This window comes from Rhinatrema bivittatum, chromosome 2, assembly GCF_901001135.1.
Source record: "Rhinatrema bivittatum chromosome 2, aRhiBiv1.1, whole genome shotgun sequence".
In the NCBI taxonomy this organism is placed as follows: domain Eukaryota; kingdom Metazoa; phylum Chordata; class Amphibia; order Gymnophiona; family Rhinatrematidae; genus Rhinatrema; species Rhinatrema bivittatum.
In genome coordinates, this window is record NC_042616.1 from 507,337,246 (window position 1) to 507,481,424 (window position 144,179).

Below are 144,179 nucleotides of genomic sequence, written 5' to 3' on the forward strand. Positions count from 1 at the left end.
ACCCTGTCCTGGGGGCCCATCAGCCAGTCGGGTTTTTGGGATATCCACAATGAATATGCAAGAGAGAAAATTTACATGTTATGGAGGCAGTGCATGCAAATTTTCTCTCATGCATATTCATTGAGGATATCCCAAAAACCCGACTGGCTAGTGGATCCCCCAGGACAGGGTTGGGGATCACTGATCTAAACTTCCAAGCAGAAAATACAGTCAGTTCCTACAAACAACCAGAATTACTTTTAAAACTTAACAAACAAGTCCCACAAGCAATTTATATTTTAAAAAATGCAGTCAGTTTCCACAAACCAGAATTATCTTTCATACTTAGCACATGTGGAATTCCACCTGGAGCAGGGGTGGGAGAGAGACCTGCATACACACTGCCTCAGTTGTATGCAAATCTATTTCATGCATATTCATTAGGGGTATCCTGAAAACCCGACTGGTTTGCAGCCCTCGAGGACCGGACTTGCCCACCTCTGACCTGGAGCCTACGTCTTGAAGCAGCCAGTGCACAGGTGCCCTAACTACTTCCTGCCTCTCAGGCAACCTCTGCCCACCCTTCACACTCTGGTGAAAATGCCCTGCTATTTTCCTGCACATATCAATCAGTCCTATCAGGACTAAGCTGCTGCGTGTTCCTGCTTGGCTCCCATGGCACCCTTTACTGCAAGTATGCAAAGCCCCCCCCCCCTTCTACTTGTAGCCACCATTTTACACTGTGTTTTTCATATTTTGACTGCTGTCTATCACAAGAGAGTCAGGGACAACGGTCCTATCTCTCCACTGTAGCCATCAGCGCTCCATCATCTTCTTTATTGCTGCTAAGGTATTTGAAGGGTGGCCGATATCCATCCGCAAGGCATACTGCAGAGTCCACCTGTACCCTGCTTCTCCACCCCCCACTAGAGCTGTTGCCTCTCCCTGCCTCAGCCAGCTGCCGCCAGTGTATCATCAAGGAAAGACAGGCATGTGTAGCATTCTGGCTGGCCCAGATGTCACTAGTGCAATGAACGGTTCTCTTCTCCACCTTGGCCAGCTATGCCTTGATGCGAATATGGAACTGAGTGTACAAGCTGGGGATAACTTGCCAGCCTAATGTGGCCTACGAGGGCACTTTGTAATTAGGGGCTAACAGTTTCAGCAGCTGCTTAAATCTCACAGTCTCTACCATCTGTATGGGCTGGTCATCCAGGGCAGTCATTTCCCTGATGCAGCCTGGGACCACCTTTGATGCTGCCTGCCTTCTGCTACAGAACTGTGAGGTGTCGACGGGCTCTATCTGAGCTTGCCACTGACGAGAGGCTGGGAGGCACTTCTCCTGTTTTAGTGCTTTCTCTGACTGGCAGACAAGGTGCACCGGCTAGTAGGGATGTGAATCGTTTTTTGACGATTTAAAATATCGTCCGATATTTTTTTAAATCGTCATTAATCGTTAAAGAGTGCGATACAATAGAAATTCCACCAATTTATCGTGAAAAAATCGTTAATCGGGTTAGTGCACACTAATGGGAGTTAGGACACAACCTAAAAACCCACCCCGACCCTTTAAAACCGCTCCCTTAGCCTCCACCACCCTCCCGACCCCCCCAAAAATGTTTTAAAATTACCTGGTGGTCCAGTGGGGGTCCCAGGAGCGTTCTCTCGCGCTCGGGCTGTCGGCCGATAAACAAAAAACCCACCCCGACCCTTTAAAACCGCTCCCTTAGCCTCCACCACCCTCCCGACCCCCCCAAAAATGTTTTAAAATTACCTGTCACATGGTAGGAGCACTGGGCCGGCCAATGGCACTGTTACCCTGTCACATGGTAAGGGCAAAGGGCCATCGGCGCCATTTTTATTAGTGGCAGCCGTCGGCCCGAGCGCGAGAGAACACTCCCGGGACCCCCGCTGGACCACCAGGTAATTTTAAAATGCTTTTGGGGGGGTCAGGAGGGTGGTGGAGGCTAAGGGAGCGGTTTTAAAGGGTCGGGTGGGTTTTTTGTTTATCGGATCGGGTGCAGCCGATTAAAAAAAAAACAATCAGGCCAGACAAAAAAAATGCACGATTTGAATCGGAACCGGAACAGAACTGATTCCGGTTCCGATTCACATTTCTACCGGCTAATACTGGTACTCTTCCCTGAAGGCCATGCTAATGCATGCTCTCTTCTCACATGATGCAGCATGCATGAGGGTAACTCGCATAAAGCAACAGGTACAAACCTAAACATATGCTGGGGAGATTGGATGGACCATTTTGTTTTCTTATCTGCTGTCATTTGCTATGTTACTATAACAATTTCTGAAGCTATTCATCCCTTCAGTGTGAGCAAACATTAACGAAGAAGTTGTGCTGGCACCCAGAGCCCAAATAGTCTTTTGGAGCTAATGCAAATTGCCCATTTCTTTAAAGCCTTTCATTGTCTTGCTAACAATTCAGTACAATTCTGGAGCATCTTTCATACAAAATGCTCTAAAGGTTTATATTAAAAAAAAAAAATCCCAGTAGAGCTCAGAGAGAGAAAGCCTAGTGAAAGAAGAATGCAGAACTGATAAAAAAAAAAAAAGGTAAATAACTACATATCATACTGCAAAAACATGGATGAAGGGAACACTAGGGAGCTAGAATAATTGGATCAAAGGCATGGAAAAAAGACAAAATGTTTTAGCCTGGATTTGAAAATACAATGAAAAGAATAAACAGGTGGAAGTAGATGGAAAGGATATGGTAGGATTGGCTGGGGTTTGGACTAGGCAGGGGACTGGAGATTTGTTCTGAGTGAATTATAGAGAATTGTGTTAGATGTAATGAAATAATAATGCAGGAGTAGTGGCTAGAGGAGAATTTAAAGAGAAGAGGGCCATTCTGAGGGCACGGTAAGATGTAAAGATTTACAAGAAAGCTTGAGCAGAGGATCCCCAGCCAGTCGGGTTTTCAGGATACCCACAGTGCATACGCATAGGCTGGGGATCCTCTAGGACAGGTTTGGGAACCTAATCTTAGTTGGCTGTGATCCTTTTCAAATAAGAGCAAAAAAAAAAAAAGATCTTTTAGTTTATAAGCATAGGTCCTGTTTTTGCCTTATTTTTCCAAAAGCTAGAAAAGCCTTGTAATCTATAAACAAACATCCCTCCCCTTAAACTGACGTACAGTACATCATCAGAGGTAATAATCAGTAGGATCCTGTCAATATGGAGGGGATTGTGAGTTAAAGTTGCTTGGAGGTGAGTGAGCCAACAGTCTGCTGTTTGAACCCAGGTTTTAGGTTGGATCCAGACTTTAACTGGAAACCAGTTGGCTGGCAAAGAGAGACTATAATATCTATGTGCTTTTGACAAAGGTAATAATTTATAATCACCTTCCTGGAAGGGTAGAGGATCCTGGAAGTTGTGAACCTTTATTGCAGCAATCATTTGGTGAGCTCAGTAAGCAGAGTCCAATAGTGGGATGGGACAGCGCTCGCTCTGTAACCATGCATACCTGGGAGGGAGGTGAAAATCAGAGAATCCAGCAGGGCTGTCACAGCAGTGACAGGTTACTTATTTTAACTGCTTGGACTGGACATTGCCTGTGAGCCGTCAGTCTTGGATCAGATGTACTTATGATGTTGAGCCAGAGACAAGTGCCATTTTTTTTCAAATGTGATGCTGGCACCGTACCACCTGTTGTACCTGAACTGGTCTTGAACTCCTTGCTTGTTTCTATATTGAATTTACAAGTAAAATCAGCTTTGATCTATTGTAACTGTTATTGCCACAGAAAGCGAACTGTGTTTTGTTTTCCTGTTCGTACATTGACTTACCTGAAAATAATGCAAGCGCTCTTAGAAATAGGCAGCCATCCTGTGGAAAGCAGGTTAATTGCTTTGGTTAGTGATGCGCTGCCCCCCCCCCCCCCACTGTTATAGTCTCTGGGAAGAGCATCAAAACATGTCAGCATGTCTGAACTTGAACTGACATGTGAAAAACATGGCTGCGTGAGCTTTTCGGAGCGCACAGGCCCCCTTCTCTCAGCTGTTAGCAGCCACAGAAGCAGGGCTGCTCTGCTGCTTCAGGAGAATCATAAATCAGTAGGAAGGAGGAGGGAACCGAGGCACAGAAGGAGAGGGCTGTGTGGTGGAGAGGGGAGAATGTAAGGGGACAGATTGGAGTCCCACAAGATGGAGGTGGGGGGGTGGGTTTTGATAGAAAGGAAGAAATGAAGGTGCGGTGTGAGGAGGTGGCCCCCTCTGCAGTTCTACAGTTAAGAAAATACAAAAGGGCCTGGTCATTTCTGTTCGCCTTTAGCCTGAAAATCTGTCAGCTGCCCAAAGGACAAGAAAAAACCGGTATGAATTATTTTTTTACTGAAATTTTGATAAATGATCAAGATATTTTTCTAAAAAAAATAAAGCAGCATAGCGATACAGAGAGAAAAAAATAAAAAAATATTCAGTTTGACCCAGTCACCATGCGTCACCATAAGCCCACAATAAACAGGAGGAATCTAAGAGGGAAAATCATCATATACAGAACAAACTGAATAACACAAAGGAAAGTCATGCAGGAACAAAGCTGGTTGGATAACATCCTCTAAAAAAGAATAAAAACAAGAAATTCCACACAGAAGCAGTACAGCCTTCTTAAAAATACTCCTGTTAGAATCCTCTGAAACCCCCTGACATGCCCTGCAAATTTAGGCCTAGATTTATCAAAATGCTATAAATATAGCCTGAAAAAAAAATGGGGGTGTGGTTAGGCTAATTTCCCTGCTCCCGCATCGCATAATTAATTTCCACAAGCTGCAATGAATTTATCACACCAGTGTTAATTTTCACATCATTCCACTGCAGACACATTCTCAACCAAAAAGTGAGTGTGAGAGAGAGAAAGAGAGAGACAAATATGTAACTTTACTATTTATACCACTGTAAGAGGGGGCACTTTTAACTAGGATGGGGTTTTAGGAGGGTGGGGTAGATTTTGGGGAGGGGGCAGTTTTACATTCACAATCAGAGCAATGAACAGCAAAGTTGACATCACTGAAGATTTTCTGTCATATGGAGTGATGAAAGGTAAAAGAGTGCGTTGATTTTTACAATGTACTCTCTACCTAGCTTCAAATGTGCGATAAAAACCTTTTTGGTCGGTAACGCACAACTAACATGGGCAAAACGCACCGCTAACATGGGCACAACACACAGAGAAAAGGTGTAGTTATTTCAGGCATTAAAACCTGTGTTACTCTATCGCATTTGACGTTACAAGCCTCTCATTACCATTAACTCCGCCCATACTCCTCCCACTTATATAACTAATGTGACATTTGCATATTAGTGCGCATTGCGCAATTTAACGCACATGTTAGGGCCTTAACCCTGTTATTGTGAGAATAGGACAGCAAACAGAAAAGTTCTTAAAGTTCGTCGGAACACCCATGTGATTTCATAGGCCTTTTTATCCTTCAGAAAGCAGATGAAAACCCAAGTATCAGCTAAGCTGGGCAGGCTCAGGTACCCCAAGGAAGCCGATTCCAATCTCTGGCACTTATTCTTTAGAAAACCTTCCAGGTCACTAGGTTCAAAAACCACTGCTGGCTTATTCTGATATATAACCTCACGTTTATATGGATGCCTAGGGAAAAGCAGTGCTCCAGCCTAGAGTTGAGTGGATATCTAGGAAATTCTTCCTCCTATGAGCTAGATCCAGAAAAATCAAAACTTTTGTTTAAAAAAAAAAACCCAAGATATCCTTTTCTTAAAGAAGCAATCTTAAAATGCAATTCCTATCAGACTCAAAAATGAAAGACACAAGCAAAGTACATGTAAGGCTGCTTAGGGCCTTAATGTAGGGTAACGTCTGCACTTTATTTAATATTGGGAATCTTCTTGTATGGGAGATTCAGGTGGGTTTTGTTTGGGAGGTGAGTGAGAAGACACCAAAGGGGATGGGCAAACAGAGATGTATAAAAGTGCTTTCCACAAGGCACTGGAAGGCGTCCGTCCGAAGAGTTCTTAAGGAGAATTATTAGGAGTTTGAGAGAGTAGCATATTCTCTGGGAGCCAGATAGGGGCTACAAGTTGCTGGTATTCCAGCCCTGAGATTCCAGCAGTGGACGATGGAAGAGGAAGCACTCTTCTGCAAAGAAGTGGAGAGGACCTGGGAAATTCCAACCACTAGTAGCTAGCAAGCAAAGTATGAATATTGTGAAGAATTTCAGGTAGGACTTTGTACTTTTCCTCTGGGGTTCATAAGGAATAGCTTGTATGGGAGGAAATATAGGGTTCCTTCAAACTGTGAGGCTTAAGAAGCTAGTGGTTTGCCAGGTACAAGACGGGAACTAAGTTGCATCATCATCATCATCATCATCGTCATCATTTGTTTTGTTACCCGCTTTTCCAGCAGAGAGAGTTCAAAGAGAGGTACAAAGGTCTAATGTTAGAGTTCAGTCTATGAGTATTCAGAGGATGGAGTGGTGCAGGTGTGCACGCTCATTTGCATTCCACTATGGATCCCAAGGCTGAGTACATCTTCAAGTCATTTATCTTTCAGGCTGAAGAGAGACAGGAACAGGTACAAGAAGATGCTGGAAAAGTAGGAGGAGTACTTTCTCCCAAAGCAAAAGGTGATTTGTGAGCGAGCAAGATTCCACCAGTGATCTCAGCTCAAAGGGGAACTGGTGGAAGCTTTCATTAGGCAGCTGATGAGCTGATTGAACACCTTGACTTTGGAGCCGCTAAAGAGGACCAGATCCAGGACAAACTGGTGTTTGGAATTCAGAAAACTGATGCCGCAAAAGCAGAAAGACCTGACTCTGTCCACAGCCATAGAGATGACCAGGCTCTCTGAACTGTTGTGGAAGGCACCCTGGGACATCATGAACAGCTACAAATAGCAGAGCTGATACATGTCCTGAAGGCCTTCAAAGGTTCCATGGAGGATCTCAGTTCCTAAAGAGCCACCCTAGGTGAGGTAATACCCATTGTCAACATGCAGAAATGTCTTCCAACCTGTCATCACTGTTTCTCATTTATAACAAATGACAAAGGGGAGGCCAATTTGCAGAGAAATCCTAATGAAGCATTGCATTCCTGCAGTTGATAGTTCAGTTTACATCATGTGTAATAGCTGGCTATAAATCTGAAGCTTGGGAGCATAGTACAGGCACATTTTGCAAGAATTTCTCTCAAAATCAGATCTGGTTTTTATAGCTCTGAATCTTATCTTACTTGGGAAGGCTAATTTCCAATAGTGTGCATTACTCAGCACATACGCGGATAAGCAGGGCTATCGTTGCACTTGTATTTTATAAATTGTGCTTCTGGAGCCTCACAGTTTATAAAATACCACATATATCTCCCTTAAAAGTACACACATATGTTTCACTATGTGCACATTCACCCTCTTCTCCTGCCTCTCTGTTATCTTTGACTCGCTCCAAGTAATTTGCATCATGTAAATATGTAAATATGTTACCTCTCGAGTTATTGTTACTTCTCTAGTTCAATTTTCAGGCTCCCCCTAGAGCCTCCTGCCCTCGCGTTTCTACTGTTGTCCCTCTCCCACCCCTGTTCATTGTATTTTCCACCTACTGTTGAGATATGATGTGCATTCTAATGTCGGTATAGAAAAGCTGTTAAATAAATAAATAAATAAATAAAATATGTAGGGAGCTACAGAGTTTGTACACCTAGATTACAAAAGTATGCACATTTACTTTACGCACAAAATAATTGTAACATGTGCACCTAATGATCCTCAGTGTATGTGCAGAGGCAGGTGTTGTATAAAATTGGCTGATGTTTGCAAGCACCTCGCTTATGAAAATACTTATGCACATTGTGAGGGAGTGTATAGGCGTCTCCCTCAATCTATCTCAAAGGACCGGGCTCAGATATCCCACCCGGTCCCCCTTAAGGTTGGGCTTCCCAAGGTATCCTGGGAGGAGGGAGGAGTCTAATCCCTGAGCATAAAACCTGAGGGCCTAGACAGGGTAGAGGGGCCCCGGGGATCTGATGGAGTCCCTGCGAACCGACTGAGGACTTATCTGTAAGGTTGGTAAACTGCTTGTACTTAAAGCTTAGAGACTGCTTGACTTCATGGAGTATGTTCTATTGTCAGCTGCCACTTGTGTGTCTTTAAGATCACTGTAAATAAAGAGCACTTTAAGCACAGCCAGAGTTCCGGTGTGGTTTTCCTTTGGCTGTAACCGGGCCACTGACCGCTGGAGTGCCACAAGCATACTTCCAAGCACTCGTTTGCCAAGACTACCATCAGTTTACCCACATCCTCCGCCACTTGACCTAGACCCCCCCCCAACACCATCACACACACCCTAAAACTGCAGAAAAAAAAGAGAACTTGGGTTTAATTTCTGCCACTTGACTAGCAGGTATAAGAGCAAACACAGAAGTTTGATGACACATGCACAAACTCCACTAAATATGGGCCGGATTTTAAAAGCCCTACGCGTGTAAATCCAGAGGATTGTGTGTGTGTGTGTGCGCCTGCCTGTGACTGTGTGTGTGCCCACCTGTGCATGTGTGGGAGACTCTATGTGTGTATATGGGAACCTGTGTGTATGTATGTGTGCCTGTATATGTGTGTGTGGGAGCCTCTGTGTGTGTGTGTGTGTGTATATATGTGACAGGGCTTTGCAGACAGAGCTTATTGTTTTTGCACAGTGCACCTTCCACTGTTCAGGATGCGTATTTACTTTAGTATGATCATTGGGGTTATGTCAGGGAAATTGTTATCGCATAATCTTTTCGATGGAACTTTACAGCACTAGCTGTTTTTAATTTGGAATTAAATTGAAACTGATTTGGAGCAGCTTTAAACTCCATTGAAACCTCAATTTCCACTGGCTACTTTTCCAACTTATGCTTGTTTTTTACTTCTCCTGGCATAGGCCTGCAGACAAGAGAGGCCAAGAAAGCAGAGACACTTATCACAAGCTCATAATGTTTGCCACTCCCTATCTTCAGTGTCAACTAGAAACTCAAAATTTTAATCAAAAGAGAAACCTCTTAAACTTCTTAATCCAGATATTTTTTTCTCTGTTGGCAAAGAATCAATTTACCGTATCTCACCATGGCAAATAAGAAAGGTCTTTTGAAGGTACATCTGGTGTGCTGATATACATTACGGTTCATAACTTTTTAAAATGTGATTTCCAGGCTAAAAGGGTAATAAAATGTACACATATAATAAAAATAAATATCTATAAGGCTTTAGCTGATTGGAGAAAAACTTTGGTATATCTGCCAATTAGATCTATGCACGTATTTATTTAGTGAATTCATAGTCTGCCAACTCTAAATAATTATACTTGGCAGATTACAAAGCAAATAAAAGTAAATATTTAACATAAATATGGTAGATGAATGTAAAAAAAATAGGAGACAATGACAATGCTCAAAAAAGACACAGCAAATTATCAGTTTTATAAGCCTTTACAAAAGCCAGCATTTTGGGGAAAAATAAATGGGCAAACCCAGCATAAATTCACATGGGCATACTCAACAGGGCATCTCGAAAGCCATTATGAAAAACACAGCCTTTCACCTTTTTCCAAAATCTTAGGTAGGTGGATTTGGGATGGATCTAAAGGGACAGGTCTTGACAAAGGATAGGGGTCAATGACAGAAAAAGATCTGTAAGGGGTCTCCACTGAATGGAACACATTCACAAAAGAAACACAGCAGGAATATACATGATGATGTAAGTGATTTACTGGGCTCATACTCTTTAACTGAGGATTTCAAATACTAAAACATAAGAAATGCTATACTGGGTCAGACCAAAGGTCCATCAAGCCCAATATTCTGTTTCCAACAGTGGCGAATACAGATTACAAGTTCCTGGCAGGATCCCAAAAAGTAGACAGATCCCATGCTGCTAACACCCAGGGATAAGAAATGGCTTTTTCTAAGTCTATCTGGTTGATAACAGTTCATGGACTTCTCCTCCAAAACCTTGTCCAAACCTTTTTTAAACCCCTCTACATTAGCTGTTTTTACCATATTCTCCAGCAATGAATTCCAGACTATGCATTGAGTGAAAAAGAATTTTCTCTGATTTGTTTTAAATGTGCTACTTGTCATGAAGTGTCCCCTAGGTTTTGTATTTTTTTTTAGAGTAATTAACCAATTCACATTTACCCATTCTATTCCATATCCTCTATCATATCCCCCCTTTCGCTGTCTCTTCTCCAAGCTGAATAGCCCTAATTGTTGCGCTGGAGGTGGACCCTTGTCCTGGTGCAGGATTGGTAAGGTCCTCTGGGCGGACCCAGAGAGTGTCTGCCACCAGGAGGCAGAGCACAAGAGGAGACAGAGGATAGTTGGAGCTTTGCCAATAGCAACCCGGGGTTTCTGCAGGTTGAGCCCTTGGGTACCCGGGCCGCCTGGTCTTAGGTGGGCCTTGCAGAGTCTTCTAGAGAGGAAGCGCAGGGGAGTGCCCACCACGAACAAGGGTGTGCAGTCAATGTCCAAGCAAGAATGTCCAGGGGTCGCAGGAGGCCAGAATAGAGTATCTGAATGGATAGTGAGGATCAAGGCCAGAGTATCAGTCCAGAATGGTCAGCCAAAGCAGGGGTCAGTACCTGTAGTCAGTCCGGGAGTAGTCAGGTCAGGCAAAGGTCAAGTTCCAGGTAGCGGTCAGACATGATTGATAGACAGGTAGAGGTCAGTTCCAGGCAGTGGTCAGATGTGGTCAGTGGACAGGCAGAGGTCGGTTTCAGGCAACAGTCAGACGAGGTCAGCAGAAAGCAATGGTCAGTACTGTGAGACCATTCCGAAGGGTACTACCAGGAATGGAGAGACAAAGGAACAGGAGACACTGGAACAGGCAAACAAACTACACCGAAGTGTATGAATCGATTGCCAAAGTGAGGAACAGGAAGCAGAGCCTTGCCTTAAGTATCGGGCCTACATGATGTCATCGGGAGGTGCCCCTGTGGGTTTTCCTGCCCTTGGCCCTTTAAAGGGCTGCAGGTCGGCCACGCACACACCTAGGGGCAGGGCTGAGGACGCCAACGACACAGAGCCCTGACGGGAGCTCTGCTGTGAGGCCTGCATGGAAGACTGAGAGCGGGGGAGCAGGGGATGCCGTGAACTGGCTGAGGCTGCGGAGGAGGAGAGCCCGGAGCTCATGGACGGAAGAGTGAGGTGAGCAGGGCCGGCCGTGGAGCGGACGCGGCCAGGATGCGCAACAGTACTCCCCCTTCTAGGCCTCCCTCTTACTGGCCTGGACTTTTCAGGGTGAGCCCGATGGAAATCCAACAGGAGGTCCTTGTCATAGATGTGGTGGGAGGGCTCCTCAAGTTCTCCTCTGGTCCGAAGCTCTTCCACAACTGGAGGAATTCCCAATGGCCTTTACATCGCTGGACATCTAATACCTCCTTTACTTGCAGGGTATTCTCGGGTTCAGTATCATGTTGTGTAGGTGCAGGAGGCCTTCAGGAAGGCCAGGATAGGACTAGCGGCTTTAAAAGGGTCACGTGAAACGTGTTGTGGATATCCATGGAGACGGGAAGCTGTAATTGATATGTAACCGCTCCTATGCGTCGGATGATCGTGAATGGTCCGATGAACATAGGAGCCAGTCGTTGTGACTGAAGACGTAGCCTGATGTATTTAGTGCTCAGCCAAACCTTCTGGCTGGGCTGGAACAGGGGTGCAGTGCGACGATGAGCGTCCGTGAAGGGTTTGGCCCACTCGGCCGCTTGGGTCAGTCTTTCCTTGACTTGATTCCACAGTCATTGTATTGTCTGTGCAGTAGCCTGGGCTGCAGGCAAGGGTACAGAGAGCGGCACTGGTAGAGGCAGGCATGGCTGGCAGCCAAAGACCACTGAGAAGGGTGAGGCGTCAGTAGCAGAGGCGACATGGGTATTGTGGGATAACTCGGCCCATGGCAAGAGGTCGGCCCAGTTATCCTGCTGATCAATGATGTAGGATCTTAGGAATGTCTTCAGGGAGCGGTTTGTCCTCTCGGCTTGGCCATTTGCTTGAGGGTAATATCAAACATTTTACAAAGAGACTGCCAGTACTTGGCGGCGAATTGCGGCCCTCGATCCAAAACGATCTCTCTGGGTAACCCATGTAAGCGGAATACGTTGTTTAGGAAGAGTTTTTGCCAGTTAAGGAGCCGAGGGGAGACTCTGTAGTGGAACAAAATGGGCCATCTTTGAAAAGTGTAATAACCCAAATGACCGTGTTGCCCTTTGATGGGGCAGCTCGACGATGAAGTCAGTAGAGATGCTAGACCAGGGTTCGGTGGGAGCCAGAAGAGGTTGGACAAGTCCCCATGGACAACCAGTTGGGGGTTTTTGCTGTGCACAGATGGGGCAGGTGTCCACATAACTGCGGGAGTCTTTAACCATGCTAGGTCACCAGAAATGTCTTCTTAACATCTCGAGGGTTCGAGCCTGGCCAGGATGGCCGGCCAACTTTGAGTCGTGGGGCCCAGCAGAGAATGCACTCCCGGAGACAGCGTGGGACCACCGTCTTCCCGGCTGGTATCATGTTGGTAACTGTGAGGGATATGCACGCTGGGTCGATGATGTGCCTAGGAGTCTTGGGCGTATCTTCTGGCTTGAGGGAAAAAGAGAGAGCATCCGCTCGGGTGTTCTTTGCTGCTGGATGGTAGCGGAGTTCAAAGTGGAAGCGTTCAAAGAACTGCGCCCAGCGGGCCTGTCTAGGATTCAGTAGCTGGGCTTCCTTTAAGTGTTTGAGGTTCTTGTGATCTGTAAATATTGTGAACTTATGCTGTGCTCCTTCTAACCAGGGGCACCATTCCTGAAGGGCCAATTTCACAGTTCACGATCCCCAATTGTGTAGTTTTGCTCTGCGGCAGAAAACTTGTGTGAGTAGAAGGAGCAGGGTACTAAGACTCCCTTGGAAGAATATTGGCTCAGGACCACCCCTGCTCCAATGGCGGAGGCATCAATTTCGACGATGAAGGGGCGTTTAGGATCTGGATGACATAGATATGGTCTAGTGCAGAAGGCCTCTTTCAAGGCATGGAAAGCAGATTGAACTTTGGGGCTCCAAACTTGAAGGTTACTACCTTTCCTAGTCATGGCCGTGAGTGGAGCAGCTAGCGTGGAGTAGTTAGCAATGAAGTTTCTGTAATAATTTGTAAATCCAAAGAATCTTTGTAAGGCATGGAGGCCTACTGGCTGGGGCCAATCTCAAATACCTTGGAGTTTCTCAGGGTCCATGGTGAAACCACGATTGGAGATGATGTAGCCCAGGAATGGAAGGTGGGTCTGTTAGAAAATACACTTCTCTAATGTTGCATAGAGGTGATTGTCTCTGAGGCATTGGAGGACTGTTTGAACAATTGAGCGGTGGGACTTCAGGTCTTTGGAAAAGATCAGTATATCATCCAGATAAACCATGACAAATGAGTATAGTAGGTCCCAGAAGATCTCATTCATCAAATGCTGAAAGACCGCAGGGGCGTTACAAAGTCCAAAAGGCATTACTACATACTCGTAGTGGCCGTCCCTCGTATTGAAGGCAGTTTTCCAGATGACCTCTGGCTGGATTTGTACAAGATTGTATGCCCCTCAGAGATCTAACTTTGTAAAGATCTGAGCTCCTTGTAGGTAATCAAATAGTTCACTAATGAGTGGCAGAGGGTAACGTTCCTTGCAAGTCACGGCGTTTAGCCCACGGTGGTCTATGCAAGGACGTAAACTGCCATCTTTCTTCTTCATGAAGAAGAATCCGGCTTCTGCCGGGGAATCGGAGGGTCTTATGAATCCTTTATGTACTCTGACATCGCTTGGGTTTCCGGAAGTGAGAGGGGATAGGTTCTGCCCTTGGGGGGTGTGGTGCCCGGTAGGAGTTCAATGGGACAATTTAATTTTCAGAGCGGAGGCAGGATGTCAGCATTTTGTTTGGAGAACACATCTTTGAAGTCAGAATAGGGAGCAGGTAACCTGGTAAGGGTTGTAAAGTTCAGAACGGTAACCACTGGAGACATCTGTCGCAGACAGCGGTTCTGGCACTGGGGTCCCCACTGAGTTAACTGCAGGGATTGCCAGTCGAAGTGGGGTGCATGTACCTGGAGCCAAGGAAGTCCTAGGATTACCGGATGCATGGAATGCTTCAAGACGAACAGAGAAATTTCCTCTTCATGGAGGGTTCCCACAGTGAGGTGGAAGGTCACAGTGCAATGAGTAATGCATCCGAGGAGGTGCTCTCCCTGAATTGATGCAATGCGGAGAGGTACTTCCAGAGGTTGAAGTGGTGACAGCTTTGGCAGTACAATATTTCCTTGCCATCTTTCAGTTGTTTGTGGCTTCTAGTACTTGTTGAAAGAAATCTGAAAGACCTGGTTATATAACCTTACTGACTTTTGTTTTGAAATTATTTCCTATTAGTGTATCAATCTGGTTATTGTAAATTTACAGTAAGGGGTGATTTCTCACGGTGTCTTCTGGAGTCCTCTGCCAGGGCTTCTGGGAGAAGTATGCAGATGAGCCTTCCGGTAACTTGCCATGAACCACCAGTGAAAAGGTGTGAACTAAATGTGTGTTTGTGTGTGTGTGTGCGTGTGCGTGCGCGTGTGCTCTCACACCTTTTTATTGGTGGCTCATGGCAAGTTACATTCAAGTATGGTAGGTATTTCCCTGTCCACAGAAGGCTGCCTAATCATGACCTAAGACATATTCTGCTGAATCATGCTGACTCTTGAATGAGATGGATTTCAGAACACCCACTGAGAACTTATTCACGATGTGGCCTTCTCCTTGTAATATTTCAAGTAAAGTAAAATGGCAACATTGTACTGGATTAGAGACATCCTATTTTTTTTTTTAATGAGCTAAGAGGGAAAAGATAGAATCCCCACAACATGTACATCAAAAAATGAATAAAATCCTGAAAATAACAAAACAAAAATATGCACAATTGTCATGACCCCAGACCCAAATATGAATAAGCAAGATCAAAACCAAGGGCAGAAGTGCTCTTGTTCCAGGGTTTAATAAGCAAGGAAAGCGAATGGTGTGAAGGAAAGAAAAGGGAAAACCAAAAAAGCCAAACTCCTGTATCTCTCAGTCCTCAGGTACACCATATCAGCCAGTTTATAAAGTAGAGACATGACCCTATCCCTTACCAATATGATGTTTCATTCTTGACTGCAAGAGTTGCAAGTGAGACAACAGTGAGGAATTATATTTGCAAAGGTTTCTTTTCCATCACTATTTTTTTTTTGTTCAGCTGAGGATGAAGCTTTGGATTTTTCTGTTTACCAGACAATGTCTTGTGGCATCTGTGTCTTCCACAATTTAGGAGTTCCTCTTGCCTCCCTGGGGCACCAACACCGGCCATTAGTGTAATCTATCTATCTGATTTGCTTTCAGGACTAGAATATCTGTTACCAAGATATTTTTTTTTTGTGCCTAGTCTCATTGACTCTGCTAGATAAACTATAAATACATGGCAAGTAACTAACAATACTACTTACAGAACTCAATATAAACTACTGTGAAGGTTCAAATAAACACAGATGCATTTCATATTATAATTAATTACTGTTATCATTGGTATTTGCACAGAATGTTTCCCTAGCATTATGGTAGGAAGTCTAGACACCTGTTTTGCATTATTATCAGAGTGGATCCTAGTCTATGAGAGTTTTAAATAATCACTAATGATATTTAATTTGTGTCTTCTTGAATAGTCTTTTCTTATTCCTGTTTCATTCTTTCCTCACTCAGAAGCTAAGCTCCCTTTCAGCAGCTGCTAAGCTGGTGGAGACTATGCATCCTGTTTCAGGAAACAAAAAATCAAGTTGCTGAAATCCAAGCAAAGGCAGAGGAAGGAGAATTTGGAGTGCTGACTCCTATTTCTGCCTGGATCACAGCGTTTGGCAGATGCATTGTGTAGGACAAATGGGATAGATACCGACCAAGGTTGTCTGTGTTCAAACCCACCCCAGTTCTCACAGCATCAGAAGCATTTTCTCCATTTTTTTGCATTTGTTTTAGAAAAATAAACCACCTGATTCTATGTCATTTTCAAAAAAGAGGTGTGTAACTGTTTCATGTTTCATTCCGTAACCTGACGGAATGAAAACAAGTGCAAGCCGATAAGAGAAAGAGATGGAGGGAGAAAAAAAAGTGTTCCTGATGCGGAGCAACCTCACATTCTAGGGTTATGGGCTGGCTATTGTTGCAGTCTGCTCTGACATAGCTGCTTTAGCAGGCATAATTATGGTAATCGAGACCAGATTTGCATTTAGTTCTGAAGGTTAGGTGGCAAGGTAATGGAAGAGAACAAGGATTCCTCTGGAAAGGAGGCTGCTGAGGTCTCTGCTGACTGTGTTTTTTTTTTCTTATCTTGTTGTGTTAGGGGTAATAGCAGGCCACTTAGCTGACAAGACTAAGTAAATTCTAGGAAATGGTCAGGAGCCTCTAAACAGAAGACAATTAGTGTAATCACACTGGAAGGCATGGGGGGGGGGGGGGGGAAGAGAGAGAGTGGAATTTTTGCTTTTAATAGCCCATTATTTTTGACAATTAAAGTTAGGTGCTAGGTCTTTAAAATTTATTGAGCCCTTAGCCTACCAATAATACTCATGCCTGTACTCAGAGGGAATGCTTCTTGTTTTACTGGAAGGGTAGAGAAGCAAAGTTCTGCCTTCTGAAACACACCTCCCAAGATTACTTGGAACTTGCTAACCTTCTTGGCAACTGTAAACTTTTTTCTTTTTGCATAATTATCTGCCCTCTGATTTTATAAAGACACACTATCTCCTTCCAAGTAGGCTTTATACTGCTGTGTGAGAGGCTGACAAAGAGAACAAGCAATTTCTTCGCCCTTTCCAGTTAAATTGCCTATGTTTTCTTGAGTGGACCGTGCACCTGCTGTGACAGGCAGAACTCTCTTTACAAGCAAACTAAAAGAAAGGCAAGTTTTCCATTTAGTGAATGCCAGCAGTTTATAAAAAAGAGAAAGAGAGAAGGAGGGAGAGAGAGAGAGGGAGAAGCTTTGGTGTGCAGCTATACATTTTAGCCTTAGAAAATGCAGGTTTTATGTGGATTAAAATAAACAAGAAGCCCCCCCAAACCTTCCCTGACAGCTCTGCTTATAAAATAGTTTATAACATGGTGTAGATATGATGGCTTATTCACTGTAGTTTGGTTTATTGCTTCACCTTATTCTTCCTTTCCCTTATTCCCCTCTCCCCCCTGCCCCATTTTATCAAATCTTACTTCTGTGGTAATTCCTTTCTCTGGCAGAGGGTAACCACTTGTTACTTGTTCGCTTGGCAGAAATGCGGCTCTGAAAATTTCCAACAACATCGTGCTTCCTTGCTGAGCTCTGCTCCCTTGATGTGACTTGCTGGTCCTTAATACAATACCTCTTTATTTTTTTCCCTATAACAAATATTTCTGCTGCCTGCATCATATTTCAGTTCATACACTGATGCATCTATCTATCTTGGAGGCCTGTTGGGGCTGACGGAGACGTCTTTACATCACATCAGGATCCTATTCCAAATTTAACTCTCATGCCCAAAGCATTTAAACTGGCTATCCTATGCCTGAAGACTTTCTAGGTCAGTCAAGGCTAACTTCAGTTCTCAAATGCCACTGTCAAGGCCTGGTTTTCAGGATAGCCCAGCTATAAAAATGAACTTCGTTCTTAGATCGAATGTATGCCAGTATATCTATTGAATATTCATTCTGGAATCCTGGAAGCCAGGCATGTCTGTGGCAATCAAAGACCAGAGTTCACCATCTCTGCACTAGGTGGTGTGTGTCAATGTGATATAAATGAGTAAATGAGTATTCCCTGGAGGAGTTCTAGCTTGTTGGTTATGTAACAAAAACCTGCCATCCACTTCTGTGACCTCACATCAGAGACGCTAATGGCAGAAGTCAGGGCGAGGAAATCTTCCTTACGGTAGGCCACTCTATTGCAAGAAAAAGTAGTGTAACTATAGATATCTCTCCCTTAGATGGCCTCAGCCTAAAATTTTGGTTGGGAATGGGGACATGTCTGATCTGTCCATGTGATCACAAAGAAGAATAGAGAGGAAGGACAGGCTAGGAACTAAATGAACCAGAAACCACTAAATATAAATTAGTTTCCAAAAAGTTCCCTAGTGAAATGATCAAAATGGCAATGGATACAATCTGGATTCTCTCAGGTAATTTAGTGAAACACCTACAGAGAGAGAGAGTGTGGTTTAAATCAAATGTAATCACTGGGCTGGTGTTCCTCAAGGACCATTCCTCAAACACAGTTTTAGATGTCACAGTTCTATTCCTCAATGCTAACTTACTCTGAGGGTCCAGAATTCCCTAATGGAGGGAAGATTACTCTTCTAGGCCACATGCATTACTTAGCTCTCAATCAAGCATTAAAATCCATTGTAAACAGCATTAATAATCAGGGTGGAAGCTGATATTGTTTCCAACATAAGTTTTTACTAATTCATGATGAAATTGATGAAAGGTTCTTTACAGCTTCTGTTATTTACAAAACCATATGTATAACTTCAGATATTTGATAAAATTTGAGACCTTCTTCTTTGATTCAGAGTATCCTAATGTAAAGCCAATTTCCAATTGATAACCTTAGTTTTTTTTCTCTTCCAATCACTGGGGTAGTTTGCAAGGTCCCTTCCAGTAGTTGGTGGGTAGGTTCTTTAGTCGGTTTAGAAGTATTATATGAAAAAGTCCCAGTTTGCATATCTTTTTTGCAGTTACTCCTTGTTCTTCTCCTTCCTTTAGTTCATACCTGGGTGGTACGTTTATGCTCCTCTCCTCCCTGTTGATCTCATTGAGATGATTGTGAATACACCCGATTGATGGCACAGGTCTTTTTCTCTTTTCACATACTCCTTCCTCCTGGGAATGAATGTGGACTCGTTCCTCCATGAGGACACTGATGGGCCTGTGGTTCTCTGAGAGACACCCTTCCTCAAGATGTTAGAAAAAGACTGAGTCTGTGTGCCCTAGGGCACACAGGCAAAACAGAACAGGTTTTGGTTTTTTTTAAGAAGAAAGGAAAACCAGAACAAGAAGCGAAAAGGGTGGACAAAACTTTCTTCACTTGACCCAGGTCTCAACCCTAGAGACCCAGGGTCTTTCCCTAGGAAAACAAAACCAAAAAGGAAGCAGCAAAGGGACATGCTGTCCTTAGGAGGGTGAACTCAAGAATCCACAACTTAAGATGGTGGCAGGGGTTTATATTGATTAGGAGCTCATCATCTTAGGCTCCCACCTGGGGGAGCTACAGCCCACACCACTCATGCTATACTGTTTCCCCTATAAGGATGAACTGTTCCTCTTAATAGGAACCCACTACACAAAGAAAGGCACAGCACTGGATTTCTGAATTGAGGTGTGCCATGGGAAGGAGATAGCACAAACATATTAATTGTGAGATGAATGATTTTGTTTAGCTCACCGAACAGAGCAATGCCAAGAGAATAAAAAAGTGTAAGCAATACTATTTGGGAAACAGATTTTCATCTTATTTTTTTAATTGTATCTCTGAGAATGCTAAAACACTTAATTGTACCACCCCTGCTGTGCAGCTCGCCCACTCAGCTGACACTGCAAGCACCTTCCCTAGCACTGTCTGCCACTGTCATTCATGGGTCTCTTATAGATGAAGAATTCTCATCGTCTGATTCTGGATTCATCAAAGCATGAAATCAATTAGGTATTGCAGGCTGTCAGGCATCTTGCCAAAGAAGGCTGCCACTGCCAGTGTTAGCACCTTCGGTAGCACTGCCAGTGTCAACTGAGTCTTTTCGCCATTGTTTTTCCAATTGATGGCATCAAAAAAAACTTATCCAAGATGAGGTGCAAACAAGTGGTCGTCCCCTCCGCAATCCCCAAACACCCAAAAGAGAAGGTTTGAGTCCAAGGTCAAAATATCTAGAAGGAATTGCGTATATAAATAATTAAAATAAAATTTAAAAAAACGAGTGGAAAGCTGTGTTAAAATATTGGTGCCAAACGGTACATTTTGACCAGTCTAGGAAATTCAGGGTTAATATGGGGAATGGGGTTTTTTTTGTTTTTTTTAAATAAAACACTGAGGGGAGGAGGGTGGGGTGTGTGTGGGTGGGAGGAAATTGGGGAAAGAGGGTAATGGCATTTGAATTCCGCAAATCCTTAAATACTTTATATACCACTGTAGACACATTTCAGACATTTCCTAAATCAATAAAAAAATGTGCAAATATTTAAAAAAACCGAAATACCCTAAAAGCTCAATACTAAGTGTTCTCCCTCCTCCCCCCTCCCCCCGCAATATACTTTTGATTAATATTGTCAAAGTTTATGCAAACAGAAAGATAATACAGGGTCCTATCAAATTACAATTCAGAAGTCAGAAATCAAATTACATATTCAAGTATATGGGGATCAAAAGGAACATTAGCAGTTTCCTGGGTCTGGCAGGCTGTGCGTATAAGAGGACAGGCATGCATAGCTGGGTGGGTCTGGGCTATGCATCTCTTCTACTGGCCCAGCCTTTCGGGCAGGTCGATGGCGGCCGGCTGCAAGCAAGGCATCAGGGAATTGACTGTATAAGAACATAAGAACATACCTATACTGGGTCATACCAAGGGTCCATCAAGTCCAGCATCCTGTTTCCAACAGTAGCCAATCCAGGCCATAAGATCTTAGCAAGCACCCAAAAATTAAGTCTATTCCATGCTACTGTTGCTAGTAATAACAGTGGCTATTTTCTAAGTCAACTTAATTAATAGCAGGTAATGGACTTCTCCTCCAAGAACTTATCCAATCCTTTTTTAAACACAGCTACACTAATTGCACTAACCACATCATCTGGCAACAAATTCCAGAGTTTAATTGTGCGTTGAGTGAAAAAGAACTTTCTCCGATTAATTTTAAATGTGCCACATGCTAACTTCAAGGAGTGCCCCCTAGTCTTTCTATTATCTGAAAGAGTAAATAACTGATTCACATTAACCCGTTTTAGACCTCATGATTTTAAACACCTCTATCATATCCCCCCCTCAGCCGTCTCTTCTCCAAGCTGAAAAGTCATAACTTCTGCTAGAGAGATAAAGTTCCTGGTTGGAATAAAAGACAATTTTATGAAGCAATATTTTCAGGAGCCAACGAGAGAGGGAGCAATTTTAGATCTAATTCTCAGTGGGGTGCAGGATTTTGTGAGAGAGGTAACGGTGGTAGGGCCACTTGGCAATAGTGATCAAAATATGATCAAATTTGAATTAATGACTGGAAAGGGGTGAGTATGTAAATCCACGGCTCTAGTGCTAAACTTTCAAAGGGAAACTGACAAAATGAGAAAAATAGAAAAAAACTGAAAGATGCAGCTACAAAGGTAAAAGATGTGCAATAGGCATGGACTTTGTTAAAAAGTACCATTCTAGAAGCAGAGACCTGATGCATTCTATGCATTAAGAAAACGATTACAAGTATGGTTAAAAGGTGAGGTGAAAGAGGCTATTTTAGCCAAAAGATTTTCATTCGAAAATTGGAAGAAGAATCCATCAGAGGAAAATAGGATAAATCATAAGCATTGGCAAGTTAAATGTAAGACATTGATAAGACAGGCTATGAGAAAATTTGAAAAAAAGTTGGCCATAGAGGCAAAAACCCACAATAAAAACTTTTTTAAATATGTCCAAGCAGAAAGCCTGAAAGGGAGTCAGTTGGACAGTTAGATGATCGAGGGGTTAAAGGGGCATTTAGAGAAGATAAGGCCATCATGGAAAGATTAAACAGTTTCTTTGCTTAAGTGTTTACTGAAGAGGATATTGGAGAGAAACCCATTCTGGAGAAGGTTTTCATGGGTGATGATTTAGATCAACTGAACCAAATCACGGTGAACCTGGAAGATGTGGTAGGCCTGATTGGCAAACTGAAGAGAAGTAAATCACCTGGACCAGATGGTATATACCCCAGGATTCTGAAAGAACTAAAATATGAAATTTTAGACCTATTAGTAAACATTTGTAACCTATCATTATCATCCTGTCTACCTGAAGATTGGAAGATGGCCATTGTAACCCCTATATTTAAAAAGGGATCCAGGGGTGAGCCGGGAAACTATAGGCTGGTGAGCCTAACTTCAGTGCTGGGAAAAATTGTGGAAACTGTTATAAAGAATAAAATCACGGAGAGAGGAGAGAGAGAAAGAAATCTGACCTCAGCCCCGACAGAGGCAGAGGGAGCGGCGTTTCAGTGGGCGGATCCCTGTGCCGGAACCGGCCTATAAAAGCGGCCTGCTAGCGACCAGTGATCTGAGAGAGGAGAGAGAGAAAGAACTCTGACCTGAGACTATTAACATCTTGTCTGCTTAATCCGGGGGTGAGTTTGAGCCCTGACGGAGGCAGAGGGAGCAGCGTTTCAGTGGGCGGATCGCTGTGCCGGAACCGGAAGCGGCCTATAAAAGCGGCCTGCCAGCCACCAGTGATCTGAGAGAGGAGAGAGAGAAAGAACTCTGACCTGAGACTATTAACATCTTATCTGCTTAATCCGGGGGTGAGTTTGAGCCCCGACGGAGGCAGAGGGAGCGGCGTTTCAGTGGGCGGATCCCTGTGCCGGAACCGGAAGCGGCCTATAAAAGCGGCCTGCTAGCGACGCGTAGCAGAGCCGGCACGTCGCTGAAGCCGCGCACGCTAAAGGGGAGCGCGCTTTCATCTGACTTTGCCAGACTTTGCCGGATTCTGCCGCTGACTGCCGCTCCAATTAATCTGATATTAAGGTAATTTCGATATCTCTCGATCCAGCTTTGATTCCAGTACACGGTGGCAATTTAGAGACCTTGTGAAAGCTTGTTCGTGGGAGTATAATAACATGCCAGCTAAGAGAAAGGGGAAAGTGAGGGTGTTCCCCTCTCTGCCCTCTTCATTAGCGTCCCCTATTCAACAAGCAATCACAAATTTTATGGTCTCACCCACACCGTATAACCAGAGAGACAAGGAACCTGATGAGCTGGGAAGTGTGGGAGGGCAACCCAACTCTACAGAGGAGGCTTCTCTAACTCCAAACATTGGACTTCCCCCAGTTCAGAGGACAACTGGGCAAGGCATTGATACAGCCCTGATAGAGAACAGTGTTCAGGAGGAAATGGCGGGGGAGATACAAACCTCCATTATAAGCCCCGAAGAACCTAGGACTGACCTTGAGGCTGCTATTACAACTAGCAGCAGAAAAGTGGAAATGCCTTCTCGACCTGAACTGATAACACTGGACACAATCTGGGAGATGATGGCGGCAATGACTGTAAATATTAAGGAGTTGGAAGGGAAAATTGATTTAAATAATTCAAGGCATTTGCAGGAGTTTACACAAATTCAAGCACAGGTTAAAAAATCTGATGACAGGAATAGGAATTTAGAAAACAAAGATGTTAAAAATCAGGAATTTAATATAGCAGTTATTAAAGATAGAGAACAAATAGCAACAAGGTTAGAAACACTTGAGAACAATGCAAAACGCTTCAATATTCAGATTTTAAATTTTCCTAGAGTGACAGGAGAAACTCCTCTAGTCACTCTTACAAAATTTCTTCATGAAGCGCTTGGATTTGTCCCTGGTGAATCACCTATGGTAAATAATTGCTATTTTCTTCCTAAGTCCAGTAGAATGAGGAACTTGTCTGAAGAAATATTTCAGGGTGATTTAACGAAATTTCTTGAAGATTCTAGTGCAAAAGTCATTGATTGGGGAGCCCTTCTGGTGACCCTTTTTTCAATAAATGATTTGAATAAAATTATGAAGAAATATTTTAATAGGTTTCCTATTCTTTATTTTGAGAAACCTATAAAAATTTTTCCAGATTTAGCAGTGGTAACACAGCAAAGATGGAAGGTTTTTTTATCCTTTCATCAAGAGATATTATCAATGGGTTTCTCATTTAAATTACACTTCCCTTGTAAATGTTTTATATGTAAACAGGAAGAATCATTTATTTTTTTTAACCCGGACCAACTCAAGTTGTTTATTGAACAGAGAAAGGTACAACCCCCTACATCTTCCCCCGATAGTCCAGTAATGTAAGTAAATAAAGGTGTAGGGTTTGCCACTTTGTTTTTTGCTTTATACAAATACTTGTAGTTTTTCTTCTCCCATTTGTTTTTCCAACTGGAGAATCAAGCATCTCTACTATTGTTTGATATGGAAATGAAGATGGAGTTCAGTTTATTTTTCAATATAATTACATATTCGCTTTGTTATTAATTTCATTGACCTTCACCTCATGCATTCTCTTTTAAATACAAATGTATGATGATTGTATTTAGAAAATGATAACTAACAAACTAAATAAATAAATAAATAAAAGAATAAAATCACTAAACGTTTAAATAGACAGTTTGATGGGACACAGCCAGCATGGATTTACCCAAGGAAAGTCTTGCCTCATAAATCTCCTACATTTTTGAAGGGGTGACTATACATGTGGACAAAGGTGAACCAGTAGATGTGGTGTATTTGGATTTTCAGAAGGCATTCGAGAAAGTCCCGCATGAGAGGCTCCTAAGAAAAATAAAAAGTCATGGGATAGGAGGTGATGTTCTTTTGTGGATTGCAAGTTGGTTAAAAGACAGGAACCAGAGGATAGGATTAAATAGGCAGTTTTCACAGTGGAAAAAGGTAAACAGTGGAGTGCCTCAGGAATCTGTACTTAGACCAGAGCTTTTTAATATATTTATAAATGATCTGGAAAGGGGTACAATGAATGAAGTGATCAAATTTGCGGATGAAACAAAATTATGCAGAGTAGTTAAATCTCAATTGGATTGTGATGAATTGCAGGAGGACCTTGCGAGACTGGAAGATTGGGCTTCCAAATGGCAGATGAAATTTAACGTGGACAAGTGCAAAGTGATGCATATAGGGAAAAATAACCCTTGCTGTAGTTACACAATGTTAGGTTCTATCTTAAGAGTTACCACCCAGGAAAGAGATCTAGGCGTCATAGTGGATAATACATTGAAATCATCGGCCAAGTGTGCTGTGACGATCAAAAAAAGTAAACAGACAACCTAGAGGGGATAGGATTGAAGTCTACAAAATCATTAAAGCACTTGAACTAGTTAATATAAATCGGTAATTTACTCTGTCAGATAATAGTAGGACTAGGGGGCACTCCATGAAGTTAGCTAACAGCTCATTTAAAACAAATGAAAGAACTTTTTTTTTTCACTCAGCGCATAGTTAAGCTCTGGAATTCATTGCCAGAGGATGTGGTTACAACAGTTAATGTAACTTGGTTTAAAAAAGTTTTGGCTAAGTTCCTAGAGGATAAATCCCTAAACTGCTATGACAATAATTAATAAGCAATAGTAGCTTGTGATCTATTTAATGTTTGGGTAATTGCCAGGTACTTGTGACTTGGATTAGCCATTGTTGGAAACAGGATACTGGGCTTGATGGACCCTTGGTCTGACCCAGTATGACATATCTTATGTTCTTATGCATTGTACTTGTCGAGAGAATGAAATATCAACGCTTTTATAACGGAGCGGAATTCAGTGGAGGGTAACAAAGTTTTAAGATTACACAATGTGCATAATATATAGAACCTGGATTACAGTACTGACCTTATTTATTATTTAAAGTTAGGCCAATTAGGTGGGCCTCATATAGAGGTATAAATACCTACCTAGTATGAGGGCCTTATAGCTAAGTGCTCTCTATCTCTCTCTCTCTCTCTCTCTCTCTCTCTCTCTCATATATGAGGGCCCTGTAGCTAGGCTGGCTCTCCAACAGCTTAAAACACTATTTGCAAAAACATCACAAAGTTTGATAAAGCCATATCGCATGGCTTAACACAAATGAAAAAGGTGTAGTTAAAAGCTGTGTTATATGGCTTTGCAAATTACAAACTAAGCCCACTTGGCCACAAATTCCTCCCCTTTTCCTAATTTGCATCGCACCATGCGTGTTGGTGTTTTCGCATGCGAAAACTTCATATAGCACTTTGATAAATGACCCCCTTAGATTATTGTTTCTGTCCATATAAGTAAGAGTGGAACAACTTCCAAACAGTACCCACAATTCCACATTCACGTAGCCAGTATAACATTATCTTATCTTCTTTAGTGCCAAATGCAGCTAAGATATCTAGTGTCACCAGGATATACTGCATGCCAGCATCAAGCCCTTGCCTGAGGGCATCAGCTAATGACACTTAAAATCTCAATACTAAGAACAGCTCGAAATCCATATAGTAGGTGATCTAATATTTGGTGCTCATCCAGAAAATTCACATACTACTTCAACACAATGGATTCAAAAATCTTTGTGACAAATGAGAGAGATGAGCCTATAGTTTAAAAGATCAGATGAGTCAAGGTAGTGTTTTTTAAGTAGTGTAATGCCCCTAGTCTGAAGCATCTCCCAACATCATGCGGCATTCCAGGAACATGGCTGAACTTCCTGCAATCCCTGAGCCCTTTTCATAGGCCTGGCTGCTTAGATTTCTTGCAAAACACTCTGATGATATCATATCCTGCCTAGTATAAAGGAAACTTTTGCAACAGGCCTCCTGCTCATTCTACAGTGGTAGTTGCTACCTTGTTCTAGCTGCCTCGTTCCTGGTTTTGTTCCTGTGTGTTCCTATCTTGTTCTAGCCTTGCCCTCTCCTGTCTGTCCTGTTGTGTTTCTCCCCCTGGCCTGATTTCTCATTATCTTGACTCTAGACTGGTCCTTGACTTTGCTCTCTGCCCGCCTCAAACTCGATCTGGATCTTGATTCCACTTTGCTCTCTGCTTGCTTCAACCTCAGCCTGACCACCAACCTTGCTTACTTCTACCTTCTTCATACCTGGTCTAGAAAGTCCTGCCAGCTGCCAGAACTTGCAAGAGGGAGTTGACTGGTCAGACAGAAGACTCAGTCTTGTGGCGTATCAGCTGCTACCTGTTAAGGCCTATCGTGTACTCGCAAGATAGGCTGTATAAACTTAACCATGGCCCAAGGGCTTGCTATCCTTGCCTCACAACAAGTAGTAGTCTGACTGAAGTCAATTTCAGAGAGCTAGGGAACATACCTTCATGCAGGGACAGATTTATCAAAGCTGTGAGTAACGGAATAATTGTATCTTTGGTTGCTTTAAGGATGCCTATACTACATGAGTTAAGTGGGCAGAAGGCTGAATTCATTGCATCGAAAGAATTAGCAACTTCTAATTCATATATTGCTTTAAATGATAGCCATTTGGCCTCAGTATCATCTGATGCTTCCAAAAAAACATTTTGGGATCTGAACAAAGTTTGATGCAATCTTGCAGATTTTGTCAGCTAAGGTGATCATAAATTTCTCACAGTTCTCTGAGTACCCTAGGGCCCAGGGACTAAGATTCTGTGTCTTTTAGAGGAAGCATGTCTTTTGCTTACAAAGAACTTAAAGAGCAGCTATGTCACTAAGGAAGAATTAATTCACATCCATTACCAGAGAGAGAAATAGTTAAGAGTGTAATTCAAGAGTATATCATTACTAAGCCAGGTGATAACACACTTGGGGGAGAAGAATAACACAGTGACAACCCGGTATTGACCAGGAGAATGAAGAAAATAGAGAAGAATGCAGGAGAGGTATGATAACTGGGACTTTATCATTTATCATTCTGGTAATTAATTGGGACTAAATTCTACCCATTCCTCAATAGGAAAAGCTGAATGTTTAACTTTGGACTTGTAAGTAGGAGTTAAATTCTCACAGAAATTGGCTTTATGCAAATTGAAGATAATTGCTAGAAGTAGAAGGTCACAAATTTATTTGAAATTCTGATTGTATATCAATTGGACTTTAACATCAATGAGCTGTAAAGAACATTTCATTCCGTCTTATCAAAATATCAGTAAACGTGAGTTGGAAACCATCCAGCTTCCAGCCCGATTATTGCTGCCATCTACCTCTATGAGTTTATCTGTGCTGTTTACACTAGACTAACAGTGCAATTTAATAGCTAAGCAAGAAGAAAGGGCCTAGAAGTTTATCGTCTCCCCGAAGCATGCACTGACATCTTTTAGAGAACTGAGTTATATCTGAACTGAGGTGTGTGCCCCCTTGGCCCCTCTCTGGGAGTTTCTGCCCCGGGGTTACTTAAGAATAACAAAATGAATGCACATCTATAACACATCGTGTGTGTGTGTGTGTGTGTGTATATATATATACATATATATATACACACATAGACTTCTTAGCATAAAGGGATATATTTCTCCAAGACATTTTCCATTGCCACAGAATGGGAGAAATCCTGTGACGAATCAGGTGCAACATCTTAAAATGCACTGGCTTTGAGATTACTGATACATAAGTGAACAATAATAATCCGGCTCTCTGATAACAAATGAGCTCTTGCATTTGTTGTGATCTGATGAGTCCAAACTGACAAAATAAAAGTTAACGTACGTTTGATTATAATGGACTCCCTCATGCCGGAGAAATGTTACAAGAAGGGGCTAGATCTCCCTTTGACCTTGAGCGAAACAGCTGCAGGTGACGGATTTTCTGCCTCTTTGCTTCCCTATCAGCAGAACAAATGCAGTGAGGAAACAGCAAGTCACGGGCCTGGGCTGAAACTCCAGGACAGGCAGGGGGCATTAAACAAAAGTTGATCTCATAGGAGATTTCTCCCCTCCTCCCCCTGGCTCCCCATATGTTTTTGCTTAAACATTTTTTTTTCCCTACATAGTTTCTGAGATTTTACAGACAAAGGGTAACAGGAGGAGATGAAAACTCTACAGTGAAAAGGGGAAGGAAGGAGCCAGGGGAAACACCAACTCACAGAACCACCTAAAATGCTCCTCTGCTGCTGAAATGCAAATTATCTGCATGTTTAGTTTCTGCGGTGAGCCTCAAGACACATAAAGTGATGCAACTCACACACCTCCGTGCCTGTGAGCAGTATCCCTGGCAGGTACAAACTCCACAGAGAACAGGCTGGCCAGCTAACTGCTGCTGGTGGCTAAGGAGACTGGAGAGAATTTTATTTTTATTTTTTTTATTGAATTTGCTTTTCTTTGGAGTAAAGGGGTTTTGTTGGTTTAAAGGTGGGGGGGGGGGGGGGGGGGAAGAAGCCTTTCATTCTTCAATTGGCAAATGTATCTACACCAGCCAGAATCATGAGCAGGAGCCGACCAGAATTTAAAACTAGCCAACATGTGTCAACTACTGAACATGCGCATCAGTCACACTATTGAAGGGGTAGTTTTAAAAATGAAGGAAGCTATTTTCCAAAATAAGCTGAACAACAATTGCACATTGTTGTGGCACTCAGCTACACCATATGATTAGTTATTTTGCTTATAAAGGTTATGAGAACATAAGAACTGCCATACTGGGTCAGACCAAGGGTCCATCAAGCCCAGCATCCTGTTTCCAACAGTGGCCAATCCAGGCTACAAATACCTGTCAAGTACCCAAACATTAGATAGATCACAAGCTACTATTGCTTATTAATTACAGTAATAGCAGTTTATGGATTTATCCTCTAGGAACTTATCCAAATCTTTTTTAAAACCAGTTACACTAACTGCTGTAACCACATCCTCTGGCAATGAATTCCAGAGTTTAACTCTGCGCTGAGTGAAAATAAAATTATTTGATTTGTTGTAAATGAGCTACTTGCTAATTTCATGGAGTGCCCCCTGGTCCTTCTATTATCTGAGAGAGTAAATAACTGATTTACATTAACTTGTCCAAGTTCTTTCATGATTTTGTAGACTTCTATCATATCCCCACTCAATCGTCTCTTCTCCAAGCTGAACAGCCCGAATCTCTTCAGCCTTTCCTCATAGAGGAGCTGTTCCATGCCCCATATCATTTTGGTCACCCTTCTCTGCACTTTCTCCAGTGCAACTTTATCTTTTTTGAGATGCAGAGACCAGAATTGTACACAGTATTCAAGACACGGTCTCACCATGGAGCGATACAGAGGCATTCTGACATCGATTGTTTTATTTGCCATTTCCTTCTTAATAATTCCTAACATTTTGTTTGCTTTTTTGATCACCACAGCACACTGAGCCAACGATTTCAATGTATTATCCACTATGATGCCTAGATCTATTTCCTGGGTGGTAACTCCTAAGATAGAACTTTACATTGTGTAACTACAGCATGGGTTATTTTTCCCTATATGCATTAGGGATGTGAATCGGGCTTTGGATGATTGAAAATATCATCGATATTTTCAAAATCGTCAGAAATCGGGGGCTCCCCCGAAACGATAGGAAAACCCCACGATATTGATCGTAGGGGTTCTCTTATCATTTTGGGGGAGGGCGGGAAAAAGGCACACAAAAATAACCCCTAAACCTACCCCGACCCTTTAAACTAATCCCTTTGCTTCCCCCACCCTCCCGACCCCCCAAAAAACATTTTACAGGTACCTGGTGGTCCAGTGGGGGTCCCGGGAGCGATCTCCCACTCCCGGGCCGTCGGCTGCCACTAATCAAAATGGCGCCGTTGGCCCTTTGCCCTTACCATGTGACAGGGTATCCGTGCCATTGGCCGGCCCCTGTCACATGGTAGGAGCACTGGATGGCCCGCGCCATTTTTAAAGATGGCGTCGGCCATCCAGTGCTCCCTCCATGTGCCTATTCAGCCACCCACCCCAAAATAAATGACGGCCATAACGGCCATCCCCCCCCCCCCCCCCCCCCACGCACACACCACACAGACTTTCACTTCCTCATCCCTCTACCACATGGGCCTCCAATACTTTCCCCTCTTTCTCTTCTAAACAAACCTCCCTTCCTTGCCCCTGACTCCCTGCAGGCCTCCCCTCTCTCATCCCCATGATATAGATATATATTCCATCCCCTTTCCCCCCGCCGCTGGCCTTCATTTTCCCTGACTCCCCCTCTAGCCCCCATGAACATTTTGTGTTGAGCAGCGAGTAGCGAGTCACTGTTAAAAGTGTTTGAAAAAAAGAGGCTGATTTAAAACAAGTCCATTAGTCAGTTTTTGCTGATGAATGTTTCTCTAATTGTGACATATGAGAGACTCATGTTAATCTGTGCCAATTCAAGTGGCTCCTAAGCCCCTGAGGCAGCTCGTTGAGCGAAACTCGGCCAGAGTCGGGCAAGATTCAATAAAGTCCTTCTTTTACCGATTCAACTCCTTGTGTTCGTTGCTATCAGCCATCTTGGATCGGCTACCGGTTTGTTTTCTTGGACCATTTTATAGTTAATTCATGAGATTCAGAGATAGAGTAAGTAGTGGTATGTTTTATAATTACATCAGTGCTTTATTTGTTACAGGAGTGTAATGTGGGAGCTGCAGTAGGTGAGGTTGGGAGTGTCTCAGGGGTAAGCTTGCTTGAACAGCCAGCTTTTGAGTTTTTGCTTAAATTTTTTGGACAGATTTCTTGGCGTAAGTTGGTGGGCAGGGCATTCCAAAGCGCAGGTCCTGCGATGGATAATCAGCGTTCCTTGGTGGAAATGAGTTGAGTGAGTTTAGGGGAAGGAAACTTAAGTTTGACGTGATCTGTTCAAACAATGAAGGAGCTTGTGCGAGAGAGTAGCAGCTAACCAAGAAGGAGATTTTACAGTTGTCATCATTTTACTTTAACTCTTTGTTATTTGTTCTCTGTAAAGCCTGTTGCAGTTTTAGTTTTCTGTGAACCGAGATGATGTTCCCAACGTATTCCGGTATATAAAAACACTTAAATAAATAAATAAAATAAATAACTCTACTTTTGTACAATATATTTTATCAATAAAAGTTGAATGATGAGATGTGTACAGATCTATTTAGAACTAGTGTACATTTAGGGATACAAATAACAGAATCTGTGTGTTTACTTAGCAAGTATTATTTTTCATGTCACTTCCTGTGGTGCACAGATGCTTTTATAAAAAAGGGAAAGGAAGCCAGCCAATTGGCTAAGAGGCAGGACTGTCCACTGCCATGCAGAAGACCTGAGTTCAGTTCCTAGAACAAGTCCTTGGCTCCCCAGGTTGGCCAGGGCTAAGGATGCTGCAAGCACATCCCCCTAGGAGGAGGCAGCGGCTTTACCTAGCAGGCAAAGTCCAGGAATGGCGGACTCTGGAAAGAGTTCTGATGCATCCGAGAGAAAGTGAAGGTTGGTGAAATGCAGCAGGCTGCTGGGGACTGCGGGCAGAAAACCCTGGCAGCAATGTCCGAAGAAATGCTACAGCAAATCACTAAAGCAGCATCGGCCACTTTTGATGAACATCTTATCAAACTTCAGACAGCGATGGATGGGATAAAAGGGAATTTGGAGGCACGTTAAAAGAATGGAAGCCGCAGAACAAAGAATATCGGACAAGGAAGACTGGATGGTGCAGGCTGAACAATGTGGCGCTGAATTGCAGACAAAAGATTCTGCAACTGACCGAGCAGCTTGACGATCAGGGGAATGGAAACCGTAGGAATAACTTACGTATAGTGGGGCTGCCGGAGTCAGTGGTGGACAGGAAGCTGAGTGGTTGGATTGAGACCTGGCTCCCGTATGAGTTAGATCTTTATGGCTAGGCTATTCAGTTTGTCTGTGAGTGCGTTCATCGTGTCAGCCCGCATTATGATCCCAAGGGCAGACCCCAGCCTGTACTCACCTGAATGTTGAAGTGGGCTCATAAAGCCAAGCTTCTTCGGGCATTTTGGAAAGCAGAAATCTTGGAATGTAATGGCCATAAGCTGCTTCTTTTTAATGATTTTTCAACCATATGTGGTGTCAATGCGTAAGGAAATAGTGTCAGTGTGCGCAACGCTACACCGCAAGGGAGTCAAATTTGCATTGCTGTACCCGGCAAAGCTTCAGTTTTAACATGAGGGCAATGTAAGGCTCTTTTCTAACAAGTCGGAGGCCGACGCATTTCTTTATCAGTTGAATGGGTCCGATGGATGAAAGATTATGCAGTGTCAGGACTTGGCAATTTTGCTTGCGGCGTCAGACCATAAAGAGAGTTCTAACTGTAGGAAGAAATCATTGCAACAAGGACATGGGGCCCACTGCTGTCAGCGGCCTATATGCTTTGTACTCCTTTGCATTTTATTTTTATTTTTAGTATTTTTCCCAGGAGCATATTATTTACTCTTTATGGATATATACAGTCTGCTGGTTGGCAGGCTTTTTGAGAAAAGGAAGCTGATAGACTTATGTTAGCTTATGTTTTTATTTGTTGTTGTTGTTGTTGAGCCCATGTACACATTTTTGGTATGGTCCAACGGTTGATGACTAAGCCAGTTTAATTTTATGTGGGGAACTGTTTGGGCACACTCTGGAGGGGGGGAGTGGATAGGAGATGGGGGCTGTGGTCCCTTGGAGCACGGGGGGGGGGTATCTTTTGTTAGTGTGTGTGTGTGTGTGTGTGTGGATACCTGTTTGGCTGTATGTGTGGATGTGTGCAAACTGGTCCCTGAGAGAGAGATGGATGCCCATAGGAATATATCTGGCGGGGATGGTACTGGTCCATGGCAGTGTGGATCAGTGGTTCTCTGTACTAATGCTTGGATGTCAGGACTGGAAAGCATCCGGGGAAGTCGACCAAACTCATCTGGAGCCTGCTTCGGTGGGCTGCAGGGTTTCTTCCTCGTTAACTGATTATGGTTAAGGTAAATGTATGCTCATTGAATGTTGATGGAGTGCATTCCACAATTAAGTGTCAGAAATTGCTAACTATGTTTAACAAACAGAAGACTCACATAGTCATGATTCCGGAGACACATTTGTCCAATGCAGAACATCTTAAATTGAAAAAGGAATGGATGGGACAGTGCTATTTCTGATGCACAAACAAATGCCCTTTAAGGTGGAAGATCAGATGACAGATGAAAAGGGCAGGTATATTATGGTATTTGGCAGTCTATTTGGGTAGAAGTTGAGGTTTTGCAATACATGTCCAGAATACATTCTTCCAAAAGTTTTTTACGTGTTGCTATGGTTCCCTGACTATAAATTGATAATGAGAGGTGATTTTAATGTGATAGCCAACTGCAGAATAGACTGTAAGCCACAGGGAGAGTATAATCTGGCTCAAGAGAAGATGGGTGTAAATTTTGTAAATGCAGAGCTGGGAATGTTAGATATCTGGCAGACCCTCCATCACGAGGAAACAACATGCTCAGTCCTGGGTAGAGAAGGAAGATGACTTCCACTCCTTTTCTCCATGAGCAGGTCACTTTACCCTCCATTGCATCAGGTTCAAATTTAGAGCTGGATTTTCTAAGGTCGCAGACCTTAGAAAATCCGGGGGTAACGGGGGCAGGGGGCGAAGCGGGGGGGGGGCCTGCAAAAGCCGGCAGCCTTTGCACCACTGCGGTGCGCTGGCTGCCGGCTTTCACACCGAATAAATACACAATAAAAGGTGTAGTTATTCAGCGTGAAACTGGCGGCGATAAGGGTCCTTACCTTTCACCGCCAGCAATGTCTGTACAGTGTCAGTCCTGGTGCCGCCCCGACTCCTCCTCTTCCAGGGCCGACTCCACCCCCATTTAATGATCGCACGCGAAAAGTCCCTTTTCGTGTGCGATCGTTTTTGAAACTGACTCCCTTAGATTGAAAGCTCTTTGGGGATAGGGTAGGGAAATACCTGCGGTACCTGCATGTAATCCGCTTTGAAGTGTCAAAAAGAGGAATATTAAGCAAATGAATAAGTTTTATTCTAATCCACATAAAAGCTATTCTCTTCTCAGTGGTAAGAGAGTCAAAAATTGGCATAATTTCCATTTCAGATTACATGCCAGTAATTCTCGAGTTGGAAATGGGAGACCTTGGGCAGAAGGCACTCAACTGGAGAATGAAGCCTGGTCTTTACCAGGATCAGGACCTCCATGAATACCTTCGCTCTGAGTGAAGAGAGTATGTGTTCTTCAATGATATTGACTCCATTTTCCCAGCTTTGATGTTGGAGGCCAGTAAAGCAGTATTGAGGAGCCATATAATAGCATATGTTACCCCAAAAAAACATTGAGTAAGAAATGTTGAAATTTTAAGATTATTTTGATATATTAAACAAGCCCAAGCTTCGCATCTATATATATTAGCTGCAGAAGATAAAAGAGCCTGGGATCAGACTTGGGATGCACTAGTTTATTGTTCCAAAGAGCTAGAAAATCCCTTAATTTCTTTAAACATAAGCTTTATAAATATGGAAATAAGGCTAGCAAACTCTTAGCTAATTTGGTAAAAAATCAAGGAGCAAACTTGCATAGGGGAAATGTTGCTCAGCAGCTACTGGTAAAATGACCCATAATTATATACTAAATTCAACAAAGGAATTTTTATCCGTGTCTATATTAGTTTGACATTGTGATACATTAAATCATAATTTGATTTAAGTAAGAACAAGTTAATTTATGGGCAATGCAAGAATGTAGGCAAACGTATGATTTACTTAGGGCCAGATGCTGATGTGCACGGTGTGGCTGCCTCAGTTACTATTTATTTCATTTTTATGTTGTCATTTTTTAATTTGTGCTAGTATATACTTGACTTTTTATTGTTGTATACTTTTTAATGTTCATGTTTTATAGCCCCTGAGGCAGCCATACCGCGGCGAAACTCGGTCGGAGTCAAGCACACGGGTGTGCCACAGGGAAGCTGGGGCAATCTACTAAAGAAATAGAAGACAGTTTTTTATCCTTTTGTAGGACTTTATATAGCTCACAACGTGGGTACGAACATGTTAGAAGGAGATTTTATCAAGATTTTCATTGGCCGCTCCTTTCCAATGACCAATTGGACAGCCTTAATATGGCCATTTCTGAGGTGGAAGTTAGTACAGCTATTCATAGATTAAAGTTGGGGAAGGCAGTTGGCCTGGACGTCTGGATGACGAGAAGGCATTTGATTCCTTGTCTTGGGACTACTTATTCTGGGTATTGCAAAATTTTGGCTTTCAGGAGCCTATTATAAAGTGATTGGGTACTTTAATTAGCTATCCAACAGCTCATGTGCTCATAAATGACTCCATATTGGATGATTTTTCAGCTAGGATGGGGTGTTAGACAGAGCTGTCCTCTCTCCCTCTTGCTGTTTGTATTGGCAATACAGCCTATGGCTAAAACATTGAGAAAGGAACAGTCTTTTCAGTTTCTAGCCCATACTCTCTAATGTTTAGAGCGGGTTAAATAGTAAGCACATAATAAAATGAGATGACAGTATAATTAAACATAGCAGAATTAAAGTAGGGGGTAGCTACATTAAAATTTCACTATTCACTGACAATATTCTAATCTTTGTTAGTAACCCATATAAAAAACATACCGTTGATACAGGAGCAATTTTCATAATTTTATTCTATAGCAGGCCTAAAATTTAACTACAATAAGTCTGAGCCTTTGGCATTAGACCATGGATTGTGGCCTAGAACATTCCCTTTCAAATGGGCTGATCAGAAAATAAAATATTTGGGGGTGTGGGTCCCATGGGATCTTTTAATGCTTTACAATCTTAATATTACTGAGAGTATAACAGCAATACAGACAGAACTAGATACTTGGAAGGAATTGCCTATGTCCTTCATGGGGAGATGTGCACTGTTCAAAATGATAACCTTACCCAAATTGTTATATAGAATGCATATGCTTCCATGTTGGCTATCAAGGATCAACCTTTCCTTACTTAAAACATTATTTATCACGTTTATTTTGCGGGATAAACGAGCCAGGTTGTAATATTGCAAACTGCTTAGTAGTAAGGAATATGGTGGGCTAGATCTCCCAAATGTAAACTTTTATAATGCAGCATGTCAGCTATGCTTTCTTGGAGAATGGCTCATAGGCACATATAAATATTGTGAACCAGATAAGTTTTCGAACATGCCTGTCCCCTGGTAACGGCTGTATACACTACACACTACTGAGCCTAAAGTAATCAGAATTGCATGGAAAATGTGTTGGTGTGGGAGGTATTAATGGCCTGGAGGTGATTTCGTCACTGGTGTGGCAAGAAAAGTTCTGTCTCACAATTCTTGCCCTTTTTGGGGAATAAGGCCTTCCAGCCTGGAGTGCAATACAGACATTCTTTTCAAACTTGGGTCTAGGTTTAATGTCGAATAGTGGGTCATATAGGTGAGGCTGTCACAATGGAGTGTCAGTCATTTTAATCTTTGCAACACCAGGATGATCTCGAAAAACTTATTTTTTGCAATTCTTCAGGCAAGACACTATTGGGAGTCTCTTAAGAGGATGACAAACAACAGGAATGTGATTCTTCTCTACTATACAAAGTGTGGTAGAAGCTAAGAACTCTTTCTCTCAGTGGTATGCAATTTGTAAACAACAGCATTTGTCGGAGGAGCTACCTAAACTGAGTACATTCTGGAGCCGGGAGTTAAGTTCAGATATTTCTGTTGCTGTGATACAACATCTTTCTAGCTCTTTGCCTACAAGGCATATTGCTATGACACTGCATGAATCATAGTTTAAGATCCTGTAACATGCTTACTTGGATGACCTTCAACGATACCATATGAAGCTGACATCAATGAAAAATGGGACTATGGTGCACCGATTTTTAAATTGCTGTAAAATGACAACATTTGGGGGGGGCATTTTATTCATGAGTTGCATAGATGTATGGGGATGCTGTTCCCTTAACAGGGTGCAACATTGCTCTTGGAAGACCTCTCACAGGTTTCAGAGTTAGCTCAAGGAGGTTCTTTTCATTGGCTTTGGCAGTTGCCTGCAAATGTGTGTGTTGCTTAAATGGACTGAGGAAGCCCCACTTGCCTTGAGTTTGTGCCAACATAGAACGTCCGGTTGTATGTTATTAGAGGGGATGGATGTAAAATATCCTAAACGAAAAGTGACTGACGCATATGGGAAGGCTTGGTCTAGGTTTTTCCATTAATTGCAACCGGATCTGGCAAAATCTCTGCTAGATCAAGGCTACACTTTGGACTGATAGAATGCTATCTGCAGGAATGTGCGGGTGGAAGTCTTTCTGCACGGGACGAGGAGGCGTGTGTTATGTGCGTGTGGGTATAACTGAGATGAGAAGAGGTGGGTTGTGGTTTCAGATGTCAAGGAGGAATGTGTGTGCTGATGGGAATGGAAGGGTGCTGGGTGGAGGCTTGTGAGTGGAGATGTCTATTGACTTAAAGTTATAAATGACTTAGTTTATAATAAAAAAAAAAATGGCAAGGATGCTCAGACTAGTATTATGCTTATCAGTCCGAAGGGAAACAGCGTAATTATTAGAATCCTTGCTGTAGTGTTATCAGCTTGTGTATAACGTTTGAATGTACACTGGCAGCTTTCTTAAGGCTGTATACTATTACATAGTGTGTTGTTTGATGTATTGTGCATCTTGCCAAATAAAAGATTATTAAAAGAAAATAAAAAATCCAAAAGAGTTCTATTAGTCACTAGAAATATATAATATGCAATCCTCCCTCAAGGTACTTGAGCCTGAAGTGGATAGGAGCTCATGCTGAGATGTTATTTCCCAGAGTAATTTTAGCACCACAGGTTCTTTTCAGCAGTGGGGGGGGGGGGGGGGCACTTACCTTCAGGGCCATCTGTTCCTTGGGACTGTGGCGTACTAGTAAATTGGTAGGGCAATTCACTTGGGGTTCACTGGGGATGTTAAAGTCAGAGGAAAAACCTCTCAAGATTTCCCTCCCCAGTCCTTCCTGCACACTCAGATCCTGCTGCACAGAATAAATCAAATAATGCAATCAACAACTTTTACTTATTAAAATGTTAATAATTAAGCATACTGTAAACTATTCAGATAACGCAAGTATTTCTACCAAAGAGGAAAATGGTTAAGTAGCTTTAAGAAAACAGTCTCAGATGTATATTTAGAGAAAAAAAAGAATGCAGTCTTTAGGGGTCTAAATCCAACTTGTTATGCATAAAATAAACTCACATTTACTCGGGGTCACTTATTCAGTAACATACAAGTCTTTATAATCACAGCTTCTGTTTTCTGGAAAAATATTTTTTCTACCTAAACAAATAGTTGTTATTTGAGCAAAACCCACACTCAGTCCTCTGGAGTCTTTCCATGCAGATCCCAGGAGTATGTAATGCTTGTGTCCTTCAGCACAAACTCTAGGCAGGCTAGAGCTCAGCTACAGCTTACAATGTATGATTCTGCAGTGTGAAGTACAGGTGAAACAGAATCCACACTTGATCTTGGCTCTATTCGTTTTATCTCTTGGTCTGAGAACAGTCTGTGAAACTTGTAATAAATCTAATGTAGGTTACCACTTTGCTCTGTAAAAAAGGCAGGAAGGGTTACCATACTGATGATTTTCCAGAAGTGCAGCATAAATCTGGCAGACTGCAGCATCTCATTCCTCTCTGTCTGTTTGTTTGTCTGTCTATCTCTCTCTCTCTCTATCTCTCTCTCTCTGCTCTCCTTGTTACATGTACTGCTTTAGCGTCAGCCACGGACTGCACAGTCTGAAGAGATGTCTCCTGCTGTCTTGGTTTCCTCTCTCTGCTCATGTATGGCTCCTGGCCTGCTATGGCTCTTCTTTCTCTCTATGTGCACTGTCTGCATGAGACTCTCAACCAGGGCTGGTGCATAAGTATTATCTAAGGCGAACCTTTCAGCTTTGCGCTGTTTCCCCATGGCCCTCTCCAAACACAATTAAAAATCATATATCTATAACAGATTTTACATGAAAAAGGACATTCAGTGTACACTTAAAATAACATGTATATTATATTGACATGCACTGCTGTGGTGCCAACGAGAAAAACCTACAAAAAAGTAAAATCGACACTTGGAACCGATCTGGTTTAAGTCTATTGTAATGCATGTTGGGTATGAGCTTTGCCCTCAGAAAGCCATGAATAAACAATTTCAATTACATTATAGTTAATCTGCCATACCAAAACAGCACTAACTGTCAGCACTGAAACATTAACAACCCTACCTATGAAAAGGAAACACTGCAAATATTACACTAGGCAACAATACACCAAAACACCTTCTATTAGGAAATTGAAACAAACCAGGCTACTATAGACCTGTCACGGTCAGGCAGGCTGGTAACAGGGAGCACTCCCACAGAAGCGATACAGGACTTCAAGGCAGGTTAGAGCTGGTCTTCTACCTAATCAACCCCCTCCCCTGCAGGTTGAGCCCATGATTTCTGGGGGCTGGTAGGACTATCCTTCTGGCGAACATCATGGCGGTAGCTGGACTTAAAGTACAGGCTGGGGACTGGAATCAGGTACTAGCTGGGAACTGGGTCCTGGTACTGGCTGAGAGCTGGATACAAAGCACAGACTGGGACAGGATACAGAGCACAGGCTGGGGCTGGATACAAAGCACAAATGGGCCTGGCCCTGAGGCAACGGGCAAGGACAAGGCCTGGGAAACAGATAAGGAGAGAACAGGACTGGACAAGAACAAAATTGGACAAGGACTAGACAAGACCCAGACAGAACAAGGACAAGACAGAACAGAAAACAGAGAAGGCCGGGAGGTCAATAGGCAGAAGGCCTGGATGCCGCTAGGCAAGGCAGAAGGCCAGGAGGCCACAAGGCTACTCAAAGCAGAAGGCCAGAGGCCACAAGGCTAGTCAAGGCATAATGCCCGGAGACCACAAGGCTAGGCAAGGATAACCAGAAAAGGCAGAATAACAAAGTAAGGCTGGCCGGATCAGAGAGCCCAGGTAACTCAATGAAGAGATACAGAGGCACTGGAAGGGCAGAGTTAAATAGGGCTAAGGCTTCAATGTTGTGAAATCAACAAGGTTCAAGAGGTAAATGGCAAGAGAGTAAGCAAGGTTCACTGAGTATCCCTGGTGATGGGATGGCTGTGCAGTAGGCTGAACCTTGGCATAGGGAGAGTGCACAGCAGGCAAAACCATGATAGTACTTCTTCATTAAGACCCCCTCCTCCTGAGTCCCATTTGCCATGGGTATTGTGGCCAGTAGTTACTAGGTTTCCTTGAATTGCAATTGGTAGAGTCCAGATTTTGAAGAAAGACTAAGGTGTTTGGAACAGAAGGGTAGAACCAGGGCATCTCTGAGGCAGTGCTCTTAAACCAAAGCTTTGTTGGTGCTGAATCACAGAAGCAGGTTCTCTGGGATGCTGAAGCACTGAATAAGGTTATCTGGGGCTCTGGCATACTGAATCAGTTTCTCTTGAGTGCTGAAGCTCTGGGTCAGGTTCTCTGGGGCACCACAGCACTGATTTTAAAGCCTTTCGGGAGCTGAACTGGTGGCTCAGAATCTCTCTGAAGCTGAGATACTGGTTCAGAACATCCTTGAGGCTGAAATGCTGGTTCAGGACCTCTTCAAGGCAGTACAGCTACTTTAGGGCTTCTCTAAGACTGGACTGCTATCTCAGAGTCCCTCTGAGACTGGACCACTGGCTCAGAGTCTCTCTGAGGCTGCACCGCTGGCTCAGGATCTCTTCAAGGCTGGACTGCTGGCTCAGAGTCTCTCTGGTGCTCGACAACTGGCATAGCATCTCTCTGTTCCTGGGTAACTGGGGCAGCATCTCTCTGGTGCTGGTTAGCTGGACCAAATTCTCTCTGCCACTGGGCAACTGGCACAGCATGTTTTTGGCACTGGGTGTCTGGAACAGCATCTCTTTAGTGCTAAGTGGCTGGAACAGAATCTCTTTGGTGCTAGATCACTGGAAGAGCATCTGTCTGGAGCTAGGTGACTGGAACAGTATCTCCTTAGTGCTGGCTGACTGGAACAGTGTCTTTTTGTACCTGGATGGCTGGAACAGCATCTCCTTGAAACTGGGTGGCTGAAACAGCATCTCTCTGGCACAGGCTGGCTGGAACAGTGTCTCTCTGGCATAGACTGGCTGGAACAGCCAGGCTGAACTCCTCCTGGAGCAGATTGGCTAGAATGGAGTCCCTCAGAAGAAGATCTGCTGAACTGGGCCACTCCTGGAGTGGAGTTGATGGAATGGACTCCTCCTGTAGCTGAGGCACAGCTGAAACCAGCAGGAATTTAGATGGGATTCCTATTCCCTCAGACTGGGAAGATAAGATAGGATGTGCAAAAGTCATTTAACAATGTTTTCTCAGTACAGAATAGCTGAACAGAGGCACAGGACTTCCCTGGAGGCAGAATTGCAGCTGTGGTAGGAACAGCAATCTGGAGTGGCTTCTGCATAGGTGTATTGGAGTTAGTGTCTGAGCCTTGTATACTTAGGAGGGATCCAGAGAAGACAGATATGGGAGAGGTACACTCTACTTTTCTATTAGGCAGAGCAGATCTTGTTAGCAATTTGCTAATTGCAGCTGAAGTCATCTGAGCTCCATCAGCAGAATCAAATAGCTCTCTCTGCCTCAAAACCTCTGCATACTGAGGCAGTGGTTCAGAAAAAGGATTACCCAGTGCATTCCCTAGCTAGATCCAGAAGCAAATTTTGCCTTGGTAGGTAATGTTTTAAAATTTTCCTGGCAACTTATAGCTATGATTTTCAAAGAGGCTGTGCCGGGTATTTCTTGAAAGGCAGATTCCCTCCTGTTAGAATCTAAGGTTTGAATAACAGGAGTTGGCTTAGAAACTGTGGGCTCATGTGTACTAGATAGTTTTTAAACTATTAAGAGGAGAAAGCACAGCATCAGAGGCTTTTAATACATAGTGCACATTAAATTGTGAATTGGACACTGGACTGTTTGCAGAACAATATGGACAGGCTCTGACAGGAGGCATATAGCCAGGAAGGCATTTACATTCCCACCAGGTAGGGTTAAGGGAACCATATCCCATAGGGATGTGAATCGTTTTTTAACGATTAAAATTATCGTCCGATAATTTTAATATCGTCTTAAATCGTTATAGAACACGATACAATAGAAATTCTAACGATTTATCGTTAAAAATCATTAAATCGTGTTAGTGCGCACTAACGGGAGTTAGTGCGCACTAACTGAAAATGATACAAATTGACACTTTTCAGGTCAGTAAAGGTCAGTTAGGAATGAATATGTGTTCCTATTGGCTGGCTGCCCTCTTATCTATTGATGTTAACCAGGTTCCCACTGAGGTGATGGTTGGGGGGATGGGAAATGAAAACTGTTGGTAGTTGACAAAAAAAGTAATGTGATCAGTCAATATGACTAGAACCTGTGCCCTATTCCTGATACCAGGGGTGTTGTGATCTTCCTGCACTCAGTGCCCTATCCCTGATACCAGTCTGAGACAGCTCCCTCCCTGCATTACTAGTGAGAGGCTGGCTTCACAGACAGGGGGGAGCTGCCTGACCCTCACTCCTGACTTCCCCCATGTCCCAGCTAGTGAATGGTGTGTGGGTGAGGGGGGGGGAGGATGGTGAAGTCTGAGACAGCTCCCTCCCTGCATTACTAGTGAGAGGCTGGCTTCACAGACAGGAGGGAGCTGCCTGACACTCACTCCTGACTTCCCCCATGTCCCAGCTAGTGAATGGTGTGTGGGTGAGGGGGGGGGGGGGGGGGGGAGGATGGTGAAGTCTGAGACAGCTCCCTCCCTGCCTTACTAGTGAGAGGCTGGCTTCACAGACAGGGGGGAGCTGCCTGACCCTCACTCCTGACTTCCCCCATGTCCCAGCTAGTGAATGGTGTGTGGGTGAGGGGGGGGAGGATGGTGAAGTCTGAGACAGCTCCCTCCCTGCATTACTAGTGAGAGGCTGGCTTCACAGACAGGGGGGAGCTGCCTGACCCTCACTCCTGACTTCCCCCATGTCCCAGCTAGTGAATGGTGTGTGGGTGAGGGGGGGGGGAGGATGGTGAAGTCTGAGACAGCTCCCTCCCTGCATTACTAGTGAGAGGCTGGCTTCACAGACAGGGGGGAGCTGCCTGACCCTCACTCCTGACTTCCCCCATGTCCCAGCTAGTGAATGGTGTGTGGGTGAGGGGGGGGGGGAGGATGGTGAAGTCTGAGACAGCTCCCTCCCTGCATTACTAGTGAGAGGCTGGCTTCACAGACAGGGGGGAGCTGCCTGACCCTCACTCCTGACTTTCCCCATGTCCCAGCTAGTGAATGGTGTGTGGGTGAGGGGGGGGGGGGGAGAGGATGGTGAAGTCTGAGACAGCGCCCTCCCTGCATTACTAGTGAGAGGCTGGCTTCACAGACAGGGGGGAGCTGCCTGACCCTCACTCCTGACTTCCCCCATGTCCCAGCTAGTGAATGGTGTGTGGGTGAGGGGGGGGGGGGGAGAATGGTGAAGTCTGAGACAGCTCCCTCCCTGCATTACTAGTGAGAGGCTGGCTTCACAGACAGGGGGGAGCTGCCTGACCCTCACTCCTGACTTCCCCCATGTCCCAGCTAGTGAAAGGTGTGTGGTTGAGGGGGGGGGGGGGAGGATGGTGAAGTCTGAGACAGCTCCCTCCCTGCATTACTAGTGAGAGGCTGGCTTCACAGACAGGGGGGAGCTGCCTGACCCTCACTCCTGACTTCCCCCATGTCCCAGCTAGTGAATGGTGTGTGTGGGTGAGGGGGGGGGAGGATGGTGAAGTCTGAGACAGCTCCCTCCCTGCATTACTAGTGAGAGGCTGGCTTCACAGACAGGGGGGAGCTGCCTGACCCTCACTCCTGACTTCCCCCATGTCCCAGCTAGTGAATGGTGTGTGGGTGAGGGGGGGGGAGGATGGTAAAGTCTGAGACAGCTCCCTCCCTGCATTACTAGTGAGAGGCTGGCTTCACAGACAGGGGGGAGCTGCCTGACCCTCACTCCTGACTTCCCCCATGTCCCAGCTAGTGAATGGTGTGTGGGTGGGGGGGGGAGGATGGTGAAGTCTGAGACAGCTCCCTCCCTGCATTACTAGTGAGAGGCTGGCTTCACAGACAGGGGGGAGCTGCCTGACCCTCACTCCTCCGGGGTATTGTGATCTTCCTGCACACAGTGCCCTATCCCTGATACCAGGGGTGTTGTGATCTTCCTGCATGCAGTGCGCTATCCCTATTAATACCAGGAGTGTTGTGATCTTCCTGCACGCAGTGCCCTATCCCTAATACCAGGGGTGTTGTGATCTTCCTGCACACAGTGCCCTATTCCTGATACCAGGAGTGTTGTGATCTTCCTGCATGCAGTGCCCTATCCCTGATACCGGGATGTGTGCAAGAAGATCCCAACACCCCCGGTATCAGGAATAGGGCACTGTGTGCAGGAAGATCACAACACCCCTGGTATTAGGGATAGGGCACTGTGTGCAGGAAGATCACAACACTCCTGGTATTAATAGGGATAGGGCACTGTGTACATGAAGATCACAACACCCCTGGTGCGAGGGATAGGGCACTGTGTGCAGGAAGATCACAACACCCCTGGTGTCAGGGTTAGGGCACTGTGTGCAGGAGGATCACAACTCTCCTGGTATTAATAGGGATAGGGCACTGTGTGCAGGAAGATCACAACACCCCTGGTGCCATGGTTAGGGCACTGTGTGCAGGAAGATCACAACAATCCTGGTATTAATAGGGATAGGGCACTGTGTGCAGGAAGATCACAACACCCCTGGTGCCAGGGTTAGGGCACTGTGTGCAGGAAGATCACAACACTCCTGGTATTAATAGGGATAGGGCACTGTGTGCAAGAAGATCACAACACCCCTGGTGCCAGGGTTAGGGCACTGTGTGCAGGAAGATCACAACACTCCTGGTATTAATAGGGATAGGGCACTGTGTGCAGGAAGATCACAACACCCCTGGTGCCAGGGTTAGGGCACTGTGTGCAGAAGATCACAACACTCCTGGTATTAATAGGGATAGGGCACTGTGTGCAGGAAGATCACAACACCCCTGGTGCCAGGGTTAGGGCACTGTGTGCAGGAAGATCACAACACTCCTGGTATTAATAGGGATAGGGCACTGTGTGCAGGAAGATCACAACACCCCTGGTGCCAGGGTTAGGGCACTGTGTGCAGGAAGATCACAACACTCCTGGTATTAATAGGGATAGGGCACTGTGTGCAGGAAGATCACAACACTCCTGGTATTAATAGGGATAGGGCACTGTGTGCAGGAAGATCACAACACCCCTGGTGCCAGGGTTAGGGCACTGTGTGCAGGAAGATCACAACACTCCTGGTATTAATAGGGATAGGGCACTGTGTGCAGGAAGATCACAACACCCCTGGTGCCAGGGTTAGGGCACTGTGTGCAGGAAGATCACAACACTCCTGGTATTAATAGGGATAGGGCACTGTGTGCAGGAAGATCACAACACCCCTGGTGCCAGGTTTAGGGCACTGTGTGCAGGAAGATCACAACACTCCTGGTATTAATAGGGATAGGGCACTGTGTGCAGGAAGATCACAACACCCCTGGTGCCAGGGTTAGGGCACTGTGTGCAGGAAGATCACAACACTCCTGGTATTAATAGGGATAGGGCACTGTGTGCAGGAAGATCACAACACCCCTGGTGCCAGGGTTAGGGCACTGTGTGCAGGAAGATCACAACACCCCTGGTGCCAGGGTTAGGGCACTGTGTGCAGGAAGATCACAACACTCCTGGTATTAATAGGGATAGGGCACTGTGTGCAGGAAGATCACAATACCCCTGGTATCAGGGTTAGGGCACAAGTTCTAGTCACATTAACTGATCACATTACTTGTTTTGTCAAGCTACCAACTGTTTCCATTTCCCATCCCCCATATACTGTCAGTGGGAAGCTTGGTAACATGAATAAATAAGAGGGCAGCCAATAGGAATACATATTCATTCCTAAACTGACCTTAACTGACCTGAAAAGTGTCAAATTGTATCATTTTCAGTTAGTGCGCACTAACTCCCAGTTAGTGCGCACTAGCTCCCAGTTAGTGCGCACTAGCTCCCAGTTAGTGCGCACTAACTCGAGTTAGTGCGCACTAATCGGAAAAAACGATTTTTAAACGATTTTTTAACTAAAAAATCGTGCCTAACACGATTTTCTTGCCCTGCCACACGATTTCTATCGTTAAGACGATATGGAAAACGATTCACATCTCTAATATCCCATACAATCTGGAAATATCAGAGAATCTTTAGCTGGGCATTTGTTGCACTTCCAATAAGCTAGGATCTGGGGTTCAATCAAGACATGGGATCCATAGGTCAGGATCTGACTGAGGTACAGCACAAGTACAACAGGTGTTTATGGGCACAAGGGTTGTAAACCAGCATTTTGTAAAGTCCCACAATTCAAAATTAGGAAAATGACAATGCATTCTGGATAATGCAAAGGATTCCAAATTTGAGAGGCAGGACAAACAACAATATATAAAACCTGGGAAGTCTTGAATTGCTGGGGAAAGAATACCATTACTAGTGTCAGTAATTGAACTATCAAAATCTGTTCCAGACTTACCAGGTTGGCAGAAAATCCTGTACCCACTCCTGTGGGGATTGTTTGGCCTCTTCATTCTGTCATGGTCAGGCAGGCAGGAATCAGAGATTACCCCTATAGAACTGCAAGGCAGGGCTAGAGCTGGTTTTCTGCCTAATCAACCCATTCCCCGCAGGTTTTGCCCTTGGGTTCTGGGGGCCGGTAGGACTTTCCTTCTGAACATCATGGCTGGAGCTAGATTCAAGCACCAGCTGGGAGCTAGGTCCAAGTACTGGCTTGGAGTTAGATGCAGAGTAGAGAATGGGGACTGGATACAGAGCACAGGCTAGGGCTGGATACAGAGCACAGGTGGAGCTGAATAGAGGGCATAGGCTGGGGCTGGACCTGAGGCATAGGGCAAGGCTTGGGAAACAGATAAGGAGAGAATAGGGCTGGGCAGGATAAGGACCAGACAAGGGCATGACTGGAAAAGGACTAGACAGAGAACACAAAAGGCCAGGAGGCCACTAAGCAGAAAGCCCAGAGGCCACATGACTAGGCAAAGCAGAAAGCCCAGAGGCCCCAAGGTTAGGCAAGGCAGAAGGTCCAGAGGCTACAAGGCTAGGCAAGGCAGAAGGCATGGAGGCCACAAGGCTAGGCAAGGCAGAAAACCCGGAGGCCACAAGGCTAGTAAACACAGAAGACTTAGAGGCCAAACGGCTAGGAAAGGATAACCAGAGAAGGCAGAATAACAAGATAAGGCTGACCAGGTCAGAGAGCCAAGATAACTCAATAAAAAGGCACTGAGGCACTGTAGATGCTAGGTTAAGTAGGGCTGAGCCTTGGGCATTGTGTAATCAGCGAGGCGGTAAATGGCAAGACAGTGATCAAGGTATGCTGAGGACTCCTGCTAATGAGAAGATTGTGCAGCAGAGTGACCTTGGCATGAGGTTAAACCGTAACAAGATCCCTACACATAAACTAAGCAGTAACAGAATACCTCATCTCAGTCACACATAAAGAGTACAAACAGACCCTCACCAAAGTGAGCTGACAGATTGACTCTAATGGGGGATAGAGGATAGATCAATTCTGAATAAAGGGGGTTGAATCCAAAAAGGGGAGAGAGAACAGGGGCATGTTGAGCCTTGGGGGGGAGGGGAAATGATCTGGAGGAGTGTAGCTAGGCCTTATTCTGCACAAAAAAAATTAAAATTTATACATCTTTCAGTAATAACCTGCCTCTATATGGCATTATAAATTAATTACTACTCAAAGACAGAAATTCTTTTATGTCACCCAAACAAATAAAATCTGCAGAATTTAGAAATTTTGTATGCATAAATTTTAATTAATTTGCTCAGACTTTTTTATTAACTCACCAAAATGTTGAAAAGAACCAGTCCCAGGACTGATCCCTTAGGCATAAGAACATAAGAAAATGCCATACTGGGTCAGACCAAGGGTCCATCAAGCCCAGCATCCTGTTTCCAACAGAGGCCAATCCAGGCCATAAGAACCTGGCAAGTACCCAAAAACTAAGTCTATTCCATGTTACCATTGCTAATGGCAGTGGCTATTCTCTAAGTGAACTTAATAGCAGGTAATGGACTTCTCCTCCAAGAACTTATCCAATCCTTTTTTAAACACAGCTATACTAACTGCACATGACTAATAATGCTCACCTCCTCAAAGTAGACTCCATTTACTACTACATTTTGCCACCTCCCACTGAGACAGTTTCCAACCCAAACAGTCACACTAAGTTCCATACCAAGGGTGCTTAATTTATTTCTAAGTCTTCTATGCAGAGCTATGTCAAAAGCCTTAAAGAAATCCAAGTACCCTACATCTAGTAGTGTCCCTTGATCCAACTCTCTGGTCACCCAATCAAAGAAATTGAGCAGATTCATCTGACAAGATTTACCGCTAGTAAAACCATGCTGCCTCGGATCTTGCAATCTATTGGGTTCCAGAAACTGCACTATCTTTATTTATTTATTTACAAAATATTTGTATTCCACATTCATTACCAAACAAGTTGTTTGAAGCAGATCACAAGTTACAAAAAACAATCAAAATGCATCAACAAAATAATAAACATTATAAAAAGTTACTTAAAAGTATTTTCAAACAAATAAGTTTTAAGTCTTTATCTAAAAGATTTATAATCTCCAATCAAGCACAATTCCAAAGGAATAGAATTCCACAGGTTGGGAGCTATTTGCAAAAAGGCCCGCTTAGAGGTTGTCTATCCTCTGTTTTAGCAGCAATTCCATTAATTTGTTCACCACAGAAGACAGACAAACTGGCCTATAGTTCCCAGTCTCCTTCTTCCTTTCACTTTTGTGAATAAGAACCACATCTGCCTCTCTCCAGTTCTCTAGAACTACTCCCAACTCTGAAGAAGCATTGAAAAGGTCAGCTAGTGGAACTGCCAGGACTTTTCTAAGTTCCCTTAATTCCCTCAGCATTATCCCATCCGGCCCCATCGCCTTATCTACTTTAAATTTGGTTAGTTCCTTATGGACACTGTTCTGAAAATTGATTGAATATTACCTCACTTCTAATTTTATTTGTGTTTGTTTAATGTGATCCTGCTCCAGGCCTTTCTACAGAGAATACCGAACAGAAATATTTGTTTAAGCTCTTTTGCTTTCTCCTCATCAGCCTGTACATATTCTTCCCTTTCACCTCAGAGTCCCACAAAAGACTTATACCCCCCAGCCCCCATTTTACCATATTTGCTATCATTTCTTCCATTTGAATTTTTGTATTCCTGACTTCTTTCTCAGCTTTTCCAGATATTGTTGCCTGTCTTCCATTTTCTGTGATCGCTTTTCTCCCTTACCTTTTCAGCTACTTCTTTAGAAAAAGAAGTGGCCTCTTTTTCCTTTATTTACTTTCCTAGCAAAAAGGTTAGCTAACCTTGTAATCTCTACTTTTCTTTTTGCCCACTTCCTTTGTACTTCCCCTAGATTTTCCCGACCAACTAACGAATCCTTGAAATATTCCCCCCATTTTAACAAAATTAGTTTTCCTGAAGTCTATGGCCCTCGCCTTGGAATGAAGCACATAAGAACATAAGAACATAAGAAAATGCCATACTGGGTCAGACCAAGGGTCCATCAAGCCCAGCATCCTGTTTCCAACAGTGGCCAATCCAGGCCATAAGAACCTGGCAAGTACCCAAAAACTAGTTTTTTCTGGATCCCAGATGATCATCAACTACAACATCAGAGATAGTGTCCCTGTTGTTAGGCAACAGGTCCGGTATCACCACCCTCCCCCTCCCACAAGGGCTCCGTTACCAGATGACAGAACAGTTCTCCTTGCAGAGAATCCAGGATCACCCTGCTTCTAGAAGACACTGCATCCGGGATGTCCCAATCAACATTTTATGAGGGGAAGTCCCCTGGGTGTAGTCCCTGCATCAGTAAGTTAACATTGTGCTTGCTGATGCAGAACGATAAACTTTCTTTCCAGCTTCAGGATCCTAGGAAAGCTGAAAGAAAAAGATCCTGTCAAAAGCAGAAATTGAGCTGAGCACTACATATATATTGATAGGAATTTAATTTACAGACAATATCGACTCACATGTCATTTACTGACAATAAGATATACCAATTTAGCTTTCTGTGCTATCGTTTGCTGACCTAGTAATGTCTGTCATGGGTTGAGATGATCAGAATTAAAACTGCCATTTCTCAGTTATGAATTCCAACACAGTGTCTTCAGAACATGTATCACCTGTGATTACATAAAGTGCATTATGATGCTACTTTAAGAGCTCCAGGACAAAAAGATTCAATTATGCTACTTTCGTATTTCAAGACAACTTCTATTTTCTTCTCCAATTGGCTTCCCTTTATCTGATTACTTACAGGTAGAACCAAAATGTAATGGCTGTTATACAGTTATAGAGGGAGTCAATTCACTTGGGACTTAGATAATTTTTCTGCAAAAATGTATTTGCTGGCTCCGGTGAATAGAATAATCATGTCCTACATTTTGAAAAGGCTATTGAGAGGTGTTGCACAACATAGCAAAGCCAGATAAACACCTTTTATATGTAGTTTTTTTGATCTGCCCTTGTTCTCCAGTGCATACTAAATTATCAGCATCATTACAATATGCATGAGGCTCATTACTTTTTTCAGGCATGCAAAATCATTCTCCTGATGTGAGCAACATCTGGAATAGGACAGAGAAAGTACACAGAGCATGGTCACAGTGTGACAGTGCACAATATGGGCATGAAGCCAAAAATGTTTGCTCACATTTCAGTCATCCCACGGTTTCATTTAAATATTCTCTCAAACGCTTGTGGAGGGGGAACGGTAGCAAAACACATAGAAACTGCTTATTAGATTAAAAATGGCAATGGCTTAGCAAAGTACAAGCAGAAGGAACTGCTTTCTGGCAAGACCAATGTGTCTGCACATTTGCTTTTATGCAATGTGTCTGTCGTGCATGGCAAGTGCAGTGCTTTATTTTTGTATGTCATAGTTCAAAGCATTTATACAGTGCATGCCTGCTGCTCATGATCCTATTTTTTGTGCCTCGTTATGTGTTCCGTGTCACTCTGTTCATTCTGTTTATAGGTGCAGTTCTATGCTCTGCAGAAAAAAAGCATACATTTCTTGTGCGCAGAGTGAGAATCAATCCTGATGTAACTACAACCTGTCCTGTTTTTTGTTACTTTGATCTTTATCGTGTCTTCTGTGAATTCCAGCTTTCCATTTTCAGTCTATAGTCATGTGTGTAACTGTTTCCACCTTATCCTCTTTAATTCCTCTTGTTATTAGAGATGTGAATCGGAACCAGAATCGGTTCGGATTCCGGTTCCGATTCACATGTGGGTTTTTTTTCATCGGGCTCGATCGCAGTTTTGTTTATCGGCTGCGCCTGAGCCAATAAACAAAAAACCCACCCCGACCCTTTAAAACTAATCCCTTAGCTTCCCCCACCCTCCCGACTCCCCCAAAATCTTTTTACAGGTATCTGGTGGTCCAGTGGGGGTCCCTGGAGCGATATCCCGCTCCCAGGCCATCGGCTGCCACTAATCAAAATGGTGCCGATGGCCCTTTGCCCTTACCATGTGACAGGGTATCCGTGCCATTGGCCGGACCCTGTCACATGGTAGGAGCACTGGATGGCCCACGCCATCTTGTGCTCCTACCATGTGACAGGGGCTGACCAATGGCACCGGTAGCCCCTGTGACATAGTAAGGGCAAAGGCTATCGCCGTCATTTTGATTACTGGCAGCCAATAGCCCGAGTGCAGGAGATCGCTCCCGGACCCCCACTAGACCACCAGGAGCTTTTGGCAAGTCTTGGGGGACCCTCCTGACCCCCACAAGACTTGCCAAAAGTCCAGCGGGGGTCCGGGAGCGACCTCCTGCACTCGGACCGTTGGCTGCCAGTATTCAAAATGGCACCAATAGCCTTTGCCCTTACTATGTCACAGGGGCTACCGGTGTCATTGGTCAGCCCCTGTCACATGGTAGGAGCACAAGATGGTGCCGGCCATCCAGTGCTTCTACCATGTGATAGAGTCCGGCCAATGGCACGGATACCCTGTCACATGGTAAGGGCAAAGGGCCATCGGCGCCATTTTGATTAGTGGCAGCCGACGGCCCGGGAGCGGGAGATCGCTCCAGGGACCCCCACTGGACTACCAGGTACCTGTAAAACGTTTTTGGGGGGTCGGGAGGGTGGGGGAAGCTAAGGGATTAGTTTTAAAGGGTCGGGGTGGGTTTAGGGGTTATTTTTGTGTGCCATTTTTCCCACCCTCCCCCAAAACGATAAGAGAACCCCCACGATCAATATAGTGGGGTTTTCCTATCGTTTTGGGGGAGCCCTCTATTTCTGACGATTTTGAAAATATCGTCCGATATTTTCAATCGTCCGAAGCCCGATTCACATCCCTACTTGTTTTGCAATTGTCTCTGTAATGGGCCTGAGTTCTCCACCAATGGATTCATTCATGCACTGGGGAGTATCCTAGAGAGGAATTGATGGCACTATTGTATGTTCTGCCCCCTGTCCTGTTCTTTTTGTCTGTCGTGCATCTTCTCAGACTTGCTTGTTTTCTTTTCCTTTCAGCCCCAATGTTACTTGTTGGTCATCCAGCTCCAAGACCAGCCAAAGAAGGAAGGAAAGACTCCAGAGCAGAGGAAAGAGGTCTGCCCCGCACCCACCCAAGTTATCTAGAGAAGGATCCTGCATTTCCCACATGGAATGCATACCCCCAGAAGAGCCAACTAAAAGTGAAAAAAAAGTGCTATGAGAATTTCTAGTAAATGTTTATTTTTAAGTAAATTGTGCATGTGGTGTATTTTTTTGTGATCACTGGTACTCAGGTGGGCATGTAGAGTACACTAGCATAGTTTATTTAAACTAGGTTTGCTAATTTTGGTACCTAGTCACTAAGGCCTGGATTTTCTATGGTCACAGACCTTAGAAAATCCAGCGGTAACAGGGGGAAGGGTGGCGAAGCGGGGGTCGGGCCTGCGAAAGCCGGCAGCAATTGCACCTCCGCGGTGCAATTGCTGCCGGCCTTCACACCCAATAGTGCCATCGTAAAAGGTGGTGCTATTGGGTGCGAAACTGGCAGCGAAAAGGGTCCTTAACTTTTCGCTGTCAGCGGTGTCTTCGTGGCGTCCGCCCCAGTGCCTCCCCGACTCCTCCCCTTCTGGTCCGGATGCCACCCAGAACCCGCCCCGATTTAGCTATTGCACGCGTGCGATCCATTTTGAAAATGATCCCCTAAATGTTCTCTCCCATATTTTGTGCCTATGGGCAAAATGCTTAGTTAATGTTTATTTATTTCAAAAATGTATATGCTGCCAATCCAGTGCTCTTGGAAGCTAAATAGGCCCCTACTCATAAAAGAAAAACAAGAATAAAAAAATAACTCCCATAACTACAATAGCAACTGTACAAAGAGACTCAGCTATGGGCAGGAATAAAAGTATTCAGTGTTGCGGATCTGGGAGACAAATTAAAGGGGGGGAAATGTGTTGAAGAATATCATTTTGTAGGATGGTTCTGGACAGAGTGTGTGTACGTCTGGGGCAGGGGACATTAATGGAACGTCTATGGTGGCTTCTCCTCCTGTACATTATTTTGCTGTAATTAATATTTTATTGAACCAGCCCTCCCAGTTCCCCATCCCCCACATATCTCACAGTAACTATTCAGCAAAACCTGAATTTCCCCTACGTTTGCCCTCTGGAGTCCACAAACAACTGGGAAAGAATCGAGACCTTTACCCAGGGCTGGTGCCAATGTTTCTCTTTTCTTTTGTTTTTTACACAAAATTTATGTTGTTTTCCCAGTAACCAACATATAATAGAAACTGTCAGTCTCACACTCTGTCCCAGACCTCCTTTCCCTGCCCTACTCTCTCTGCAGGTCCAAAATTACTAAATTGTGCAGGAGTGATCCCCAGGTGCTCCTACCCCTCCAACTGGTACATAAAAATGGCACCAAGTGGGCCCTGTAGCTGGCACCATTTTATTGCACAGAAAAACATGCATTGATGTGGTGCCACCCAGAAAACCCTGTTGCAACCCCTTGTTTGTTTTAAAGCTAAAATTTAGGGGCTACACAGTTTCCAGGATGCTATCATCTTCTTGAACCTCTGATTCTCTCTGCCAATACACCACACGTGTAGCTTCTGGGATGCCAGGGTTCACCAGCAGGAAGGAGTTATAAATCTCCGGGGTCCTCAGTGCAGTGGTGGGGATCAAGAATATAGTCACTCAATCTCATCCATGTCTCAATCGCTAACCATACAGGTACTCATTGTAGAAGAGTTTAGTAAGCTGAAGAAGCACCAAGGAACACAGCAGGGAGCCAGTAATAGTGTTCAACAAAAAAAGGTTTAATTTAACTTAAAAAAAACTGGATCCATGCCAAAATTGAGAAGATCATCAACATAAAAAGGATAACCATTCCCAAAGCTGCTGTTTCTCTATCCATGGTATACTTTATCCCAGATCTCTTCTTTGGTTCCAAATCAGTGTCTAACATGTCCTTCCTGAAAAGGGTGGGAAAACTTTCTGTTTATTCTAGCATAGGCAAGAGGGTAAAATGGAAAAAAAAAACCTTCTATCAAGCCTGGATGACAACAGCTCTACAGTCCAGTTGCAGTTTATCCCCACTGTTGACTGGTCACAGAGGTAACATAACTGGAATTCCCAACCCTCCCAGCAAGGATGAGACAACCCTACTGCAAGAATTAGTCAAATGCAAAAATATCAAAATCTATCAAAAAGTCTTCCTCTGGTGAGCTGTGAGACCTATCAAAATCACCATCTCAAGAGTTCCTGCTTAATCAAGATTTACAAAGTGGAATGTCAAAAACTGAAGAGGATACAAAATACATAAAAATTCCCAAAAAGAGGTGTCACTAAGGAAATTATTTAGTGAAGGTTGAGAAGCCACTTTCACACTGCCAGAAAAGACACTTGGAACCCATATGGTATTAGGCCTATTATAATGCGTGTTAGGTATGGGTTTAGTCCTCAAACAGCCTTGAGTAAACTGAATGACAATAATGATATAGTAAACTTCCCATACCAAAATAACACTAACTGCCTGTTCTCAAACAGGAACAACCCTCTCTACGAAAAGGCAACACTACAAATATTACACCAGGCCCTAAAACACCTTCTATTAGGAAGGAGGAACAAACCAGGCTGCTATAAATTCCTACGTATAAACCCTAGCAGAATACTCCACCTTGGTTACACATGCAAAACTTAGACAGACCCTCACAAAATACAAAATAAAGAGACAAAGTGTAAATAGAAACATGTAGACAGAAACTAAACTAAAAACTGCAATAAGCCACATTCTGTATACAATGCAGAAATGGAAAAACAGAAACATCATCAATCTTCATAAATCAAACAATAAAATCACAAAATATAAATCAATCATAATAAACCATTCTTATAAAAAATATTGCCATAAAGCTGATTAATAGAATAATAACCAATAATTAAGAATGCATATAAAAAGTTTTTTAAATTTTTCAAACAGCAATGAAATATTTCAAAATAGCAGACACAACAAAGACCTAATAATTAAATCTAATTAGGATGGAAAATTCCCTGGCTCACCATGCCTGAAAACTTTTGATTTCCAGTCACACTGAGCTTGTCGTGGATTAGTGGGGATGACACAAAAGTTCTTTACAGACATACATACACAACCCATGCAGTCTCCCACTCACACCCACAGACATACACACCCACACAACCCAGGCAGGCTCCTACTCACACACACACACAACCCAGGTAGATTCCCATTCACATACACACACACACACACACACTCTCTATCTCTCTCTCACACAATCCAGGCAGGGTCCCATTCATACACACAACACAGGGGCCTCCATTACTCTTTTGCTGTTACTGCCACCCCTTGCCTCATTCGTTGGGGAAGGAGGACAGGAATCATTCCGTAGCTGTAGGAGCTATTCTGTGGCTCTTCCTGATTTGCTGGCCCTGTAGACTTCAAAACTCGCAAGGCTAGTACTTCTTCTATGCTCATCTCACAGTGCATGAGATGAGCATAGAGGAAGTGCCAGCCTCATGAGTTTTGAATACTGTAGGGTTGACACACAAGGAGGAGCTGCAGAACGGGCTCTCTCTTTCTCTGCTCCCAGGTCAGGTCATGTCATGCACAGGCTGAGGCACAGCATGCCAGCCTCTCTCTTTTTCTGCCACTGGTGGGATGGGGTCCACCACCAGCCACATAGGCTTCTTCCTTCTTCCGTCACTGGTGGCATCGTATCCTCCAGCAACTGCATGGGCTTCTCTCTGCTTCCTTTAGTGAGTCCCTTCCTCACTTCCACACCCCCCCCCCCCCCCCCCCAAGTATGCCGTCCTGTGCAATTGCATGGTTTGCACACCCTGTAGCACCGGGCCTGCCTTTACCAATTTCAGGCTTACACTGAAGCACGAGCATCTCAACCTCAAATTGCCTTCTAAATTTCTGCACTTTAACTATGATGAAATAAAGCATAAAATGATGTACACATTGTGAGCAAAAAAATAAAATAAGTCTAAATGGATTTTTCATAATGAGTGCAGTGTACCTTGTGACTCTGGGAAAAGCATAAACCTCTTAGCCAAGTACATTCAATGTAGACCTTCATATATGGTTTTTAATTATTGTTAATTTAAATTATATTTGTGGCAACCCCCCCCCCCCCCCTAGTTTGGCCACCAGATGTCACTGTCTTTGTATTGAACACACTTTTAAGGAGCTATCCAGGGACATATTCTGCTGAGAAAGACAGAGATGGCTGAAGGGTATATCCAGTTTTCCATTAGAAGCATTTTTAAAACCTGAACAGTGTGGGGAGGTTTTTGGATACCCCCTCCCCAGTGCTGAGGTAGCCTAATCCCACTATGAATTTTCTGCAAGAAAAGTCCCCAGAAATATATCAACTAAGGATGAAAGACCAAGATCGGGAGACCCCAATCAGATCACCACCCAAGGGACCAGGACGGGCTGGGTGCCTAAGAAGAAGATGGCCTAAGGTAGGACTTTTTGCTGTGAAGTGGGAAACCCCTCCAATAAGATTCCCAGTTAGCCGCTGGGTGAGCTTTGCACAATTAAAATCACCATAGAAGCTCTGCCCAGATGCCTGAAATAAAAGGACACCTATCTACAGAGAAATACACTTGTACCAGCAGCATCAGTAAACTTTAACGCCTAGACTCTGGTCCTGTCTGATTTTTCACAGCCTCTCACCCCATGGGATGCACCTATACTCTACACACACACACACACACACACACACATACACACTGAAAGCAACACCCCATGGTCTGGGCCATAAGCAAGAGCTTTCCCCCCTTAAAAAGAATCCCCCCAGGATTAAGAGTTGAGCATGGGATGTAAATTGCTAGCCGGAGCAGCCCAGAAGAAAAATAAACGTGTTTGTGTGCCCTTGGGATTAACAACCCTGCTATGGGTTACATATCTTCTAAGTTGTTACTGCACAGTGGGGTGATCAAATTCTGAATGATTAGATAACATATGATTTAATAGATTTTGAAGTATGAATGATTAAAAGATATGCATGCATGGTTCTGTCCGAGTATGTTTTTGATGTTTAAACATGGTTATATATGTATGCACTTTAATTTGTTTAATAGTTACATAATCATGTCAAAGGTGGCACTTAATATCGGATATAATATAATACACCGGGTACAAAGGATTGATATTGCTGTCATGCGCAGTTGTATTTTTATTTTATGATGTATTAGGTTGTGTTGTGTCATGTCGTGTAATATACAAAGCAGAACATGCTAGAGTCAGCTTGTTTCATGTCTGTTCTAGGTCCTCTTTGTTCAGGTTACAAACTGCATTAGTTAAACACAGCACAGCTGAAAAGGGATCCTCTTCCCATAATGAGCAGAACTTAAAAACATGGCTGTTTAGAAAGGCCTTCCTTTGAAAGATGTAAATTATGCAATTACATACTTCGCTTCTCAACTTACTCTTGATTCCGGTATACTGCCTTACCTTTCCCTTTCCCACCGACTCCCATTCCTCCCTGATATAGGGGGGTGGAGAGGAGACAAGAGAGTCAGACTAGTAGTGCTGGTATGACTCCCTTCCCCCCCCCCTTCTATGATCCCGCCTTTCCCTTACCCCACTTTTTTTCCCTTACAAATAACTCCCTTCAAGTCAGACTTTTGTTAATATTATTACTCATATATATTTGATATGTATACTTCTAGTTTTTCTGTTAATTTAGCACTTTACTTATTCCTCTGATGTTCATTGTAAAGCCTTTGGCTGAATTACTGTTTGCTGTAAACCGAGGTGATGTGTGTATTACGTTCCACGGTATATAAAAAACTATAAATAAATAAATAATAAATAAATGAGTGCAGAAGATTCCTGGATGCCCACCTGTCCGACAATGCAAAGGAACACTTCAGATATAATGCGTCATAGAAAAAGCATGAGACCACATCAGGGAATTTGCTTTTCACTTCTTGTACTAGTTTGCATCCTCTGACTTCTGCTTAAACAAATCTGAATAAAAGGCCCAAAGGTCCAGAATAATTTCCATTTGAAAGAACTTCACTCTCCTGTTATTTTTCTAACCATTAACAGAAACTACAATATGGCACATGAGGATTTTAGGCTAAAAGGTTATATAATGTAAGATTAATTTCAATACATTTATATACTGGACTTTTCAGTGACTGTTCACACTATCTAATGTCTCCCTTTATCCAAAACATCCGTAGTATGTACTATATAGATATATATATATATTAGCTTTTTTTATACCGACATTCGTGGGTACATCATGCCGGTTTACATAAAACTGTAGGAGGAAAATACAAAAAACCAGGGTGAAGGGAGGGGAGCAGCTGGGAAGAAAATAGGAACGAGCGAGGAGAGGGAAAGAAAAAGGACAGATGGAAATAATATAGGAACCGTACCTGGCGGCGCACGAGGTACAGCGATGGGAAAACCATCCGATAAGCACTATATGTAACACTGCAAATTATACATTCAAAACGCACCACATACAACCTTGCAAAAATTGCAGTCAGTAAAGGTAAAGGGTCTAAGGGCAGGGTAAGGGGAGAAGAAAGGGGGGAAGGTACTGTAGACAAATAAACCAGATTATACAGGTTGACAGGCCTACACCTAAACCCCCTCAATGAACCCCCCTCCTCTCTCTCTACCCCCCCTTGTAAATATGCCTCGTAATTTCCCCTGTAAATACCTTCCTCATTCACAGTTAATCAACACTATATGCAGTATCCTGTTGTTACATATTGTTATCTGTTCTCTGTAAAGCCTCTTGCTGTATTAAGTTAACTGTAAACCGAGATGATGTTCCCAACGTACCCGGTATATAAAAACACATCAATATATAAATAAATAGATAGATAGATAGATAAGTACAAGAATGACAGATTATGCAATCATCACCAGGGCAAGCAAGGGAGGGTTAAAGGGCGGGGAGAGAAACAGGGGAGGAAGGAAAATATATGTATTATGTATTATATGTATTATACTTCATTGATATACATGGTACCAATGATGTGGGCAAGAGAGAGACTGCTTAAAAATGAGTGTCCCTGTGAGGGAGTAAGCCGGAAACTCCTTCAAACTACCTTAAGGAAACAGCCATAGAGATCTAGCCGGGTTTTCCTTATGGATCAGCCCCACAAGATTTTCTGGGCCCAGGGAGGATCCCTTCAATCTGTCACAAGTTGGCAGGGCCCAGAACGGTTAGAGAGGCCCCAGGGAGCAGGCAGAGACCTACTGTATGCTAAGACCTCTAATGTCTAAGGACTGTGTATTACCTGAAGCTAAGGCAAACTACATTGTTTGTTTTGAGTTGCCTTTCTTTTCACTGTAAATAAAGTGCACCTAAGGAACAGCCAGAGTCTGCCTCCTTTTTCCTCTGGCTGGATCCAAGCCTCTACCGCTCAAGCTACAACAGTCCCTTAAAATGAAGACGATTGTAAATCTGGCATGGAAGGCCACAAAGAGCTCAGATACACTGAATATTGCCTTTCCTCCTAATCCATACTTGCTAGAGAACTTCCCTGTGGAAATCCTCAGCTCAAACTCTATCAACCCAGTACTTGTAGTAATGCAAAAACAGGTATAGAATAAGCCTATCTTTTTGGGAGTGGTGACGTATGGAGCTGCAATAATATATGCATTGTGGGGTGAATTTTCTAAAATTGCGCGCGTAAGACTTAGCAATTGCGTGCATAAAATAGCACATATGCGAATACATGCTATTTTCAAAAGTAACTTACATGGGTAAATTGGAGTCTGCAAGTAACTTTGCGCATGTAAGAAAGGAGCATTCTGGGGTGGAGCTAACATTTACACAAAGAAGGTGATATTTTAAATCTTGCCAAAGTAGCGTGCATATGTCTTTTACTTGTGTATATTTACTTCTGCTTACTATCTAGTATAAGTCATCGTAAACATTGTTAAAGTGAAAAAATGACTGGGTAGGTGGTCTGGGTGCAATGGGGGGGGGGTCCTTCAAACAGAAGAGCCAGGAGGGTCTTCATGAGTTTCAGATGGACTGAGTGAACTGGTAGACTAATTGGTAAGACTGGTTATTTCATTGCCGCATGCAATATATAAATTCCTCTGACTTACGAGTGTAAAAGCCGACTTCCGGGGGATGGGGGGGGGGGTAAATCATCAAATTAACATGATTAAAATCTACATGTGTATCCTTTTAAAACTGGAAGTACAAATACGAGGGTATATGATTTGCACACACTTACCTGGCCACTACTTAGATAGACAAATTTGAATTTATTTGGATAAGTTGTGTCACTTTTCTGGTTAAAGCGCTACTTGTCTGTATAAATAGTGGTTTTCAGACTTATCTGAACTTGCTCGGCTCATGGCTTTTACATTCACAAGCATTTGTGCACACATAGGTACCCATATTGTATAACCTGCGCATATCCTTTCTGCGCAAATAATAAAATACAGTAGCAACTTTGCGTGTACCCATACACATACGCATATGAGCACGCGCGAGCAGTTTTTAAAGTTATCCTCCCTGTATATTAAAATACCTCTCAACTAATCTGGGAAAAGAAAAGGTAGTTTCTTTTGGTGCAAGAGTAGCATGAGTTAATTGAGAATTTGCTATGGGGAATACTGTGGCATATCATAATGCAAATGTTAGATTACCACAGTAACTTCAAGGACTACTATGATGTTACTCGATAACATTACAGAATATGCAAGATAGCTTTGCCAGGAGGACTTTTAATTAAATTACACACTCTAAATCCTAAAAAGAATTAAATAAGCTTTGAAATTTATATAGGGAGTAGATAAGGATCATGGCAGGATCAGTGCAATATATGAATCTTGCCATATATTTTGTGATTTTTAACTTCAATCCTCAGGACAACATCCCAGCTACTTTTTTCTTAAAAATGTGCTTCTCTCCCAATCCTCTCCCCCATCCTTGGATAATAATATCCAGCTACAAACCTGTTCCCCTATTGATATTTCAATTTCCCAAGGAAATTCCTTAAGAGTTTGCAACCTGGGTGCTCAGCTATGAAAGATAAATGCCACCTTTGATACATTTTTAAGATGACTGAATTATAAATATATATGAAAGATGCACAAATAAACAGTAGATCGGCACTACTGCTCACAATTTCAAACTTATGTAAATTCAACCTCTTTTTAAGTCTGTTACCAGGTGTCCAATTTATCCATAAGTATTTTTCTTTGCAGTTACTTTGAATCAAATGCTTATCACTGTTATACTGTACATAATGTATCTTTCTTTGCGCAGGTCTATCTAACCATAAAGAGGAAAGTTGCTCCATGCCTGCATTGCTGGTATGCAAATCTAGCTCCACCCCTCTCCTTCCCTGTACTCTTCAGCTCTGCCCTACTCTCCAGCTCCACCCCTCTCTCTCTCTCTATGGAAATTGAACTCCGCCCCTCTCTCTCTCTCTCTCTCTCTCTGTACTCTCCAGCTCCACCCATCTCTGTATTGTCCAATCCACTCTCTACTACCATATATGGAAATTGAGTTCCACCCCTCTCTCTGGCTGTACTCTCCAGCTCTGCCCCTCTCTCTCTCTCTTTTGGAATTGACCAATCCCTATGCTGTAAAGAGCCCACTCTATTTACAGTTTGCCAGCACTGGTTAGAGGTTCCCACGTATATCTTATGTAGTCTCTGTGGCATCTGTACCTAACATAGAGGAATATAAAAAAAAAAATTAAATAAAAATAAAATAAATAGTACCACACAGTACACCTGAGCTCAGCCTGCACTTTCTACTATCACACATCTCTCTTAAGCTCTTCCTACACTTCACAGTACATCCACAATCTTGGATGGGCTTCTATTACTAGTGATATAATGCAGCATACCTGATAGTGTGTTCCTTTACACATTTATGCATTTTTCTTCTACTTGTCTAGTATTTGCAGACTTGCTGGTAACTGGGTAATAAAACATCACACAGGCAATATATAGCAGAAGATATATGCTGCCTGCATACATCCAACATCTCTGCCAGAGCCTACAAGAGTCCAGATGCTATAAACTCAGCATATTTTACAATATACGGAATAAACACAGCATAAAGGAACTGCAGTTCAAAAGTGAATCTTTTTTTTTCTTGTCCTCTGGAAAGAGAGCCATGTAGAGAAATGAGCTCCCCCAGCGAGTCTCTCACTCTTTTCTTCAAACAAGTGACGTGATGTGTACATACACGCTGAATGTTGAGCTGTTATGGAAAACAGCCCTTTCTATTTTCAGTTAGTTGTTTTTTTTTTTTCCTTTTTGGGTTTAGTCCAACCTTGAAAGAAACTTGAAAGCGTCTGACTCTTTCATGGAGCCCTCCCACGCTTTGCAGCAGGCTTCCCTATTGATCAGCAGCAGGCATCAATTGCCTTCAGCCAGTGCCGACGGGTTTGAAGCAAATACACCTGCAAGTGTTGCCAGCAGTCGGTCCACTTACAAGCGACCTATGTGCTCAAAGAAATCCCACTGATTCCTTAAAAAAAAAAATAGCTCCACTAACTGCATTTGCATTCATAAAGAGCCAGTAGAAAGTGTTCAAAGAAATCTTTATTGACAGCATCATAATCTGTGTCAATTCAGAGAAGCACAATACAGACTGATGATGATGATGACACCGGCAAAAAAAAAAAAATGAGTAAGATCAGGAAAAGTACACTATATGACATTTAAAAAATATATATTAATTCAAAGACATGTAAATACATGTCACTCATTAAATATAGATTCCAAGAGATTGGCTCAGTCCATTAGGGAGCAACAGGGGCAGCTTACTTTGTATAGTTGCATAATTGTATAATGGATTGGGTTGAAAGAAGGTCCATCAAGTCCTTCTTCTGATTATTGTACAGTTATTTCCAGGGCCAAATTTACTATCTTGGTGCCCCCAGGCAAGAGGAGGGATCACTTCCCTGAGGAATCACCGCCGCTTCCACCGCAGGACAGATCCCCCTCTCGTAAGCACTTCTCATCCTTTGTAGCAGCATCCCGTTGGGCCTGCCCCCAGTAAAAATGCAAAGGCTGGCCAGTGGCAATTCATGTTCTGAATGCCACCGGCATGCTCCTGCACGTTTAAGGGCTTGTGTCCAGCAGAACACTGTCACTTGGGCTAAGCGGCGCTTAGGAGAATGTGGTGCCAGAAGAGGCAAGGAAGCACCCATTTCAGCCCAGCACCCCTAGGCAGCTGCCTACACGGCCTACCTAGTGGGAAATCCAGACCTGACTGCTCATCTATAGGAAGACGAAAAATCACTATGTATCCCTAGCCAGTTCGCTTGCAGAGTGAAAAAATTCTTCGCTGATCCCAAAGTATAGTGACCAGTCCAATTCAAGTGAAAGCCCAATGAGTGCATTAATTGTCACTTTTTTTCTAAATCCTAATGTCAGAGGCTATTTGTTGAAGGCCCAAAGGGAGAACAAGTGATCACATGGGGGCTACCAAGCAGCACTGATTGGTTCAGCTCTGAAGGATAGTTCCTATCCTGGCTGTAAAGAGCACTGCTTTTGGCTGCCGAGTGGGAGCGAGGGTCAGCAAACATGGACAATGATTAAAATGAAAAGTTTTCCAAGTTAAGACTTGCTTGTGATTTTGTCTTCGGAGGCAGGCCTTTGCTTTTTTCATTTACTGATATATATTCCTGGAGATCTGATTCTTGGTGGAATAATTTTATTCTTATCATTGCCGGTGACACTCTATAAAAAGATTGGCAGCTGTAACTCATAAAGGAACCATAGAGGTATATTTACCAAGCCGTGTTAGGCATTTACAATGTAGAAAATGCCTGTGCTATACAAGCATTATGCCTCATTACTAGGCAATTTCATACCAGCTGGCATGAAAATAGGCACCTGGCTGGCCAAAGCCATCTTTACTTAGTCATCACATGGCCCGGAGTCTAGGCCCCACTAGCCCACCAGAGAGTTAAAGGTATGACCGGGGAGATAGCAGACAGGAAGGAGGTTCGGCTGCCTGGAGAGGTGTTGGAAGACCTGGGGGGGAGGGCATGTGCCACGAATATCTCTTTTTTTGTTTAATTTTGAGCACTAGGGCCACCTCTAGGGTGGCGGAGGTTAGGATAGGAGGTCTCACAAGACCTCCAGGGTTTTTGCACATTTTGGGGGGAGTGAATTAGGGCCACTTGGGCCCTTTAACAAGATGGCAGCCCTGGACAATGGGGCCACCATCATGCAGAGTTTATGGGGTCTACTAACCCATGGTATTTCTCCCCATGGTATTATACCACCAGGGAAAATACTGCAGGGTTTACTAAGTTTTGGTACTCAGTATTACAGCTTAGTAAATCCCATGGTATTTTCCCCCTTGGCGAAAATATCATGGTACAATAAATGACCCACACAGAGAGAAACTGAGAGCTGGAATGCCAAGATACAGTACAACAAGGAAAAAAAAAATAAAAATTGAACCTGAAAAACGCCAAGCACCTGCAACTACAATTTCCTGTCTCAGCAAGAGAAGAATCTTAAAGTCAGGGGCCTAGTCTACAGCTGCAATGAGGGTCGCACAAACAATTAGACTCAGCACTGTGTGCACACATGTGCTCTTAGATTACACACAACAGAAGAGACAGTTGGTGTTGCCAAAAATCTCCATTAAAGTTCTCTTTACATTGTCAATAACCAAGCCACATTTTTATCAATGCTCATTAGTGACTACTTTGCCATCAGAAAACAGACTTTTGGTGCTTTTATACATGAGAATCTTTCACATCTTAAAGGAGGTGATGTCAAAATTGGCCAGAAATGTTTTTGAGGTAAGCAAAGGTTCAAGCTTTTAACTATTTGTCACCACTGAAAAACTGGCAATATTGTCAACATAAAGTCATGTTGTCCAACTGGAGTTCCAAGCAGATGTAATTTGGGGGTGAAAAAATGAAATTAGTCTGAAGGCTACAAGGAAGGAAGTGCTCCCACTGTAAGATCCCTCTTCAAGAAGCAGCATCCCCAAAATTGCAGTCCGGAGCATGCACTTTCAGAAGCATGGAGGCTTTTTCTCACAGGCCACTGCTAAACTTTCTCTAATACCTCACATGAAACACTGTCTGAGTGCATGAAAGAATCCATGGAAAAGATTTTAAAGCAACAAATGTGACCCACAGCTTGCAGGAAATAAAAAGATTCCAAGCTTTGATGTAGCTCATGATGAGAAGTGAGGAAAATGAGAATCGACTCAATGTGTTAGCTTGGGAACAAAGGAAACACAGACCTGAAAACATCGGGAACTGGTGCACTAATCAAATTTATTCATATCCTGTGACTGCAGATAGCCTTTGGAATTCGAAAGGACTTTAGCTCTTAAAATCCCATTATTAATATCCTGTGCTGCATACAACGGTGATTATGATATCATCTGTGTCTTTAAAACGTTGTGACTTAAAATATCTGCTAGAAAAATCTGTTCAAAAAAATATTCCTGAGAAAAGAGATTTTTAAAAAATCCTGTATCTCCGTAGACTGAAAAATTAAAAGAAAAGCAAAATGGTCACATAGTACCATGCCTTTGGACCAGTTCAGCACCACTGTGATTGCATTGCATCAAACAAGACCAGGAAAGATAAGAGAAGTGAAACAAAACTTTCATTCCACAGCAGAGGTTCTCAGCCTCATTGTGATGAGGTTTACAGAAAATCCAGAATGACTATGCGTGACTCCCCTAAAGGAGACAAATCTTTCTTGTGCTATCCTGAAAACCAGATAGGTTAGGTTTGCCTCCAGGACAGGGCTGCAGAACCCACCTTTCGGGATATCAGCGAGCCGCTCAAATTGCAAGCGAGTTACAAGTGTAAAACACATGGCACACAGAGAATCCCAGATTCTTCTTCCTGATCTCACCCCAACACTGGGCAGCATTTTTTTTTTGGCCTGCTAATATTTGTCCCTGACTAGCAGAAATGCCAGAGAAAGAACTTAATGCAAGGCCCAGTCACACTTCATGAGTTGTAAGGGGGGATGGCAAATGCCATGAATGTACCATCTCGTGATGATTTAGGGTGGTTTTTTTTTTTCAGATTAACTGAAACAAGTTTGCTTCACTCACTCGTATGAGAGCATGAAATACGGTGCAACTGTAAGTAGAACAATATGCCTATTCCTGAATAATATGGGAACATCTTGCCAATAAGGATATATCCTAGCCAAATGAAAAATGACCTGAAATTGACTCATTGGAGCTGGTGTTACAACTGGTTTATTTTAAAAGAAGAAGAAAAAAAAAAAGATTAAACAGGAAGCAGTGCTTAGGGAGAGCTTGTGTTATGTGGCATTTGATGTTTTTACTTTGAAAAAGGCTCCCTTTTGATGAATAATAAAAACAATGTAGAAACAATGCTTTCCTGCCAAAATAAGCATGACTGCCCAGGGGTTTTACATCTAATGCTGTACTCTATTTAGCCTTTCAGTATACATTCAGAACCCCAAATCTCTCAGCAATAAAAAAAAATAATTTCTATTTGTGAAAGCAGGCACAAACAGTAAGAAACAATCCTTTGCTTTCAACTCATCTGGACCAAGCAAAGAGGACCCCAATGCATTTTCTAATTGTAGTGCTTGAGAGACACACAAGGGTATGCAGTGCACCCAAAATTCTGTAGGACATGTGGTCTTCCGAAGGAGAAAGGGTAAAACACAGGAACATAGGAATAAGCATTCAAAAAAAAAAAACATCTAACTGGTAAGATATCCAGGTAATAAATAATATATACACAGATAGTCAGCCTGGCTAGTGAATATCTGGCTAGTAAATCTAGCTACTCAACATTTGATCAGCTAGATTTAGACCTAGCCTTTGAATAGCCATGTTCACCTGACCAAATTTAGGCCTGGATTCATCATTCATTGCAGAATGATGAATCCAGCGAAAACGGGGGGGCGAAGGGGGGCGGGCCTGCGAAAGCCCGCAGCCTTCGCACCACGGCGGTGTCTTCGCTGCTGGCTTTTGCACCGAATAGCGCCACCGTGAAAGGTGGTGCTATTCATAAGAACATAAGAAATTGCCATGCTGGGTCAGACCAAGGGTCCATCAAGCCCAGCATCCTGTTTCCAACAGAGGCCAAACCAGGCCACAAGAACCTGGCAATTACCCAAACACCTAGAAGATCCCATGCTACTGATGCACTGATGCAATTAATAGCAGTGGCTATTCCCTAAGTAAACTTGATTAATAGCCGTTAATGGACTTCTCTTCCAAGAACTTATCCAAACCTTTTTTGAACCCAGCTACACTACAGCTACTGCCAACGATAACGTCGGTAACGTTATCGCCGGCAGCAAAGATGCCGCCGACTCCTCCCTCCCCCCCCCCCTAATTTGCATCATATCGCATGCCAAAAGGCCCTTTTGGCATGCGATATGGCCTTATCGCGTGCGTTAGGGCCCTAATGCTTGCGATAAAGCTTTAATGAATGACCCCCTTCGCTGGTTAGCACTGGCTAGCTTACAAAAACACCTCCAACCCAGCCGCTTTATTTTTCTTTTTTTTTTACCTGGCTAACTTTATACGGCTTGCGGTTTTAACAGTAAAAATTTAGCCAGTTAAAGGGGACAAATCTTAAGCAAGTAATTCTTCTGAATATCGACTCCCTGATATAAGAATACAAATGTTGATTTTATCTAGAAGATGTAAATCTTTGCACTGAAAAATATTTCTCATGTTTGGAGAAGAAGTTACTGCCGATGCAGGTGAAAGAGAACAGCAGAAGAGTGAATGGGACTATAAATAAAAATGGCTGAAACCTGCTAAGGGGAGGGAAGAGTGGCGATGAAACAATTCTGGTGGCACAGCTTGGAAGAGCAGAAGAAGGGCACATTAAAAGTTTGCAAACAGTGGGAAAATTATAAACACACTCACTACAGACAGAGCATGGCACTATAAGATGTGGATTATTTGATCGTGGGCTTTGCTTTATTATGGTTTTATTAAATGTTTCGGCTGCGTTCGATACCATTAATCACTTCATTTTACTTAGACACTTGGAGGAAATTGGAATTTCTGGAGTAGTACTTAAGTGGTTTACCTCATATTTAATGACCAACAGATCACAGAAAGTTCCTCGTGGTAACTTCTCCTCTGCCTAGCATGATGCTTCCTCAGGAGTACCACAAGCTTCCACACTTTCTGCAGTGTTATTTAATATTTATCTCTCACCGTTATGAAAATTGCTATCTTGTTGTTCAGGAGTAAATTATAAATTGTACATTGACGATAATTCAGTTTTTTTGTACCTAAACAAGCCACCTGGTCAGCAACTGATGATCTACTGAATTTATGCTTCTCTACTATAAGATCATGGCTTTCACACCATCATTTATTTATTTATTTATTTATTTATTTAACATTTTTCTATACCGAACTTCATGACAAGCTTCATATCAGGCCGGTTTACATCAAACTTGGGGGTTAACTTAACAAGAAACCATATAACAAGAAGGCCGAAGCGCAGTTACAAATAACAGGGGGAAAGAACTTGGAGGCTAGTGTAGCCAGGAAATAAAGGACAGGAAAAACTGGAGAATAAACATGGATGGAGATGTAATTACTGGGTTGGTCTTTTAGTCTATTGAGCTAAAAGAAAGCTCAGATAAGATGTTATGTTTCAGGGAAGGCTTGGGCAAAAAGCCAAGTCTTGAGTTTTTTCCGGAAGGTAGTCAGGCAGGGTTCCAGTCGTAGATCCGTCGGCAAGTTATTCCAGATGGTGGGGCCAGCTGTGGAAAGTGCCCGCTCTCTCGTGGAGGTTAGTCGAGTGAATTTAGTTGGGGGAACTTGAAGGGTTCCTTTGAGAGCCTCTCTGATGGGTCTTGCAGATGTGTATGGTTTGAGTGGTAACTGAAGGTCTAAAGGAAGTTGGTTGTGTGTGGATTTGTGGATGATGGTGAGAGCTTTGTGCCAAATTCTGTATTTAATAGGTAACCAGTGTAGGTTTCTAAGTATCGGGGTGATGTGAGTTCTCCGATTAATGTTGGTTAAAATCCTGGCTGCTGAGTTCTGGAGCATCTGTAGAGGTCTGGTGGCGGAGATCGGAAGTCCTAAGAGGAGAGTGTTGCAGTAGTCGATTTTGGAGAAAATCGTTGACTGTAGCACTGTTCTGAAGTCCTGGAGGTGGAGGAGGGGTTTGAGTCTTTTCATAACTTGTAGCTTAAAGAAACAGTCCTTCGTAATATTGTTAATTGATTTTTTTAGATTTAATTGGTTATCAATGGTGACTCCTAAATCTCTGACTTGAGTAGTCTGAGGGATAGAGGTTGTCTGGTCGTGGCTGGTAGAATGGTCGGGGGAGATGAGAAGAATTTCTGTTTTGGCTGCATTGAGTACCAGGTTTAGGCTGGTAAGTAGGTGGTTAATGGACTTGAGGCAGTTTTCCCAGAAAGATAGCGTTTTTGGAAGGGATTCTTTTATAGGGATCAAGATCTGCACGTCATCAGCATATAAATAGTGGGTTAGGTTGAGGTTTGTGAGTAGCTGGCAGAGGGGTAGTAGGTAGATATTAAAGAGAGTGGGGGATAGAGAGGAGCCTTGGGGAACACCAAGGGTAGATTTGAAGTTGGGAGATTCTTTATTGTTGATGGTGATCTTGGAGCTTCTGTTATTGAGGAATGAGCTGAACCATTGGAGGGCGTATCCAGTTAAACCAATGTCTGAGAGGCGATTGAGGAGGATGCTATGGTTCACGGTATCAAATGCCGCGGAGATGTCTAAGAGAACTAGCAGGAAAGAAGTCCCTTTGTCTAGGCCCATGAGGATGTGGTCTGTTAACGAGATGAGGAGGGTTTCAGTGCTGGAAGACTTGCGGAAGCCATACTGGGAGGGGTATAAAATTTTGTGATCCTCAAGGTAGTCCGATAGCTGTGTGTTCACCACCTTCTCAGTGATTTTTGCTAGCAGCGGGAGATTGGAAATGGGTCGGAAGTTGGAAAGCTCATTCGTGTTTAGGTTGGGTTTCTTCAGGAGAGGTTTAATCGATGCAGTTTTAAGGTCATCCGGGTAAATTCCTTGGGCAAGGGAGCAGTTAATGATGTCGGCCAAGGATCTGGAGATGGTGCTTGGTATAAGGAGCAGGAGTTTTGTTGGGATGTGGTCCAATGGGTGGCTGGATGGTTTCAGCTTCTTGAGTGTAGATTCTATCTCCAGCGGGGTGGTAGGCTCGAAGGACTCTAAGGTGGCATTGGGGGGGCCTGTGGTGGTGAAGTTTAGTGATAGAGGTGTAGGGTTAGAAGGGAGAAGCGCTAGGGTGTTTGCAATTTTGTCCTGAAAGAAGAGAGCAAGTTCATTAGCTTTGGATTGAGCCTGATCGTCGGGGATGGTGGGGGCAGAGGGTTTAGTAAGTTGAGATACATAGGAGAACAGGGCTCTAGCGTCAAATTGAATATCGTGGATTCTGCTGGAGTAGTAGTTTTTTTTTGCTTGTAGGAGAGAATTCCTGTAGAGATGCATGATTCGTTTGTAATCAGACATCGTTGTAGAGTTGGGGGATTTCCGCCAAGAGCCTTCCTTGTGTCGGAGGTCTTGCTTCATTCGTTTAAGTTCCGGTGAGTACCAAGGTTGCTTCCTTTTTTGAGTCCAGTTGATGGTTTTCGTCTCCTTGGGGCAGAGTTTGTTGGCTATGGACTCTGTGATATTGCACCAGGAAAGGAGTGCTGAGTTGGGGTTAGAAGTGTCTAGATTGGGGAGTTCTTTGGAGAGATGATCACTAAGAATATCAGAGGAACAGTTTCTTCTGTGATGGATGGTGGAATGAGGTTGTGGTTGAGAGGGGTTTCCTCTAGTCATGAGAGTAGCTGATAAGAGTGAATGGTCGGACCATGGGACTGGGGTGCAGTCAGGAGAGTTAGTGTATGATAGGTGTGAGTTTAGGAAAATGAGATCTAATGTATGTCCAGCTTTATGGGTGGGTTTGTTGACTATTTGTTCAAAGCCCATAGCCTGGAGTGTGGATAGGAATGTTTCGCAGTTGGAGGAGATCGGGGAGGCGTCCACATGTAGATTGAAGTCCCCCAAAATTATGGCCGGTGAGTCCATGTTAATGTATTTGGCAATGGTTTCTATAAGGGGTGAGGCATCCGAGTCTATTGATCCTGGAGGAGCGTAGACCAGTATAATTTGAATGTGTTTTGATTTAAACAAACCGAGTTCTAATGTTTTGGATGAGGTCTTGATTGGTTGTTGTCTGAGATTCAGTTCCTTCTTGGTTGCTAACAGCAGACCTCCCCCTCTCTTTTTGGGTCTGGTAATTGAGAAGACGTCATAGAGGTGAATAGGTAATTGGTTTATCAATACCGTGTCGGTGCTTTTTAACCAGGTTTCCGTTATAGCACATACATCTGGTTTGGATTCAAGCAGGTAGTCATGCAGGATGTGCGTTTTCTTAGTGAGGGACTGAGCGTTGAAGAGGGTTAGGGAGAATATTGTGAGTCCTAGAAGTTGAGTCAGGGGTGTGAGCATGATTGGGATGAGTGATCTTGTTGACTGATACAGGGTCCGTTGAGAAAGTTTGGAGAGGTCTGAGTGGCGATGATTGATGATAGGAATGGGGTAGGATTGCATGATTAGAGGGTGGAGTGGTGGGTGGAGTTAGGTGCTGGTCAGGTGGATGAAGATTGCCCCAGGGTTACAGGTGCAGCTGGATGGATGTTAGAAAGGATGCTGGAGAGGTTGGGACCGTTGGCTTGGATATTGGAGAGGCTGACACTGCTGGAGTGGATGTTGGAGAGGCTGACACTGCTGGAGTGGATGTTGGAGAGGCTGACACTGCTGGAGTGGATGATGGAGAGGCTGACACTGCTGGAGTGGATGATGGAGAGGCTGGCACTGCTGGAGTGGATGTTGGAGAGGCTGGAATGGATGCTAGAAGGGCTGGAGCGGCTGCTGAAGTGTCTTGATTGACGCTGGAGAGACTGTGGGGGGATGTTGGATGGTGGCTGGAGGGGATTGTTTGAGTTGTTTGGAGGGGTAGGTGCGTGTTGGCTGTACTCCGGTCTGCAAATCAGTTTGTCCAGGACCTTTGGCATTTATTCAGGTTTTAGTTTCATCTGCGGGTGCGGGTATGGCTCGTGGCTTCCTCGGGGCTCTTAGGTCAGCTGGAGGCCAGGCGGATCGAAAGCTTATGGTAGCATTGTAAAGCGACGCAAGCCCAAATTTCTCTAGATTTTCAGGTCTGCTCGATAGGGCTGCTCGAAGGGGCGCTCAAAGGGGCAGGCCCCTTTGTCGCGCTCCTTCGACGCGCGACGCTCGGCGCGCGGCGCCGGGGCTGTAGGGAATTTAAAGGCCCTCTCTGCCGTTCGCGATTGGCTGCAGGTAGGTTGCTGGAGGCGGGCCTTGCTTGCAGCTTCTGGGCGGACGGAACGGCGTCTGGACGGCGCGGCAGGCCTCGTGGTCGCCCACGGACCCAGTGGGGGAAGGGAGAGGTTAACTGGCCTTACCCCGATGGGTCTGTGGCGCCGACCGCGCAGGCCCTCCCTCGATCCCGAAGCCGTCTGCTTTCCTGGATGTCGCCGTCGCTGGAGGAGTTCGCCGGGCATTCTCTAAATTTAGAGAAAATGAAATTTTAATCTTGAGTAGATTTCCTTTGCAAGATGCCCCTTCTGCTTTCACTTTTGAGAATCTCTCCATCAAAGTGTCTACAACTGTCCGCAGCCTTGGGGTACTTTAAGACCAGGAGCTGTCTATGAAGCTGTACATTAGCTCCTTAATAAAATCCTCTTTTGTCAAACTAAAAATATTGAGACTTTTACAACCTCTCCTGCCAGCTTATGAGTTCAGATCTGTGCTCCAAGCAATAGTTCTTAATAACTTAGGCTGTTGTAACTCCTTACTTATTGGGTTACCTGCTAATTCACTTAAAGGGACATTTTAAAACCCACCGTGCACATGTTATAAAATCTGCTACCCGCGTGCACATACTGACTCGCGTGTGTAAGGGGGGGGAAATTTTACATCATGCGTGTGGCAACAGTCTAGGCCTTTTCCCCAGTTCCCTCCCAGTCCGCTCCAATAAAGGAACATTTTGGACCCTATTCATTCAAATTCAGGGCTTAGAAAACTTTCCAGCAGAAAGGTATATACTGAGAGCCCAATGTAATAAGGTATAGATTAAACTGTATGCTGAAACTCAACACACAGTTTCTTAATGCACAGGTTAAAAAATGTTTAAATCCCAATGCAGTAAGCTAATAGTTTGCTAATGCATCAGGAGTTAAAGTGAACTGACTGGAAAATGGGCACACAAACCCGAGTTAAAATGCGCCTACAGCATAGACTGATCGCACATTTTAGCTCAGGGAGAGCAAGGGACTCTGTCAGAGGTGATCTATGTACTTACAAAATAATTTATGCACACAAAAATGCTTTCAGCACAGAAACCTGGTTACAGGTCCCGGTGCCAGAATGCTGGCTTCTGCCCATAGACTAATACCAGCCCCAGAAACTTTAATCAGACCAGGAGAGAATTTCCAGCATAAAGAACACCTGAATTAAGCCAGTGCACCTTGCACCCGCTAGGAAGGCTGCGGTGGGTTTGATCGCCTCACTGGCATGCGCCCCTGAGCTATCTGCCTCTCTCTCAAGAAGCAGACACGAACGAATGAGCCACCAGGGCACAACAGGAAGCGATCTGCAGTGTCATTACTGTCACTTCAAAGGCTTGCTTAAGGATGGATTCCAACCACCCATCTTGAGCATCCTTCAAGGCTGCTCCTCCCTCTACTGGGATAGTTGTTCGCTTTGAGACAGTGCAGACCAGGGCGTCCGCTTTAAGGAAGCGCAGGCGTTTCTTGACTGCTGGGTCCAGAGGGTACAAGGCCTCCAAGGCCCAACCTCCTTTAAAACTTGCTTCCAGGGCATCCCATTCCAGGTTAACCAACTTCTGGATGGCTTCCGGCATCAGCAAATAGCAAGAGGCTTTCCGTAGAGACACCAGGATTGGGTTCTTCTTTGGCTCCAACATAGGGTCCATGCCCAGAATTCCCAGAGTCTTCAGGGTTTGGGAGACTATGGCCGGTAATTCATCCAATGAATCCCTGTCATCGTCCTTGGTGTCTGGGTACCTGTCAGGGATACCCTTGGTGAGGCGAGGCATGTCCAGAGGCATGCTGACAGGCTGGGAGGGTGAGGCTTTCCCAGCTGGGGCTCAGCCCAGGCAGGGGCAGTAGCTGACTGTGCCTGAAAAAAGGCTTGAAGGCCCTGAAAAAATTCTAACCAAGAGAAGGCCGCCAGGTCCATATTTGGCCCAGGAGGAAATGGGATAGGGTCTGCTGAACTGCCTTCTCCCGGGGAGGATGCAGCCCTGGAATTGCTCAGGTCCGGGGTGCTGCCAGATAAGTTCATGGATGACTCGTCCTCCGACTGGGAGGGGCCGGACTTGGAAAAGTTCTGAGAATCCAGCCCTCCATGGGCCTCCTCACAGTGCTGACACAGGAAGGATTCCAGATCAGACTGTGCAGCCCTAATATGGCAGGCAGCACAAAGGGAGTGTCACTTGAGCTTCTTTGCTGCCGGGGCCATAACACTCTGTAGCTTGTGCGTTCAGCTGGCTATTGCCTCTCGAGCGTGCAAGACTCGCCTCGGCGCGTGTAAATCTAAGTGGCCGGTTGTACGCTAAAGTGTGCATGCGCTTATGCACGCAATTATGCGCGTACTTACACGCAAATTAGGTGCACAGAAGGCCAGCCCACACCTCATGTACCAATGGACAAAGGGGGGGAAAATGGTGCCGCACCAAACCGCGTGCAAGATAGCACCGCCGTGGACCGTCAAGTGGAGTGTTCATCGAGCCTGAAGCGGGGCCTAGTCCATCAGGGAGTCACTTAACCAGCTCAGAAACTCCCTTCCCTTGCCCGAACAGGATTGGGAACAATTTTGGTACGGCGCACCGAGCAAGGAAACCAGAGGAAAGACTTACCGAAGCCCTTCCGTGTCTCTGGATCAGAGGAGTTCTTCACTACTTACCTGGTTTCAGCGCTTACCAGCTGAGTACAGAGACGGTCTCCGGCTGCGAGGGGAGAGGGCTTAGGCCTTCACTGCCGCACTCGGCTGCCTGCGCCCACTGCCTTTCAGCTGCTTCAGCACAAAGTCCACGCCGGTAACCGGCTACCGGACCAAGGCACACCTCTGAGGGATCTCAGAAATCACCTCAGGAATTCTCAACTGGGGGAGGGACCCTTAGGTATCACCACAGGAGAGCAGGGCTTGATCTTCCTTTCAATTTAAAGGTAAATTTCTCCTTTGAACTAGTGCTGCAATCGCTCTAAACACCACTGCTGGTCTAAGGATAGTGCCCACATCTGCTAGGAGAAGAAGAGAAACTGAATGGCTGAGGTCACTGCAGGGGTATATCTTGGGTGATGTCAGCTTTGCAACCTGACTGTCTCCATCTGCTAGCAGGGGCGCACATGACCCATTGGTCTTAAGTCCATTTGGCTACATGCTAGGAAAGCTGTCCTCACGGTCCTCTTCCTTATGGACCACAACCAGTCTCTTCTCTCTCTCATACACACAGAACAGTCACACCTGCAGGACCAGTTTCTGTCTTTCACACACCCTCTCCCTGACCAGTCTCTCTCTCTCACACATACACACACACACATACACACAAACACACGTATCAGTCATCTCCCTGATCAGTCTTTCTCGCACATACATACGTCACCTCTCTGACCAGTCTCTCTCAATAACACAATTCTCTCTCTCTTATTTACACACAGGCTTTCAATCTCACACATGCTCTCTCTATTTCACTTACCAACAGGCTCAATCACACATATGCCCCCTCTCTTTCTCACAGCCACAGCCAGCCAGAAACATGCTCCATATCTCTCTCGCACACACACACATAGAAGCACCCTCCCTCATTCACATTGACATACACAAGCACCCTTCCTGTCTCACATACACACCACACACACAAGCACCTTCCATGTCTCACATACACACCAACCACACACAGAGGCACCCTCCCTGTCTCACATACACACCATACACTCACAGAAGCACCCATCCTTTCTCACATACACACCACACACACACAGAAGCACCCTTCCTGTCTCACATACACACCACACACCCAAGCACTCTCCCTGTCTCACATATATACACCATACAGACACACACAAGCACCCTCCCTGTCTCACATACACACCACACACAGAAGCACCCTCCCTGTCTCACATACACACCACACACACAGAAGTACCTTTCCTGTTTCACATACACACCAACATACACAGAAGTACCCTCCCTGTCTCAAATATGCACAGGCATGCTTGTACACACACTCTGGTCCCCAGCTGAACAGCTCGTCTTTGGCCCCGCTGGCCTGGCCTTGGATGACAGCAGCCAGCAGCTTCGATCTTCATTTCTTTGGCCCCACTGGCCTGATCTCTGGCGACAGTCAGCAGCACTGATCTTCGGGTCTTCGGCCACCCTGGCCTGGTCTCCTGTGGCAGCCAGCAGCACCGGTTTTCATTTTTTGGCCCCATCAGCCAGGTCTCCAGCAGTGGCCAACAGTGGGAGTCTTCGAGTCTTCGCCCTGCTAGCTGCTGTGGGTAGCACGTGATACACCTGCCGGTGTGTGGCGACACTATGGTGTATCACGACACACCAGATGAGAATCGCTGCTATAGCAAGAGAGTAAAAGACAGCTACTAACCAGAGCTCAGAGAGTGGAAACATACAGCTATAGACTAGGGGTTGGAGGGGGAAGACAGCTAGAGATTACGACTAAGAGAGGAGAGACAGACCGCATGAGGTCAATATTCAAAATTATTAGATGGATAATCTGGAGTGAAATGGATAACAGAGTTAGATGGATAACTTGGATAAATGGGGTTAGATGGATAACTTGGAGGTAGATGGATAACTTGTAGGGGCGATCCGGGAACTCAAACTACAGACCTGTTAGCCTAACTTCAGTGCCAGGAAAAATAGTGGAAAGTGTTCTAAATATCAAAATCACAGAACATATAGAAAGACATGGTTTAATGGAACAAAGTCAGCACGGCTTTACTCAAGGCAAGTCTTGCCTCACAAATCTGCTTCACTTTTTTGAAAGAGCTAATAAACATGTAGATAAAGGTGAACTGGTAGATGTAGTGAATTTGGATTTTCAGAAGGTATTTAATAAAGTTCCTCATGAGAGGCTTCTAGGAAAAGTAAAAAGTCATGGGATAGGTGGCGATGTCCTTTCGTGGATTACAAACTGGCTAAAAGACAGGAAACAGAGAGTAGGATTAAATGGACAATTTTAGTGGGCAGTGGAGTGCCTTAGGATCTTAAAGGATGGGAGAACGAGAGAACGAGAGAACGAGAGAACGAGAGAGATGTGGATCAGCAGTGGACCAATCTAAAAGGAGCAATCACCAAGGCAACTGCTCTATATGTTAGAAATGTAAAGAAAAGCAAAAGAAAACTGAAACCTATCTGGTTCTCAATGGAGGTGGCTGACAAAATTAAAGCTAAAAGAACAGCATTCAAGAAATATAAAGGATCCCAAAGGGAGGAGCACAAAGAAGAATATTTGTATCAACTGAGGGAGACAAAGAAATTAATCAAGTTGGCAAAGAGTCAAGCGGAAGAGAGGATTGCCAAGGAGATAAAAAATGGTGACAAAACATTCTTCAGATACATCAGCGAAAAGAGAAAGGTCCAAAGTGGTATAGTGAAATTGAAAGGTGGTAATGATCAATGTGTAGAGAGAGACGAAGAAATGGCAGAAATATTAAACGAATACTTCAGCTCTGTGTTCACTAAAGAAGACCCTGGAGAAGGACCATCTCTAAACAACAAGAAACTGGAGGGAAGGGGAATAGATGAAAATCCTTTTACAGTAGAAAATGTGTGGGAAGAACTAAAGAACCTGAAAGTGGACAAAGCCATGGGGCCTGATGGGATTCATCCAAGGATATTGAGGGAGCTCAGAGATGTTCTGGCGGGTCCGCTGTGTGACCTGTTCAATAGATCCCTAGAAACGGGAGTGGTGCCGAGTGATTGGAGAAGAGCGGTGGTGGTCCCGCTTCACAAGAGTGGGAACAGGGAAGAGGCAGGCAACTACAGACCGGTTAGCCTCACTTCGGTGGTGGGAAAAGTAATGGAGTCACTGCTGAAAGAGAGAATAGTCAACTATCTACAGTCTGGAGAATTGATGGACCAGAGGCAGCATGGATTCACCAGGGGAAGATCCTGTCAGACAAATTTGATTGACTTTTTTGACTGGGTAACCAAGGAATTGGATCAAGGAAGAGCACTAGATGTCATCTACTTGGATTTCAGCAAAGCTTTTGATACGGTTCCGCACAGGAGACTGGTGAATAAAACGAGAAGCTTGGGAGTGAGTGCCGATGTGGTGACCTGGATTGCAAATTGGTTGACGGACAGAAAACAATGTGTGATGGTAAATGGAGCCTTCTCTGAAGAGAGAGCGGTTTTAAGTGGTGTGCCGCAAGGATCGGTGTTGGGACCGGTCCTGTTCAATATCTTTGTGAGCGACATTGCAGACGGGATAGAAGGTAAGGTTTGTCTTTTTGCGGATGACACTAAGATCTGCAACAGAGTGGACACGCCGGAAGGAGTGGAGAGAATGAGACGGGATCTAAGGAAACTGGAAGAGTGGTCGAAGATATGGCAGCTGAGATTCAATGCCAAGAAGTGCAAAGTCATGCATATGGGGAGTGGAAATCCGAATGAACTGTACTCGATGGGGGGGGAAAGGCTGATGTGCACGGAGCAGGAGAGGGACCTTGGGGTGATAGTGTCTAATGATGTGAAGACAGCGAAACAATGCGACAAGGCGATAGCAAAAGCCAGAAGAATGCTGGGCTGCATAGAGAGAGGAATATCAAGTAAGAAAAGGGAAGTGATTATTCCCTTGTACAGGTCCTTGGTGAGGCCTCACCTGGAGTACTGTGTTCAGTTCTGGAGACCGTATCTACAAAAAGACAAAGACAAGATGGAAGCAGTACAGAGAAGGGCGACCAGGAAGGTGGAGGATCTTCATAGGATGACGTACGAGGAGAGATTGAAGAATCTAAATATGTACACCCTGGAGGAGAGGAGGAGCAGAGGTGATATGATACAGACTTTCAGATACTTGAAAGGTTTTAATGATCCAAAAACAACGACAAACCTCTTCCGTAGGAAAATAATCAGCAGAACCAGGGGTCACGATTTGAGGCTCTAGGGAGGAAGATTCAGAACCAATGTCAGGAAGTATTTCTTCACGGAGAGGGTGGTGGATGCCTGGAATGCCCTTCCGGAGGAAGTGGTGAAGACCAGAACTGTGAAAGACTTCAAAGGGGCGTGGGATAAACACTGCAGATCCATAAAGTCAAGAGGCCGCCAATGAAGAGTGGGTGACTCGCCAGAATGATGGCTATTGACACAATACCCTTATTAAATAAACATACACATGCTTACTGTGACTCCTACATCGCTCTAAGCTTCAACAGCAAGAGGTAATGGAAAAAAAGGATTTGCACTCATAAAGAGGGGAGTAGCTGGCTTGTTACGGCGGTTACTACCCCAAACCAAATATGCCTGATACTTCACTTTCAATGCATATACAGCATAGCTCTCTGCTTCAATGACAGGGGAGAAGAATAACTGATACTTCACACATCCAGCAGAGCTCTCTGCTACAACAGCAAAGGAGAAGAAAAAGGGTTCGCACTCAAAACGCGGGGAGTAGCTGGCTTGTTACGGCAGTTACTACCCCAAACCAAATGTGCCTGATACTTCACTTTCCATGCATATCCAGCATGGTTCTCTGCTGCATCGGCATGGGAGAAAGACTGATACATCACGCATTTCCAGCATAGCTCTCTGCTTCAACGGCAGGGGGAAAAAAAAAAAAAAACAAAAAAAAAAAAACGAAAACAAAAAACTGATGCTTCACGCATATCCTGCATAGCTTCAACGACAGGGGTGAAGAAAAAAAAGGATTCGCAATCACAAAGCGAGGAGTAGCTGGCTTGTTACGGCGGTTACTACCCCAACCAAATGTGCCTGATACATCACTTTCAATGCATATCCAGCATGGCTCTCTGCTTCTACAGCAGGGGAGAAGAAAAAAAAAAAAACCAACAAGAGCTGTACAACATAGTCTAGGTAAAACAAATAAGCATGGGTGTAGCTTGCTTATCGCGGCAGTTACTGCCCCTACTACCCCTAACTAATCAAGCTAGATATTTCACTTGCATGCAGCTCCATCACTGCTCTCTACATTAATGGTGGGGGTGGAAGGGGAATAGAACAAGGAGCTAAGAGAAACAGATAAGAATGAGAGAAAAAATGTGTGAGGCTTGCTGGGCAGACTGGATGGGCCATTCGGTCTTCTTCTGCCGTCATTTCTATGTATGTTTCTATGTTTCTATGTATTGGGACCCGTACTTTTCAATATATAATATATTTATAAATGATCTGGAAGGAAATACGACGAGTGAGGTAATGAAATTTGCAGATGATATAAAATTGTTCAGAGTAGTTAAATCACTGGAAAATTGGGCATCGAAATGGCAGGTGAAATTTAATGTGGTTAAGTGCAAGGTGATGCATGTAGGGAAAAGTAACCCATGCTATAGTTACACAATGTTAGGTTCCATATTAGAAGCTACTACCCAAGAAAGAGATCTAGGCATCATAGTGGATAACATATTGAAATCATCGGTTCAGTGTGCTGCAGCAGTCAAAAAAGCAACCGAATGTTGGGAATTATTAAAACGGAAAATGTCATAATGCCTCTGTATCGCTCCATGGTGAGACCGCATCTTGAATACTGTGTACAATTCTGGTAACCACATCTCAAAAAAGATATCGTTGCACTGGACAAGGTACAGAAAAGGGCAACCAAAATGATAAAGGGGCTGGAACAGCTCCCCTATGAGGAAAGACTAAAGAGGTTAGGACTTTTCAGCTTGGAGAAGAGACGGCTGAGGGGGGATATGATAGAGGTATTTAAAATCATGAGAGGTCTAGAATGGGTAAATGTGAATCGGTTATTTACTCTTTCAGATAATGGAAAGACTAGGGGGCACTCCATGAAGTTAGCATGTGGCACATTTAAAACTAATCAGAGAAAGTTCTTTTTCACTCAATGCACAATTAAACTCTGGAATTTGTTGAGAGAGAGAGAGAGAGAGACTGACTATAGTGCCTATGCCCTAGACAAGTATTTGAATCCCTATGGGAGGGCCACCTACTAACTCGGGGTGGGGATTAGGTAAGAGCGTCGGGGGTTGGGGGCCACTTTCGCATTCCACATGAGACGTACGGAAAGAACAGTGGTCCCTAGTGAAGATTTGCTGGCCGTCGGAGTGAGGACGCTCACTCCAAGAAGAGGTTTGGGCAATGTTTCACTCATTGCCCATCTATGTTTCACTCATTGCCCAAACCTCTTCTTGGAGTGAGCGTCCTCACTCCGACGGCCAGCAAATCTTCACTAGGGACCACTGTTCTTTCCGTACGTCTCATGTGGAATGCGAAAGTGGCCCCCAACCCCCGACGCTCTTACCTAATCCCCACCCCGAGTTAGTAGGTGGCCCTCCCATAGGGATTCAAATACTTGTCTAGGGCATAGGCACTATAGTCTCTCTCTCAGTCTCTCTCTCTCTCTCATAACCCTTTATTGGCCTGTGCACATGATAAACTGGTTCCTGTTTTACATATGCTCTGCCCCCTGATTACTAATTTGCATTTGCAAATCGCGTTAACGGCTGTTAGGAAAATGAGGCCCTAAGTTTGGGAGAAACAGATTTTAGGGCTAGGGAAAAGAAGACAGCTAAAGACTAGGGTTAGGAGACAGGAGATAGAGCTAGAGAAGAGGTAAGACAGCTAGCCACAAGGACTAGAAGATGATGAAAGATCGCTAGATACTAGAGATTTGAATGGGTGAGAGACATCTAGACTACAGATGGGAGAAAGGAGACAACTAGAGTTTAATATTCAAAAGCTATGTAGAAGGATAACTTAAAGTTATCTATCTAAATGGCAAGTTTTGGTATATTCAGCCCCTTATCCAGCTAGATTTTAACAGGATAATACATTTTCTGGTTAAAATCTAGCCAGATTAAAAAAAAAGGCAATTATTACTGGTTACATTAGCCTGAGAATTTTAGATCTGCTTCATAGCAGTAACACTGTATGAGCTGTAAGGTGAGTGGGCAATACATTTTTAATAATAATAATAATAATAATAATAACTTTAACACTGCATGAAAGAAGTCCTAAACTTAGCTGGATAAAAGATTTTCTGGCTTACTCCTTGCTATCTGTGTATATTTAGTTGTACACTTGCTCCGCTAAATATCTGGTATATGTTAGCTGGATAAGTTTATCTGGCTAACTTATCCAATCCCTGCATAGCTGACCTGTCTGTGTTACATATCCCATCTAGAGCAGGGGTTCTCAACCTTTTTTTGGCTGGGTCACATCTGACAGATGGCTCTCACATGCGTGACACACTGAACATGTGACCATCACAGGGCTAAATGTAAACATGCACTCTGCATCCTCAGGAATCGAGTGCAGAGCAGATCTAGGGCATTACCCTGTACAACTCGCCATACAAAAAAGATAATCTGGTTCTGATGACATCTCAGTAGAAGCAAAACAAATTCCTTTTACTACCAGGCACAATAGCCTTCCTTATGAAAAGACAGTAATTTATCACTAATGCATATCCTATTGAGAAAACACAACAAATAAGATTGATACAAATGCCTATATGCTAGTAAAATACCTCACCTCGGTCACACACCCTTCACCAAGTACAGAAAAACCTCAAATTATAAATATGGAGACAGAAACTGGAATGGAAAACCAAAAAAGCCACTCTGCATGAAGTGCGAACCTGGAGAAATGGAAAGAGAAATATAGCACCTAACATCCCAGGATCTGCAATAATGCACACAAACTAACCCGCACAAAGTTACACCTGTATTATGGAACACATTCAAACAGTAACAACCCTATCTAAGAAATACAACTATTAAACCAGGCCCTAAACACTATTTCCTATTTTATTTTATTTTATTATTTATCGAGTTTTATATACCGTCATTCAGTTTCGTCATCACAACGGTATTGGGAAAACAGAATAAGCCAAGCTGCTGTAGAGCACCACACAGAAATAATTGTAAAGCTATACTATAAATGTTACAAAACAGCTGCTGAACAGAATAATATCCAACAATTAAAAACTCGTAAAAATTATTAAAACATATCCAAATATCAATAAAATAATTCAAAACAGCAGACATCGCATAATACCCAATAATTAAAATGGCAGTCAATCAAGAAAAATAAATTTAAAAAGTCACCTTTACTTACCCTCTCCTGCAACTCTCCTACTCCTTTCCCTTGCAGGCCAATAGCACTCACCAGAAGCAGCAAGGGCTGTTGAAGCTCTTTCCTCTTGCTTAGTGCCCACAACCAGTCACTCACACACACATACACACACACACCCAATTAGACCTCACGACCAGTCTCGGTCTCTCTCACACCAGTCATCTTCCTGACCAGTCTCTCTCACATACGCACACTAGTCATCTTCCTGACCAGTCTCTCTCTCTCTCTCTCTCTCTCACAGAAACACATTACCTCCCTGACCAGTCTCTCTCTCAATCACACTCAAGGTCTCTTACATACAAGCTCCCAATCACACACAAATGCACTCAGGCACCGATTCACACCCACAAGCTCTCACCCAGGCTTCCATTCACACCCACACACACAAGCTCTCACCCAAGCACCCATTCACACCAGCTCTCACCCAGGCTTCCATTCACACCCACACACACAAGCTCTCACTCAAGCACCCATTCACACCAGCTCTCACCCTGGCACCCATTCACATCCACACACACAAGCTCTCACCCTGGCACCCATTCACACCCACACACACAAGCTCTCACCCAGGCACCTACAGACACACACACAAACAAGCTCTCACCCAGGCACCCATTCACACCCTCAGACACAAGCTCTCACCCAGGCTTCCATTCACACCCACACACACAAGCTCTCCACAAGCACCCATTCACAACAGCTCTCACCCAGGCTTCCATTCACACCCACACACACAAGCTCTCCCGAAGCACCCATTCACAACAGCTCTCACCCAGGCTTCGATTCACACCCACACACACAAGCTTTCACCCAAGCACCCATTCACACCAGCTCTCACCCTGGCACCCATTCACACCCACACACACAAGTTCTCACCCAGGCACCCACACACACAAGCTCTCACCCACACATCCATTCACACCCAGACACAAGCTCTCTCCCTTGCATGCATTCACACCCACAGACACAAGCTCTCACCCAAGCACCCATTCACACCAACTCTCACCCAGGCTTCCATTCACACCCACACACACAAGCTCTCACCCAAGAACCCATTCACACCAGCTCTCACCCATGCATCCATTCACACCCAGACACAAGCTCTCACCCAGGCACCCATTCACACCCTCAGACACAAGCTCTCACCCAGGCACCCATTCACACCCTCAGACACAAGCTCTCACCCAGGCACTCATTCACACACAGACACACCAGTTCTTACCCAGGTACTCATTCACAAACAGACACCAGCTCTTACCCAGGTACTCATTCACACAGAGACACACCAGCTCTCACCAAAAACTTCTTCCTTCACTGCAGGGATGGGCTCCAGTTCCGCCGTGGCTTTACTCCGGCTGGCCTTCTTTTTTCGCCGCCAAAGGAATGGGCTCCCGTGGTGGCCTCGGTCGGGGCTGGGTTTCCTTTTTGCCGCCACAGGGTGTGGTGGCCTTGCTTGGTCGGGGTCGGATTTCCTTTCGCTGCCACAGTCTCATGGCAGCCTTGATTGGTCAGGGTCAGGTTTTCCTTTTCACTGCCATGGGAAGGGGCTCCCGTGGTGGCCTTGTTTCATCGGGGTTGGGTTTTCCTCTTCGCTGCTACGGGAATGGGCTCTCGTGGTGGCCTTGCTTCATCAGAGTTCAACACTGCTATTCCTCCCACCCCCACCCCCAGGCTATGTGATGCCTGCCTCACCGGCCAATCAAAGGCTTCCTCCCTTCTTTCTACTCCCACTGGCAGATAGAAGGGAGGAGGCTTCCGGGGGCAGGCAGAATGAAGGAGGCTTCCCATTGGGCAATGGGGGTAGGAAGAAAGGAAGCTTCCAATTGGCCCACAGGGGCTGGAAAAAGGGAGAAGGAAAGTACAACAGGGCAGTGGGATACCGGGAGACGCGACACACCTGCCGGTGTTTGGCGACACACTGGTTGAGAAGCACTGATGTAGAGGATATCTGTTACGCTTAATTACTAGGCTGTAATATTGTGACTTAATGATAGAGTAACAAAATTACAGCCTAGTACTACAGAACCACCCGCCCATAGAAATTAAGTATTAGAGATTAAAGTACACATTTTATTTATTTATTTATTTAAAAGAAGTTATTTCTCACCTTATCCAATGTTCAAGGTGGATATATTAAATATACATAATTAATACATAGCCTCACTTTAGTGGTGGGAAAATTAATAGAGACTCTGCTGAAGGAGAGGATATTAAGATAGTTATAATTCAGTGGGTTGCTGGACCTGAAGCAGCATGGATTCACCAGGGAAAGGTGTTGTCAAACAAATCTGATTGAATTTTTTGATTAGATAACTAAAGAATTGGATTACGGCAGAGCACAAGGTATGATTTACTTGGATTTCAGCAAAGCTTTTAATACAGTCCCGCATAGGAGGCTCATGAATAAAATGAAAAGCTTGGGTGTGGGCGCCAGGGTGGTGGAGTGGATTACAAACTGGTTGACTGACAGGAGACAGTGTGTAATGGAAAATGGAACCTACTCTGAAAGAGAACAGTGTTAAATGGAGTGCCTCAATGATCAGTTTTGGGACCAGTTCTGTTTAATATCTTCGTGAGCAACATTGCTGAAACGTTAGAAGGAAAAGTTCGTCTTTTTGCGGATGATACTAAAAACTGCAACAGAGTGGACATGCCTGAAGGAATAGAGAGAATGAAAAGCAATTTAAGAAAACTTGAAGAGTGGTCAAAGATTTGGCAGCTGGGATTCAATGCCAAGAAATATAAAGTCACGTACCTGGGGTGCGGTAATCCAAAAGAACTGTATATGATGAGAGGGCAAAAGAATAATGTGCACGGACTGGGGGACAGACCTTGGAGCGATTGTTTCTAGCAATCTGAAGGCAATGATGCAATGTGATGATGATGTGGGAGCTAAAGCCAGAAGGATTCTGGGCTGCATAGAGAGAGGAATAACCAGCATAAGAAAAGGAGATGATAATGCCCTTGTCCTGTCCTTGGTGAGGCCTCACCTGGAGTACTGTACTCAGTTCTGGAGACCGTATCTCAAAAAGGATAGACAGGATGGAAACAGTCCAGAGGAAGGTGACCAAAATGGTGTGGGCTCTGTTTCAGAAGGCCTATGAGAAGAGGTTGAAGGATCTAAATATGTATATCCAAGAGGAAAGTAAGTCCAGGGGACATATGATAAAGACCTTCAGATACCTGAAAGGTATTAATGATACACAAAATCAAACCTTTTATGTTGGAAAGAAAACTGTACAAATAGGGGTCACGATATGAAACTTCAGGGGCAATGACTCAGATCCAACATCAGGAAATATTTCTTCATGGAGAGGATGGTGGAGGCCTAGAATGTCCTCCTAAAAGAGGTGGTGAAGACTAGAACAGTAAATAAATGTAAAAGGGCATGGGATAAACACTGCGGATCCCTAAAGGCTTGAGTTTGGCAATGAAGAAAAGGGGTAACCTATGTTAACTTTGGATGTAACATTTCTGCGTGAGAGTAACCCGCACCGAATGTCAGCTCCTACCCTGTACAGAACTCATGGGGGTAACCTGCAAATGTGGCAGTTACTACCATAAGCCACTTGCAGGTTAGACTGGATGGACCATTCGGTCTTTATCTGCCATCATTGCTATGTTGCTATGTTACACAGTTGTTGATGATTCCTGCATCATGTGACTATAAACTTCAACAGACTAGACAAAGGGCATTTTTATTTTCTGCTCCTTCTTTGTGGAACAGTCTTCCAGCTGATGTTCAGGAATAAACTGATATATTTTTAGAAAGATTGTAAAAGCTATGGGGTAGATTTTCAAAGGGTTGTGCCCGTAAGATACGCGCGCAATCCCCGAAAACCTACCCCTGCCTCCCCCTGCTTGCGCCGAGCCTATCTTGCATAGGCTCGGCGGCGCACGCAAGCCCCGGGACGCAAGTATGTCCCGGGGCTTGCAAAAAGGGGCGGGGCATGGGCGAACCGGGGCGGTCCGGGGCGGGGGGGGGCGTGGCCTGAGCCTCCAGGCACAGCGGCCATTTGCTGCTGTGCGCAGGATCACGGGCCAGCCATCGGCCGGCGCGCGTAAGTTACGCCTGCCAGGAGGCAGGCATAACTTCTTCAACAAAGGTAAGGGGGGTTCTAGGTAGGGCTGGGGGGCGGGTTAGGTAGGGGAAGGGAGGGGAAGGTGCGGGCGGGGGGTGGAAGGAAAGTTCCCTCCGAGGTCGCTCTGATTTCAGAGCGGCCTCAGAGGGAACGGAGGCAGGCTGCGTGGCTCAGCGAGCATAAGTTGCACAATTGTGCACCCCCTTGCGCGCGCCGACCCTGGATTTTATAACATGCGCGCTGCTGGGTTGCGCGAACAAATCTGCGCCCGCGCGCAGCTTTTAAAATCTGCCCCTATATTTTTTAATGATGCTTTTGAGAATGTTTTATCTATTAAATTAATTTTTCTATTTTAATGTTTGCTGAGTCTTGTGTGTTTCAATTATTTATGTAAATATTGTTATCCACACTGGACACAATCTTTTGGAGGTGATGGAATAGAAGGCTGTTAGATAAATATATAATAAATAAATAGCATGAAAACATCACAACTAAAAGGGATAGTAATAAACTAAACATGAAGACTGACAAAATGCCTGTAAAAACATCCTAAGAAGGACAGAACAGCCTGAGAAGGGTGATGAAAGATTAAAATTCCTGCTTAAAAGAAAGCCTTCAGCTATTTTCTGAATGTCTGCATGCAGATTAAAGAACATAAGCTCTCTGGATATGCATTCCAAAGGATAGGGCCTGCCACTGAAAAAGTTCTTTCATAACTTTCCATTAAGTGGGAAAGTCATTTTGAAGGAACCTCAAGCAGGCCATGATGTGCTGACCTCAAAGCACGAGAAAGTTTGTAGATATGAAGGATAGCACAGATCCAAGGCAAGGCACTATTATGTAATAACTTGTGATTCAATATACTTTTTGGGACCAGGGTCACATGTGGACAGATTATTACTGGAGCTTTCCTGGATACTGGCTAGTTAAAGTGAATCTTGATTAGGTAGTGTTTATTGTATAAAGCTTGAAAATCCCCATTTCTTTTTCCTCTTTGTTTGCAAGTTATAACTTTTACAGTTCACATAGGGCCGGATTTTAAATGCCTGCCATCGGAGCCATCTTGTGCTCCTACCATGTGACAGGGGCTGACCAATGGCACCAGTAGCCTCTGTGACATAGTAAGGGCAAAGGCTATTGGCTCCATTTTGATTACTGGCAGCCGACTGCCCGCGTGCAGGAGATCGCTCCTGGACCCCCGCTGGACCACCAGGGACTTTTGGCAAGTCTTGGGGGACCCTCCTGACCCCCACAAGACTTGCCAAAAGCCCAGCGGGGGTCCAGGAGCGACCTCCTGCACTCCAGCCGTCGGCTGCCAGTAATCAAAATGGTGCCGATAGCCTTTGCCCTCACTATGTCACAGAGGCTGATGGTGCCATTGGTTAGCCCCTGTCACATGGTAGGAGCACAAGCTGGTGCTGATAGCCATGTGACAGGGGCTGACCAATGGCACCGGTAGCCCCTGTGACATAGTAGGTCAAAGGCTATCGGTGCCATTTTGAAACCAGCAGCCGAGGGTGTGAGTGCAGGGGATGGCTCCCGGACCCCCCACTGGACCACTAGGGAGTTTTGGTAAGTCTTATGGGGCTCAGGAGGGTGGGGGTTGTAGTTAATTTAATTTTAGTGGGGAAACGAATAGGAATTAACGTACAAACGTATCGGGGGGCCCCCCTTGCTGAATGCAACATATCTGCCCCCCCCCCCCCCGACGAATACGAATTCCGAATGCAACGTATGGCTTCCCTCTGCACATCCCTAGCCTGTTCTGGTTCCTTGTGCAAAGATCCAGATGGGAGTCTCCTCCGATTCATCATTCCTTTGGTACAGCTCTTCTTTTATCCTTAGCTGTTAATTTAGGTTATAAAAAGGTACTCTATGGTAATGATTTCTGTACTGTCCTTCAAGCCTCTATTTTCCCCATTATTGATTACTGCAACAATCTCTATCAAGGTCTTCCTTACACCTCAATATGTCCCTTACAATTGCTGCTCAACTCCGCTGTGTTGCGCTGGAAGTGGACCCTTGGCCTGGTGCAGGATTGGTACAGCCCTCTGTCAGACCCAAAGAGCGCCTGCCACCAGGAGGTGGAGCACACAAGGAAACAAAGGTTAGCTGGAGCTTCACCAATAGCAAGCCGGGGTTTCCGCAGGTTGAGCCCTTGGGTACCCGGACCACCTGGGCTTAGGTGGACCTCTGAGGGTCTCCCGTTGAGGTAGCAGAGAGATGTGCCCATCACGAGCAAAGGTGCGCGGCTGATGAGGAAAGGATGTACTAGACACGAACAAAGATCACCGGAGACCTCTGGAAGGAAACAGGAAAAGGAAGTCCTCTGGGCGAGATAGGCAGTGCCTATTGGTCTAGTTTGAGGTAGGCCGCGGGCAGCGCCCGAGCAGGCTGGTCTGGTCGGCACAGGAGGAGCGAATAGAGTATCCGAGTCGAGTGCAAGGATCAAAGCCAGGGTATCCATCCGATGGTGGTTTGTCAAAGCAAGGGTCAGTTCTGAGATCAGTCCGAGCATAGTCAAAAGGCAAGCAGTGGTCAGTTTCAGGCAGTGGTCAAATGTGGTCAAGCAAGCAGAGGTCAGGTCCCAGCAGCGGTCAAACATGGTCAGGCAAGCAGAGGTCAGTACCGTGTATCAGTCTGAGAAGGTTCTACCAGAGGAGGAAGGTGGAGCAGGAATCAGAACAGACGCAGGAACACAGAGGACCATTGGAACACAGGAACACAGGAGCACTGGAACAACACTGGAACACAGGAACGCAGGAGCACTGGCAGGAATACTGGAACAGGGACTGGATCAAGGAATGCAGGAACAACACAGGATCAAGGAACGTAGAACAGCAACTAGCTACACCAGAGGTGTCAACCCGATTGCCAAGGCAAGGTCCTGGGGACAGCTCAAGGCCTGCAGGGCAGCCTGGGAAGTCGAAGGCTTGGAGGAGGCGGACGCCGCCAACACAGAGCACCGGGGATGGCAGTGGCTGGCTGCAGCAGTGGGGAACACCAGGGGCGCGGACCAGGAGAACAGGGCCATCAGTGGTGGGGGCCACAGACGGGATGCGCAACACGCTATCTGCTTTAGGGATGTGAATCGTTTTAGGACGATTAAAATTATCATCCGATAATTTTAATATCGTCTTAAACCGTTATGGAACACAATACAATAGAGATTCTAACGATTTATCGTTATAAATCATTAGAATCGTGAGCCGGCACACTAAAACCCCCTAAAACCCACCCCCGACCCTTTAAATTAAATCCCCCACCCTCCCGAACCCCCCCCAAATGAGTTAAATAACCTGCGGGTCCAGCGGCGGTCCGGAACGGCAGCGGTCCGGAACGGGCTCCTGCTCCTCAATCTTGTTGTCTTCAGCCGGCGCCATTTTCCAAAATGGCGGCGAAAAATGGCGGCGGCCATAGACGAACACGATTGGACGGCAGGAGGTCCTTCCGGACCCCCGCTGGACTTTTGGCAAGTCTCGTGGGGGTCAGGAGGCCCCCCACAAGCTGGCCAAAAGTTCCTGGAGGTCCAGCGGGGGTCAGGGAGCGATTTCCCGCCGCGAATCGTTTTCGTACGGAAAATGGCGCCGGCAGGAGATCGACTGCAGGAGGTCGTTCAGCGAGGGTTCCGGCGCATCGCTGAACGACCTCCTGCAGTCGATCTCCTGCCGGCGCCATTTTCCGTACGAAAACGATTCGCGGCGGGAAATCACTCCCTGACCCCCGCTGGACCTCCAGGAACTTTTGGCCAGCTTGTGGGGGGCCTCCTGACCCCCACGAGACTTGCCAAAAGTCCAGCGGGGGTCCGGAAGGACCTCCTGCCGTCCAATCGTGTTCGTCTATGGCCGCCGCCATTTTCGCCGCCATTTTGGAAAATGGCGCCGGCTGAAGACAACAAGATTGAGGAGCAGGAGCCCGTTCCGGACCGCTGCCGTTCCAGACCGCCGCTGGACCCGCAGGTTATTTAAGTCATTTGGGGGGGGTTCGGGAGGGTGGGGGATTTAATTTAAAGGGTCGGGGGTGGGTTTTAGGGGGTTTTAATGTGCCGGTTTTGCGATTTTTCGATTTTTTAGATTTTTCACGATTTTTCACGATTTTTCACGATATTTTACCCCCCCAAACGGCAACAATACGATTCCCTCCCCCTCCCAGCCGAAATCGATCGTTAAGACGATCGAGGACACGATTCACATCCCTAATCTGCTTGCTGACTGGCTTGAAAAGATCAGACCATATTACACCTGTTCTGATCGAGCTCATTGGTTATCAATTCAAGAATGAGTAAAATACAAAATTTTAATTTTAATTTTTAAGTTTTTAAATATTGATTCTTCCCGTTGGGCTAACTCACTGCTTAAATTCTATCAACCGACAAGGGCCCTAAGATCACTTCAACATGGTCTTCTTGAAATTCCATCTCCCAAAGTAGCTCGGCTTCATACTACCCGAGAATGTGTCTTTTCGGTAGCTGGACCTGCATTTTGGAATACTCTTCCATTTGATGTGAGACAATCTGATTCACTTAAGGATTTTAGAAAATTAGTAAAAACATATTTATTTAAATTATGTTACTTTTCATAGTTTATTGTATGTTTTACTTTCATTTACTCCCATGCTATGATGATTTTAATTTGCAATATTAGCTTTTAAGTATCTTATTGATTTGTATTTGAAGTTTATTTTTATATTTTTATTATCACTGTCTTTTATTATTTTATTCTTTTATGTATGACATTATCATTCATCGCTCAGGCCTTCATTGTGTTGAGCGATTAAGAAATGCAATAAATGTAAATGTAAATTACACCTGCACTGCAATCCCAGTGGGGAAGGAAGATCCAAAAACCTCCCCACTAACTCAAAGTCCAAAACATTTAAAGTTTTAACTGGATACATTTTCCTGAACTGGAGTTCATGCTGTCACAGGTGCATGCCACAGTCAGATTGTGAATGGGCTCACTGGTCTTCAGCCCCTGTCCTTTGAGTCCGGCCAGCGAGGTTGACTTTCCCCAGAGAAGCAGGGTGAATTCAGTTCCTTCCAAACAGAAACTCCTCTAGCCTTCACTGTCTCTCGAAACTAGATCTGTCATTGGTGCTTGCCTACCTAGGGTTTAGAGAAGGCTCACAGGTCTTTGAGCCCCTGGTGAGAGTCCCTATCAGGCTCAACAATCTATCTCTCTATAACTTAATATAAGAAGGATCCTCTGGCAGGGAGTGCTTGATGTGGTATCCCCTCTTAAAGAAAACTGCTTAGGACAAGGTCGGGAGGCCCCAGGGGTGGAATGGCCTATCGGGGGATCGGACATCCCCCGGTGGGCCGATCGATCCAGTCACATGGTCTGCCATGACAGAGCCATGCTCGGCAGACCACGTGATGTGTCCTGGGCCGGCCTTGGTGGCGAATACCCGGGCTGGTCCGACATCGTGAATCCGCCGCTGGGAGGCCCTAACAGAGTATGGAAAAAATACATCTTTACTCTGCAGCTGCTCTCTCTAACTGATCCCCCTGAGTGTTGAAGTGTCTGGGCTAAATAACACTGAGACATCCAATCCAAAGTTTCTTGGTGAGAGGGCCTGAAGGGATGGATGTGTTCTAAGGACAGGGATAGTGGCATCTAGTGTCCAGACCTGGAGGGTCTGCCACAAAAACACAGCATCAAAAATCAGACAAAAGTTACATCATGAACTCAGCCAGAACTCAACAATTAATATTCAATTCCATTTTTCAACTTAAGGGCCTGATTTACTAAGCTATTTTCCCATAGACACAGAATGGGAAAAAAGCCTTAGTGAATTAGGATCTAAGGGCTAGATTTTCCTATGGCACACAGGTTTTTGAATTCCGTGTTAACGGGGGAAGGGGTGGCGAAGTGGGGGGCAGGCCTGCGAAAGCCAGCAGTGATCGCACCACCGCAGTGTTATCGCTGCCGGCTTTCGCACCCAATAGTGCCATCGTAAAAGGTGGTGCTATTGAGCGCGCTACTGGCAGCGATAAGAGGTCTTACCTTATCACCGCCAGCGAAATCGACATGGAGTCTGCCCCGACGCCACCCCGACTCCTCCCCTTATGGTGCAGACTCCGCCCCAATTTAGTTATCGCGTGCGATCCCGTTAGAAAATGACCCCCTAAGTTAGCTCCTCAAAGGCCTGCTCATATAAGTATGCTTTCAACAATTTTACAAACCTGCGATGGAGGATTTCAACTTTAGCTCATCTGGCAGGGAGTTCTATAAACAGGGGCCATCTACACAAAATAGTCAGTCTCTAGATTCAGCAAGATGGCCCTTCCTGACAGATGGCATATCCAACAAGTTTCGGCATGAAGACTTTAAAACGCACACTGTCTGATAAACCTTGAAAACAGCATTAAAATATTTAGGTGCCAGGCCACGTATAGCCTTAAAAATAAGCATTAAGACCTTAAACTTAACCCTCCAATAAGCAACCAATGGAATTTGTACAAATATGGTCTCTAATGTATGCACCGGACACAATTCTTGCTGCTGTATTTTGAACAGTCTGCAGTGCCCATATAGGAAAGGTGAATATGGTAAACCAACAAATAAAGGCATTGCAGTAATCAAGAGATGAGGTTACCAATGTATGCATTACTGATTTAAGATCAGAAGCTGATAGAAACATATTCAGCTAATGATGATACAAAAATTATGAAAGAAACTCTTAACCACATTTTGCACTTGAGGATGAAGAGATAAAGTATTATTGAATGGAAATCCTAAATCCTATGCTTGGTTTCAGATTGCAACCTTTGCACCACCAAAAGAGAGATCAAAGGGATATTGGGTAAAGGAAACCTAAAGAGATAAAGGATCTCTGTCTTATGGCCATAAAGCAGCTTGGCTCCAGCCAGCCCTGAGACTGATGCCATTTTTAAATTACAATAATATAGAACAAAGGCCTTAACAGGCAATACGATTTAACAATCAAACTACAAAAAGACGTATTTGCCAAAAAACATTTGTAATCTTAAGGGACCTTCATACAAACCCCTCACTCTGATATCTTTTAGAGCCTTGCGTTATGCTCTATCGATAAGTCAAAGGGGTATTCCTTTAATCATTGGTCCAAGTTTTTAATGATTTTTTTGAAACATTTTCACAAAAATTTTTTAAATATTTAAAAAGTGCACTACTTCCCCGTTTTGTTTTGAGAATAATTCATGCCCAACACGGTACCATGTTTCGCAAACCACTGCTTCAGGGGCTGGAATCAGCATACATTCAGTCCAAGATATTCCTTCTTTTAAGTCCCTCTTTACTCTTCTGAAAAAACAGTAAATATATACTTCAATGACTCACCAATATTGAGAAAACTTTCAATGGGAAAACAACTTACATTTGATGAAGGGGCTAATCAATTCTCCATGTAGTATTTTCACCCACCAAAGTTTCAGCATCCTGAACTGTGGCGCCAAACTGGGCTTTTTGAATATTCCAACGTGATGACGTATGCGCGTTAACTCTGAGCACAGAAAGATTTAAAGGCTCTACGACAAGTCTCTCACGTGATGACGTAGACATAATTCCAAACTGAGACGATTACCTGAAAGGGAACTTGCTCAAAGATGTTATCAACATTGACTCAGAATACAGAGAGATTTAAAGGGGCTAAGACGATTACCTAAAAGAGAACTTACTCCAAGTTATTATCAACAGAACAGTCAATTAATCGTTTCAAAAATGGATCTCTCAACGGAACATCATCCATTCGATCTCCTTGTTAAGTCCTTGAGGAACCACAGTATGAAGTTTAAAGATCCATTTCTGTTCCTGTTGATGGAGAAAAGTAGCTCTATTCCCAACTCGCCAGTGGTGGAGCACTTTCTCCAAAACAGTCCACTTGCATTCATGAATCGAATGATTAAATTGCAAAAAATGTTCAACTAAAGGTGCTTCTAATTTTTGTGTTTTTAAGCAGGATTTATGCTCTGTCATCCGAACTTTAAAACTCCATTGTGTCATTCCTATGTATAGTAATTTACAGGGGCATATTATGCAATATACTATGTGAGTTGTCAATGAAAGCTTTTGGATTCAGAAAATTATATGTTTCAAGGATACAAAACTGTACCCTCTTCAGAATTCACTTGTAAGACAACTCACATAGTATATTGCATAATATGCCGGGGCCTCACTCCCGCCCGCCAGAAAAAATACCTAGGATTGTCCCTGGGATTGTCCCTGGCCCCCACTTACCAGTCTGATGGGGATCCACTGGCTTCAGCCTAGGCCCAGGCCGAAAACTCAGCTTTATGTAAGCCGAGGGCACAGTAGATCACCATGACCTCAGCCTACTCAAGATTCAGGTTGTGGCCTGACCCAGAGGCCAGGTCCTGAAGCTGGAGCCTTAGCCTGAATTCAGGCCTGATGCCACAACCCAACCCAGAGGCTGGGTCCCAACGCCAGGGCCTCAGCCTAGGCCGCGACCCAGAGCCAAGCCTGACACCGCGACCTGACCCAGAGTTCGGGTCCTGATGCTAGTGCCTCAGCCAGGACCCAGGCCTAGGTTTGAGCCCAGGTCTCAGAACCTCTTCTTCCTGCTCTTCTTTCTTCGGCACTTGCAAGCCAAATGATGCTGCCCACTGGGATGAATGCACCAGTGTTAATTAACCCGGCCTCTAGGTTGGGTCACAGCATAGGACCTTGGTCGGGGTACGTCCTAGGCTGAGGCACCAGCATCAGGACCCGACCTCAGGGTCGGGTTGCACATCGGGCCTGGGTTAGGGCTGAGGTCCCGGCATTGAAACTTGGCCTCTAGGTCGGGTTGTGGCATCGAGCCTGGTTCTGGGCCTGGCCTAAGCCTAGGCCCCGGCATTGGGACACATCTTTTATTGGATACCCAATGGATAAGGTAAGGGTTTTTTTTGTTGTTTAATTTTTGGGGGTCTCGACCAAGGCCCTGGCATTGACACGTGCCTCCGCCGAGACCCCAGCATCATGCTCGTGCCTAGGCCATGGCCCTTGCTTTGGGCCTCAGCCTATGCCCTAGGTGAGGATCCAGCTTCAGGCCTAGGCTGGGCCTAGTCTGAGGTGCCAGCATCGCGCTGGGACAAAGGCCATGGCCCCTGCTTTGGGCCTCAGTCTATGCCCTAGGTGAGGATCCAGCTTCGGGCCTAGGCTGGGCCTTGTCCGAGGTGCCAGCATCACGCTGGGTCAAAGGCCATGGCCCCTGATTTGGGCCTCAACCTATGCCCTAGGTGAGGCCCCAGCTTATCATTAGTTTAAAACAAAATGAACAAACAAGATTGTTTCATTTGGGGGGTTCCCAATTCATTTTGATGCCCTGCCCCCCCCCCCCCCCCTAATGAAAAGAATTAGCTTTATTTGTCACATTTTGCAATTTTGTTTTAAACAAATGCACATCCCTAATAGCCACTGCTGTATAACAGCACTACACAGATGCAGTGTACCCTTCTGCTTTATGCTGAAAAAAACACGCAACAGGACAGTGCAATGCTTCCATCTGCATTGGAACAGCACAGATCTGGTCTGTCCTCAGCTGATCCTACTGGGAGTATTTGTTGAAAGCATTCTCCTTCCTCCTTCATAATCAGTAATCTAGAATTTAAACTGCACAATCAAATGCAGCACCAATTGTCAGACTCAAGTATTGATACCATGCGTGTAGTTAGCCATGGGCTCATGAAGTTCATGCCCCGATTCTATTGGACTGTGCCCTGAATCTCAAGCAACGGAGAATAGCTTACTTCCCACTCCAGCCCCTTCCCTCTCAGCCAGAATGCTGGGAAAAGGAGAGGAGAGGGTAAGCCTGAAGCAGACAGAGCAGAGAAAAGAAAAAAAACATCTTGCTATCAATAGCTTCTATCCTAAATTCAAGGACAGGCGGGGAAGGGGTAGGCATTTGTATCAATCATGTTTGTTGTGTTTTCTTAATAGGATATGCATTAGTGGTAAATTACTGTCTTTTCATAAGGAAGGCTATTGTGCCTGATAGTAAAAGGAGTTTGTTTTGCTTTTTACTGGGATGTCATCAGAACCAAAATATCTTTTTTGTATGGCGAGTTGTACAGGGTAATACCCTAGATCTGCTCTGCACTCATTGCTGGGGGTTCAGGGGATTCCTGTGGATGCAGAGTGCATGTTTACATTTAGCCCCATGATGGTCACATGTTCAGTGTGTCACGCACGTGAGAACCATCTGTCAGGTGTGTCCTGCCAAAAAAAGGTTGAGAACCTCTGTCCTGGGTACTAAAGGAACTCAAAAATGAAATTTCTGATCTATTAGTTAAAATTTGTAGCCTATCATTAAAATCATCCATTGTACCTGAAGACTGGAGGGTGGTCAAAGGGCTCCAGGGGTGATCCAGGTAACTATAGACCAGTGAGCTTGAATTCAGTGCCGGTAAAAATAGTGGAAACTATTCTCAAGATCAAAATCGTAGAGCATATAGAAAGACATAGTTTAATGGAACACAGTCAACATGGATTTACCTAAGGGAAGTCTTGCCTAACAAATCTGCTTCATTTTTTTGAAGGGGTTAATAAACATGTGGATAAAGGTGAACCGGTAGATGTAGTGTATTTGGTTTTCAGAAGACATTTGACAAAGTCCCTCATGAGAGGCTTCTAAGAAAACTAAAAATTCATGGGATAGAGGCGATGTCCTTTCGTGGATTACAAACTGGTTAAAAGACAGGAAACAGAGAGTAGAATTAAATGGTCAATTTTCTCAGTGGAAAAGGATAAACAGTGGAGTACTTCATGGATCTGTAATTGGATCGGTGCTTTTCAATATATATATAAATGATCTGGAAAGGAATACGACGAGTGAGGTTATCAAATTTGTGGACAATACAAAATTATTCAGAGTAGTTAAATCACAAGCGGATTGTGATACGTTACAGGAGGACCTTGCAAGACTGGAAGATTGGGCATCCAAATAGCAGATGAAATTTAATGTGGAGAAGTGCAAGATGTTGCATATAGGGAAAAATAATCCTTGCTGTAGTTACACAATGTTAGTTCCATATTAGAAACTACCACCCAGGAAAAAGATCTAGGCATCATAGTAGATAATACTTTCACATTGTCAGCTCAGTGTGCTGCAGCAGTCAAAAAAGCAAACAGAATGTTAGGAATTATTAGGAAAGGAATAATTAATAAAACGGAAAATGTCATAATGCCACTATATCACTCCATGGTGAGACCGCACCTTGAATACTGTGTACAATTCTGGTCGCCACATCTCAAAAAAGATATAGTTGTGATGGAGAAGGTACAGAGAAGGGCAACCAAAATGATAAAGGGGATGGAACAGCTCCCTAATGAGGAAAGGCTGAAGAGGTTAGGGCTGTTCAGCTTGGAGAAGAGACAGCTGAAGGGGGATATGATAGAGGTCTTTAAGATCATGAGAGGTCTTGAATGAGTAGATGTGAATCGGTTATTTACACTTTCGGATAATATAAGGACTAGGGGGCATTCCATGAAGTTAACAAGTAGCACATTTAAGACTAATCGAATAAAATTCTTTTTCACTCAATGCACACTTAAGCTCTGGAATTTGTTGCCAAAGGATGTAGTTAGTGCAGTTAGTGTAGCTGGGTTCAAAAAAGGTTTGGATAAGTTCTTGGAGAAGACGTCAATTAACTGCTATTAATCAAGTTTACTTAGGGACTAGCCACTGCTATTAATTATATCAGTAGCATGGGATCTTCTTGGTGTTTGGGTAATTGTCAGGTTCTTGTGACCTGGTTTTGCCTCTGTTGGAAACAGGATGCTGGGCTTGATGGACCCTTGGTCTGACCCAGCATGGCAATTTCTTATGTTCTTAACCCATAGTCTTTCAAAAATTTGAGGGAACATTACCCCTAACACTTAATAATCCATTTCACTGCAGGAAAGTGTTTCTGTCCTATACACATCTTTACCTCTATATAGTGCTAATGATCAACCACATATGAATGGGGAAGCCAGTTCATATAACCAAGAAATCACAACAAGGCTGGCAATGTATTTTAGTCATCACTAGCAAAAACCACCCTATCCACACCCATGTATTTGTGAATTTGATAAAAACCCAATAAAACTGGCAGCAATGTTGTCATTTCTTCTGAAACATGGTGAGCTCAAAAAATGAACTCAGAAGTTCAAAGAAAATACTACCCAAGCAAAGTTCATGAACAGAGAATCCCCAAATTACTGCAGTAACCCTCATGGGATAAATGGCACAGTTCTTAAGCAATTGAAAACCATTTAAAGTTCAAACAACCCAAAGACCCTTCTTTACACTGAGAACTTATCTCAAAGTGTGTGCTGTTGATGTAACTCTTCAAGTAAATCCCATATCACTATCCTTTCTGACTCTTGTTAAAGTTGAAAAAAAACCTCTTGTCAATATCCACTCCAGTGATGTTATTGCCACGCTGATGATGCTGTTGCAGCCACTATTACACTTCCAAACTCTTCAGTCAGTTAAGATGATAGCGATAATCATTTTGAGTAGCAAACCTTATGAGCACTGTGCAATTTTTTTCTCCTAAGAAATAGAATAAACTTATACCAGTATATAACTCAACGCCTGCAGAATGCATCACTTCCTAAAGAAAATCACAATAAATGGTGTCATATCTTTGAACAAGAAACCCCTCCCTCAGAAATTGCCAGTCTACACTAAAAACTTCAATGCCTGGAGGGTGTCATCTTCTGCAGTGTGCTGTGTTATCTGATGCAGCTCTGGTCCATGACATTCAGATTATCTGTTTGACTGATCTGTGCAATGTCTATTCCTGTTGCATCCAGCAAACTCTGAGATGTCCAGGCCCTGCACTGGACTGCTGATCCTGTTCTGTTGTAGCTCTGCCAAGTGTATCACTGATATGCATCTTAGGGCTTGGCTTATAAACAACATTGAGGTTGTAATGTTGCAATGTAAGCAGCATGCTCTGAAGATGCTTGGGAACACACAACAGGAGCTTCTTAAATATTGATATCAGCAATTTATGGTCAGTTTCTACTGTAATCATATCACAGCCATAGAAGTAATGATGAAAAACATTGTCGGGTGTCAGGGTCCGTGGGGTTTGAATCTGCAGTCCTGCAGGCCATGAACTTGCCCTGGGATTACAGAGGCTGCTGACTATCCTGGGAGTCCTAGCATTTTTATCTTGTATTCCTGGGAAAGCTAGACACACCTCTGCAGCATTCCAATTGGACCCGTACTGGGTGTGCCTCAAATTGACATCAGCAATGAAGGCTACTGTTCCAGCAGCTTTCTTGGCATCCGCCCTGCAGAAGCCCTATCCATCTAGCCTCTGATCCTAACCTTGTTCTAGAATTCATGCACTGTAACCTTATTCCAGACTTCCCTGCCCTTTAACCTTGTTTCCGTTTTTATGCCTTGAAATTGTCCTCCTGTCTTATGTAATTTCAGTGGTGGTAGAAACTGGATAACAGTTCCAGAGGCCATGTCTCAGATTTATATTTAAATGGGAACACTGTCAATATGCCACAATATATATTTTCCAGGGTTTCCTGTGCAGGGGAAAGTTTCCTTTCAAGGCCCTCACAATGCTTTTAGGTCTCTTAAGTCTTTTTGCACCCAGCACAGATAATCACAGCATAGAGAATGATGAAGTCTCTATAAGTCACAAGATAATAGTTTGGTGGTTTCCAACATTTATCTTTTTACTGATAAGATTCAAATGATGAAACAGAGTTCTTTACAGCTGTGTACTTCATTTTTAAGTTGTTACACGTCTCTTTTTATGCGTTTGTGAATTCTTACAGTCCTTCTTAAATTCAAAGATTAAATCCAATTGATGTAATGCTTTTAGTCATTTGATATCTTCCCTCCCATTAGATTCTGGGCAAAGCTTTTGTGCTTCTCTCCCATGGTAGTTTGAAGTATCAAAGATGTATTTTAAAGTGTTTAGTCTTTTCTCTCTCCTGTCTTCTCTCGTAGTATCAAGGGTGGTAATTTTCTCTCCTCATCTCCAAAATCTTCAGTAGATATTCATGGGCCATTGAAGTGATCCATCTCCTCTCACAGGATGGCTGGAAGTCATCCTCTCCTTGGATATTGGAGATCTCAGATTCCTCTTTCTAGAAAGGAACTGTTACGCAATCCCTCCGCGGCAGACCCGCAATGCAGCCCCCTCACCTTCTTACACGGACTCCAGCTCCAGGTTCCTCCTCGCTAGCGGCAGTGGGCAGCCAGCTCCGACCTCGGGTTGCCCCCGGTGCCTCCGGCTCTGCCATTGTCCCCAGTATAGCCAGTCAAGATACCAGTGCTCGTCAGGCCTCTCTGCGTGGTCCACGGAGAGACGCCGCCACCAGCGCCATGCCCCTCCCTAGGCACGCGCATGCATCACTAATCCTTTTGAAGGGCCCGCAGCGGGAACTTGGACGCGGCCCCGGATGATGACATCAGACTCTCCAGTGTATTTAAGCTCTGGCCTCGCTCCATAGCATTGCCTTTGCAACAGGTCTCCTCAAACTCCAAGTACTTGTTGCTGATAGAGAATCCTCTCTCTTCCGTGTTCCTGACCTTCGTTGTTCCTGGTTCCTGTCTTCATCGTTCCTGCCTTGTCTATGTGTTGGACTGACTCTACAGATATTGACTTTGCTTTGTTTGATTATGCTTCAGCCTAATTCCAGATCAGGACCTCTGCTATGCCCGACTACTCATCTGCCTATCCCCAGACCCAGACCTCTGCTATGCCTGACTACTCTACTGCCTATCTCCAGACCCAGACCTCTGCTACACTTGTTTATGCTTGACTTCTCCATGATCAGACTGTTACAACCATGGCTGCTACGCAGCCGCCTCACCACCAGAGGTCCCCCACGAGCATGCTCTCCTGGCTGGCCCAGTCCACCCTCCTTGTCTACTCTATATTCCAGACTTCCTTTATAACCCTGCTTAGCATTTCCCTTGGTGCTTCGGCATCGAGCTCGTCTGGGCTCCCTGCTCTAGCCTCCCTTCTGCCTTGCCGTGCTGCCTACGGGCTTCTGCCTTGCTCTGCTGCCTTCAGGCTTCTGCCTCACCCTGTTGCCTTCGGGCTTCTGCCTTGCTCTGTGGCCTTCAGGCTTTGGTGTTTTATGTTCCGTGTTAGTATTGTTTGGGTTAGTCTGTCTAGTCTTTGTCAGTCTTGTTTCCCCGGGTTCCATTAGTCCTATCACTCATACCTACAGTCAGTATCACCCTTACCTGCACGCTATCCTGTGTCCATCCTTACCAGCACCCAGTTCCGGTATTCTGATCACCTTTACCTGCATTCACTTTCACACATACCTCCATGCTGTTCCTGTGTACCAAGCTCACCCTTACCTCCATGCACCTTGTATTAGATTCCTCAAGCCTGTATCAGACACTCTCCAGCCAGCTCCCACCACCACAGGAATCCTCTGGATAGCACTCAGTTTCACTAGTTCCAGACAGTATCCACACATTCCTGCCTGCACCAACCAGTATCAGAGGCTCTACGGCAACTCCTGCTTCTCTCCACCATGTCACTCCTGCAGGTGGTGTTCACTACACCTAACCAGTGCCCATTCGTAACAGCATGCCAAAGCCATTCACCTCCAGAGAGAGAGAAAGGACTTTGTATCCATCCGGTGAGTCTCCACGGTTTTTTACCTGTACTTCTTGTCAAACCCTGAATTTTCTAACTTACCAGAACTGTCTAGCCTGTCAGCTCGAACATCAGGAACACTGGGCATGCAGCAACTGTCACAAAAAGAATGTTTCTGTCTACCAGGAATGTTTAAATTGTTATACGTCTAGACTAGGATGGTGGAAATGCTCATGTATTCCTTGCCTATTACCCCCAGGCAAACCCTGTCCCCACTGCACAGCTACCGGACCAGCTGTTTCACTAGAAAACATCAGCCAGTTCTATTACACTGTGTTCTGCTTCTGGCCCAACTAACAGATCGATACTGTAATGTGTGGTTGAAGATTTCCCGTCTGTAACCTGCTGTGAGCGCACAATTCGGACGCGTAAGGCGATCCAGCGATACAGTCTCCAGTTTCATGCGTCCTTAGCGCTTCTTAAAACAGACGCATAACCCTTTCCACACCCAGCATGTATATGATATGTAAATGAATGAATTAGCTGTATAATGAAGGAATTAGCTATTCCCCTCCGATACTGTGACGCGCGCTCAGATTATCTCCTTTGTAACCCGCTATTTTGCCGCGTCCTTAACCTGTTAGTTTACCGCCTACCCTCTACTTGGTGTTAGTGTGGTGTTCGAAAATTAAAACGGGAATAAAGTGTAAAAATGGGGGTAAAACCAAAGGGAGTAAAGTGTAAAAAGTGTAAAAAAGTGTAAAGTGTAAAAAACCATGGACGACCTCCATATTAACATTGCAGCGTAAGTTATTTATATATATGTATAAATACCTGTCACTTTCCTGTCACTTTCCGAATCCCCCAGGCGTGCGGTCATCGAGGTGGCGGCGGGAGCCGGCGGGCGGGTGGGCGCGTGTTGGATCGAGGCGGCGACGGGAGCCGGCGGGTGGGTGGGCGCCCGTTCATCCAGGCGGCGGCGGCGGCGGTGGGAGCCGGCGGGCGGGTGGGCGCGCATTCGATCCAGGCGGCGGTGGGAGCCAGCGGGCGGGTGGGCGCGCGTTGGATCGAGGTGGCGGCGGGAGCTGGCGGGCGGGTGGCGCGTTCGATCCAGGCGGCGGCGGGAGGGTGGGCGCGCGTTTATCCGGGAGCCAGCAAACGGGTGGGCGTGCATTCATCCAGGCGGAGGGAGCCGGCGGCGAAAGCGGCCTCCGGCAGTCCCCGCTGGCAGTGAATGAATGCGCGCCTGTGCGACCCGTGCAATTTCGGCGCTCAAGGTGTGATGTCATGACGCTTGACGTCGCCCTGAGCGCCGAAATCGCACGGGTCGCACAGGCGCGCATTCATTCACTGCCGGCGGGGGCTGCCGGAGGCCGCTTTCGCCGCCGGCTCCCTCCGCCTGGATGAATGCACGCCCACCCGCCTGCCGGCTCCCGGATAAACGCGCGCCCACCCTCCCGCCGCCGCCTGGATCGAACGCACCACCCGCCCGCCGGCTCCCACCGCCGCCGCCTGGATGAACGGGCGCCCACCCGCCCGCCGGCTCCCGCCGCCTCCTCGATCCAACATGCGCCCACCCGCCCGCCAGCTCCCACCGCCGCCTGGATCGAACGCGCGCCCACCCGCCCGCCGGCTCCCACCGCCACCGCCGCCGCCTGGATGAACGGGCGCCCACCCGCCCGCCGGCTCCCACCGCCGCCTCGATGACCGCACGCCTGGGGGATTCGGAAAGTGACAGGTATTTATACATATATATAAACAACTTATGCTGCAATGTTAATATGGAGGTCGTCCATGGTTTTTTACACTTTACTCCCTTTGGTTTTACCCCCATTTTTTACACTTTATTTCCGTTTTAATTTTCGCCCTGCGCCTTGCTTCGGGAGGGGGGGAACCATCCACTTCCTGGTGCCTGTCATTTCAAATGTCATTTGAAATGACATTTGAAATGACAGGTACCAGCGCACCCAGGATACTATATAGGCGCTGTATTAGCGCCTATACAGTAAAATGGGTTGCGCGGGCCTAACGCTTGCCTAACGCTTCGCAGATGCGGCATGCATTTGCATGCAATTTGAAGAGAGTATCGAGCGGTAGGTGAAGAGAACTGTGCGTGCAGGGAACGAGGGTGTGCCCGGCACTGCCGCACTGTTTCTACCGCGGCCTTAGAGTATCGATCTGTAAGAATGTTATTGCTATTGGCAGTTTGTGGATAGAGAATTCCAGCATATCATTTCATAGGGATGTGAATCGTTTTAGGACGATTAAAATTATCGTCCGATAATTTTAATATCGTCTTAAACCGTTATGGAACACAATACAATACAGATTCTAACGATTTATCGTTATAAATCGTTAGAATCGTGAGCTGGCACATTAAAACCCCCTAAAACCCACCCCCGACCCTTTAAATTAAATCCCCCACCCTCCCGAACCCCCCCCCCCAAATAACTTAAATAACCTGCGGGTCCAGCGGCGGTCCGGAACGGCAGCGGTCCGGAACGGGCTCCTGCTCCTGCATCTTGTCGTCTTCAGCCGGCGCCATTTTCCAAAATGGCGCCGAAAAATGGCGGCGGCCATAGACGAAAAAGATTGGACGGCAGGAGGTCCTTCCGGACCCCCGCTGGACTTTTGGCAAGTCTCGTGGGGGTCAGGAGGCCCCCCACAAGCTGGCCAAAAGTTCCTGGAGGTCCAGCGGGGGTCAGGGAGCGATTTCCCGCCGCGAATCGTTTTCGTATGGAAAATGGCGCCGGCAGGAGATCGACTGCAGGAGGTCGTTCAGCGAGGCGCCGGAACCCTCGCTGAACGACCTCCTGCAGTCGATCTCCTGCCGGCGCCATTTTCCGTACGAAAACGATTCGCGGCGGGAAATCGCTCCCTGACCCCCGCTGGACCTCCAGGAACTTTTGGCCAGCTTGTGGGGGGCCTCCTGACCCCCACGAGACTTGCCAAAAGTCCAGCGGGGGTCCGGAAGGACCTCCTGCCGTCCAATCTTTTTCGTCTATGGCCGCCGCCATTTTCGGCGCCATTTTGGAAAATGGCGCCGGCTGAAGACGACAAGATGCAGGAGCAGGAGCCCGTTCCGGACCGCTGCCGTTCCGGACCGCCGCTGGACCCGCAGGTTATTTAAGTTATTTGGGGGGGGGTTCGGGAGGGTGGGGGATTTAATTTAAAGGGTCGGGGGTGGGTTTTAGGGGGTTTTAGTGTGCCGGTTTTTCGATTTTTCGATTTTTCGATTTTTAACGATTTTTAACGATTTTTCACGATATTTTACCCCCCCAAACGGCAACAATACGATTCCCTCCCCCTCCCAGCCGAAATCGATCGTTAAGACGATCGAGGACACGATTCACATCCCTATCATTTCATGAAACCATGAAGAAAACCTGTCACCAAAAAGCAAGTTATATTTCAGAAAACCCTAGAACTCACCTGGTCAAGAAGGCTCCTATGACTTCCACACTAGAGTCTCAGAAACAAAAGTAGAGACAACTAATTAAACCTAGCAGAGCTCTACCTCTCACAGCTGCAGGACAGTCATGATTAACGACCTGTGTTCCAAGATGATCCAGAGCTGCCTGTGCTTTCACTAAGCTACAAGTCCACATCTCTAAACCAGGGAACCATAATCTGGAGCTCAAGAGTCTGTCTCTAGGTTCCAAGTCCTCAGAAGTTCAATCTTTATCCTCCTTTCACACCACAACAGACTTCGTTACCCTGCCATTTGAGTAAATTTCATTTGCCATTTGGATGCCCAGTCTCACAAAGTCCTCCTACAATGTTGTGTTCCGCGCCCGTGGCGGCTGTGGTGGCGGCGTTGGGGCAAACCGCCCTGCTACATGTGCCCGGTGCCCGGTGCCCCCACGCATCGGCGCGGGCCTCTGGGCTGGCCGCCGGGTCAGGAGCCATCCCTGCTCCTCCCTTGCGGCAGCTACCAGCTTTCCTCCGCGGCCCAAGATCCAAGATGGCCGCTGCCATCTTAGGCGCAAGGCCGCACCACCTCACTAGAATTAAAGGGACCTAAGCCCTTTAATTACCTTCAGCTGCTTCCAATGATCCAGAGCAGAGGAAGTATAAAAGGAGGCTTCCTCTGCTCATTCCTTGACTTGGCAACTTCCTTGGTTAGTCAGGTCTGCTTGCTTCAGTGAGTTCTTGTGCTTTGGATCCTTGTTCCCATTTCGTCTGGTGTTCCTGGTTCCTGGCTTTGGATCGGCTAGCGGTGATTCCTGGTATTGACTTCAGATTGGCTGGCGGTGATTCCTGGTATTGACTTCGGATTGGCAAACGGTGATTCCCTGGTGTGTGACTTCGGACTTGCAAGTGGTGATCCCTCAGTGTGTGACCTTGGACTGGTGAGCGATGACCCTTTGGCACTCGACCTCGGACTCTTCTTGACCGTAGTCTCCAAGGGCCCGCCTAAGTCCCAGCGGCCCGGGTCCCTACGGGCTTCTCCTGGGGGACCGCGGGCTTCCAGGGGTGAAGCTCCAGTCAGCCCTTGCACCGAACTCTCGACCTCTCAAAGGTCCACCTAAGTCCCAGTGGTCCAGGTCCCTACGGGCTCCTCCTGGGGGGACCGCGGGCTTCCATTGGCGAAGACACACTTCTTCTCTTCAAACGTCTCGCTTCCTTGTCTGCCTCCACTGTCACCTCTGTCTTCAGTGCTGAGGGTCAGCTGGTCACATCTTCTGCTCCTACCTCGCCACCCGATGGGAGAACCTTCAGATCTACCTCCTAAGGTATTCCATCCTCCTGTCGGCCCAAGGGTTCACAAGCTTGAGCATAGCATACAATTTATCACTATCCACTTGTGATTTATTTTGTGTCATCTGCCAATTTGATCACCTCACTCATTGTTACCCTTTCAAGATCATTTATAAATTAATTCTATTTATTTATTTATTTATTTATTTATTATCCACCTATAATATAAATGTACTAGGCGAAGTACAAAAGATAAGCATTAAAATAGTACCACATTTAAATAAAACCACATTATATATTAGACATGTTTAAAATATAAATACTGTATATTAAAAAGCACCAGTACAAGTACAGATCCCTGAGGCACTCCACTTTTTACCCCTCTCCCCTGAAAAAACTGACCATTTAATCCTACTCCCTATCCCTATTTCCTGTCTTTTAACTAGTTTGCAATCCATAAAAGTAAATTGTCTCCTATCCCATGACTTTTTAATTTTCTTAGAACATTGTCATGAGACTCTTTTTATCATCTAAAGCTGAAATATTTGTTTGTTGATGCCAGAATGCATCCTGTGCATCAACAAGCATAAACATTTGAGCCTTAGGCAGCTTGTATAAAACATTTTCAAGCATTAGCATGATGAAGCAAGAACTACTTAGTTCTAGGTTTAGAAACTTTGGATCAATACAAATTCTCAGCTTCTTCAGCTTCCTTATTACAATCATGTTGCTTATTCAGTTGGTCAGTTCAGTCACCAGTTTGAGATGAGCATCATCTTCATGCCTGTCCAGCTGTGCTTTTATGTCTAGTTTTATGGCTACTAGTTCATTGCATTGAACACACTGGAGTGGTGAAATACTTGTATTGAACTCAAAATGGACTTCTCCCACAACAGATTCCACTGGTCCATGAAATACATCCTGATATACATTAGTCAGCAGCTGTTTCAACATTGGTCTGGTGCACTGACACTTTATGCAGTTTAGCTCAGCTGAAATGATGACCTGGATCAACCAAGTTGTTCACATGTCGAACCAGACAGCAGTGGTTTCTGATTGGCTTGCACTATCTTAAACTCAGGCTCATGAATACATCCATGTATGCTGCACTGTGTTTTGAAAAAGTCCCAAGGATATCATGAGCTCTCCTGAATATAGCTTCAATGTAGCTTCACCTGGTTGTAGTTGTATTCTTGAGGCCAACCTCATCTTGTCTTTCAGACACATGACAGTACATGTCACCCCCAGAATCCAGCTGACAAGATTATAGTATATTATTTAATCTGAAATTCACAAACCCTTTGAGTCCTGTTTGCATAATGCCTGAGCATTCCTTAGAGAAGATCACATCAATACTGAGCAGTCAGCATCATCTGAGGGACATCTCCTGCAACTTATGCAGCTTACTTGCTGTGCTTCATCTTATATTTGATAGACATACGCTTCCAAAATGATTCAGACTACTGCATGACCTATATGTTTTTTTCCACATGCTGGACACTGTTCTCTCTCTTGCTTATATGCATTGTCACAATACCTACATGCTGTAGATTTGGATGCCGATGGGTTATCTTGCGGTTATTTATTGCAATAGCCATTTATGCTTCGCTGATGCTTATCTGTTGCATTAACACTGTAAGCCTGCTGCTCCTGTTCCATAGTTCTCATCTGCAAGTCAGTAAGTTCTGCAGTGTGACATATTTCAATAGTTTTATTCAAATTTAAGTCTCATTCTCTCAGATGACTGCAACTTGTGCCCTCATTGAATATGAAATTGACTAGTTTACCCTGAATCAGTTCATCATTCAGTAGGCCATATTCACATCTTGCTGCTTTCTCTCTCCAATGTGTGATAAAGTTGTCAATGGATTCACCCTACTTTTCTTTGCAGCAGCCAAATATGTATCTTTCATATCTTTCATTTAATTCCAGGCCTAAAATAGGATTGCAGTGCATTAAGAATAGCATTTGTATCCTTTCTCTGTTCCACAGTAAGGATCAAATTATGTTTATAAGCATGGTGGTATTCAATGCCCATCACCTTCGTCAGTGTAGCTGCCTGCATTTTATCTGACTTCTCCATTAGAGAATAGCATTCAAATTCTGCCCCAAAATGTTCTTATTACTTAATTCACCACTAACCTTCATGCCTTTGGGGAGTGGAATGCTGTTAGTAGCTGCCATAACAAGAAATGCTCTCATGCTTCAGATTCTTTAGAAGTGCACATGCAAGCCTAAGTCAATTAACATCCCTGCAATTCTTGCCTTCTGCTTATGGTTCCTGTGCCCATTGAACTCCAGAAACTCTGTATTTCAGCTGTAAGGAAGCAATGCAGATTCAGATACATTTTATATCATGTTTATATGTAAAAATAAAGACAACTGAAAGCTCCTAGTGAACAGGTGCCTTGTTGTATTACCCGAATTTTTAAGAACCCATGTAAGTGAAAAATAGCAAAATCAATATGAAAACAATCCACCTAGAAGAGAGTTGAGAACAAATTGCTACAATTTAGCATAACTTTCATTAATATGACCATCATATTGGGGTACTATGTGGATTGATATATAATGTATGTATTTCAATTATATAGCTACATGAGATATAGAGTTGTTATTATGAAATTTATTGTTTTTCAGATGTATGAAATGATACAATACCATGTAATGGACCCATTCTTTATGAAAATGTATACCAGATTTTAAAAGAAACTATGTTCCTGAAGAAGCCCTAAGCATTAGGGTGAAACGAGGCTCTCGTTGGACAAGATTAATTTTCAGCAGGACTTAACTAATTCACAGTAGTATAAGAGTAATTAACATCATATGTTTAAAAGTATATGGGGTACAAGTGTGTCAAATAAGGATTAAAAAATGATGTATTTAGCATTGTAATTGCATTGGATGCAAAGGAATTTCTAGCACTTTACATATTTTATGTATAGAATGAGTGGGGAATGAATGAGATGTGTCTGGTATGAATGAAGGTATTTAAGGGTAAAGCATGAGTGTGATTTTAGAGTGTTCAGGTAAGGGTCCTAGTAGGTAACATAAAGAACAGCCATATTGAATGTATTTATAAGAAATATCTTGTTAATAAATGATAATTAAATGTAGAGATTGACTTTAGGACCTCCTAATTGTGCTGTGATTTACATTAAGTTTTCGGAGGGCATGCAGGTGTGTTGACCATCATATAGGGACACCATTTAAACTCATAACAAAGTCAATGACTGTTGTCTTAAGTATAATCATCAGCCTTAGGGACATATTTAAGATGCAGTCTTTCTAAAAACTTCATTGAATCTGTTGTGAGTTTAAATGGCATCCCTTTATGATGAATGACCCTGCAAAAGTCCTTTGAACCAATAAAGTCCTTAAAGAACAAATGAAATCTTGATTTCAAATTCTTGTGATCTGAATAGGACATCATTTTCTTTCAAACAATCCAAAATCCATACTCCCAGCAAGAAACTGGAAATACAGTTCAGGCATCCAATCACTAGTGCAGCTCCTCTATTATTGATTTCTCCTGTTCACACAACCCTCAGGAATTCCTCTGCCTGATGTTGCATGGAACTATCCAGAAACGAAGCAAAATGGCATGGCACTTAAAACAGATCAGCACATTCAAGAATAAACAGACAGGCAAACAAAGGACAACAGAAACATACAGCAGTCCTGTTGGGGAGATACCCATATCGGAGAAGGTTTTCATGTGTAATGATTCAGATGGACTGAACCAAATCACGGTGAACCTAGAAGATGTGGTAGGCCTGATTGACAAACTGAAGAGTAGTAAATCACCTGAACCAGATGTTATACACCCCAGGGTTCTGAAGGAACTCAAAAATGAAATTCCAGACCTATTAGTAAAAATTTGTAACCTATGATTAAAATCATCCATTGTACCTGAAGACTGGAGGGTGGCTAATGTAACCCTAATATTTAAAAAGGGCTCCAAGGGCGATCCGGGAAACTACAGATCAGTTAGCCTGACTTCAGTGCCAGGAAAAATAGTGGAAAGTGTTCTAAATATCAAACTCACAGAACATATAGAAAAACATGGTTTAATGGAACAAAGTCAGCATGGCTTTACCCAAGGCAAGTCTTGCCTCACAAATCTGCTTCACTTTTTTGAAGGAGTTAATTAATATGTAGATAAAGGTGAACCAGTGGATGTAGTATATTTGGATTTTCAGAAGGCGTTTGACAAAGTTCCTCATGAGAGGCTTTTAGGAAAAGTGAAAAGTCATAGGATAGGTGGCAATGTCCTTCCGTGGATTACAAACTGTCTAAAAGACAGGAAACAGAGAGTAGGATTAAATTGACAATTTTCTCAGTGGAAGCGAATGGGCAGTGGAGTGCCTCAGGGATCTGTGTTGGGACCCATACTTTTCAATATATTTATAAATGATCCTGAAAGAAAAATGACAAGTGAGGTAATGAAATTTGCAGATGATACAAAATTGTTCAGAGTAGTTAAATCACAAGCCGATTGTGATAAACTGCAGAAAGACCTTGTGAGACTGGAAAATTGGGCATCCAAATGGCAAATGAAATGTAATGTGGATAAGTGCAAGGTGATGTATATAGGGAAAAATAACCCATGCTATAGTTATACAATGTCAGGTTCCATATTAGGAGCTACCACCCAAGAATGAGATCTAGGCATCATAGTGGATAACACATTGAAATCATTGGTTCAGTGTGTTGCGGCAGTCAAAAAAGCAAACAGAATGTTGAGAATTATTAGAAAGGGAATGGTGAATAAAACGAAAGTGTCATAATGCCTCTGTATCGCTCCATGGTGAGACCGCACCTTGAATACTGTGTACAATTCTGGTCGCCGCATCTCAAAAAAGATATAGTTGCGATGGAGATGGTACAGAGAAGGGCGACCAAAATGATAAAGGGAATGGAACAGCTCCCCTATGAGGAAAGTCTAAAGAGGTTAGGACTTTTCAGCTTGGAGAAGAGACGGCTGAGGGGGGCTATGATAGAGGTGTTTAAAATCATGAGAGGTCTAGAACGGGTTAATGTGAATCAGTTATTTACTCTTTCGGATAATAGAAAGACTAGGGGGCACTCCTTGAAGTTAGCATGTGGTACATTTAAAACTAATAGGAGAAAGTTCTTTTACACTCAATGCACAATTAAACTCTGGAATTTGTTGCCAGAGTATGTGGTTAGTGCAGTTAGTGTAGCTGTGTTTAAAAAAGGATTGGATAAGTTCTTGGAGGAGAAATGCATTACCTGCTATTAATTAAGTTGACTTAGAAAATAGCCACTGCTATTACTAGCAACAGTAGCATGGAATAGACTTAATTTTTGGGTACTTGCCAGGTTGTTATGGCCTGGATTGGCCATAAGAACATACCTAGTATGGTATGTTCTTATGTTCTTACTTGAAAAGTAGGATTTTTGAACTATAATCCAGATCTTGCAGAACTCTGCAGCACGGCTGATATTTGGGGGAAAGCGATGGGATCACGTTACCTCTTGGCTGCCTGTAAATCTTAGGCTGAAGTTTAAAATTCTAACACTTGTTTTTAAGCTCCTGAAGTTAAACAGACCTTCCTATCTGGCAGATCAGTGACATCAGTATACTCCAAAGTGCAATTTGTGTTCTGCAGACAAGTGTCTTCTAGAAATTCCTTCTACTAAAGTAGCACAACTAGAGGTAACATAGAGTAGGTCATTTATGGTGGCTGGGCCTATCCTGTGGAATGTTTTACCTGGGGCTTTGTGATGATATAAATTCATTTAGGAAACTTCTTAAAGCACATTTTATTTTATTTATTATTATATACTGACATTTGAGATATCATACTGGTTTACATTCAGGTACTGTAGGTATTTCTCTAGCCCCAGAGGGCTTACAATCTAAGGGGGTCATTTATCAAAATGCGGTAAGGCGTTTTCGCATGCGTTAAGGGCTTATCGCATGCGAAAAAGCCCCGTTTTCGCATGCGATAGGCCTTTTAGACATGCGAAAACATGTTTACAGCATGTCCCATGCATAATTTTTTATATCCCTAGGATAGGCCCACCTAGTAACTCGAGGTGGGGATTAGATAAGGGTGTAGGGGGTTAGGGGCCACTGTCACATTCTACATGAGACGTACGAACAGAACAGTGGTCTCTTGTGACGATTAGCTGGCCTTCGGAGTGAGGAAACTCCCTCCAAGATGAGATTTGGCCAAGGGTCTCTCAGCATAGCTTGATGTTACCCAGGTAGAGAGTCCATCAAGGTAGGTTGAGAGACCCTTGCCCAAATCCCATCTTGGAGGGAGTTTCCTCACTCCGAAGGCCAGCTAATCTTCACAAGAGACCACTGTTCTGTTCGTACGTCTCATGTAGAATGTGACAGTGGCCCCTAACCCCCTACATCCTTATCTAATCCCCACCTCGAGTTACTAGGTGGGCCTATCCTAGGGATATAAAAACTTATGCATGGGACATGCTATCATGGCCAGGCTCTCTCTCTGCAATACATCAGGTTTGGCACTTATTACAGAATATGAAGTGGTATCGCACAGGTAAGTTTTGCAAAATGCAATAAACAGTACATTAGCATACACCATGCCCCTTTTGGTAACACATGCAGTACTTACTGCATTTTGATAAATGAACCCCTAAGTTTTTGTACCTAAGGCAATGGAGGGTAAAATGACTTGCCCAAGGTCACAAGAGGTGACAGCCATACTTGAACCCTGGTCTCCTGGGTCATAGGCCACTGCTCTAACCACTAGGCTATTTTTCCTCCCACAACAAAACAATTTAAACATTTTGTTTAAACAGACTTTTTTACCTGGTATTTAAATTATTTCTGTTTATGTAATTTTTATGTTATCTTATTACTTTGAATTTATGATATTGTTTTAATTTTATTATAATGTATCTACTTGTTGAATGTTTGTTATTGTTTACTAAAATGTATTTATCTGCTGATTTTTACTGCTGTTGTAATAGAAATTCTTATAAATAAATAAATAAATAAATACTCACACTCTTCCAGCTCTCTAGCATTGAGAAACAATGAAGCCCCACAGGCTTCACAATCTGGCTCAGATTCCTGAGCAACGGAGAACTCATGGCAGCCAAACACAATACCAGCACATCACAAGGACTCTTTTCTCCATACCTAATTGCACATATTCATAGAGATTCAAGGCTTCTTTAATCCATTTCTTTATCATCTCATTGGTCACTGACTTTCATATCAAAACGATCATCTACAGGCTCCATCTGGGCTGACTGGTCAGTAACTAAATACACATTATAAACCATAGTATTCAACACTGGCAAAGCTTCAATAACATAGAAACATAGAAATGACGGCAGAAGAAGACCAATCGGTCCATCCAGTCTGCCCAGCAAGCTTCACACTTATTTTTTCTCATACTTATCTGTTTCTCTTGGCTCTTAGTAACCTTATGTTCTAATTCCCTTTTCACCCCCACTATTAATGTAGAGAGCAGTGATGGAGCTACTTCCAAGTGAAATATTAAGTTTGATTAGTTGGGTAAGCGGCAGCATAGCTCTCTGCCATGAAGCAGAGGGCAATGCTGGATATGTGTGAAGTATTAGTTTTTCTTTTCCCCTGGCATTGAAGCAGGGAGCTATGCTGGATATGCATTGAAAGTGAAGTATGCCTTGAAAGTCACATTAACTATCATCAAATATTGAAAAGCCTAATAATTGGTAATACCTATAGCCCATGAACCCATCCCTGTTTTTTTTCTTTTTTTGTTTTTTTTTTAATTGGGAGATGGCTGCCCTTCATCCTTCCGCTCCGTGAAGGTGGACACCTACCACTGGCCACTGGCATCCCGCTCCGTGAATGCCTCTGTGGCTACTGCCGCTCTGTGCAGTGTTTTACTACCTGCTCTTTATATGCGTCCTCTAGACCTGATGGATCCCATCCCTGTTTTGTTTTGGTTTTTTTTATTTAATTGGGAGATGACAGCCCTCCATCCTTCCGCTCCGTGAAGGTGGACACCTACCACTGGCCACTGGCATCCCATTCCGTGAATGCCTCTGTGGCTACTCAATAATAATCTTATTGATTGATAAGTCTGTCCCTGTGATGAATAATATTTGTGTGGCACAGGCAGAAGGTCAGGTTTATCTACCTGTTTTATCTGAAGCAAGGAACTTGGAATCATATTGGACTCTGCTCTAACCTTTAAGGCCCATCTGAAACAGGTTTCTAAGATATCTTTTGTTTTTATAAGTTGAAACCATTAAGGCCATTAACTTGTTCTTGAGTCAGATGGCACCAGCAAATTTTCTGGTGCACATCCAACGTAAGCAGTTACTCTACAAGTGAAAATTGTGTGGTTAGCATTAACTGTATTAATCTTTGTTATTTTATCTGTTGCTGTTTGCAAATCTACTACCAGAAACTTTACACCAGCACTGTTAGCTCTTTTCAATTTTCCACTCTCCTAACAGCACCAACATTGGCAATTTGGAAGAGTAAGCTCACTAAAGCATGCTCAGTCCATAAAGTCACTGAAAAATTTATGCCCACACTTGTCACCACATGGCCCATTCAATTAAGCTAAAAATCATTTACATTTATTTATTTATCTTCATTTGTTAATCGCTTTACAGATAAAAATCACCCAGAGTAATATACAATTAAATCACAAAAAACATCAATTTCACAAAACAACAATCAACACTTCACTAGCCATGACCAGAGCATCTTACCCATACCTGGTTAACAGAATTGCCAATAAATAACAGTATTATACTGCAACTCTACTACCAGTTAACATAAGCAGGGCCTTCAAAGCTTTATAAAATTTCAGTATGGACCTATTTCATAGAATTCAATTTAGAAAATGGAATAATAAAACTAGAACTCTTTATTTCAACTAAACATGTACATCCTAGAGGAAAGGCGAGATAGGGGAGATATGATGGAGACATTTAAATAATCTCAAAGGTTTCCATGCACAGGAAAGGAGGCTCTAGAACGAGGGGTCAAGAGGGTGAAATGGGGTAGACTCAGGAGTAATCTTAGGAAATATTTCTTTACAGAAGAATGGTGGATGAATGGAATGGCCTCCCAGTGGAGGTGGTTGAGACAAAAATGATATCTGAATTCAAGAAAGCAAGAGATAAATACAGGGGATCTATAATGGAGAAATGGGAGTTATAAACTAAATTAATTGGGCATATGAGCAGACTAGATGAGCCATATGGTCTTTTTCTGCCATCATGTATCGATGATGTGATAAAAGTATGTTAATATTTATTCTGAACTAGAGATGTGTATCGTGTGATCGATCGTCTTAACGATCGATTTCGGCTGGGGGGGGGAGGGAATCAAATCGCCGCGGTTTTGTTTTTGTAAATATCGTGTAAATCGTAAATCGGGGAGGGCGGGAAAACCGGCACACTAAAACATCCCTAAAACCCACCCCGACCCTTTAAAATAAATCCCCCACCCTCCCGAACTCCCCCGAAATGTCTTAAATTACCTGGGGTCCAGTGGGGGGGTCCCGTTGTGATCTTCCACTCTCGGGCTATGGGTGCGTTGATAGAAAATGGCGCCGGCACTACCTTTGCCCTGTCATATGTTGCCATATGGCCGGCGCCATTTTGCAAAATGGCGCCAGCCGTACGGCAACACGATTCGAGTGCAGGAGGTCGTTCCCGGACCCCCGCTGGACTTTTGGCAAGTCTTGTGGGGGTCAGGAGGCCCCCCCAAGCTGGCCAAAAGTCCCTGGGGGTCCAGCGGGGTCTGGGAATGACCTCCTGCACTCGAATCGTGTTGCCGTATGGCCGGCGCCATTTTGGCGCCAGCCGTACGGCAACACGATTCGAGTGCAGGAGGTCGTTCCCGGACCCCCGCTGGACTTTTGGCAAGTCTTGTGGGGGTCAGGAGGCCCCCCCAAGCTGGCCAAAAGTCCCTGGGGGTCCAGCGGGGGTCCGGGAGCGATCTCCTACGCTCGTGACGTCGGGGGACAGGAAGCAAAATGGCGCCGGCGCTACCTTTGCCCTGTCATATGACAGGGCAAAGGTAGCACCGGCGCCATTTCTATCAACGCACCCGTGGCCCGAGAGTGGAAGATCACAATGGGACCCCCCCCCACTGGACCCCAGGTAATTTAAGACATTTTGGGGGGGTTCGGGAGGGTGGGGGATTTATTTTAAAGGGTCGGGGTGGGTTTTAGGGATGTTTTAGTGTGCCGGTTTTCCCGCCCTCCCCTTCCCCTCCCCCTTCCCCCGATTTACGATTTTTGACGATAAATCGGGGGAATTCCTATTAAATATCGCCTCTAACGATTTTTGACGATTTAAAATATATCGGACGATATTTTAAATCGTCAAAAAACGATTCACATCCCTATTCTGAACTTATATTTAGTATTAGTTTGTGAAGGCTCTACTAGATGTATAAGTTCAGTATCAACACTACCTTTTTTCAAGCTGTGATAAATATTTTCTTTTTTTCTTCAGAATATCTCCCAAATATCTGCTTTCACGGCAGTTGCTATTTTGGGGTTTTCCACTATTCACCCTCAAGAGGCCAAATATAGGCCAGGATTCATCATTCCGAACTGAATGATGAACCCTGCGCTACAGGGGGGTGGGAGGGGGGCAAAGCAGGGGGCGATCGGGCGATAGCCTGCAGCCAGCTGCAGGCTATCGTGGGCATAGCGCCGCCATAAAAGGTGGTGCTATTCCCCGTGCTACTGCTGGCGATAATGTTCGAAACGTTATCGCCAGCAGCGGTGCCACCGCTGCTTAGCATAATTCCCTCCCTAACTCCGCCCAGACTCCTCCCCTCCCCCTAATTTAAATCTTACCACCATGATAAGGCCCATATTGCGGCTTGGAAAATAACCCCGATAATTTGGGTGAATTGAGCCTTAAGGGATTTGCTCATGGTCACAGAGTCAGTGACAGAGCCAGGAATAGAGACATCATTGTACCAGTCCCACATTCTAAGCATGGGATCTTTTCTCCCTAAAAATAAATAGCACTCTCTGGGGAAAAGGAGTGCCACTCATAAGACAAGTAGGGGTACTATTCTAATACAGCATGTACTATATAAGTAGATATCTGTATAGAGTCTATGTGCATGGTCACATGCTGGAATTAGCAAATTCTTTTCTGGGTATGAAAGACAGACTTGTCATGGCCATCAATCTCATTTTCAATTCATTCCCAGTGGGTACTTGGCAAGGTTCTCCTTGATGTAGAATTTAGTATGTTTGCTTTCAGAATTAGAGCAACATTTCTCACCTTCCATAACAATGTTGATATTTTGAAATCTGCTTCCAGTCCATTATCCTTTTGACACATGTTTGCAATGGCACCTTGACAAACTCAGGATCCTGCTGAACTTTCACAGTCAAAAAATGTTGCAGGAAAGAGGAGGAAAAAAAAACAACACATTTTTGTTTTTCTTTTCAAATAAAACCTTAAAGCAGAATTCTGTTTTCCTTCTGAAAAGCTGGAGCCCCCCATATTCTCCAATCTCTCCCATCCTTCCACCCAAAACAGTATATAGTAATAAAAGTAACAAACAGAACAACCCAGATGTGAAATTCGGCTCTACACTTAACAGATGATGTCTTGTTTCCCTGACACTGGATTTCAGGGCATATTTAAGCAGTTATATCCCAGGAAGCAGGCATTTCCTGGATAGTTATATAACCCTCTCCTCCCCTCACCCCCACTGCGATTTCCTCTAACAAGTGAGACTCTGAAGGGGGTGTTCATTCCCAAACCGGGGGGGGGGGGGGGGGAGAGAAGCTGGTCCTTTGGGTATAAATACTGAGATCTACAAAACATTTTTAACGTTAGGATTTCAATGAAATTTAGCACATTTACATTCTTATTTGTGTTTATTTTATGTAGTCCTGTTCCCAGCTCTTCCACAGTGAACACTAAACAGAAATATTTGTTAAGCAGTTTAGCTTTTTCCTCATCACCCTGTACATATATTTTCCCTTTCACTTCTGAGTCTCACAATGCTACTTTTGCACTTTCTTCTATCAATAGCATATCTAATTTAAAAGGTCTTGTTCCCAATTTTTACTATATTTTCTATTTTTTCTTCCATTTGAATTTTTGCATTCCCGACTACTGTTAACCTTTTCTCCCTTATATTTTCAGTTACTTCTTTAGAAAATCGTAATGGCCTCTTTTTCCTTTTACCTTTATTTACTTTCTTAACAAAAAGGTTAGTTACCCTTATAATATCTCTTTAATTTTGCCCACTGTTCTATTTCCCCTAGATTTTCCCATCCAGCTAACAACTACTTGAGGTTCTCCTCCATTTTAACAAATATAGGGCCTTATTTCTAAATGGATCGCACGCGATAAGGGACGTTTCGCACGCGAAATGTCCCTTATCACGTGCGAAACCAAAATGGGGGCGGAGTCGGCCCCGGAAGAGGAGGAGTCGGGGCGTCACCGGGGCCGACTCCGCGAAGACACCACGGACGAGTTCGCGCCCAATAGCTACACCTTCTATGGTGTAGCTATTGGGCGCGAACTAGCCTGCACTAGCCGGCAGCGATCGCACCGCAACGGTGCGATCGCTGCCGGCTAGTGCAGGCCCGCCCCCCGTTTCGGCCCCCTGCCCCTCATTCCCTAAAGTATGGCAGGCCTGCGATACTTTAGAAAATGAGGCCCATAGTTTTCATGAAGTCTAGTACACTCACCTTGGAATGAACTTTATTCTTCTGTGCTCTAATACTGAACCACACTATCCAGTAATTGCTGGGTCCCAAATGATTATCTACTACATCAGAGATATTTTCCCTATTGGTGAGTACCAGTTCCAGTATCACCCCCCTTCTCTGTGGGTTCTGTTACCAGTTGACAGAACAGTTTCCCTGCAGAGAATCCAGGATCTCTCTGCTTCTAGAAAATACCAAAGCTAGGATGTCTCAATCAATATCTGGTAGATTGAAATCCCAGCAATTTTGTGAATATCCTTCGTTAAATCTCTATCCATTCCTTCTGTCTGTGAAGAAAGTCTGTATATTACACTAGTATAAATATATGTTCTAGTCTTTCTTTCCAGATTAACTCACAGTACCTCCTCCTTACATTCTAAGCCCAGCAATTCTGTTGCTTTAATATTATTTTTTATATATAGTGCCATGTCTTCTCCTTCCCTTCTTATCTGGTCCTTCCTGAATAGATACCCTGACAACAGTTAACTCCACTTCACTTCCAATGACCACTACCAAACAGATCTCTAACCCACACATATCCTACAATGATTTTTATTTATTTTTATTTATTTTCTTTATCGAATTTTATATAACGTCGTTCGGTTTTGCCTTCACAACGGTTTACAAAGGATCGATTTATACAATCATAAATTTGTTAACATGGCTTTTTAGTCATTCTAGTATATATGATAACACTTATCCTACAATGAAGACACTTAATAGTCAAATTAATCGGTAGCTATTATACTGCCACGAAAATCAGATGTTTTGTTTCTAAAATGTTACAATTCTATTCTCTACAATACTATAACTCGCTGCAGTTTCTAAAATGTTATAATTCTATTCACTACAATACTATAATTCTCTGTAGTTTTTCATCATTCCAATGTAAAGATAGTGTATCCTGCAATCACACCATCTCACTAGTAAATATGTAAACCGATGTGATACCCTTGGGTGAATATCGGTATATAAAAACAAATAAATAAATAAATTATAGCCCTGTATAACTATATCCAAGTTACTGTTGTCTATATAACCACATCTCTGTGACAACAGTGAGCCACTGCATCCAAGTCAGCTTTTTCTATGACTGCCTTTATATGCAGGACTTTATGAAATATGCCAAATCATTTTTTATTCCAAACAGGTCCATACAAACAATTATACTTGTTATTTGGCATGTATAGTTCTGCTGAGAGAATTTGTGCAAATATTTTATAAAACCGAAAAGTGTGCACTTAAGTCCCAAACTCACCCAGACTCCACCCCCTCAAATACTTCTTCTATGTGCTCATAAAAATATATACAAACAATGTAAATGCATGTAATTTTACACAAATAAGGGTCACACAATTCTCTAAAGGGCAGAAGTCCTTTTGAAAATTACCCTGAATATGGCCAAGACAAAATGTTATAAATTTCCTTACTTTTTTCATTGTTCTTTCCTTCCTTCAATCCAAAACAAATATAAACATATGAGGATTCCCAAGAAAATCAATGGTGAATCTGATTTTTCAAAAGATCCTACCCACTAACCAACTAACGTCCCCAAATCAAAATCCCTGGTACAACAAAGACATCAGAGCAGCAAAAAGGAAACTCAGAAAAATAGAGAGATCCTGGAGAAAAAACAAAATAACTACATTTCTATACGCATACAAATCACAACTTGCCGAATATAAAAAACTCATCCATAAAACAAAAAAAGACTTCCACTCCAAAAAAATTTCCAAATACCAACAAAACCCTAAGATGCTCTTCAACATAGTAAAAACCCTTACAAAAACCTCTCAAAATGATCAATCACTATCATCACCAAAGATCAGCAGTGATGACTTCGCCAACTTCTTTAATAAAAAAATCAAATTACTTATAAAAAACAACCTAAAAAATGACTCTCAAGACCAGAAATTACTGAGCATTCAAACAAAAACCTGGTCCAACTTTGAAACAGCATCTTCCTTAGAAACCCAAATGATCATCAAAAAAATGAACCCAGCAAAACACACTATTGATGCCATTCCCATTACAGCAATAAAAAATCTTGATCCATCAATCACCAAAACAATAACGAAAATTGTAAACCTTTCCCTCACTGAAAGAAACTATCCGGAAAGCCTAAAATCGGCCATCATCAAACCCATTCTAAAAAAGAATAATCTAGATCCAGAAAATCCACTGAACTACAGACCCATATCAAACCTCCCATTCTTTGCAAAAATCATTGAGAAAATTGTCCATACTCGACTCACCGATCACCTTGATGAAAATAACATCCTCCTTCCTTCTCAATTTGGCTTTAGAAAACAACTTAACACAGAATCCGTACTACTTGCCATGCATGACTTTGTACTCAAAGGTTTTGAAAAAGGCCAAAGTTACCTTCTAATCCTCCTCGACTTATCAGCAGCATTTGATACTGTAAACCACTCTATACTGATTCATCGTCTTTCTGAAATTGGTGCTTACAAAACAACTCTTCAATGGTTTTCCTCCTATCTCTCACAAAGAACCTACCAAGTACTACTTAATGATTCCCTATCAAAGAAAATCAACTTAGACACGGGAGTTCCCCAAGGATCCGCCCTTTCAGCGACACTCTTTAACATTTATCTTCTCCCACTATGCCACTTCCTTACAAATCTGAATCTAACCCATTTCATCTATGCTGATGATATTCAAATCTTAATTCCAATAAAAAAATCAATTGAAGAAACATATAAATTAACTGCCAATTACCTAAACAGCATCAAGGAATTACTAAACAACATAAAACTCATCCTCAACTTTGACAAAACTGAATTAATAGTACTTGACAGAAAGAACAACTCTCTGCATACACCAACTCTAAATCTCATGAACCAAAATTCAAGCTTATCTCCAACCAACCATGCCTGCAACCTTGGAGTAATAATCGACAAAGAACTTTCATTTAAAAACCATATATCAACAAAAATTAAAGACGGTTATCATAAACTACTTACACTCCGTCATCTAAAACCATTTCAAATAATGACTTCAGATAAGTCTTGCAATCATTAATATTCTCCAATATAGACTACTGCAACTCTCTACTCCTCAACTTACCTCTAAACACCATTCAACCTCTCCAAATCCTGCAGAATGCAGCTGCAAGAATCCTTTCAGGTGCCAAAAAGCAAGACCACATCACCCCAACCCTCATATCACTTCATTGGCTGCTAATAAAATACAGGATCGAATATAAAGTCCTTTCCATCCGACATAAAATTATATATGAAGAACAGAAAAATTGGCTAAGCCCCTACATTCAACTCCATACCCCAAGTAGAAACCTGAGGTCAGCAAATAAAGGACTCCTAAAAACACCACCAACGCACTCAAATCAACTCACCTCTACTCAAAATAGAGCGATATCCCTTGGTAGCCCAAAACTTTGGAACTCCTTCCCAACTAAACTCAGAATTCAAGAAAACCTAAAAACATTCAAAAAAGAATTAAAAACTTGGTTGTTCAACAAAGCATATCAAACTACCCAAAGAATCAACTAATCACCACCGCCCTCCATTACAACCTCATGATTAAATGAATATCAGTACAACTATGCTTTTCTAAAATAAGAATGAACTCATTTTGATCTTAAGCATGAATTTGTTTACTACTAAGCCTAATAACATGTTATGTTTTTACACCCCTTGTCAACCCCTTTATCCCTATAACCTTATTTTATAAACTGTTATGATGGCGTTATTTTGACGTTTCCGAATGACGGTATATAAAACTCGTTAAATAAAAAAATAAATAAATAAATCTCACAAAAGCAGCAAAGTTTACTGTATCTCTGATCTCACAAATCATCTTTTCCATGGAACAAGTACTCCAAACTCATATCATCTAATCATTAATAGTAAGTGGATCTAGCTTCCTCCAACAGGATACTAAAGGACATCTTTCTGCAACTAAGAGATATAAAATTAACATATTCCATTTAGAGTTAATCTCTGATATTGGAAGACCCAAAATAATGGTTTTCTTAATTCCCTGGTAAATTAACATGGAATATTGTTGTAATTGCCCTCTAGTATGCTCTAATATTGCAAAATGTTTAGCAACACCGCCAGTTGTGTCTTGTTCCATACTTGCTTAGAAACCAGAATATGGAACAAGATATTACTACCCTTTCGCCAACAGACTTCCTACCTCACCCTCAGGAAAAAAGCTAAGGCCTAGTTATTCGGCCAAGCCTTCCCCTAAATTCCATCATGGAACTGTAATAAAACTGTGACAAGTTCAGAAAAGGAAAACTCCCTTATCTCTTCCTGGAACTTATTCATAAACCATAATCATCATTCACAGCTGGTCTTTCCCAAAGACTCCTTTTTCCATTGTACTAGTTTCCTGCCATCCCATGACTATTCTTTCATTTACCCTGACTCCCTTATCAATCTAATGGACTGGATTTGTACTGCTCCATTTCTTCTACTATCCCAAATAACCAATTCAATCCCCTTGTACCTCCAATCTTATCTTTACATACCCTCCTTCGTATTCCCTATGTTGATTATAAAGTGTGCACTATTGTAATAGGAATTTAACTCTAAATCTGATTGTAATCTGCCTTGAGCATAAGCTTAGAAAAAAACAGAATATCAAATGTTTATAAATATTTAAATATTGCCCTCATTGCTATATTTTCTCCAACAATTCCCCAACACAGATATATTCTATGTAATCTCTGCAGAGCAAGATAGCACGTACACAAAATTCTATACCTTAGCACAAGTGTCTAATATATGCACATGCATTTCTCTATTCAGTATGATAGTACAAAGGGAGCTCTTCCAACTTGTTAGAAAAACAACAGATTATTTCCATTCAGAGGACGAGGAGGGGGAGTGTTGCTTTGCCACATGGGACATTTTAATCACTTCTTGTGTATGTGAATGTCACAGACTAGAGGGTGGACTTACAGCAGCTGACGGTCATGACCAAGGCACCAGAAGAGAAACAGTAGGCAGAAGCATGGACAGACAGGCAGGGTCAAGGCAGGCCGAGTTCATGCAGTATCAGGAGGCAGGCCAAGGTAAGGACAGGCAGAATTCAAACACAGCCAGGAGGCAAGGAACCAGTCAAGGCAGGCAGCAGGCAAGACAGAGTCAGCAGGGCTGGTGCTAGCCTTTTTGCTGCCCTGCACAAAATATTACTGTGCTGCCCCCCAACCCACCCCCCCCCCTCCCGATTCATTCAGTGGCTGTCCTGGGCCCTTCAAATAAAGCCCAGCTCTGGCCTGCAATCTATATTTTTAAAAACCTGATACTCCCCACACCCCAGAACCCATGGATAGGGAAGAGTATTAGGTAACCTACGCAAACCTTACAGCCTTGCACACATACTACCCCCCACACACACCCACATCCTTTACAGTCACACACAATTAGATTATGCATTTATAATAAATTTTAGCTGAGGCAAAAATAGCAGTTACAACATGCATATTATATTTACATGCACTCCTGTGGGGCCAACCAGAAAATTCTGCACTTGGAATTCCTATAGAATTAGACTTTTTTAAATGTGTTTTGGGTGTGAGCTTGGCCTTCAGAAAGCCATGAACAACAGAATTACCATTACAATACAGTAAACCTCCCAGACTAAAACAACCCCAACAACCTTATCTATGAAAAGGCAACACTGCACATATAACACCAGGCCCTAGAACAGCAATAAAACTGTTATTAGGAAACCAGGCTGCTATAGATTCCTTCACAAAAATTACATGCCAGCAAAATAGCTCACCTCGGTCACATATGCAGAACACACATCGACCCTCATCAAATACAGAATAAAGAGATCAGAAAGTATAAACAGAAATGTACTGAGAAGAATTTGGTTTTTGGGTGCTTGCCAGGTTCTTGTGGCCTGGATTGGCCACTGTTGGAGGCGGGATGCTGGGCTTGATGGACTCTTGGTCTGACCCAGTATGGCATGTTCTTAACTGAACTGGAACGCACATCAAGCCAGCCTCAATATGCAGAGCAACAATGGAAAAACAGAAACATTACCATTCTTCATAAAAATATTAAATAAAATCAAGAAATATAAAGCAATCATAATAGTAAAATCATATTCATAAAAAGAATAAATATTTCAGTTAATGAATAGAACATACAAAATTTCCAAAACACCAATAAAATATTTCAAAACATCTGCTGAATAAAAAATCCTGTAATTAAAAAATGTTCTATTCCCCCCAAAAATTAAATATTTCAAAAGAGCAGAATTATCAAATTACACCCAATAATTAAAACTAAGGATTAAAAAAATCTCCTGCTCTCCATATCTGTGATCTTCTGATTTCCAGTCACCCTGAGATTGTCGTGGATTGGGGGAGGTAGGGTTGCCAAAATTGTATCTTCTCTCTCACATACATGCACAATAACACATTAATTCTCTCACACACTCCCTCTCTATAACATACACAGGCTCCCTCTCCCTCACAGATACATTATGTGTATGTGTGTACCTGTGATAGCTTATATGTGACACATGGGCTCTCACAGGCACACAAACATACACATAGGCTCTCACACAGACACATTCACAGCCACACAGGCTCTCAAACAGACACACACATAGGCTCTCACACAGACAAACACACATGCACAAATGCACAGGCTCTCAGACACACACATGCTCTCACTCACTCACACACATACAGTCATGGCCTCCTGTTGTCTTTGAGCCATGGAGAGATGAGCTCCACCACAGCCCCACGGACCTCCTGATGTCTTTCAGCTGTGGTGGGATGAGCTCCACCGTGGCCGTGCAGGCCTCCTGATGTTTTCGGGCTGTGGTGGGATGAGCTCCACCAAGGACCCACAGGCCTTCCTGACTAGGGGGGGAGCAGAACAGAACACAGGCCTCTCCGATGGTTGACAGTGGTTTGAGTGCTGGCGGCTTGCAGCCTTTCTCCTTCTTTGGCTGCCAGTGGCCCCCACGGCCTCTCCTGCTGCTGTCAGCTCGCTGCCTCCCCCAGGTGTGCCACCCCGTGCAAATGCACACCTGGTCGCGCCGGACCTGAGAGTCAGGGAACAAGCCAGGTCACAAGAGAAAGGCAGCAATAAGAACAGCAATGCATAGGAATACATGGAACTAAAACCTGTTACTTAGGTATCCACTCCAAGGACTGAGCATCCTTTTATAGGAGAGCAGTGATGTCATCAGAGTGAACCCACAGGAAATTCTGTGCACTGGGCCTATAAAAATACTGAATTGGATAGGGCCCTAGACAGAGCCACAGGATACATCAGAGGATCAGGACGCTGGGGACCATGCTTGACCCAGGACTTTGGGGAACGGGATACCTTACGCTATGCAGCTCCTTGCGGTTGGTAGCGTGTTAGAGTGACCATATCTTCCTCCCTTCTTTGCTAGCTATTCCCTTCAACCCTCTGCAGTATAAAGTTATAGTTACAACTTGCAGCTGAAGACTCGGTCTGATTTTTTTCAAAGTGATAGCCCTTCTAACACAATTGATCTCCTTATAGCGCCTAACTGATCCTTTGTGAATACAGTATCCAGCTTCTTTTTCCGAGGTAGGCACAACTCTGATTTTGTACACTGTACCTCTGTAAATTATTATTTTTTCATTAGTCCTTTTGTAGAAAACTACTGAGGCATAATCTTTCAAACACAGTTTATACTTTGAAAAAATAATCTATGACTTCCTTTTTTGTTCAAACAATTTCTAATTTGTAGAGCTGCAAGTACAACCCTTATTGATGAAGAAAAAGCTCTCATCAAGTTGTATCTCTCTACTTAATCTCTGGACTCTATGTGCATCACTGCAAATTGTAGCACCTGGAACACACCAGACCTATCTCTTCACATATTTTATGTCTCAACTCTACCACCCTCAGTATGAAGTCCCCTACCAGAATTTTCTTTTTCCTCTGGGTTTCTCTGCTATCTCATTCAGACTTGTTGCAAGGGAAGATCTCTTCATTAATTCTTAATCTTGGTCGGTCCCCTCAGTGTCTGCCTCTGTACTATAAGTGTGTTGTAAGATTTTGTAGAGGAGACAGATATAAGAAACATCGCTGATATTCAGTGCAAGTTCTCCCCAAACTTGCAAAAAGATAGAATCCCATTCTCTTCCTTTTAGGAGGCCTCTGTGGTCCTGAAAGATTCATTGAACTCATATTATTTCAACCCTATATCTAGTAATTTCCTTTTTAAACTAGAGTTGTAGTCAGACAGAGCGAAATCAAAGCTTCTAAAGCTTCTCTGAATACTGCAGCCCTACAAATATTGCACTGTACTATTCCCATCATCCTACAAGTTATTGTAAATAGGGAGGCTACTGGGACATTCCCTTGGTAAACATCACACAAATCATTACCACATTTGAAAGATTAACCTTCTTTTGCCTCTCCTTTGCTTTGGCAGTCAGATCAGTTGTAATAAAGCTGACTGGCAGCCTAGGGATATAATAAGCACATACTCCCAGTTTCTGTGGCTGCTCCTCCTTCCCTACTATGCTTCCTGATTACAAAGGAATTATTCACTGTGAAGGAGACGCAGCTGAGAAGGCAAGGAGCACGTGCCTTCCATGTCTGTCCCAAGTGGCTTGCCATTACTCTGTCCATTGTACTATGCTCCTTAAAATAGAAAGGAACTTGTAGGAAATAGAAGGTGATGGAGAGAAGCATGAGGAGATAGATGAAGGGAACAATGGAGAAGAGCTTAAGAGAAAGGAGGTGAGATAGAGGAATTCAAGTATGGGGGAGATAGATAAGAACATGTACAAATAGAGAAGAAATGGATAGGAACCTTAGCAGGTGGGGGAGATAGAAATGTACAAGGGGAGATACTGAGAAATGGGAAAGGGAGGGTGGAAAGGAATCTGTAACTGGAAGATATGGAAGAACCTGGAAGGAGCAGAAGGAAGAGAGATGAGAGGGTGTGAGCAGAAAGTGAGATGTGAATGAGAGGGAGAAGGAGGAAGAGGGTGCACCACACTATCTTCTCATGTGTGTCATGATTTAAATTCAGCTGAACCTTTTTTTATTGCATGGTCAGATTGAAAAACATACAATTGTGCATCCTGTTCTTGTATATGTAGGGCAACAGAATTTATTATAGATCATTTCTTATAGGACTGTATAAAGCAGGACATCTGGTCACTCTGACTGTATGCCAGTAGCTACAGCTGGGACTGTTCTCTCTAAAGGGTCAGGAACACCAAACGTTCCTGCACCCACCCAGGGATCTGTGTCCATATAATAGAAAGCAGAGTGGGAGAGAGGGAAGATCTACCTCAACCCCCCAACAGAGTAGCATAGTGACCCCCAAACAGTAAGAGAAAACTCAGAGTGAAACCAGGACGTTGCAAACTCACAGCCCAATAAAACCAGTATATGAAATCTTACAGCAGAGAATAACCCCAATAAATTAAATTATACAATGCGATAAAACCAGTAATTTAAATTTAAATATTTCAATATAGTAAAACAAAATGTAGGCACAGTTTAGTCAATGTTTAGAGTAATTGTTAAGTTAGTTACAGTGTTGATTATCGATTTGTTATACACCCTTGAGGGGGGGCGGGGGCAGGCTATAAATTTGACAAATAAATAAGCTGGTTGATAAATTATGCTTTAACCAGTCAGAAAGCTGTTGATTCATTTCAGACAGGGATGTTTGATTCACAGCTCTTTTCCTATCAACATGTGGGAAAGAATGAATGCCACATGGGAACCAATATTCTTTTGCCACTCTTATACTGCCCCCTGTACTGCTCCCCTCCCCTGCCTCCTTTCACATTGCCTATAAAATGTACTTCTAAAATGCACCAGACTGTACAATGTTAGCCAAGAAAGCCTCTGCTCACCCTATGTTTGAGGCACTCACTTCACTTGCTGTCTTGAGTTACCGAAACTGTAACTATTCTGGCGTCTCAAATGTTGAAGGGTATGTAAACAAAACAGCCTAACTGAAAACATGCCCAGTCTAATATTTCAAAAGTCCGTATGGCAAATAGTGAGCACCATGCACCAATTAAACATTTCAATTCCAAGTTATTTTGGAAATCCTATCAAGTTGCTATCATTTATTCCAGAGCCCCAATTACCTTACACAGGTCCAGATTTAAGGATTTGGAAGTCTTGCGTAAATATGAAAAATTGAGCACTTCAGGATGCACACTTGTGTTTAGCACCCTGAGAGATTACAGCTTATGCACACTTCAATGCCTTGATTCACTTGCATACTTTTCAATGGGCTTTTTATGAAGTGTGCATGGTTTTCAGCACTTTAATATTGCACACTTCACAAACCAGAATCCAGACCAAATATGTGCCGTACTTCTGTGACATGCATTCTCTGAAATGCAGTTATTTTAACCTGTATTTTCAGGAAAAAAAAAAAAGTTCAACATTTTGTTAAACATTTTGGATTGGACAGCTGCTACATTCCATGTTGTATATCTTGTGGGCAACCAAAAAGATCAAGTAATTATATATAACTCTTTATATTGCCTTTGCTGTTGTTGACAGAAATATTTTATCAAGAATTGTTTCTTTGCGATGATACCGCATCAGCAAGCCAGACAACAGCAGTGAACTCACGTGCCGTCCGGACTACTCGTCATTTGCGGTGTGATGTTATCTGTAATGTTTTTTTCAATTAAATGTCCATTTAAATTTCATCTGTATCCCGCATTTAAATAAACTCCATCTGTAACCCGAAACTCAATATGAAGGATTGCACCCGACAACGGCCGGTGTTTCACGATATGTCAAATCGCTTCTTCAGGAGTATATTATCAATAGATTTATCAGGACAGATGCTTTCTGATAGACCCAAGCGTCTCTTGTATTTTCAGCCAAACGGAACTGAAACAGTTGAAGCAATGTACCTTCTTAGTGACTGTCTTGCTTAGCTTTTGTACATGTTCGTATTTGTGTTTTTTAGTTCAGTTTTGTATATGTGTTGGCTAGACCAGGGATTCTCAACCTTTTTTCTGTCAGGACACACCAGAGAGATGATGCTCACATGCATGACACACTGAACACATGACCATCATGGGAATAAATATAAGCATATGCTCTGCATCCACAGGAGTCTCCCGCTTCCTAACAATGGGTGCAGAGCAGAACTGAGATGTTTGGATGGGCAGGCAAGTCTTGTACCTGCTTGCCCGTAGTAATATGGAGGACAGGCTCACTTCATGAGCAGGCCAACTGGGGGGTGGGGGGAGCCTATTTGGGGGATGGTGGACTGGAATCTTCCAGTCAGTTAGTGCGGTCTGTTGTTGTGGTTTGTATTCAAACCACTCAAGGGTGGGAGTTGATTGACTCCCAGGGCACAAAGCTTAGAGGGAAGGGGAGGAGTCGGGCGGTTTTAGGTCAGTTGCGGCAGCCGCGCTCTTGTCTGCTGTCACTGTGCTGCCGCCTCATCGTCTCATCCTTGCCTCATCGCTGAGTGATTGTTTGGAGGTCATTTGCTTTCTTGCCCTGGGGTCATGGAATTGGAGGAGGCTGCTTTGGCGGAGCTGGAGGTTGACAGGGGCGTGGTATCTGCATCGGAGGATGTTGCTCGATGCGATGGTGGGAGTGGCTTGCTGGGCCCTGCCTTTGATGTCGGGCTTCCTTTGGTGAATGTGACTGCCAGCACATCCGGGCGGATAGGAGGATCCAGTTTGCTGGCACATGCGAGTGGTGAAGGCGTGAGTTTCCTTAGCGACACATCTGGAGGGGAGGGGGAAGAATTCTGCCCTAACGGTGCATTCAGGCGGGGAAGGTGGGCGTTCACACAGTGGAGCTTGGGGGTCATGGTGCACGTTCTCGTGCTTGCAGCTGGAGGCTGGGAGCGTCTGCTTCGGGGGGAAAGATAGCAGCTGCCGAATCAGCTCAGGCTGTGTCCAGGCCCACTCCTCTGTTGCCTTGTGAGGGGGGGGGCTGCTGACACTGGATTGGCTGGTGTCATTGTGGAGTCTCAGCATTCTGGGGTTGCAGCCTCTGCAGCAGGTCAGGCAGGATTGCCTTTTCCTGCTGGTCACAATGTTTCCATCCTTATTCTTGCAGAGGGTCAGGCTTCAGGGATTGGTGTGGGTGGTATTGCTGATTTGGGGTGGGAGGGGGGGGGGGGTTGAGCAGCTTGTGGCCAGAGTGGGTGGCTGCAAGTCCCAATTCTGAGGCAGTGATGGGGGATGGGCAGGCTGTTTTTTTTCTGGTGCCAATGCAGCTGCCAATTGGGGAATGGGGCAGGGCATGAATAGAAGGGGGTTTGGCGATGTTTCAGGTCATTATCCTCCTGGAGAAGGTCCTGCAGTGCCCTGGCTGGGGGCCTTTGTCCCAGGGAGGATGCCTTCTCCAGTTGGGGGTAACTGGGGTAGTCAGGCTGGTTACTGGTCGTCTCGTTTTGATCCAGGGGTTCCATTCAGGCCCTCTTGTCAGGGTTTGTGGTGGCCTTCATCTGGTTTTCCTTGGGGATGGGGTTCCTTTCCTGATGCTTCGAGGGTGGCTAGTGGGGGTTTTGGGTCACCAGGGTTGCTTGTTCTGGCTGCTTCGGCTGCTTCTTTTTCTTCACAGGCTCAGACTGCTCAAGAAGCTGCAGGTGGTCCTGGTCCCTCCCATGCAGAATGATCCTGTGTCAGCAGCAGCCAATGTCACCTGTCTTTCGACCCAGTCCGCAAGAGAGGCTGACCCGCACACTGTGCGACAGGGTGAGATGACCAGTATCTCTACCGGGGTGGATGAGGGTTCGGCTCCATCTGTCCCAGCTCCTAGTACTGTGGGTTCATCAGAGAGTGGGATAGTCGCAGGTAAATCATCTTCCATTGTTGATTAGATTAGTGATTCTTCTAGAAGTAAGAGGCGGAAAAAGTCTAAGTGTAGGAAGAAGAGGGATAGGTCGAGTTTGTCTGATTCCTCTTCATCCTCTTCAAGTTCTTCGCGGAATTCTTCATCTGGTGGTGTGGGGCCTGGGGGAAAAGAGGTCAATAAGGGGGCTCCAGCGTTGGTGACATTTTGTGAATTATGGAAGATGGTACCTAGGTCCTTCAGAAAACAAATTAGGCATAGGAAGTATATTGGTATTTTTCAATTGTTAGAGGGTCAGAGAGGAAGGTGAAAAGAGAAGAAAAAAAATGGGGGGGTGGAGTGTTTTCCTGGGACCCAGAAAAAGGTGGCGTAACATTTTTAATTGGATTCGATCCTTCTTGCAGTTAGCTAGTGTAGTGGGTCATCATGATAGTACCCAGTACGGGCCTATGTTGGCTTAGGCAGTTGCAGTTTTGGCTGCTAGTAAAGAATATGAGGGCTGGTCTTGGTTCAATTATGATGAGCATTTTCGTGACTCCATGTAGGAAAACAAGTTCATGTCTTGGGGTACACGTGATGTCATCTTGTGGCTGACACAGATCAATAGTAAAGTTCCTGCTGTTTCATCAGGTAGTGTGGGTGGGGCAGCTAGTAGATCTGGTGGGCGTTCCTTTCGAGGGGGTCCCACATTGGTTGGTGCAGGTAGAACCAGAACCGGTCCTCTTGACATTTGTTGGTGCTTTAACCGATTCGCCTGTAACTTCCTGGATTGTAAATTCTGGCATGTGTGATCTGGCTGTGTGGCCGGGAACCCAGTCTCTAAATGAGTCAAACGATCGGGTGATGTAGCCCTTGGGGGAGCTGCAGCGAAGGGTACTTCCAAGTGAGTCCTTAAAGTGGGCTCCTACTCCGGTGCGGGTGGCTGCACTGTTGCCATGGTTGGAGGTTTATCCAAAGGTGGATGTTGTGCTTCTTTTATTCCGTGGATTTAAGTTTGGTTTTCAGATTCCTTACATAGGACCTGTAGGTGTGTGTGTGTGGGGGGGGGGGGGGGGGGGGGGAATTGTCCTTCTGTATGGAAATTGGCACATATGGTTTTAGGTAAGTTGCAGGGTGAAATTGGGCTGGGGTGCATTGTGGGCACTTTTGTGGAACCACCTTTTCAAGATATGGTTTTGTCGCCTCTGTCGGTGGTTCCCAAACAGGAGCCTGGTAAATTTCAATTAATACATAATTTGTCATTTCCTGCAGGCAGTTTCATGAATGATTTTATCCCTGAGGAGCTTTATTTGGTGCGATATGCTTCTTTTGGTTTGGGGTGCGGTTGGTGCAGCACAGTGGCCTGAGTGCTTTGATGATCAAAGTGGATATTGAGTCTGCTTTTGACTTTTGCCCATTCATCCAGAGAGTTGCCCACTTCTGGGTTTTCTTTTCAATGATTTGTTTTACTTTGACAAATGTATGCCTATGGGGTGCTCTATTTTTTGTGCATACTTTAAAGCTTTTAGTACTTCATTGGGTTTAGGAAAAGCAGTCTTGGTTATCAAATACTGGGCCTTATTTTCAAAGGCTATCACACGCTACCACTATCACATGTGCTACCAGCGCAAGCATGCAATAGCTAGAAATCGTAGCTCATGCCTCCAAAGGGGACATCGGGGCAGAGTCAGCCCCGGAAGAGGAGGAGTTGGGGCGTCACCGGGGCCGACTCCGCAAAGACGGCGCGCAGATAGCGAAAAGGTAAGGAGCCTTTTCGCTGCCTATTTCGCGCCGAATAACTACACATTTTATGGTGTAGTTATTTGGCGTGTCACCGGCAGTGATCGCACTGGGGCTGTGTGATCGCTGCCGGCTAGGGCAGGACCGCCCCCGCCCCTTCCCGTTTCGCCCACCCACCCCCTGTTACCACCGGATTTTCTAAGTTCTGCTGCACTGATTTTTGAAGGTTGCTGCCAGTTTTAGTAATCCTATGAGTTGGGAGCATACTTACACATGGTTGGTGTATTTTAAAACATACATGTGCAAGTGAAAGCACAATTTAAAATTCCAGCATATCTTTGCTCAAGCTCCATCATTTTTATTCCTGAAAACCTTCAAGGATCTCCAAAAGCAGAATGGATCTAAAATGTTACTAGTTGAATCATTTCAACTCAGAGCCTATATAGATATCACTATCTTAACAACTGTTTTTATGTATGTATGTGCTATGCAAATTGTGTAACATACAGTAACACAGTATTGATGGCAGAAAAAGATCATGTGGTCCATCCAGTCTGCCCAGCAAGTTTCCTCTAGTTGTACCTGCTGCTCCATGCAGGTTACCCCAAACTTTGGAGGGTGTGGGTTTTAAATAATTTGAAATAAATAAATATGGCTGTCAGCCTTGTCCTCTTCCTACTGTTGCTCACCTTAGAATGTATGCCGAAAGGAGGTGCAATGAGGCACTCACTCTGTCATTGGGCACATTTGTTGGGATTGTTTTGAGCCAGTAGCTTTGAGTGAGGTGGATAGAGTGATGTCCATGTTGAGGACCTCCACTAGCCCATAGGAAATTTGTCCTCTGGAGGTGTTATGTAGAGTGAGGGTAGAGCGTGAGGGGATCATCTTTTGGCCAACTCTCAATTGGCCAAAGGGGTGACCCCAGACCAACTTAAGAAGGGGATACTTTGCCCTATTTTAAAGGCTGCTCACCTGCCTAGGAATGAGTCATCTAGCTATCAACCCATCTCAGTTCTCCCCTCCTTGGGGAAAGTCCTGGAGAAGGTATCATGATGCAGTTGTTAGATTATTTAGAAGAAAAGGACGTTTTAAATACATATCAATGTGGTTTTCACAGAGGCCAGGGTACGGACACCCTCTTGATGGCCATGTCAAATTATAATTTGGGGGAGTTGGATCAAGGTCTGGTGATTCTGATGCTTTTTCTAGAAGTGTCCTTCGCCCCTGATTTTATCTCCCATTCTATATTGCTGCAGTGTGGGAGATCAGGATTGGAGGTGTGGTAGCTTATTGGTTTGAGTCATTTTTAAGGGGCGAATGCAGCAGATCCATGTGGGCCAATGTAGGTTTGGATGGGAGCCTGTGGTTTCCAGTGTCCCTCAGGGATCATCTTTGTCACCAATACTGTTCAATTTGTACTTGCAGCCTCTCTGTAATGTGTTACAGGAGTTGGAAGTTTTTTTTTAAGGCCTAGGCTGACAAGATCCATCTGTTGTTCACAGTAAAGGGGTCGCTAGAGAATACCTTTGTGTATATTAATGAAGTTTTGAGACAAATCAGAATGTGGCTGAACCAGATTGGTGTTTTGCTGAATGACTCTAATACCAAGGTTCTTCAGATCTCTAAAGGGAAATTTGTAGTCTTCCCTTTCCAGTTGCCATTGAAGGGCTTGGACCTCTCTTTAAGTGCTTCTGTGAAGAATCTGGGGATATGGATGGATTCTTCATTCTCATTTCAAACCCAATTGCGAGGAGTAGTAAAGGCTGGCATTTTTAGACTTTGAAAGCTGCATCGCCTTAAGTTTATTTTAGATAAAGGGGATTTTATAATTATTATGCAAGCATTCATGTTTACCTCATTTGACTACTGTAACACTTTATATATAGGTTTTTCCCAGTGCTATTTCTGAGCGCTACAGATGGTGTTCAATGCTGCTGCGTGCTTGCCAACTGGGTGCCCATTACATAGAAACATAGAAATGACAGCAGAAAAGGACAAAATGGTCCATCCAGTCTGCCCAGTAATCTTATGGTAGTTTGTGCTGTGCCATGTAGGTTACCCTATGCTTATCTCTTTCCCAGACCATAAAAGTCAGGGTCCTCATTGGTTGCTGTTTGAATGCAATTCCCCGTTACCCCCGTGCTTATCAGTTTCCCACACTAGCCTTCATTGATTGATGTTGAATCCAATTCCCTGTTATGCCTTGCAGTTGAAGTAGAGAGCAATGTTTGAGTTGCATCAAAGTATCAGTCTTATTGGTCAAGGATAGTAACTGCTGCATCAGCAAGTTACCCACATACTTGCTTCCCCAGACCTTAAAAGTTGGAGACCTTGGTTGATGAACAAATCCAAGTCCTCTTTTCCCCTGCCATTGAAGCAGAGAGCAATGATGGAGTTTCATCAACAGTATCAAGGCTTATTGGTTAAGGGTAATAACCATCACACCATCAGGTTCCTCCATGCATTCTTTTCTTCATTTCCATCCTTTAGCCTTTAGGGTTCCACAGTATTTATCCCATGCCCTTTTGAATTCTTTCACTGTTTTGGTTTTCACCACCTCCTCCAGAAGGGCATTCCAGGCATCCACTATCCTCTCCTTGAAGAAATATTTTCTTACATTGGTTCTGAGGCGCCCTTCTTAGAGCTTCATTTCGTGACCCCTAGTTCTACTGATTTCTTTCCGATGGAAAAAGTTTGACATTTACACATCATTAAAATATTTTAGGTATCTGAAGGTCTGTATCATATCACCCCTGTGCCTCCTTTCTTCCAGGGTATACATATTCATATCCCTCATCTCTCCTCATAGGTTTTCTGATACTGACTCCACACCATTTTGGTAGCCCTTCTCTGGACCGCCTCCCTCCTGTCTCTATCCCTTTTGAGATAAGGGCTCCAAAAATGAACACAATACTCTTGGTGAGGCCTCACCAAGGACCTGTACAAGGGCATTACCACCTCCATTTTCTTACTGGTTTTCCTCTCTCTATGCAGCCCAGCATTATTCTGTCTTTAGCTATCGCCTTGTCACATTGTATCACCATCTTGAACTCACCAGAGACTATCTCCCCAAGATCCCACTCTTGGTCCGTGCACATCAGCCTTTCCCCCTCATCTCATACTACTCTTTTGGATTACCGCATCCCAGATGCATGACTCTGCACTTCTTGGCATTGAATCCCAATTGCCAAATCTTCAACCACTCTTCAAGCCTTCGTAAATCCCTTTTCATTCTCTCTACTCCTTCAGGCATGTCCACTCTGTTGCAGATCTTGATATCATCCACAAATAGACAAACTTTACCTTCTATCCCTTCCACAATGTCACTCTCAAAGAAATTGAACAGAACCGGTCCCAATACTGATCCTTGTGGCACTCAACTTAACACGGCTCTCTCTTCAGATTAGGTTCCATTTACCATTACATGCTGGCTCCTTTCAGTCAACCAGTTTTTAATCCACTCCACCACCTTGGCGCTCACTCCAAAGCTTCTCATTTTGTTCACAAGCCTCCTACGTGGAACGGTATCAAAAGCTTTGCTGAAATTCAGCTCGATGACATCGAGCGCTCTTCCTCAATACAATTCTCTAGTCACCCAATCAAAAAAAAATCAATCAGATTTGTCTGTCAGGACCTTCCTCTGGTGAATCCATGCTGCCTCGGGTCCAGCAACTTACCGGATTGTAGATAGTTCAGTATCCTTTCTTTCAGCAGCATCTCCATTAATTTTCCCACCACCAAAGTTAGACTAACCAGCCTGTAGTTTCCAGCCTCCTCTCTGCTACCACTCTTATGAAGCGGGATCACAACTACTCTTCTCCAGTCTCGCAGCACCACTCCCATTTCCAGGGATCTATTGAACAGGTCATTTAGCGGACTCGCCAGGACATCTCTGAGTTCTCGTAGTATCCTGGGATGTACCTCATCCGGTCCCATGAAATTGCCCACATTCAGTTTTCCTAAATCTTCCCATACATACTCTTCTGTAAAAGGAGTTGTGTCTAGCCCATTCCCTTCTACGGTCTTGTCAACCAGCAATGGTCCTTCTCCAGGGTCTTCTTTAGTGAACACAGAACTGAAGAATTTGTTTAATATTTCTGCCATTTCCTTGTCTGTCTCAGCACATTGCTCTTCATCACCTTTCAATTTCACTATACCACTTCAAGCTTTCCTTCTTTTTCTTATATATCTAAAAAGTGTTTTGCTACCTCTCTTTATCTCTTGGGCAATCCTTCTTTCAATTGATCTTTTGCTTTTCTGATTTCTTTCTTCGTCTCCCTCATTTTCACCAGGTATTGATCCCCGTGTTCCTCTTTTTGGGATCCTTTATACTTCCTGAATGCTGATCTTTTTTACTTTATTTTTGCAGCCACCTCCTTTGAGAACCAAATTGGTTTCTTTATCTTGAACATTTGTTTACTTTTCTAGCATATAGATTTGTTGCCTTTGTAATAGCTCCTTTTAATTTCGCCCACTGTTGTTCCACCTCTCCCATTTTCTCCCAGTCTTCTAGTTCTTCCTCCAGGTACATCCCCATTTTGTCAAAGTCCATATATTTGAAATTCAAAACTCAGGTCTTCATGTGACTACTTTATATCTTATTCACAATATCAATCCATACTGTCTGATGATCACTTATACTCAGGTGGGCACCTGTCTGGACATTATAGACATTATCCCCATTTGTGAGCACTAGATCCAGGATTACACCATCCATCGTGGGATCCATTACTATTTGTTTGAGCATAGCCCCTTGGAGGGCAGCCAGTATCTCTTTACTTCTTGTAAATTCCACAGAAGGGATACTCCAGTCTACATTTGGCAGGTTAAAATCTCCAATGAGTAACACTTTTCCCTTCTTTTCCATTTTTTCAATGTCTTCAGTCAGATCTCTGTTCAGTTCTTCTGTCTGAATAGGAGGTCTATAGACCACACCAATGTAAATTTATTTATTTATTTATTTATTTATTCATTTATTTAAGTAGTGTTTTGTATACCGTCATTCGGTTTCGCCATCATAACACTTTACATAAACATGCAGCATAATACGACATCATCGCAATACAGCATCATCACAATGTCATCATAATGGTTTACATAAACATGTAGCATAATACATCTTCATCACAAGTGCAAGGTGATGCATATAGGGAAAAATAACCCATGCTATAGTTACACAATGTTAGGTTCCATATTAGGTGCTACCACCCAAGAAAGAGATCTAGGCGTCATAGTGGATAACACATTGAAATATCTATAATAAATTCTGTTGTCCTACTTATACAAGAACAGGATGCACAATTGTATGTTTTTCAATCTGACCATGCAATAAAAAAAGGTTCAGCTGAATTTAAATCATGACACACATGAGAAGATAATGTGGTGCATCCTCCTCCTCCTTCTCCCTTTCATTCACATCTCACTTTCTGCTCACACCCTCTCATCTCTCTTCCTTCTGCTCCTTCCAGGTTCTTCCATATCTTCCAGTTACAGATTCCTTTCTACCCTCCCTTTCCCATTTCTCAGTATCTCCCCTTGTACGTTTCTATCTCCCCCACCTGCTAAGGTTCCTATCCATTTCTTCTAATTAATACTATTAGTTCTTAATTACATTTGAGTATGCTCTTGTGAACAGCCAGGTTTTTAACTCTTTTTTGAATGTTTTGATGCTTAATTGATTTCTTATTCCATTTGGTATTGAGTTCCATAGTTTGGGGCTGGCGATGGCTATTGCTCTCTCTCATGCTGAGTTTAGTCGAGTGGTCCTAGCATGTGGGATTTTGAGGAGGCCTTTGTTCCTTGATCTTAAGTTCCGTCTTGGATTGTCTGTTACAATGTATTTGCTTAGCCAATTGCTTTGCTGTCCTATGATCATTTTGTGCAGTGTCATCAATACTTTGTATTCAATTCGGTGTTTTATTGGGAGCCAGTGTAACGATATTAGAATTGGTGTTATGTGCTCCTGTTTTTTTGATCCAGTCAGAATTCTTGTGACTGCGTTCTGTAATATTTGAAGTGGACATATGGTTGAAAGAGGTAGTCCAAGGAAAAGGGCATTGCAGTAATCAAGGTTAGAGAAGATGAGTAGTTGAAGAACTGTTCTGAAATTTTCTAGTTTGAGGAATGGCTTGAGACGTCTGAGTGTCAATAATTTGTGATATCCTTCTTTATTCTTGTTGTTTATGTGAATTTTGAGTGAAAATTCATTGTCAATGGTAATTTCTAGATTCCGTGCATGGGTGACAGGTGAGATTACAGTTTTGGGGTTATCAGTTATGAGTGGCTTCATGAGGGTGTTGTTGTTCTTTTTGTCTATGATGATTAATTCAGTTTTATCAATGTTAATTATTAGTTTCATGTTATTTAGTTGCTTTTTTATTTCTGAGAGGTAGATAGATGTTCTGTTATAAGTATCTTCTAGAGTATTCTGTATAGGGACCAGTATTTGTATGTCATCAGTGTATAGAAAATGGTTCAAACCAAGTTGATCTAGTGTATGACAGATTGGGCGTAAATATATGTTGAAAAGTATAGCTGATAGGGCGGATCCTTGTGGTACTGTGTTGAGGGTCACTTTATTTGAAAAGGTGTTGTTGAACATTACTCTGAAACTTCTATTTGATAGGTATGATGAGAACCAATCTAAAGTGTTACCCATGATTCCTAGTTCAGATAATCTTTCTATTAGGATGGCATGGTTGACAGTGTCAAAAGCAGCTGATAGATCCAGGAGGATTAATAGGTAGTTTTGTCCTTCGTCGATTCCTCTGAGTACTGTATCATTTAATGAGAGCAAGAGAGTTTCTGTGCTTAGATTTTTTCTGAATCCGAATTGAGAGGGGTGAAGGAGGTTGTTTGTGTCAAGATAATCAGATAGTTGCGATTGGACAATTTTTTCTAAGATTTTTGCCATGAAAGGTAAGTTTGATATGGGTTGGTAGTTTTGTACTTTTTCAGGGTCAAGGTTGTTCTTTTTTATTAATGGCATAATGATCGCAGCTTTTAAGCATTCTGGGTATTTCCCTTCGGTGAGGGAAAGGTTTACTATGTCTGTTATTGTTTTGTTTATTGAGTCGGTGATTTGTTTAATTGTCTGAATGGGGATAATGTCGATGGGGTGGTTTTCTGGATTCATTTTTTTTATTATATTCTGAATTTCCAGGGAGAAGGCATTATCGAAACATGTCCATGTTGATGTGGTTTGCTGTTGTAACTTGGGAGTTTGGATGGGCATGTTGTTGTTGGAGGTTGTGTTGTTGATGATGATGTTGTTGTTGTTGTTTATTAGATTTTTTATTTTATCAGTGAAATATTCCGCAGTCATTACTAGTGGTGGTGATGGAGGTAGTTTTTAATTCTTTTGGAGGTTTTGTGAGAGTTTGTACAATGTTGAACAGCATTTTTGGGTTATGGTAGTATTTACTAACTTTTTTCGAATAGAATTCTTTTTTTGCATTATGTATTAGTTTTTTATAGCTTGCTAGTAATGTTTGGTAGGCATTTATTAGTGGATCCTTTTTGTTCCTGCGCCAGTCTAGCTCTTTTTTCCTTAGTTCTCGTTTTGCTGCTCTTATTCTCTCGTTGTACCAGAGGTTTTGGTGTTTTGGCTTTTTTATTGACTTTATGATGGTGGGGTTTAATTTGTCAGCAATATCTTTAGTGATGTTTATCCATGAGTTTGTGGCTGTTTCCGCGTTTGTAAAGTCGATGTTCTTGAGTTCTTCTTGTTGATATTGTTGTAAAGTTTCAATGTCAAAGAAGGGGTGGTATGTGAAGGTTCCAATGTTGTTGTTTTCATTTTTGTTGGGTTTCGCATTATAGGTAAGTGAGGTTTGTATGAGGGCGTGGTCCGATCATGGGATTTCAGTTGTGTTGGTTTGGTGGGTCTTCCAGGTGTCCATGTTGATAAAAATTAGGTCAAGCGTGTGTCCTGCTTTGTGTGTTGGTCCCTCAATGATTTGTTCTAGACCCATTGTTGTTAGTGCATCCATGATTGTTTTGCATGTGTTTGTGAGGGGGTGGATG